A 144,179-nucleotide genomic window follows, 5' to 3' on the forward strand; every position below is an offset into this window, starting at 1 on the left:
GAGCACATGCACATTATCACTGGTGCGCAGTGGTAAAGTACACAGAGTCTTAAGGCCAGCAAAACAAGATGAGTAAAATTAGTAGGAGGGGAGGCATACTGTTTGGGGGAAGACCACACTAAGGCTGACAGGTCTAACACCTGTGGAGACTTCAGGGTTCCATGCTGTCTCTTACCATCTTCAACCTCCACATGGAGCCCCTTGATTTTGTACTCACAGTTGCAGCATCAAGATTTTACAATATCCTGACAATATAAACTGTACCTGAAAATCCCCCCTGCTCCACACATCTAATGCTTCAAACATTGTTCGCATCTCATCGAGGCCTGGATGTTCAGCGCCAGTCTCATGCTCAACCCAACCAAGATAGAATCCCTGTTATTTGCCAGGTACATCAATTACAAAATAGTACAGAATTAGATCAAGGACATGAACCTTGACAGCTTTGATCTTCAACGTTTACTGATTGCCAATTCACCTTGGATACCAACCTCACCCATAAATAACACACCGCCCAAAAAGAAAAACAAAGACGGCCTGTACCAGATTTCACATCTAAAAAAAGCAAAATCATTTCTTCTGGAAAGTAATTTCAGAACTGCTGTTCAAGTCCACATACTCTCACATCTGAATAGTGGTAATGCCCTGCTCCATGGCCTTACAGACTCCTCAATGGAACTTGTTAAAGGCATTGTACAAGCTGCAGTAATACTTATCTACAGTCCAATAAAATATGATTTCAATACCCTCTTTCTGATGGAACTCCATTGTCCACCCTTGCAGGCACAAAAAAACTTCAAAACCAACTGCAGCATTTACAAATCAATTACAATCTGTCCCCCTGCTTATCTTGCAGAGAAGTACACCATCTCTGGTGACTCTCAACACTCCCACAGACAGGCCACCATCAGATTTGAGACTTAGGGCCAGATGTATCAAGGTATATTGCGATCACAAACGCGAATTTCAGTGTTTGCGATCGCAATTTAGCTGTGTGCAATGCAGGTAAGTAGAAACCCACTCGTAAAATAATGAATCGCAAAATTTGTGATTCCCTACTTTGCACAATCATTTAGAGAATCGCAATTTGCGATTCCCTAAATGCTATTCTGGTAGACATCGCAAATTGCGATTTTGCTGTAAGGAATCGCCAATTACCACCAACTTCAGGTTGTGGTAAATTGCGATTTTCTTGAAAAATGCAATTTGTTGCATTTTTCAAAGTGCCATGTGGCACCCAAACATGCCCTTAGCGCATGTATATGCACCACTTGTGCACACATGCACATTTCAGGGGTGCAACAGGGTGTCCTTTAGGAACCCTTGCAGCCTTGAAATTGAGTGTGAAATTTGCGAGTACCTATTGGGTACTCGCAAATTACGTACGCAATTCCCATTCATTCCTAAAAAATTTATGGGAAGCCATTCCTTATTTGCGACTCGCAATTTGCGAGTCGCAAATAAGGAATGCGTAGGAATCGCTAAACATTAGCAGATTCCTACATACATTCCATTTTGCGAGTCTATAATAGCGAATAGGTAAAATTCTCTATTATAGACTCGCAAATTGTAATGATGATACATCTGGCCCTAAGAAATGTAAAAATTTCAAACATATAAGGCAGAAAGCCTGTTTAGTCTGTGGACCAAGGATCTGGAACAATATCCCAATACCATAAGGACTGCCCCAACACTGCTTTAATGTAGAATTGTTTTGAAGACACACCTTATAAAGGAACACTACATCACAATGCAGTAACTATCCAATACCCAGCCACCTCGCCCATCTCTTGTCTTTGACCCCATAAATCGCTCCGCTGCCACATAGACATAACTACCTTTTACCATTTCAGTCACTTCTTTTCTATACATTTTATCCTGACGTCATATTTCCTGCTGTCATTTATATGAATGGCTTTGTTGAAACCATTGAAACATATTACAAAGCATTCAGGGCAATGTCTGGTAACACTTTATTTGTGGATTGTATTTGTATGTGTGTAGAAAGAACACCATTTTGTAGTGGTCCTCCACATTTTTCTGTTTGATTTTGCTGACTTTAGAACTCTGTGTGCTATTAAACAATGTCATCATGTGTGAGCTTTCTTTTAAATCATGTATCATGTATTGGTTTCACCCTACTGACTTATTTAGGTGACACAGAAAATTAACCAGTGGTGTGGATTTTAAATGTCATATTTGTGCTCCGATTGGCGGTTGCATCACCCACATACATAACAAAAGTGTATGACTTTAGACAGCACCAATATGCCTTGCCTAAAGTTTAAAAGCACTGAGCGTCAAAGAGAAGTGCTCTGTGCCATGTAGAAAAAAGTAATTTATATAGAAGCTAAGTCTTTCCTAAATTGTGATTTATAATCCCACCGAACCTGGTGTGGGTATGTAAAAGACGATAATTCTCGATATTAAAGAAAAATTTGCACCTTAGCGAACAATTCCCAAAAAGATGTTTGTTGCTGTGTAGGTAAAGGTATATTTTTGTGAATTGGCCTAGCTTTTTAAAAGCCGCATTATTGTATCTAGACCTGGGAAATGATAGTAAGGGTGAAAGAAAACAGGTGCTCGGGTTAGCTCGCCGAATTCTAACGCATGTTTAATGCAAAATAGCAAACGCGCATCAATAATATGCTAATGGAAGAACGTCATATCAATGGACCAGAGCTCCGCCTCCTGGTCAGTTGGAGCATGTAATGCCAAAATCAGACCATTTCAACACTACATTACTCCAATTTGTATCAATGCAAACGAACAGAGGGAAGAACACACGGCGAACTGGAAACTAAATACAGATAGGCACCAATGAGCAGGTGCTTGGCTCCACTCTACTTGATACAGTAAAAATGGGTAAACGTCTGACCTCACTGATTTCTGCAGGTCTTGCTTCATTATGCCAACTTCAGAGCGAGGCTATACTAACTAGAACTGTGAGGCTGAAATGTGCAAAGTATAACAGAGAATAACAAAATGGAAGTGCATTTAAAATAGTGTGCCTTGAGTAGTTATACAAATGAGATTGTAACTGTTAATACAAACAGAAGAGTATATGCAAGTATGCATTCTGATACAAGACTTTTAAGTAAAATACAATGGCGAAAGCAGGTTTTGGTTATCTTTAGAATAAAACTTAATTCATTAGAATGCACTGCCAGGGAGTAAACTGGACTGGAATTGCCTCAGAGCCCTGCTCTAGAGACTCATTTCACACCCTCCGGCAGCCTGTAAACAGTGCTCCAATTACCATGAACTGGCCTCAGGTATCAGGAAGGAAGGAGTGGTATTAACTGGACATTTAGTCACAATTTAGTATTTTAGAAGGAGGGCAGGAATAGAGGACAAGATAAACTGTAGCTATCGCAGCCCTTCCCTCGAGGTGGGGATCCCAAACAGGGCTATCAGAAACTGAAAACATTCAAACTCAACTCGGCCCTCGACGTGACTGTCCGTGGCCCCTGCCAAAGGAAACAACATTTCAAGCAAGGAGTGGCTAAAAGGAGGGACAAGTCTGCAACAGCTGGAGGAAGAATATCACCATTTTGGATGAGGAACTCAATAACTATGCAAGAGACCAGAGGAAGGTTTGTAGTATCATGAGAAAAAGAGGGCTGAAAAAAGAGGTTGAGATTGGGCGAGTAAGTTGCCTGGATTGGGGGTAGGAAATTCTCCAGTCACTGGCTAGTACACAGGCTACAGCTGGCATTTAAACATTACCTCCTCCAAGCATTCTTAAACCTAGAACAATAACAAATGAAGAAAAAAAATCATTTTGAAATCTGAACATAAAGAAGAGTCATCCTGGGACACGGTACTGAGGCTTTAACAATGAGTACACACCAGTTTGTCTTGATCTGTGCATTTTGCCGCTTAAAACAAAAAGTTCTCGCAGGACCTTATGCAGAAGGTATCTGGCTTCGCAGAGCCTTGCCAGGCTACGGCTTCCAGCTAGGACACCCTGGAGTTTTTCAGAAGAAGAAGAAAGGTGTATATAGGCATGATTTACTGTTAGTTGGACAGTTTACTCCATCACAAATGTGATGGCCTATCCCATCCTCCTTATTATAAGTGCATTATATTGTGTTGTCCTTGTAATGAGGCGGACGGGTTTAGTACTTGTCTCCCTGATTCTAAGTCTATGTCTATAAATACTGCAACAGGGTGAATCCGGATTATCAAGTTTATCCCATTAGCGAAGCAGCCTTGCCAGGTTTGTTCAGTTTGGATCTTTCATACTAAAACTGAAAGTTTCAGTAAGAACTCAAAGATTACCTACCCAACTTCGAGAGACCCTCGTGAGCTTCAGCATCTCACCTTGTGCAGCTTTAATGCCGTGTGTGCCCTGTTTGGTTTATCCAAACTCCCTTCCATTGCCATCAGCATGAAATGGCTGGTGTATATTAGTCAACCCTAAATTGTGCCTTTCAATTTGTGTTTTTCCTCTTAACATTTTCAAAACTATCTGGTTCTTCATAATCGATTTTAATTGTTTTGGTATTAACGTTTTCCTGATGTTTATTTAGTGGTTTGGAAATTGTGTTGTGTTCCTGACTTTAGTATTGTTTCATACTGCTTGAACTTAGCATGCGGTTCTCTTCAGAATCCCCTGATACTTGTTCCATTGCGACCAGCCTTTGAGCAGAGAGTGTCTTAGAACTCCACTGTGCCCTAACCAGATTATATAAACGAAACTGATAGGAGTACTACTCTCCCACATTAAGAACCCCATTTCTTATAATGCATGCAAATGTGCAAGGCTCGGACTGGCTCTAGTTGCAAGCACTAACTGAAGAATAATAATAATAAGAAGAGTAAAAAATATTATTATTGTGTGATTGATTAAAACCTTAACAGTATAGCACATTGGACCTGCAGAAAAAGAAAAAAAAAAGCTACATTAAAAAAAAGAATGATGAGTTCGAGAGAACAAGACATTAAAAATGGTTGTGGTTATCTTATTATTAATACAATTGTTGAAAATCGACTACCATTGAGTCAAAGTGCAGAGTGCATTGAAATTAGTAGAGCTTGAGTGCAATATGTCCATCACAATCCTGAGCTAACAAAGGAAATGAAATGCATATTTTGCAGCCAGCAGTCATTTAATGGAGGATCAATTGCCATTGAGTCAAAGTGCACAGTGCATTAAGATTAATGAGGCTTGAGTACCATATGTCCATCACAATCTTCTGGTATCAATTGAATAGAATACTTGTTTTACAATCAGCAGTCATTGCATGAAGGATCATATGGTCAGAGTCTATTGAAAGATAAAACCTGGGGGCATATTATCAAGAAACGGCGTTAAAATTATCGCCGCTTTAGTGGCAGAAAACTGCAGCTAAAGTGGCGATAATGGGCCTGATAATATGCTCTTGAGAATTCCAATAGAAGCCCATGTTCCGGTGTCAACATGGGCTTTTATTGGAATTCACAAGGGCATATTATCAAGCCCATTATCACCGCTTTAGCTGCAGTTTTCTGCCGCTAAAGCAGCGATAATTTTAACGCTGTGCTTGATAATATGCCCCCAAGTGCCATGTGCGTTTTGTTAATCAGCGATCATAGCTGCACTTAACTGGATTGTTTCAAGCAGATCCTGCAATAGCTTGAAGTATTTGCCGATTCTAGCTAGCTCCGAGGGGACCATAGTGGTAAATATCCAGGTCGTAGTGTCACTACTGGTCCTTAGGCCATTAGTTAGAAAGAGTGGCTTTAGTAATGTCCACCTGGCATGAAGTAGTGATGGGCATCAGCAAAAGTAAGTGAGGGAATGATTCAAGTTTGTAATCACACAGCCTGCAATTCACTATATTGGAGATGATTGACCAGTTTCGATTAAAGTCTTTGATGTGTAGTGTCATCATCCTCACAGTTAAAAATTTGAGTGACACAAGCTTTCCGAATTGAACAACTAAGGTATGGCTCTGGCTTTAGGCTGACCTGGTGTTCGGTGTCATATGAGGCTCCCAGGGGTTGTGAGAATGAGATGGTCGTGATATTTTCCACATCAGCAAGTTTCAAAAGGAATCTTTCCTGTTTCTTCAGTATGCTTTTCACTGCTGATTGAGGAAGCAATGGAGAATTTAATAGACTTAGCTCAATTTGGAGGGCGTCTGCTGAAGCCATTAAATATGTTCTCCACAGGCTATTTTTGGTTTAGAATATATTTTGAAGGATAAACTTCAAGGTGCTGGGTGAGGCCGAAATGTATCTATGAAAGTGTTTCATGATAAAGCCCATGCTGGACAAATTTAGGGCCTGTAGGCGAAATCCCAGTCTCACCAATGATCCCCTGGTGTAATATGGCAGCCTAAACACTCTTTTGTAGGCTTTTAGATGTAGCTTTTCAATTCTTTAAATGAAAAGTCCTGGGAAAGCCTCACTTGCGTAAGTGATGGCCGATGGTAATGTTGCTCTGAGTACTTTTCTAATTGGTGCTGAGGAAGGGCTTTCAAGGGAGGCATTCAGTTGGCATAGTCTGGTGATAATTAGTGCACCCTTATCTTTGAGATGATTCAGATGCATTTTAGGTCCCCCATTTGACGACAACGAAGTGCCCAAATAATTGGCTCCTGTTATTTTTAAGGGACCAAGTGACTAATGACGATTGGTTTGCTTACGCGTCCTTCCAAAGAAGACCAATTTTGTTTTTGAAGTATTAACTACAATCTTGTTTCTCATAGTATAGTTATGTAGGGCATTGAGGGCTCTCTGAATCCCTATTTTTGAATTATCACGGAGAACTACATCATCAGCATACTGTAATATAGTGGTCTTGGTTGTTCCTATTTTTGGGGAAATTAGGTTTGTGTGATTCAGTGATGGGGACATATCTGCCGTATATAGGTCGAAGATCATTGGGGCTGGGACACATCCTTGTTTTAGGCCTTGGTTGGTGTTGATCTTTTTTGATAGAGCAGTGGTTGACAACTTGACCCTCACCCAAGTTGAAGAAAAAAGTGCAATGATTGCATTGAGCAGGTCGCCTGGAATGTCCCACGCCTGGAGTTTACTCCATAGAACGCCCCTGTCCACCAGTTCAAATGCCGACCAGTAGTTTACAAAACATGCATAAAGAGTTTGTGTTTTGTGAATGTTCACCTGATGGATGAGAGAATATATATATTGTCCAGTGTGGAAGAGTTTGCTCTAAATCCCGTTTGACAGAACATAACACGTGTATTTGTAAAGCGCACTTATCACTCATGGGTCTCTAGGCACTGAATAACTGATGTTTATAGTTACCCAACTCAATGGTACTCATTTTATCACCCTCAGATGGATGAAAGGCTGAGTGGACCCGCCAGGATTTGAACCTGTGGCCATGAGGTTGAACACAGGCCCCTGCAGTGGATACATTAGTCCACTAAGCCACCAGACCCGGCTAAGGGGATTATTGTATTTTGAGTTGCCCATAACTCTAGGTATTTTAAAATGACTTAGGCATATATCTTAGCCTCCATGTCCAAAAGAGCGATCAGGCCATAGTTGGCGGAATTTTGTATATCGCCTTTTTAAATAATTGGGTGAGGCATGAGCCAAGTAGTGGGGAGAGGATCACCGACCACAGTGTTTGATCGTCTTTGAACAATTGGGGTGAAGCCTGTTTGGGCCTAATGTACCTGATGCTCTCATTTCTCGTATGGCTTCTTTGGTCATAATGATCATGGGCTTTTTGTCACTTTCTTTTCGGTCATCTCAGGGGTTTAAATTTTCTGGTGAGAATGAGGGCGTGCTCGAGTGCTCAGTTGTGTACAATTTCTTTACATGCGGAGCCCACGTGGGTTTATCAATTAAATTAGTTCTGTTGGTATATTGGTGCGTTTTGTTTTTGATATGCCTCCATAGGTCTGCCTGATTGCGTTTAGTCATAAGTGAGTAGATATACTGCCACTTCTTATCCCTCTGCTAGTTTTTTACTGACCATACCAACTGCTTGTGTTGATTCTTGCACCCCTCAACGTTTGTAGTAGAGCTACTTTGGTGTTATGGTTATGGGTCTTACGGCATGCTTTTGTCATTTTGAGAATTTGCCATGCACTGATCAGAATGGATTGGTCATTGTTCAAGGTTTTTTGTTGGGGGTACCCCTGCCTTGATGGGTTGGTAATTAATTTGTGGATGCCGCTGGTTATTGGTTCCCAGCAGGCTTATAGATGTTCACAACATTGGGCCTGAAGAGCATGCCCTATAGTAGATTTCCATGGATTTATTTTCTGTACACAGACAGGGCCCCACTTTATCCTCTGAGTTAGTAGTGTTTCGTTAAGAGAGTGGCCCAGCATCTTGTGTCTTTCTCATTTATCTAATCGGCAGTTGAGTGTTGTGAGAAGTGGTAGGTGGTGACTTGCTTGTAAGGGGAGTACAGTGAAGCTCTCAAGGTGTTCTACAAGTTTTCCTAAGGCAAACACGTAGTCAATGGTACTCATGCCCTTGTAAGTTTTTGGGACCTGGAGTAATGGGTAATGGTTTTCAGTCCATGTTTTTCTAGTATTTTGTCCAATTGTTTACGTTCATGATTTGTCAATGGATGTCCATTATAGCTCCATCCTAGTTCTCGCAGATTAAAATCTCCACTATTATGTCGTGATTAACATGGTTCGAGAGAACTTTGATCCAAGTTTTCGGTTAACTGACGTAACCTTTTCACTCGTCTGATGCTGGGGCTATTGAAGTAGATGTCGATTAGGAGAATCCTGATCCGGTGGGATGTTTTGGTAGCTCTTTCCAGTGCGGTCGCTTGGAGCATCTTGTCCTGATTCAGCAATTTTTTTACTGTTAATTTCAAGTTGATATTCACATAGGTTGATATTCCCCCGGATGGCCTCCTGAAGAAGTTGTTCTTTCTTGCTATCTGATGCACTCCTTGGAATCCAGTGATTTTTTTGTGGGGGAGTGACCATATTTCTTGTAAACAGAGAACGTCAGTTTCCAACAGCAATTGTTTTGCGGGTTCATAGTTTAGTACTCTTACTAGTCCGGCAATATTCCATGTCATAACCTTTATGTATTGTTGTGTCCTGGCTGGGTTTGACTTGATGCGAGGAGCAACTCTTTGTCTCCCTGGAGAGGGTGGATGGACCCCAGCTCTAGTCTGATGTGTGTTCTCCCAGAGTTTTTCCAATGGCGACTTTTTTGATGGCTCCCATTGTTGGAGAATAGGAGTGAGCTATGTGTATGGTTTCTAGCTGGGAGTGGGAGGTCCCTCATAAAATGCAGTGGGGGTTAGGTAACTACAATCTCAGTCATTTTATAGTGACATGATCTCCAGTGAACATTTGATGTGTCTTTTATGAGTGTGTTGCAGTTTGCTGCAAGAGTGGGTGTGTGCAGTCAAATCTAACAAATGTTATTGATGCAGTTGCTTAAAATGAGAAACTGAGGCATGTCTACCATTGCTCTCAATGTCTGCAAACTTTCAGGCTCTTTAGGAAAAATAATATGTTTAAATCATTGTCTCTAATTAGGACATAAGCACCTTTCAGGAATCTACATTTTTATTGGTAGCAATTTTAAAATGTTCTACGCTCTAATAAACTAGCCACCATGATACCCATACAACTGATTTAATGGTAACGTCATATTTGAACGACTAATTAGGTTGAACTGTGTACTTTAAGGAATTTGTATATTTTTCCCAAATGAAAAAACAAGACCCTATTTGCTACAATGCGGTGAGATACCTGTTTTCATGTGGGGACCGCCTGCACAGAGTGTAATGGCGATTCTTCCCACGCAAATTGCAAAATATGATTTCTCTTCATTTTGCCAGCCATTCCTTGGACCACATGTTCCAGTGCAGAGATTTCTATTCATAAAACAGTATTTCAATATGTTAGTCACATGATTAAATTGAAATGAGCTAGCATGGCCAATAACTAATGGATTTGTTTGTTATATGATAAAACAGGAGTGGGACATTTCCTTTCTCATTAACACCTAACAAGATATATGACTTCACCTACTTTATCAAACAACTACTTTTTCATGAACTACTGATACAAATAAATGAAAGCTGTGCTAGGTCTGCCTCACTTATCAAGCTGCAATCAGTGCAACCATTCTTTTAAAACTAAGTAGGCTCCATTTAATGTGCATGCATTTTACGCTCAACACTCTGGGGCTAATTATAATGACACCGTCTTGGTACTGGGACTGACCGATCTCTGGTCAGCACTAGTCTCGATTGCCTCATTAGGATACAACTGAACACTGTTCAGTTGCATTCCTGCATTTTCCAAAGGGAGCATGTATTATGGCCGTAAACCAGCCATAATACATGATCCCTTAGGGAAATGGGGGGTGCTCTTCATCCCTGCACCCTGTGGCAGGCACCTGAAGGTGGGTGCCTGCCACGGGCTCCAGGAACCTACAGCGGGAACCATAGGTGCCACCTCAGCCCCCAACTGGAGACTGCGCACACAAGGAGGCCCTTGTGGATTCCCAAACATACTTTCAGACACTGCTTCCATGTCGGACAGGCCGACATAGAAACCATGCCGGAAACCGTGCATCTTAATCCCAAGGACGGAAAGGCCCATCCTTTGGGATCACAAGCTGGTTCCAACTGGCCGACGGGCTCCTTGAGCCCGTTGGAAGCCAGCCGGAATGAACGGCTGGTTTAGTTTCTGACCGCCACCATTGTAATGCGGTCTTTGGAAAGTAAACCGAGCGGCCGATTTTGATGTGTCCCAGAAGGACCGCATCGGAATCGGCCCCTCTGTCTCACAACAAGCTTTTTGTAAGACATAGCTAAATAAATACCCCTTTAAATATTTACATATAATATTTATTATGTCCATGCTATGAAATTATAGTATGAACTATTTTTGGCCAATTCAGGCAATACATCCATAACCGTTCCACTATTGTTAACATAACGGTGACACTGTCTATTGTATTTTATTGTAGCATTTGTAGAGTTCTCTACCCAGCTTGACAAGAGTCGGAAGCTCCTCTGACAAGAGGCCACCTTACCTGTTTTGCATAATTGTAATGGCAAAATTTGATAGATTTAAAAAAATCAATTACAATAGAAAAAATAAAAAACAGTACAAGACAATGACACAGTATAACCAAAAATGAACCTGCTTACAAACTATATAAATAATCACAACCTTTCTTAAATTGTACAAAATTAATAGTTCATCACAATTTTACATGTTTTAGCAAGGTACTAGCCACCCTAAAAGTTTATACAATATTCTGCAGCTTTAGTAGATATACCGCTAAAACAATCAAGTATTGCCGCCCTAACCATTCTAAAACTGTTTGCCCAGAACAAAGGGCGTAATTATCTTAGACAAAAAGATAGCAAAACCATGCTTAGACACATTAAATATTCCATTGTTTCTTCAGCTATAGAATATTAACACGTTTTCTGACCTTTGACCAAGTGCCTTCTATTTGTAATAATGAAATGCATCCTATTCTTGGTGTTAAGTAGGCCATCCGTACTTTTACCTGAGGGTTAGGATCTAAAAAAGTCTGTCTCTTCTTGGTATATGCGCTATTAACATAGATTCAATTTTATAGGTTAATACAGAGTTAAGTTGTTAGTATGGAAGACACCCTTTATGTTAGTTTTTATCATGAGTTTACATGCTCTTTATTCATACACAGGAGAGGTTCCAAACAAAGTACTGATAGAAAGTGGGTTTCTGGTTGGCAAAGGTTTGCACCCTGTCTAAGCAGAAGCCACAATCCTAGTCACGGTAAGCTAGATACATACTAAGAGAAAACCTGTGTTCTACCTCTGGTAGCTTGGCGCAGAGCAGTCACGCTTATCTAAAGAGGCAATGTGTAAAGTATTTGTGCATCATGGACACACACACACACACAAACACAGTAACACAATGACTACACCACAAAAGTCTACACATGTTTATAAACATAGGTTATTATGTGATAAACAAAGCAAGTCCAAAATGAAAAAATTACAGTGTATAGAAATAGAGATATTGAATTTTAAAAGAATAACTGGAAGACAGGGCTTAGAAGCAAGTGGCGTTGAAGAGGTTACATTTTTGAGTTAATGATTATTTGAAAGTCCCTCACTTCAGGTAAGGTGTGGTGATACATTTACATGACTGACAAATAAGAATCATGTTTCAGGTGACCTGAGCTTGAAGTGATTGAACAGCATTCGGTGGATTAGGGAACATGAATCAAGGTCTGAAGGAATTTCAAGCACTAGGATAATGTGGTTTGTGATCAGCATAGTTGTGGTAAGGAGCAGAAGGATTTCATGAAGCCTGTGAGAGAGTTGCTGTAAACTTTTCAACAGAGAGCAAAAATGCTGCAGCGTTTAGGAATGGCTACAACAAAAGTGAAAGATGGAAAGAAGAAAGAAAGGAGGGAGTCAGTATTATCCCTTCACATAGGAGGAAAGAAATTGAAATCCAATGCTGCTCAGTCTCTTTTGCACTGTGAGCTGATGCAGCATGTCACAGGCAGAGAGGAGATCCAGTAGCATGAACATTGTGCCACTGCATTTGGTGACAGTATCTTTAAGATCATTCCAGATGCCAAGATAAGAGAACCACATGCCACTGTCTGGGCTAAATTCTGATTCAGGATGTCAGAGAAGGTTGTGATGGTGGTGTTGGTAGTAGCATAACAGTTCTTTGTAATGTTGGTCATAGTAGTAATTATGGTCTTAATGATGGTGATGGTAATAGTGGTGGTGATGATAATGGTGGTGGTGTTAAAAGCAGTTGTGGTGTTAGTGGTAAAGGTAAAGATGCCAGTGGTAGTGGTTGTGGTAATGGTGGTTGTGGTAATGGAGTGGAAATGTTGGTTAGATATAATGGTGGTAGAAATTATAATAGCAAAGGTGGTGGTGAAGGTGGTATTGGTAATGCTGTTGTTAATGGTGGTGGTAACAGCTGTGGTGGTGGTAATGTCAGCCGCGGTCGGTAGTAGGAGTAACTGCAGGGCGGTGATGTGGGGAGGGGCAGGGTGAAGGGTAGTAAACTATGGATTCCGGAGGTTTACAGGTAAGTTAACATATAAATTAATAAAACGAATTTCGTTGCGTGCACAGCATCGCATTTGGGGATGCAGTGCACGCAACGAAATTCGTTTTATTAATTTATATGTTAACTTACCTGTAAACCTCCGGAATCCATAGTTTACTACCCCCCAACCTGCCCCTCCCCCTCCCCACGTCACCACCCTGCAGTTACTCCTACTACCGACCGCGGCTGGGTAATGTTGATAACAGTGTTGGTATTGGTGGTGGTGGTAATAGTGATACTTGTGATGGTAACTGTGATGGTAATGGTGCGAGTGTTGTTGGTGGCAATGCTGGTGTTGGTCAAGATGTAGATGGTGGTTGTAATGGCAGTGGTGATGGTGGTGGTTGCCATTGGTGTTAATGGCTGTTATAATGGTGGTGGAGTTAATATTGGGAACAACTGTAGCAATAACTTTAATGGTGGTGATACATTTGGTAATGGCAATTATGGAGGAAATGGTAGTAGTGATGAAAATGGTTACACACTTCTAGAGGTATGCTGGTAGTTATATGCATAATGTTTGAGTTTGTAAGGGTGGCATTATTGATTGTGGTGCTAATGATGCTTTAATAAAGTTTGTGATGTGTTTTGTAACTGTGATGTTAGTTTTAGCAATAATGGTGGTTGCAATAATGGGTGGTGACTGTGATAATAGTGGTAGAAGTGATAATAATAGTGGTATTGGTGGTTGTAGTACGGATTGTGGCAGTGGTTGTGAAGCTGGTGGTGGTAAACATGATGGAACTAGTCGTGGTAGATATAATTGCCATAGGAATGGAGAAGTGTTCTGGTGGTAATGATGGTGGTGACAATGGTGGCAGTGGAAATGGTGGAAAAAATAGTGGTCATTGGTAGTTGTTGTGGTGATATTGATGCTGCTAGTGGTAATTGTAACTGATGAGGTGGTGTTAATATTTTTCGGGGAGGTAATATTGATGGTGGTAATGGTTGGGATGGTAGTGGCACTGGTTGTAATGCTGGTGTGGTCATTGTTGTGGAGGCAGAAATGATGGTGGAGTTGGAGGTAATGATGATGATGATGGCGATGATAAGGTTGCTATTGGCATTGGTAATTTTGTTGTTTTAGCATTGATGATGATGGAAAGGGAGTAAACATGGTGGTGGTAATTATATGGTGGTGAAAATGATTACGTGAAAATAAAGGTGGTGCTGATGGTATAGTGGTGATGTTAAGGATGGTAATAATGGAAGTGCTGGTAGTTGTACTGTGGTAATGGTGTTGGTGATGATGGAGATAGGACTGACAGTGCTGACAAAATGGATGGGCGGTGATGGTGCTTATTGTTGTAATGGCAGTGGTAGTTATGTTGACGGTGGTGATAATGGTGATGGAAATAGTGGTGGTGGTTGTAATGATGTTAGAAATAGTTATGGTGAAGGTAAACATGGTGGAAATAGTCATGCTAGAGGTAATGGGTGTGACAGTGGTAACAGTGGTAGTGGTAAGGGTGATGCTAATGATCTGGATAATATGGGTAATGGTAGTGGTAATTTGTTGTGGCAGTAATGGTGGTGGTAGTGTTGATAGTAATGTAGGTGGGGTTGGTTGTGGTAATGGTGGCACTGGTGACAGTGCTGGTAATTGGTAAATCTGGTGTCAAAATAGGTGGCAGCTGTAATATTCGTGCATGGTGATAGTAGTTGTGATAGTGTTAATGTTGCTAAAGTTGGTGGTAATATAATAGTTCTAAAAGTGTTTGTGGTGATGTTGGTTAGGTAATAATGCTCATAGTGTTAATTGTCATGGTAAATGTAGTGATGGTAAATGTTGTTTTCAAGTTGGTTGCAGTAACAGTGATGGTAGTAGTGCTGATAATGTTAGTGGTGGTAATGATGTTGAGTGTGTTAGTGGTAATGCAGATGGTGTCAGTGATAATAGTGGTAATGGTAGTAATTTTGATAATGGTATTGGTAGTTGTAAAGAAGTTGAAAGAAACTGGGTTACTGGTTGAAGGGCTGAAATCCTACTCAAGCAGCAACCACAATCCTTGTCAGTGTGAAGTCACAAGCAAACACCAATTTCACCTGTGCCCAACCTTTTGACAGCTTGGCACAGAACAGTTAGGCTTAGCATGGAGCTTATGTGTAATTTATGCAGCAGCTCAAACAGTAATAAGATGAAACATAACACAAGAAAAATCCCACACTAATTGAGAAAAATAGAGTAAAATTTAGTAAATAATTTAAGACCAAAAAGATAAAATCCAACTAGTCGAAATGGAGATATGTAATTTTAAAGTTTTAGGTAAAAATAATGCCTAAATGCACAAAGCACCAGCAGTGATTATCTTATTGTGCCGTATCGGGACAAAGTCAAAAGTTTAGGCCTCCCATGATGAAGTGCGGGTTGGTTACAGGGACTCCAGTTAGACCCGCTGACCAAAGTACCTTAAATCCTGGTGTGCAGTCTACAAGGAGTTGATTTGCGAGGATTCAAGGAGTCCGGTATCAGTTCCGATGAAGCTGTGTGGTGAGGCTTTGTGTTAGCTCTGGTAAGCTGTGCAACGTAGCTTGGCGGGATTTTACGTTGGTTCCGAATAAACTGGCAGCCATGCACCCTATGTGAGTATGATCAGGAAGGGCCTTTGTGATGTGCAACTGTGATATCTGCCAGCTCCGTCCCCTCGTTAAGCCAAAGAGGCTCATCGTGGCAACACCTATCTTCCCTTTGTCTCATTTTCTGGGAGTAATACACAAAGACCAACTGTCAGCTACAACTAGTCATTTGACTCAGGGACAGACTGCAGACACCAAAGTCTATATCATACATGCAGCTAATTTTCCTTCATTATCCTGTGTGCACATTTTAAAATGTGCAACCAGTCCAATCAATGAATGTGTGCCATATTATGATGAATGCGTTGTCCCCAGGGCAGCCGTGAACTCGCCCACCCATAACTATTCACACATTTAAGCATTGAGATACATTTGAAGTGAACTGCATCTGTGCCTAATCTATGCCTAGATCCAAGTTATATACCTGGGTTTCTAGAGAGTAAAATACAGCGGGAAAAGGTAACAAAAAGAGTGTAGTGCTTCACTGAATATTGCAACAGGATGATAACCCTGCAACCAAACTTCCCCCACTATCTTCTTGAGGAGCCTTTCACTACTTGCTATCCTGAGAGTCAATTCTGCAAAGGCAGTACTTGACTAAGTTTTCAGAGCAATAGTGAAATGGATCCATGGACAGCAGAAGCAGACTATTTCAGCCACCATGGTTGGGTCCCATTTACCACAGTCTGCCCTAAGGCCGCCTGAATTGGGTTTGATCCAATACTTAGTAGGTCCAATTAAAGGATAAAAAGGAATATACATATGACAATTGAACCCTTAAGTGATAACAAAAACTGCTCGCAGTTGTCCACTAGGAGAGGATAATGTATTCCAACATATGGTCCAGGGCTACTAAGATTGAATTTGTAAAATATAACAGTCATTGAACAATGTAGGAATTAACTGCACTGTAAAGGGAAATTAAACCTCCAAACCAGCAGAAATATCTACAAAAAAAACCTTGTTTTTAAACAGCATTTTAAAAGTTACATTACCTCAGGATATAAAATGGATCTTCTTTGTGTTAAACCTAGTGTTTGAGTATGTGACCCTATGTGAAGTGTACATGGGATGCATACCCATCCCGAGTGTGTGCCTGAATGTTAAGACTGTCATTGAGAATGCTCTGATTATTTACTATCTTCATTACATTCATCACACTATTTCACATTATACCCATATCACCATTATGGTAAGTCATGCCCAGGAAACCAGCAACCATGCTAGTCTTTTCTGCTCAACATTTGAGCCCATTCTTTTTACCTGAAAACATGTGTTTTCACACAATACATACATACATAAATTATCCCTAGCAGCAAAGGATAGGTCCTCATTGTTATATTGCTAACAGTATATCATGCAGAGCCAAGTCAGCATCCAGCATCTGTTGGCTGATGCCTTGATCCATGTGTGAAGATGTGTTCCAAAACACTGCTAGGAAAGGGAGGGAGTGTTAGAAGAGCCAGTAACATGTCAGCCATGGAAGAATTTCCATAGATAGCCAAGACAATCTGACACAACACCATACACACAAGCACAGTTTCACCAAATAGGTGATAAGAGCACTGGGCTCCTAAAAGGACAAACCAACAATTGCCAGAGTGTAAAGTTCACCCACAGACAGGAATGTGTCCAAACAGTTCAGTTGGGGTGTTGATGAATGAGGCAACCTAGGATATCCATACAACTATAAATCATATAACAATTGCTAAAAATATAAACTGTAACAATAAAGCAGAATATCTCTATGCCACCTCATCCAGTGTACTAAATTAGAAGAAGGAAAAATGGAGAACACTATCAAAGCCCAGTCCATAGACCCGGTGGAAAAATTACATCTCCAGGTTACGAGGAATATAAATCCTGATGGTGGAGAACCCATTAGCCACACCTCCTCCATGTATTTGTACAACCTCAGAAATTGCAGCAAGGTCACTGACCCACAAACTATACTGGGATGACGTGATAATGTTCGTAAACCTGCTTTTGCCTTGATCTTGCCTTTGCTTATCCAACAAGTCAAAAGCCAGAGCTTGGTCTAAAAGCAGCCCATGGATCCAAAATTCAAATTTGTAAGGAAATAGGGATAACTATGAGCACTCAACATCATTTTTATACAGCGTCAATCACCCCGTTGTTCCGATAGTCACTGACTGTTAGGAAAGAAACACCTAAGAATAAACAGGTAGCACACTTACCTATTACCAACCCAATGATAAAAAAGCGGAGGGTTCTATACAGAAAGTCTGAGCTTCTCACATGTGTGGGCTAAAGAAGTACCTTTAAGGCAGACAAAGGCAGGGAATCACATAAGAACAGATTCACAGAAGCATAATGGACAAAAAATAACAACACACAACAATGAACAAAAATGCCCTCTGGCCAAAAGTAAACACCAACCTGTATACAGGTGCAGACCTAAAACTGCACACAGGTACTATGATGCAACAAACATGCCTTTAAATCCCAGCAGGAATGTGTGCCAGGTAAGAGCTGCAAGCATCATGCCATGTAAGCAGCACACAACCTATAAGCCCATGTAGAGATGGATTGGTGATTTATCAGTAAGGCAAACTCAGCAGCCTTGCTGCTATCCCCAACAGTGAAGAAAGCAAAGATCATAATCCACCAAATCTAACCCTAAAAAAGAGAGTCTGGCTTTCTGCTGAACAGGGAAATTGTATCCCACCTCCATTGCCCAATCCTGTAAAAGACATCCTTCGCCACAGCCTTGGCACCCAGTCACCAACTGAAGTAATTGCTTCTGAAGGAGAGGCCGCGTGGCGGGAAAGGAAAAGGTACGCTTATGTTTTTATTATTATCATTTGTTTTATCCATTTCCATGACACCCCACCCCACCCCACCCGCCCTCACCACCTCCGGTCCGAGGCAGCCGCCACTGCCTCTGTTATAGTATTTGTTGCTGATTTTAAGTACAGCTCTGCAACCTCTCACTGACTACAATCACAGTTCCTTTTTGTTGGAAAATGCTTAAAAAATACCTTCTGCAGATCCTGGTATACTGAATAATTACAGACCTATCTCTACACTTCTTTTTGAGGCCAAGCTGATTGAAAAATGTTTTATCACCCAGCTGGTGACTTATCTGGAGAGCAGCCATCCGCTTGATGTAACAAAATCAGGCTTTATAGCTCATCATAGTACAGAGACTGTACTTTTAGCACAGGTGTTAGACCTGTTATCTTTGGCATGGTTTCCCCTGGCTTTTTGCCTCCTGACCTACTGTTTTGCTGACTTTAGTTTTGCTGGTTTTAGGATTCTGGGCACTTAACCACTGCAAACCTGTGCTAAAGTGCATATGCTCTATACTCTAAACATGGTAACATTGGTATATCCACAATTGGCATATTTACTTTATTGGCTAGTCCCAGTAAAGTTAACTATGTGTGTCTAGGGCCAGTAAATCAAATGCTACTAGTGACCCTGCAAAAAGGGCCAAGTCCAACAGTGACGCATATAGGAAGATAAATGCAAAAACAACAGTTGATGGACAGAATGCAGAACAATGTCATACATTCACACCAGTACAGAGATCTGGGCCTAAATCTATTGTTTTTTGCTCACCATGCCATTCCAGTTTGAACCCAGCCATATGCAAATCAGTCTTGACCCTGTGCCTCATGGGAACAGTCCAGCCCGAACTGCCAAGCCAGGTCCTCCCTGGACTGGAAACAAGCATCCTAGAACCGGTTTCGGGGTTTCACCCCTCTTCAGCCAGGATAGCTTGATTCTAGTGGGCCTGCAGCACAGATTGCGCCGTCCACTCAATAGCCCTTTAAACATGGCACTGGCCTGCCATTTCAGAGCATGTGTGCAGTTTTAAACTGCCATTTTGACCTGCCAATTTAAACTACTTGCCAGACCCAAACCTTCTCTTTAATTACATATACCACACCCCAAAAGCAGGCCCTGGGTAGCCCAAACTGCAGGGTGCAGTGCACTTAAAAGATAGAACATGTACTTTGGGGTTTTACATGTCCTGGTAGTAAAACACTGCTAAATTCATCTTCACTACTGCAAGGCCTACCTCTCCCATAGATTAACATGGGGGTTGCCTTAAAACATCTTTAAGTGTAATTTCCCGTTGGGAGAAGATAGAAAATTGGAGTTTGGTGTCTCTGGACTCACAATTTATAAATCCCTCTTTTAGTAAGGTTGGTTTTACATTTGCAGAAATTAAAATATCACTTAGGTAGTTCTTATTTTCTTACTTTAACCATTATGTGCCTCTGTCTGCCCCTGAATACACGTCTGAGTTAGAGTGACAGTGGGGCTTTCTGTATTCCCTCTAGACATTCACGCAAAGGGAGCTGAGGTGTGACATTAACATCCTGATGGCCCACCACCAGGCTAATGGGCCTTCCTGCAGTAGATTAGGAGGGAGGGGCTGACACCTGTACCTGAACAGGACTGTGCCTGTTCCCACACAAAGAGCTGCATACTCCCCTGTAGTACGTCTGGAGAGAGGGAAGGAATGGCAGGAACGAAGGCCTCTTGTAATGTCTCCCACACTTCAAAGACACATTTTGATATAAGTACTGGACCTCTGACACCCCCAAAACTAGTAGACTTTTTGGTCTTGAAGCGATGGAGACTTTTTGGTCTTGAAGAGACTCTGCATTTAAGAGGAGCTGTGCTGCCAAGAGGGACTGCCACTTTGCCACTTGCTTTGCTGTGTTGACCTGCTACCTGCTGATTACTGTGCTGCCAGGAGGGACTGCCACTTTGAACTGTGCTCTACCGTGTTGGCCTGCTGCCTGCTACCTCTGCAGTGGGGGAGGACTGGACCTGCCCCTAAATCCTCCATCTACCCCAAAAACTACACAGGCTTATTGGCTTTCCCCCATTGGGGAAGTCTCAGTGCCAGAAATACTTCACAGTGCTCAGTTTGAGCACTCTCTGAAACCCAGCAATTGCTGTTGTGCAATTTGCCTGAAGCTATGATCTCTCGGTACCACGGCAGCTCCTGCTCAAACTACAGTATCCTCTGACCCGAGCCGTGACCCCTGCGGCAGGTTGGCTGTGCTGTGTGCGGCAGCAATGAGGAAAACCAGAAAGCGCGGACCAGGAGCATTGCTGAGGAGACCCCAAAGCATGGGCCGACATCACTGCCTTCCAAAGCCCAGAGATGCCACCATAGTCGTTGTCTCAGCATGAGCGCTGCAGGCTGCCCCTCAGCCAGGGAGAACTGCTGTGTTATTGGGCGTGCATCAAGACTTTGACGGCCAACTGTGACACCACATTTGGGGGACAGTGGGGCCTAGAGTATTGACTAGGCTGCCCTATCCCATGTGCTCCTTGATTGCTTCCTGCAGAGTTTTCAAACCTCATATGTAAGTGCCACCCCCCTTCAGAGATACATTTCCCTGATCAGCGCTAGCACTGCCAGCACTCGACCCGGTGTGGCTGAGGAGTGATTGGATGTGTACTAAACCAGACTGTCTTCCCTGCTAGTCATTGGATTCTTGCTTTCTCTACTGACGACATGCTCCCTTTGTAAGGAAGGTCTTGAATTCCCATTGGTTTCTCCTTGTATCATGCACTGGTACTACTAGCATTGGGCACACTGTTCTTTCATTCCTACCAATGTGGTCCTCGTTTTATGAAGGCATCTAAGCTCTATCCTTTTTGCATCTTTGACTCATGCTAGCCCGGCTAGAACCAAGAATTAATCACATCAATGACCTATCTACTTTAGGGAGAAATTACTGACTATTAATTGATTATGCACTCATTTATTTAAGAATTATTATTGAATTCTTTTCATTTTTGGTCAGATTTTACCTAGATAAAGACAGTCTATTTTTGTAATCCTGGAGGGAAGTCTTTTTATTGTGTCTTTCGCTGTGTTGCTCTAAATTAAGTGTTGTACAAATACTTTACACATTAGCTCTTTGATAAGTCTGCCTGCTCTGTGCCAAGCTACCAGAGGGTGAGCACAGGTTATTGTATGTGTGTATCTGACTTACCCTGACTATAGCGGTGGGTTCTGCCTGGCTTAAGTGCATATCCAAGCCAACCAGAAACTCCATTTGTAACAACAGGGAATTGATGTAAGATACATCTTAGACCAAGGAGAAGCTGCTTTGGGACACAGGGCCTGGTTATGATCTTAGCTGACAGGGTTACTCCATCGCAAATGTGGCGGATATCCTGTACCAAATTACAATTCCATTATATCCCATGGAACTTGTAATATGGTGGACGGGATATCTGTCACATTTGTGACGGAGTATCCCATCTGCCAAGATCGTAATCTAGCCCACAGTCTCTTACTCCTATACATTGAATGGGAGATACAGGAATCTGAAATTCAGTATTCACATGGTTAAGACTTTTTCTTGAAGACAATATGGAATGCATTTCAATTCGACCATTTTACTCCCAGACTTTTACATCTATTGAACGAGTTCCTTGCGGCTCATCCCTTAGTTCAATGCTGTTTAACATGTATATCATGTTGCAACTTACAATCATAATATCTTTTGGTTTTGACACTATGTCATACCTAGATGATTCACAGATGCTAGCTTCAGTTAAAAAAAATATAAGTTATGCTTAGGAACTTTTCACTTCACGTGTGTCAGAGGTGGCGAGATCGATAGACAGAAAAAGCCTTAAGCATAACTCTAAATGAGGGGTTCTTATTGGGCAAGCAGTCCTCCATTTGGTCCTCAGCTTTATGGTCATTGAGCTGGGCATTGGTCCGTACTCCTCCCTCTGGTACCACAAACCTAGGGATTCTCTTTGATGTCCAATTATCTTTTGCACCTCAGATTACGTGAGTGGCCTTTCTCTACTTTATCGCAATTAGAATCCTCCGTTCACTGTTACTCCTTAGCCCCCCCACTTCCTCACGGAAAACAGTAATACAAACCTGTCTAGTCTTTGGCAAAGCACTTCATCTAGGTTTACCAGAATAACTTATTAACAGACTGCAGGTGGCGCAAAATGAAACAGCTAGGATTGCTCTAAAATGTTCATGCTTGGAGTCTGTACAAAAACACCTTTAGACATTGCATTGTCTCCCCATTCAAAACACTGTATTTTCGAAGCTTTTTGTATAGCATATAAAGCTTAATACACTTCAGATCCCTCTTGTGTGAGGAAAAATACATATTCCCTACCTGTATTTTGCATTCAGCTTCCTCACAAATGACCTAGTGGCCTTGGAGGCCACTTCTGTTATTTTCTTATTGCTAAAAAGTGGAAGTTCACTCTATGTTCAATTAGATATACTGATTCCCTTCTTTTAGAAAACGCCTGAAAACATGGCTTTTTAGATCTAAACAACCACTTTGTCTTCTGTCTAACTTCAAATACTTCTCTCCTTAGTGCCAGGACACTCATGATTGGGTATTAGTGTGCCCATCTGTCATTAATTTGTCATCCATTCATCACTAAAGATAATGAACAAATGAAAAAAAAAACCTTGACAAACTTGCCATGAAGGAGAAAATCAAGAATAAGTAAAGTCAGAGTCTCTCAGTCTCGACCCTTAATACACTCCTTAACAGGGAGCCAAACATCAGCCAGGGAGGTCCTCGGAGGGAGGTATTGATCGGGCTGAGGACGATTTATTTCAAGTAAGGCCACATGTTAGACCTCTCAGCCTTAGGGTTGTCATCTACACGCTCTTTACCTAATTCCCTCCAATTCTGCTGGAGTTCTGTTTTTATTGGCTTTAAGACTCTGTGTACTTTGCCACTGCTAGCCAGTGCTAAAGTCCTCAGACTCACTCAACTAAGCATGGTTTGATTTGCTAAAACGTAATTGGCATATTTAGTTTACTTACAAGGTCCTTGTAAAGTGGTATTTTATATGTACACTACCATGTTGACTTTCCATTGCAACCCCCTTGCCAAGCCTTCAACTCCCCTTTTATTATATATGTCAACCCTAAAGTAAGCCCTAGATAGCCCATATGGTGCTGTGTAAGTTAACGGTTGGACATGTACTTTTACATTTTGCATGTCCTGGTAGTGAGAAACACCCAAATTAGTTTTCCACTACTGTAACGCCTACCCATCCCATAGGATAACATTGGTGACTCCTTATTACATTTAAAAAGTTGTAATTTCTAATTGTGAGGAGGTAGATATCTCATGTGTGGTACCTACACAGTTTTAAAGATAAGCCCTCTTTTATGGTAAAGTTGGATTTTTTATTGCAAATTTGAAAATACCACTTTTAGAAAGTTGGCATTTTTCTGGCCTTCTCTCTTCATGCCTGTAGCCTTTCTTAGGTCACATGGCTGGGTGTAGCTGACAGTTGGTCTTTGTGAATTTTTCCCAGATAGTCACACAAACGAAGAATTAAGAATTCTTGAATGGGCCATCTGCTGGCAAGTTGAGGGGGCGGAGCTGAGTGCAGTTCCACTCACACCTGAATAGGCTATGCTCTGCCTTCACACAAAGGGCCTAACAACCCTGTATTGTCACTGCAGCTAGCTTAGAGTCAATGCAGGGCAGTTAGGAAATTCTATGCACTTCAAAGACCCTTTCCAGAAGCTTCTCCAACCTTCCAGGAGAAGGGAACCCAACCTCTACCCCACCTCTTCAGTACACTTCTGAACCTTTGGTTACTCTGTCAGGAAGGACTGCTGTGCTGCTGTAAGGACTGCCACTCAGCTGGACTGCTGCTCTGAAGGAGCTGCAGCCCTGCTGTGCTGGCCTTCTACCCTCTTGCCTGGGGAAGAAGAACTGGACCTGCAACCCATCTTGACCACATGATCCCAGAATGACTCAAATGGCTAGGCTAGTTTCACTGTTAGAAGTGTTGCACAAATACTTTATACATTGCTTCTAAATTAAGCGTGGCTGCCCTGTGCCATGCTACCAGGGGGTTGAGCACAGGTTAATTTGTGGTTTGCTTGTGGCTTACCCTGAAGAGGATTGTAGTTGCAGCTTGATCAGGGCTCAGACACCAGTCAACCAGTAAACCAATTTCTATCACCATTTGTGTAGGAATCACATTCTATACATACCACTACCTAATCAAACAATTAATTTATACTTTTTGCTCACAATTTGGCCCCTACTCACAAAGAAATACACCAAATGGCAAAAGAGTTGGACTGTAACTCCTGCAGCAATTTTTATGTCAGATAGAATTACTTGAACCTGTCTGCTGTCAGATGATTGCAGCAGGTTTTGCTCCTGTTACAGAAGACAGGCAAGACTTGAACAATAGCCACTTCAATCTAGCACAGTTAGTAATGGTGTCCCATTGATGTAGTGAAACCTATTATTAAGGCAGGAAGAGATGAAGTGCAACAGAAACACAGGTGAGCTGTGTTACAAATCAGTGTCATGTCAGTGTGTGTTCTCGGTCAGCCCAATGTGCATGAAGAGACTCACCACACTTGGATAACAAGTTCATCCCAGGGCCGACTCCCTTCCCACAAAATCAAATAAGTGCTATTGGCCCATTCCTGCCTTGCCTCAGAGTGAACAAAACTTTCATTGATGTAAAGGTGTGTTTACATATAACAGTTAAGTGGTGCAACCAGAAATTTGTAAACAGTGGTGTGCACCTTCCTCTCACAAGCTGCAGTTAAAGCTTGCCAGCTGCAATTATTTGATCTACTATGTTATAACTCAAAACAACAGTTCCTTTTCCAGTTGACCTGACTGTTGAGTGCTTAGATGCAGAATGGAAGTCAATAATACCCCATGGGGCAGATTGATGGTCCCAGTACTGTCGTACAAGGCCTATCAAATGTGCTCTTCATCTAACCAGTCTCTAGTAGCGTGGCTGCTACAATAAATGGCTAGTCTTGCCCTGGAGGCGTTAAGAGTGGTGCCCATGCTGGCTCTGAAATCAGGGTGTTGTTGCAGGAGAGACTAAACTGTAACATTCCTAGGCAGTGCTATATAAATTTCATCTTGTTTCAATATGGCCACCAGAAAAGCCCCTTGCAGGAAAATGACTGTGGCTTATGGGCTGAATTTATGTTGCACCACAAAAAAAATGCTTTTAGGGAGAACTACGTTTATGAACTTGCCCCAAATGTACATTCACGTAAACATTTGTTATATGCCATGGAAGTTGTGTAAATATAATATTTCTTTGCAAGCTCTGTTTATAATTACAGATTCTTTACAATTGTGTTCACATTGGGGTGTTTGCACTAACTTTATTCTCCATGTTGAACTTGGAGGAAATTGCATACACAAAACTGCATTAAGCAGAATACTAAGTTGCAAAATCTGTTGCAATGATCATTTCTGTGAGGTAGTCTCCATTGCATGAGGAAAACTGAGAATCAGACCCATTTTCCGAAGTATTCTGGCGATTGCTAACATTAGAGTGGACAATCCTATGCACACTGTGATGATTTATAGGGATAGTTTGGCTATCGTCACCACAGTAGTGTCCATACATTGATGTGTCATTGTGCTTTTTGATGACATTCAAGCTCTGCTTTGCTTAATAGTGACTCATATTAAATAGAAAATAGGTGCTTTTTTATATTGGGTATTAGTAGCTGTTAATATGTCAGCCTTGGAGTGACCTTTCTCCAAAACGTTTCCTTCACCCCTATTTTTGAGCCAACAAATCTTTGTTGGCTGTGATCTGTTATACTGATTTATATAGCGCACTAATCACCCAAGGGCGTATCCAGGGTATCTTAAGGATGCTGTGCACTTTACCACTGCTAACTAATGCTCAAGTACTTGTCCTCTCTCCTCTTAATATTGTAAAGTTCGCTTACACCCAACTGGCATGCTTAATTTACCAGTAAGTCCCTAGAAAAGTGGCACTACAGGTACCCAGGACCTGTAACTTAAATGCTACTAGTGGGCCTGCAGAACTTATTGTACCACCCAGGAAAGTAGCCCTGCAATCATGTCTGAGGCCTATTGTTAAACTGCCATCCAGACCTGGGAAAATAAACCTTTTGCCAGGCCCAAACCTTCCTTTTTAATGCCTGTGAGCCACCCCTAGGGTAGGCCATGAACATGCCAGAGTGGAGTGCAATCAACAAGTTGGACATGTAATTTTAAGCTTTACATGGCCTGGTAACTTTGGGTTACCTTATTATAATTAATAAATTATCAATTGAGAGTAGGTAGACAGTCAAGTTTGGCGTTTAAATAATTGTAATAAAAAGTGTTCTTTAATAGTAAAGTCAGATGTTTAGTCACAATTCTGAAAATGGTGCTTTTAGAATGTTGGCTTTTTCTTCTTTCAACCATTTGGGTGTTTGCTGCCTGTATCCTGGGTCTCACAATTAGGTGTGGTTGGCAGTTGGTCTTTGTGTACTACTCCAAGACAGTGAGATACAGGGAAGCTAATTGTTGGCAGGATTGATCACTCTGAGTTAACAAGGAGGAGCTACAACCTACCACACTTGCACATCACAAAGGGCATGTCTGGGAACTCACGAAAGGTTTGACACTAGTCTATTGTAACTCCCTAGGAGTGGAAGCATCTAGAAGCTTTGCCCATTTCAAAGTGGCCACCATGCATAAATATTGGGCCTCAGGGCCCCAACTTTTCAGTACACATCTGGAGCTGTGGAAGACAAGGAAGAAGGACTACTGACTGCCCTCCTGTGTTGCCTTGCTGCCCTCCTGTCTGAGTGTAGTACTGGACTTGTATCTTGAACCCAGGGCCACCAGAATGACTCCAAGTGCTAGTTGGCTGGCCTCCTCATCAGAAGCTTCAGGAGCAGAACAGGCTTCCACCATCTTCTACCCAGCACCTGGACTCTGCCAACTGTGAGTCCTACCCTCCCCAGTGGTGCACTCCTAGTCCTTGATCCTTGGAAGTGGGGCTGAAGGTGCTCTACCAGCCTAAACCATGGTCCCAGAAGAACCAATGCATTGGAGACACTGTGTGATGCATCCCCTCCCCTTACTCTGCCTCGGGAACGATGCATGATGTGTCTCTGGTGCAGGTCTTCGTATTGCTGCCCACAGACTTCCAGGAAACCAATGCAGTGCGAATCATCCTCGACACAGGCCTTCGCATCGCAAACCCCTTGTCGACGGCATCCTCAATGACAATGCAGGACTCCACATCGCCAACACTGCAGCTTCTTCAGAACCAATTGGAGCTCAATTCATCGCAACACAGGTCTCCCCATTACAAGCCACTCATTGAGGGCATTCTCGATGACAATTCAAGATCTCACTTCACAGGTCCTAAGTATCGCCGCTGAGCGACGCAACTTTGACTCCAGACTCTGCAACCAGAATTTAAGGTACTCTTGTTCAGCAGGCCTAACTGGGTCCCTGTGGCCGGCCTACACTCCATCGAGGTCGACCTCGATGGAGCATGGGCCGGCCATCTCAACTAGATATCCTAAATTGTCGCTTTGTGCAATTTGGCACTATTTTCACTTAAAACTTTGAAATTACATACCTCTAGTTTTACTGATTAGATTTTTGCTGCTGTGGTCTAAAATTATTTGTTCAATTTTGCTCTATTTTATTTAACTGTTGTGGGAATTTTCTTGTGTTATGTTTCACTTTATTACTGTTTGAAGAGCTGCATAAATACTTTACACATTGCCTCTAAGTAAAGTTGACTGGTTTTGCGCCAAGGTACCAGAGGGTTTAGCACTTGTTAATTTGGGGTGCTTGTGACTTCACACTGACAAGCATTGTGGTTTCTGCTTGAGTAGGTTTTTATTCCCTCACCCAGCAACCCAATTTCTAAAAGTAGCTAAATGAATACCAAAGAACTAGTAAAATAAATATTAGTTCTCAAGATAATTCATATAATAACATTGTTATTAAATTACATAATTACATAAAGTACAAGGTTTTCAAAACATTTTCAAATTATTTCAAATTGCGTAGAGTGATTTCATTTCTTTTAACTCTTTCCATTTTCTCCAACCAGTTCTCTGAAGTAGGTATGTGATCTGATTTCCAGCACTGTGTAATTAAGGATCGTGCAATCAACAATGCAATAAAGATAAATCTTCTTTTTTTCAGTCTCAATTAACCACGTGCAAAGATGAGCCTAGTAATGTAATCTGTGAATACAAATTAAAGTGACAATGAATATGGGTGCTCATAATTGTAATCAGTGTATTGCAGTATGCTGCAATTTTAGGACATGTTAATTAGTAATACTTCCAATATCCAACACCAATATGCTGGCATTGTAAGCATTCAGGGAATTTTGGGGAATTTAAATTTATTGGGAGCTGTAAAGAGTAGTAAAGTAACCACTGAGAGAAAAAGTGTATTTGTTGAAAATTATCCATTTATCATGATTCTCTGATAAATTGAGCTACTACTAATCACATTTTATCTACAGTCTGCACTATCATCTTTTTCCCAATAGTGAAGAGACAGGAAGCTGCATATTTACTCAAGGGCATATTTACAAGAAATGACGCATTGCTGCACCAAGGCAGTGATGCAGCAAAATTTCTTGCACCAGTGTGAAAAATTCTTAAGACGCCATGGATGCGCCTTATTTACAATACGGTGCTATATGCCGCAAGTTCCCAAGGATGCATCAGAAATTCTGACGTATCCTTTAGGAGGATGCTGCAAGATATTTTTCCCAAAAGTGGTGCATTGCTGTAGTTGGTCATAAAACTGACTCAACTACAGCAATGCATTAAAAAACAGAGGCGAGGGGTCAGTTTTGACTGATACTAGTAGCCTACTGGGGACCAATGTAATGGAGTGTCAAAAAGTGTAAAGCTCACCTTGCGCTCTATTACATTGGTCCTGGATGGCACGTATACAAGTGGGCATGATATACTTTTGTGTACCACTATGCCTATATATGTGTGAGATAAAACATTAATGGTGTGCAATGTGTGATTTACTGTGTTACCTACATTATGTGTGCACTTACCTGTTGAGGGGATGTGACTTTATTGCAGATATCACTGTTTTAAGTCACTTCAGCTGGTCAAATTCCTATAAAACAGCCAATGCATCATTCCTGCGCCTGGAATTTAGAGGAGTAGGATTCTGCCTCATCTCAAGATTAGTGGCCTGCGTCCCGAAGGTGCCACACTTTAGGAACTTCATCTTTTAAAAAAAAAAATATTTTAGTCCTGATATAATAGGCATATAGAGACCATGGGGCTCATTAGGATGGTGGACGGACTGTATTCTGTCTGTCATCCTGTGGTAAACCAGTAACATCCGCTATACATGCGGTGGTCCCGCATACCGAACTAGGATGCGACCGCCACCATGGCAGTTGCATTTTGCAAATTAACATTGCGGCGGGTGTTGCTCACTGCAGCACCCGCCGCAATGTCAAAAATGCATGTTTTGTATTCCAGTGCACTACGTAACAGGCACCACACGGTGCCTGCCACTTGGTGCATTGAAAATATAGGGGGTACCATGTGTACCCCCCAGTGCACAGCTACCTTCCCCAATGCAAGGGGGGCCCGCTATGGGCCCCTGAATCCGTTTCCGCCTGTCTTTTCGTGGTGGGATGACCGCTGCAAAACGACAGGCGGAAAGGGATTTCGTAATCGCAATGCTGCCCTATGTTTTGGTTCCGCAAGGTGGGCAGAGAAGGACCGCCTTGCGGAACCGTGGTGGAAGGTCTTTGTGTCCGCCATGTTTCCCTGACGATTTCCCTAGCCATAATAATATGGCGGGGGTAAAATTGCTGTCAGATGAAGGAGGGCCCGCCACCGCAAGGCTGGCGGTCCCTCCGCCATTGTAATGAGCCGCTTAGTTAGGCAGATCCAGGAAGCAGTTCGAGGGACTCTTTCCATAAGAAGGGGAGGGAAGAGGTGTCCTTCATGCTGCACTCTAAGCCAACTCTTCCGCCACAAAACTATTTTTGGAAGATGGATTTCTCCAACCAGAGATTTAGCTATTGATCTTTTAATCATGGGACCAATTCCTCATCTAACTCTTTTTCGCTCTCTTATGATTTCTTTTTTTCCATTTCCCATTTCTCCCATATCCCCAAAACATCGCTTTTTTCTCTGAAGAACTCCTACGATCTAGGAAGGTAACTCATTTACTGCTAAAAGCCATTCCGTTTTAGTCGGGGGAGAAGGTAGAACCCATTTTATGCAAATCTCCCGCCTTGCACACAACATTAACATAAACAGTAAAGATTTGTGTTTATTGGATAACTTCATCCTTCCCTCTTCTACTCCAAATATTACAGTGGTTAGGCTTACCTTGATATCTTTATTTATACTCTTGTTTACTGTCTTAACCACATCCTGGCAGAAGGTCTCTATCCAAGGGCACTGCCAAAACATGTGGATGTCGTCAGCTTTCTCCTCTCCTCAATTAGGGCTTTTCTTCTCTTCTTGTCTCCCCAGCTTAGACAGCCTCTTTGTGACCAGTATGCCCTTTGCACTGTGAAGAGATGATTTTTCCTGAAAGGAGCACATTTTATGGTTGACCAAAAGGTAGTCATCGATACTTGCCATAAATCTTCCAACTGTGCACTTGGCAGGTCCCTCTTCCAGATCTCCCTCAGCAAAGAATAGGGTTTTTCCCTCGCCTCAATCAGCTGCCAGTACCACTTTGCTACCTCCTTCCTTTGAGGGAATCTTATTTGATGTTCCCTCACAAAGTCCATTCTCCCTTCTCCTACTTTTCTCAGAGCATTTTTCCAGCTTAGCAGTTGGTAGTATTTAAACGTGGAGAGGCGACCTTCTGTTAATCTTTCGACTTTCCTGCAAAAGTTTATCTATTCCTGTTTGCCTCAATGGGGTGGCCAATTTGTCTATAAGACACACAGGAGTAGCTGGGGAGTTCCAATTGGGGGCTGATGCCCAATAGTAAGATATTGATATTGACCGTCTAAACTGATACCAAGTGTTACATGCAGCCTTCAAGATCTTTAATTTCACCTTTTTGAAGTATATTTAGGATGGCCAAATTTATATAGAAAGAAGTTTGCCATCTCTGGCTTATATCCAGGCTCTGTTGTTAGAGCCTAGAATAACGGGGTGTAAGACACATTTTCCAAGAGAAGAGATCTGAAATTCTTAAACTGGAAAGCCAGACAATATGTTAAAAGACCTGGACTCGCAATTCCCCCATAAATCTTCCTCTGGCATAACTTCTTCCAGGCGATCCTTACAGCTTTCTTTGACCAAATGAAGCTAGTTAATGTTCCTTGTAATTTTTATAAAAGATCCACTTTGAAGTCTAGGGGGATTGTATCAAAAATGAATGTAAACTTTGGTAATATAGACATTTTGAGTAAGTTTGATTGTCCCAGGAAGGACAGAGGAAGACTGCTCCAGGTCTTCAACAGACTTATGGTCTCTTTTTGTACCTTTAGAAAATTCATCTGAGCCAAGTTAATAAGGTGCTGTATCACCTGGATCCCCAAGTATCCGATCTCTTGTCTCACCAAAGGGGTAGAGCAATGAGTGTTTCACTCCATTATTTCAGTATTTTGTGGGTTGACCGAGTATTGTGATACTTTCCCAAATTCTTATAATGTCTTATAAATCTCTGGAAGGGATTTCTCAGTCTCACTGGTATGAACCATTAAGTCATCCGCATAAAGACTCAGTTTTTTCCCCGCTCTCTGTACTTGAAAGGGCTTATACTCGGATTTGCTCATATTTTGTTTGACAGCGGCTCACTGTATATGTTAAAAAGTAAGGGGATAAGGGACACCCTTGGCGAGTCTCTCTTTTAATTTCTATCTGCTCCATAGGATTCCTATTTACCAGGATCCTAGCAGTGAGGTTACTATAAATTGCTGCTACTGCTCTAGAGAATTTCTCCCCCAGGTCATGTTGCTTAATTATCCATTGTAGGAAGGGCCAGCTAACCCTATCAAATGCTTTAGCTGCATCAAAGGTAAGGACCATCAAGGAGTTTTGCTTGTTGTGGCTAAATCTATCGTTCTGTTCTGTCTTCCTTTTATAAAACACTTTTGATCTGAGTGTATCAACTGACCAATAACACTATCTAGTCGTTTTGCCAAGATCTGAGTATACATTTTATAATCAGAATTTAGGAAGAGAAATCGGCCTGTATGATTCACAAAGCTTAGGGTTCTTGTTTGGTTTTAAAATGATGCTGATTGTTGCTCCTTCCCAGGTGCGTGGTAGTTTGTCTTCTTCTAAAAAGGCAGCATTAATCATCTCCCTATTCCATGGGGCAGGTTCTTCTGCCAAAGCTCTATATAACTCACTGTGCAAATAATCGGCTGCTTCTAAGCCTGCTGCTTTCCCTTTTTTCATTCTTCTCATTCCTAATCTGACCTCTTCTAAGCTTATTTCCTCACAGAGAAGTTCCTTTGAAGTAGCCAACAACCAAGGAATATTCATTCCCGCAAAGTAATTTTGTAACTGTTCTCTAGATGTTACTGAATCTTCGTTATATAAGTCTTTAAAGAATTGTACGAAAGCCGCCTCCAATTCTTTATCTTCTATGTACAGTTTACCTGTCATAGGGTCTAAAATTTCTGTGATATTGTTTCTGTTAGGTTCTAGTTTAGTTTTCCATGCCAATAGTTTCCTACATCCCTCCCCATACTCTTAGTATTACAGCTTGCTTGCGTCCCACTTCTTTTTGATTTCTTCTTCTAGGAAACTTGATAGATTATATTTAGCTAGCTGCAGGTTACTCTGAATTTGGGTCTGCTCCTGTACATTCAAGGAATTCTCTAGTTCCTTAGAGAACCTATTTACGCTATTTTCGAATTTGCCAATTTTAGCCTACGGCTCCCTACTGTGGCCTATGGAAAGGCTAATCAAACTCCCCCTAATGAAAGCTTTGTATGTGTCCCAGACTATATGCAATGGAGCTGAAAGCAAAATCTGAAATTTGGCTTAACCTCTGGTACCATACTCCAATCCTTGAATATGATTTTAAAATAACAGGGATGCTATCTCTTGCTTTTCAGTTTCCAAGAGATACAGTTGTATTCTTGAGAAAGGCTTATTCTTCTGGAATGATAGCCAATACCATGTTGTATAAGTTAACTATCACACCCTAATCCTTTCCCATGCTGTAAAAGTACTCCCTTTAGAAATAGTTTTTTGATTGATTTAAAACCGACGGTCTGATTTAGAGTTCCCTTTAAGGTTTATTCTGTCAAAATCCTGACAGATATCCTATCCGCCATATTACAAGTGCCATTGGATATAATGCACTTGTAATTTGGCAAGCGGGATATTCATCACAGTTGTGACGGAGTAAACCATCCACCAAACTCTAAATCAGTGCCCATATTTTTTTCCATTTTGTTTTATTTTGTGACTTTCTAAATTAAGGTTAACATACGTACAGTGACTCAGTAATGTATGTACATGGGAATGGAAAAATAACTAAAGAATACCTTTTTTCTATAACTTAAATCTTGGATAACTTTTTTGGGGGGGCATTTAGAATTTTTGAAAAAAGCTGGGAGATCAATAACAAGTTATCTAAACATCAGAATCAAGATATTGTTATCTAATTTGTTGATAGAGTTTCAAAAAATCATTTTATATTTAGATTAGCAAAAACTGCAAAATATTACAGGCTTAGATGTGGCATAAACAGCCTATGGTTCTCTTAAGGAATTTGTAGTCTACTAAGCTTTTTTAGTGGTGTTCGGCTTCTCCATACTATAGTGCCTATTTCGATTTCGGGACATTGGACAGTCAATCGCTGTTGGGGCGGTCAGGAGACATCTCAAAAAGCAGTCAGTGGCCCGATTGCCCAATTATGATTTGACTGCTGTGGTGGCGGTTTGAAAGTGCTTTTTTCCAACACAGCTTATGATGCGGCCCAAGAAAAGGGCTGCAGAACAGACTGCAGTAGAAAAAGCACTTTGTGCACATCCATGCACCGTGTGTTACTTTGTGTACATCCATGCACTGTTGGGCCAGGCACCATGTGGTGCCTGGCATGCAGTGCATGGATGTGTGGGGGGGCACTACATGTTCCCCCAGAGCCACATAGCAGTGGCCCACAGGGACCCTGTATGGGGCCCCCAAAGTCCGTTTCCATCTGCCTTTTCATGGTAGTCGGACAAGCATGAAAGGGCAGTCAGAAAGGGGCATCGTAATCGCTATGGCGGTGCAATGATAGGGATATGAATCCGTCCACTGCCAGACAGGAGCTTAAATCCTATCGGAGGTGGTAGTCATTGCCCGGACCTCTGCGGTGCGACTGCCTACATTGTAATTCTGCAGTTGGACCGTTAACCTGTATGTCGGTGGGGCCACCACAACAGCCTCTTGGTGGCAGTCCCACCGACATCGTAATCAGGCCAAAAGTTCTAAAACAGTTTTTTAGTTTGTTTGAAATATTTTACTTTTATTTTGCAGGTACCATTGTGAACCCAAAAAATAAATACAGTAAGATAGAAATTTTAATTAAGGCAATTCTTTCAATGATTTCCATATTTCTAAAAGAGCTTTGGTTTGATTTAATAATGGTATATTAACACATAGGTATTGAATTACCTTATTTCTTCATAGTTTGTTCTGATAATCTGAGTAATGAATACAGTGATTTCTTAAAGGTTATTGATTTTGTTTTAACCCCTTCCGTGCTCCTGTCGGCCAACGGCCGTCGTGAGCACTACCTGGCTAGTGCTGCGCACGTCCGTTGGCCAACGCGTCCCGCCCACTTTTTCAAACCGCCGCACGGTGGCGGAATTCGTGCTGCGGTTAAGCAGTTAACATGCTTGGCTTTATAACCTTCTATATCAGTAAATCATTAATCATATCACAACAACATATAAGCAATATTGTTATTTGATCGTTTCAAATTGAATATGCTGTCGTCTACACATAGTTTAAGCCTTGACTTTGGAGAAATTGGTCACCTTATTTTCTTAGCAATTTGAATCGCTTCAATTAGGGGTTCACTGAACAATGCAAACAAAATTGGTGACATTGAACACCACTACTGCCTTGTGCTGCCTGACTTTCTTACTTTACCAATTTATTCTGAATTTATTATAAGAGTGGCAGCTGTTTTTTATAAAAGCTTTGTTTAATGTAAATAAAGGCAATCGGAAATCCACATTTTTCCAAGATAGCATACAGGATTTCCCAATTTACCATGTCAATTGCCTTTTGAGCTCTGATCAGTATTATTATTTGCAGAATTTGTAAGGTGATCAATTGTCTCTTTTAGATAATTTGTATTGCCTTTAAGTAATCTGTGGGGTAGAAAAACATTTTGTTTTCAGGGTATCAAATTTTATGAAGCCTTCACTAGTCATTTAATTAAAATTTACTTAAAAGGTTTGCAATCTTGGGGCCAGATGTACAAAGATTGTTTGAGGTCGTAAACAGAAACAGCCTGATTAACAGAATCGGGCCATTTGCGACTGCAAAAAAGAATTTTTAAATGTACAAATGCCCAATTTGCGATTCCGTAACCTATTGTCGATACACAAATTGGATTTGCTATTCGGTATTAGGAAGGGGCGTGGTTAGGGTGTCCCTTCCTAATAGAGACGCGCAGTGGTAGGTGTGAATGTTTAGGAACCGAAATGAGGTCGCAAAACATTTGCATTTTACCGCCAACTGCAACCCATGGCAAATTATTCTTTGTGAATGTTGGGAAAAACATTTTTTAAGAGCAGGTGGTGGTCCCACAGACCACTGCCTTCTCTTAAAAAAATTACAAGAAAACTTTTAATTTTTCATTTTGAAATGCATCCTATTTTCGTCTGCATTTCAAAATAAAAAAATGCTCTATTTAAAAGCAATCATAGACATGGTGTCCGCTTACCCCAGCAGGCCACCATCCCTGTGGTTTTTAGGATTCCCAATGTGTTGCATAATGAGGCCTACCCCATGAATATTAATGGGGTAGGTCTATTTTCGACCCAATCGGAATCACTAAATGTGTTAAATGCATATTTGGTAATCGCAAACCCCAGGATACGTAATCTGACCCTATGTTCCATAGGCTCATTGGTTTATATGAGCTTGGATCGAAAGGATTCTAGCCTTTTTTAAATATGCTAACTAGTGCGCTTCAAAAACAAAGTTTGTAATAGGTGCACCTTGTATAGTATTATTTGATAACAGCTTTAAATGTACTTTTAACCCCTTCAGCGCGGCGCGGATTACCGCGCCGTGCTGAAGGTTCGTTGCGCGGGCGGGGCCGTACTGGAGTGGTTCCGTCATCCGCACAGCGCGACCGATGCGCATGACGGAACCGCTCCGTCATGCGCATCGAAAGGGTTAAATGGAGGCTTTCTTCGTGATATTTTCTGTATCCCATGCATGAGTTTCTCTACTTAGCTCTATTGTGGCCAGCCCCAACAATATATTGCCTATCCCAATGTTACTAATGCATTGTATCATGGTTGCTCGTGTTAATTTTGCCCGTCCTTGAGTTATTCTGTCATGCATGAGAAAACCGTGTTGACCACTCGCTCAATGTTCATGAGAATCTATGCCATGTTGATAGAAAACCCTGGTGTGTGATGATGTCCATCAATAGGCTTTGCAGGCAATATCTGCCCACGTATCAATGTAGTACGTGTGAGGGTTTGGTGAAAACGACTAGCTAATGTTTGAGAATCATGCATGTATTTATAAACAATGAAATTAGGGCATTTTGTTATGGAAATGACCAGATTTCGTTAAGTGAAATTGAGTTTATTTATCCCCCAAACAAACATTTATCCTTCATGATGAAATTTCAGCTTTTTCAGAAACTGGAAAGCTGATGTCCAGCACTAAATAACTGCATTTCACGAATATACTTAATGCTGGCGTTTGAGACATAATTCTTGTTGAGCTTGGGAGGCCAGTATCTGATTTTGATACCTTTGTTACTACATTGATAAAAGTTTGTACAATATCAGTACTACGGATTGAGACCACCAAGAGTTGTTTTACCTGACTGCTGTCTCAGCCATAATTTATGACTAATAATCTGCTATGAAAAGACATAATAGGTGTTTCTTTTTTTAACGCAATCTGATACACGTAACCCATAAACTACATTTTTTTTTAAAGCTGGTGAAAAATACATGGGAGAAGTAAGCCACAACATCTCTTGGGTCGGGCAAGGATTGTCTGGCGTAGCACATTATTTGAAAATGTTATTACTGTCCCTCAAAGAACTCTGGAATTTTACTCGATTTATGTGGAAATTGTGTTGTAAAATACACCATTTAGTAGTTGGTTTTTAAAAAAAATCTGAAAGTCAATCTTGCTGAATTAAATTCGGAACATCTGTTTTTTTGCCACACAACTTTCAAAATTCACCAGCCGCCAGTGATAAACATACATACATTAACACGAATAAGAGACTGAGCTTTTACAATAAATATTCCAAGGATATCTATCCAGGTATGTCATATGTAAAATCTGCTTTTATGCAGTGCCGGGTGGAATTAGACTATTAAAAGAAACATGAGAAATACGAAATGATGGAGGAAGAGAAGCAGCTGTTAAGCTAAGAAGGAAAGACAACAAAAGATGCTGCTAGGAGGTTTTGAGACCGATTTTGGATAATTTATGCAAGTTGAAATGTATGTCTCACAATTATAATACCAACGTGTGGGTCAACAAAAACAACAGAGATATTCATTGAATAGCACACCCCCTAAACCTTTATTGCGATGGATTTTTTTTCTTTAAATTACCATTACATTCAAGTAGACTTTTCACTAACGTAAAGAACAATTTCCCATAGAGTTATTGGAAGAAAAGCGCATCCTTTGTTTACAGAATAAAAGCCAACATTTTGCTCTGTCGCTGGAATACAGCGCGTGTTCATTTTAACCAAAATATAAAGTGTGGAATGGCAGTGCTGTGGTTCAGCTATCGTTTTTCAAAGCACATGTGGGCATATTGATTTCAGATTCCAGCAAGTTAAGGTTTTTGGAAGCCAATTAAGGAACAATTACACTTGAGAAACAACAAATTGAGTCAAAGTGCCCCTAAGTCCCAGCATGCTTATTTAACCAGGCACTCATGCATTCCTGCCAAATCTGTTTTTCATGAAAGTTAATCTATTTCTTCATTATCTGATATTTGAAACCATTTAGGCTGTATCGTTTTAAGATTTGCTCTGAAATGTTTCACTAGTTGTTCTGCCGGAACCTGCCGTGGAGACCTATGAAAGAATGTTGGTATAAACAGCACCGACGTAGATTTTACGCAAAAAAGAAAGACTTCGGGGCAAATCAACAACAACCGGCGATAATTATCGCTCAGCGCTCTTAGCGTGAGGATAATTATCGCCGGCTAGCGTGAATTTTTATCGCTGAGATAGCGTGCTATTAGCAACGCTTATCTCAATAGCGATAAAAATCTACATGCTAACAGGCTAACGTGAGATTATCGCTGGAAACCCAGCGATAATCACACGTTACCTTGTTGATAGGGACAGGCAAACTTAGCCATGATATCCTCCTTCCATAGGATATCATGGCTAAGTCTGAAAATTAGCAGACGTAAAAAAGCAGCGTTAACCGCGGTTAGCGCTGCTTTTTTTGTCTCTAACAGGGTTAGCGACATTCTTGATAATAGGAGAAATGTCGCTTAGCGACATTTCTCCTATTATTTTACTCTGGAACGCCCCCTTTGCATCTCATTAGAGATGCAAGGGGAAGCGTAGAGTAAAAGGGTGCTAACATGCAAATTTGCGTGTTAGCACCCTGTTGTTGATAGGGCACTAGTTTTATCTCTGCTTTTTTGGCTTTTAAAGCCAAAAAAGCAGAGATAAAGCCCTTGTTGATATGCCCCTACATACGTCAAATCATTTTGATTTTTCACTTTAACAGAGTAGACATTTCTGGATCCGACTTGCTGAAGTATGAGGTGTTGAATTTATTCGTGAAAAAACAATTTACTTTGCCCCATTTACTTTCCCTGAAAAATACAGTTCGATATATCAGCTACGAAATTGGTCAATTTTAGATAGTTGGTAATGTTTCTGACCTTGGAATCGCATAATACCTTGCTTTGCACTCTAAGTGCCAAATTGACTAGCATTTTGTCCAACGCAGAGTAGCAACCAAGGCTGCTGCACTGTTTTGCATCAAAGAGAAAGAAAAGAAAGACAATATGATTTGTACTAACACATCATACACATGGTGCTTCTCGCCCACCCAGCACTTTGGGCTGCACTGTCACAGTAGTGCACGAGTGCGCGTTCCGTCAATGATAGGTTTTCTACTGGAATGGTAAGCATTGACATATTTTAATACTTTTCCCACCTTGTTTGTTTGTGTGCACATGTTAAAACTGGAAAAGTGTGGAGACGACTACACCTGCCCCGTAGTAGTATAAAAATGGAGCGGTGTAAAAATTAGAGCTAAGGGTGGGGTTATTGGACTTGAATAACAACGATCTGTTGACTATTTTCAAATGAGGTAAGCAAATAAATCAATTTAAAGTCGCATAATGCCAATCCTTATTCACAGTATCAGTACTGACTGAACTTCACCAATACGAATGTTATTTACGAATATTAAAATTCTTTGCATACTGGAAGTCCAATAAGCTGGGGTGACCATCCACACACTTGACAATTTGTGAGTATTCAACTTTCTTTTTATATGTATTTATTTTGTAAGTGCAGGGAAATTAATTACAATACAAATTCCATTTTACAGAATGCTCAAGGATATAAATGTAAGGATTTGAATTAAATTCCAGATTTTATCTTAGGTGTAGCGCTACCTTATTTGATCTTCATCATAGATACTGAGGCCCGAGTTATTTTTAAGTAATAATCCAGTGCTTAAAATTCTACACGTCTTCTGGAATTTCTGTGGTAGCCCTTATCGAGAGGTAACACAGCTCCTCTAAGCTATGTACTTTTTTCTTAATTTTCAATATCGATTTGCCTACTGTGGTTGGTTTAGCAGCCCTCTGTTTTTGAGTCATGTGGAACATGTCACTACCAAGCTAAATAAAATAAAATTCTACTTAGATCGTTTGTTGCCGTGGTTTCTTCATCTCCCTTGAAAAAGACATTCCTTGGTCAAAGTTCAGGTCAAGGCACATTACTTTCTCTGATTCTTTAAAGATTCGTTCCCAGAAGGATTGCATCCAAGTTTTGACAGTATTTTTGCATCTAGTGCAATGATTGCAACTTTCTGGGGCTATTTTATGTAAACTGCAGTAGCATAATATAATTGATTTTGAAACAATATTGTGGCCTATATGGACTTATCACAAGGTAATGCGTTGCCCAATTCATCTAATTCCTTACTTTGTGTAGAACCCAAACTTATAGACCTTCTGTACACATTACCCATTTTTTGGGAGTCTGATTTTTTGGTTTCTAGTAAATGTTGGTAGGTTTGATTTATGAAGTCCCGCCCAAGACAGTAGCAACATACAGTTTGAATAATCTAATTCTTTCTTTGAAATTTGTTGGAAAATACTCTTTGTGGGGACATGTATTTAAAAATCTTCCACTGTGCTCCTCACTATGAGGCCTATTCACAAACTGCATTTTGTAGTACATTTATTCCTAATACAATCGTACTACTAATATACTTCAAAATGATTTACCTTTGTGAATAGGTCACTAAATTTCCGTTGGATTCCTGAAGTGGGAATACATCCACTCCTATCCAATATTTGAACAAACTCTCATATCCAGGTTATGACCTATTCCTTGTGAGTACTAGTAAGATCATACATCAGTTTTGGGGTTTTCTTTAGAGAAATGCTTTGTCTTTGAAAGGTCTTGGGGGCATAGTCCCAAAGGTAAATCTACACATTTCGAATTACTACAAGTAAATGTACTCCTACATTTTTTAGCAGCTTTACTACGTTTGGCTATTCATCATTTATGAGTGTAAAGTTACTCAAAAGTATAGACTTCCATGTCCCCAACCCTATAATAGGGGGTGGAGTCAGTAAAAACTTCAATTATTACTGTAAAATTACATTAAATTAATAGTAATGACTAACAACCATATGTGATGCTCTGTACATCTTGCGGAAACCTTGGCAATTGGGGCAGAGATCGTGCTACGCTAAAATACACAGGAAATTGCAAAATGTAGTAAGCTTTTTAAAAGTTAGAAAAAATAGTTTTTGGTTAAAAATTTATTGAAAATGTTATATATTTATTTTACATATTCAACAGTATTCAATGTTACAGCATTAATAACTTAATTTTAAATGAAAACTTTAATATATAGCATTAATTAAAAAAACATTTTTTTTTCTGAAAACATTAAAAGATATTCACAACTCAAGTAAAAAAATCCATGGGCCCGATTCACAGAACTAACTTAAGACAAAATCCTAAACTTACTACCATTTTGGTATTCACAGAAGGCACTTACTCATTTTGGTATTCACAGAAGGCACTTACTCATTTCGGTATTCACAGAAGTTAGGAGTCCTAACATTAGGACTCCTAAATGCCTTCTGTGAATACCGAAAGTCTTAAAATTAGGATTTTTCTCAGTTTATGAGTAGAAAAGTTAGGACTCCTAACTTTAGGACTCCTAAACTGGGAAAAATCCTAATTTTAAGACTTTCGGTATTCACAGAAGGAATTTAGGAGTCCTAAGTTTAGGACTCCTAACTTCTGTGAATACCGAAATGAGTAAGTGCCTTCTGTGAATACCAAAATGGTAGTAAGTTTAGGATTTTGTCTTAAGTTAGTTCTGTGAATCGGGCCCTATATTTTTGATTAGCTATTAAATATATTAAAAGTGATGCATAAAAGTAGTTACAATAATAGATTTTGTAAAGTAAATTATATTACATAAATTTTTACATTAAAAAAAGGTTATTAAAATATTTTACAATAAAATTAATTAGTTTTAACAAATTGATTTATTTTAACATTAGTTCCTTTGGGGTTTTGTTATAAGTCCCTACCTCTGTTAATTTCTATGGGAGGGTGTTGCAGTACAGTACCAATGGTTAGCTATGTGTGGTGCCGGATTTACTCCATTTCTGTACTCAAATATATTTAAAACTACAACCTTTTTGGTCCTTTATGGCTGAAGTAACGAGAGAAGAACAGTTTTTATATAGCAATCGACCTACTCTTTGTGGGTGGGTGCATGTCCTTCTCTAAGCTCCTCCCCAACTCTCCCACCACTAGCACCACCTTACTCCTCCATCAATCCCTGCCATTTAGTACTATGCATTCCCATTTTACAGCAACTCACCCATATGCCTCCAACATTTATCACTAAATATAGACATACACATGCAGAGATCTGTGCAGTCGGGTGGAGGTCTCTTCACAGAAAAGATAGGAGAGGCAGAGATTGAGGCCTCCACATGTAGGTTTGTGAATAGCATTTTGTAGTATGTTAGCAGTACTATTCTAGTACTACTACACATTGCAGATATTAAGAACTTCAGACAATCAAACGTCAACATATACCCCAGAGTTACCAACTCTTCCTCTATTTGCTTTATCATATTAAGATAAAAATAGGTCTTTAATGCTTGGATTTGCTATTTTCCAGAAATGCTAACATGGAGGAGCATACCTTTAGATGAACGACTCTGGGGTGTTTGCCTGCTCATGCAAATTAGGTTAATAATCTATTTAAGCTGTTAAAGAAATATTTTTCCAGAGAGCATGGTAGATATTGTCAGAGAAATAAACATTGATATAAAGTTATCCCTTTAAGTACATTTGCTTTGCCTACTAGGGAAAGCAGGATACTTTGTTGGGTCTGAAAGTCGTTTTCAATCTGATTTATTAATTAATTTATTTCAGGATATATAAAGTGCAATTGTTCACCCTAAACTGAGTATCTTGCACACTATTGGACAATTCACAAACATCCTCCAAATACCACATAGATAGCAGGAAGAGAGCCCAGTCATGCCAAATGCAATCCTGCAGTAGCATGGAACAGACAAGTTTCAGGAGCTTCCAAAATTTGAGAAGACTGGAGTTCTCCCTAAGATGGAGGACCAAGCTGTTTGACTTTTCTGATGTTAAGCTTCAGCAATGGAAAGGGCCCTACCACTTAGCATTGCATGAAAAAACATAGGAACTAACAATAATGCTTTATTGGCCGAACATAGGAGCTGAAATGGGCAGTACCAATTGGTGCACAGAGCATAGGCAAAAGGGAGTAAACAGCTAGATGTCACATAGATTTAAAAACGATTCCCTGTTTGACCAGGAACCAATACGAAAACAAGTTGTCTTAAGAGATATGATGTAGGGAATAAAGCCCTAAAGCGTTCTTTGCTGCAAAGTTCTGAATGACCTTCAACCTGTTGATTTGAAAGCCTGGTAGTTCAAGATAGATTCAATTCTAGTAGTCCAGATGAGAGGAGACAAAATCATTCACTCTGTGCAGCCTCTGAGAGAGGGAAAAGAGCTAGAAAAAGCTCTTCCAAACGTAAAGCTGAAAAAACAGGCCTTTACGACCAAAATGACTTGCTCTGACAGGACCAAACTATTATATATTTTGTACCTAAGTTTTGTACCATGACCACTGGAAGTGGCATTGGGCCCAGCTTCTTCAGCTGAACTAGTTGTGAGGATACACACTGATAGAGAATCTCCCTTTTGTCACTCATTAGCTTCAAATGAATGTCATTTATGCAAAGAAATACCTTGAAAAGGGAGCCACAAAGCTGACTTGCAGTGAGATGACCACCACTGATCATTTGAACAAGAATCTGGGTGTTGTCAGCATGCACAAAAAGATTGAACCCTAAAGATTGTACAAGGGTAGCCGGTGGAACTATGCAAAAGTTAAATAACAAAGGCAACAGATAGAACCATGCAGGACACAGTACAAGAGCAATGAAGTAAAAGGATTTACTAAAATTCCTTCATTCTATATTTTGATATATTTTGTACCCCGAGATCTCTGAAAATGTGTTTATTGCATCATAAACTTGAAATAAATGTCCTTGCTCTGTATTAGGAAAAATACTACATAATTACATAAAGTAAAATCTTGATAGCAGAAAGTATATCAGGGCAGCCTTTATAATTACATCTCTAGCAATAGTCTGGGTTAAAGATGCAATAAATATTACACAGAGTAATGGGCATAATGGACACTCCAGAAGTGTCCTTTTTTCAATTATGACACTTCTTGAGGATTACTATTTTATTATTAGATCTGCTGATGATCACATTTTTACAAATGATGTGAGTAAGCTGGTGGACTGGCATGGAACAACCACCCCTTTTAATACTACCTGTAAAACCTGCCAGTTGATCAGGTCAAACACCTTCTTTGAAACAGGAACCTCATCACTATGAGTGATGAGCAATTTCAGCATATCCATCTGTAAGAAACTGGGTTATTGATTGAGGGGGAGGAGGTGAAAGTCCCACTAAGGGATCATCCACAATCCTTGTCAGGGTCAAACACAAAAATCACTAAAATTAACCCGGTCTTAACCCTCTGGTAGATTTGCCTAAAACTAGCCAGCCTTAGCTTAGAGGAAATGTGCAAAGTAAATATGAGGCACACAAACAGTAATAAAGTGAAAACACATCACACAAAAAAATACAAACCAATTCAGAAAAAAAGATTCAATATTATTAAATGACGCCAAAACAAATTAAATCTAATCAGTAGAACCAAACTTATGATTTTTAAATTGTTTTACATTTTTTAGTGTAAAATTGTTCCTAAAAGATCAACGCGCTAACTGCAGGTATCTGGCCAGAGCAGTGCAAAGTCAAAAGTTGAGGTCAACTGCAAAGGAGCACGGGCCAGATACAAAGGGTTTATTGGGCCTGGCTTATATTCGGACTTAGAAGTATTGTTGAAGAAAATTCCTGAGAAGGTAGAATCCAGCGGGGCAAAGCAGCAGTCCGGGTCTAAAGGAGAAGTAAGTAAGTAAGTAATATGTTTATTGTACAGTTAATTAAAACCATTAAAAAAAAAAAAATTAACCATCTCTTATTAACATGAAAAAAAATGGAAAGATAAATAGTTAATAAAAAAACACACATTTTAAAATTGCACAGAATATCCACTCCCCCTGCATTGGTAGCCCATAATCTTATTTCTTCATTTCTATTGGAGATATTAGCAGCAATTTGTTGGGTAAAATTACCCCCTTAATCAGAGTCTTAACTGCAGAATGATATCAGGCCATGGTGTGCAGGATTAAAATACATGTTTAAAGTGCATAGTGCCGCCACAAGGATGAGAGGTGGCCATTTAGATGACCTTTTGATGATTTACTTAGGGCATATACTTGTGCTAAAAAGCTTGAGGTAATAAACTTAAAACACTGTTGCAGTACACTTATTTTTGAAACGAAGGTCGGCTACAGATAAGAACTTTACTAGGCGACAGCTTAGCTGAATGTCTTCACCAGAGAAGCTTGCAAGCACCGCTTGTCTGCACGACCGTAATTGGTTTTTATTAAAAAAAGGCCTAAGTAGTAACCGGCGTTCTCGCATCAGCTCACGGCAAATCGTTAGGATGTGAACTATGTCCTCCTCTCCTTTACCACAAAGACGACACATTGCCGGTTTAGGAGGGCGCAGCCAAGGAGGCAGATGGTATGCCGTCGGTAATAGACCTAGCCGAAATTTCAAAAACTTTTCTTTAATAGTTCTAGAGAAGTTAGAAAGGAGGTAGGCTTGAGGAGTCGCTTTCCTATAGGTTTGTATCGTAAGCCAGCCGTGTGAGCGTTTTATCAAGGTCGCTTTATCTTGTAAAATGGACTCTTTTTTGACTATCTTGTTTACAATTTTCTTGAAGCTAGCCATGGTCCCGGGCAATGCCCAGAGTTGCCGTAACCCCAGCTGGTCCAGTGCAGTGTTCAAGTAATGTCTGGCTGGGCAAGATCCTGTTATTTCCACTTCTCTCCACAAGTAAAAATTTAGCGTTCCTGGGCGCCCTTTTTTATCTTGAACCAGGTTTTAACAAAGGCTCCTTTTCTGGCTAACTCCTGCCCTTGTATCCCAAATTCCAACCTCATTTGTGCCGGAGAGGTAAATCCAGGCAATCCAAAAATTACTCTCAGTGCTCTTGTGATGGTGCCATTTAATATTTCCGCATCCCTCCCACTCATGGCTTCACTTCCATAGGTGATTGATGGTATCAATTTTGCCTGAATCACCTTGGTCAGTGGGAGGTAACTTGGTCCAGCGGTTATATTCTTCAAGTTTCTTAAAGCTACTGCTGTTATTAACCCCCTCTTTTTTATTGCATCGAGCTGAGCTTTGTAGTTGCCTCTGCTGTCTATCATAACCCCCAGATATTTATAATCATGGACGACTTCAAGCTTGTTTTTTGCCAGATGCCAGTTGTATTTTGTTTTTATTTTTCGGTAATTTACACACATGACTTTTGTCGTGTCTTGGTTGATACTTAATTTGTTGTTTTCTGAGTATTGGGATGTGATGTCCAGCAGGCGTTGTAATCCTATGGGTGTCCGGCTGATGAGAACTAAATCATCTGCATATAGGAGGTTAGATAACTGGCAACCTCCCAACTTCGGGGCATGCGCATTGCTTCCATTGAGTTTGTTTGAGAGCTCGGCCATAAATAAGTTGAATAGTGTCGGGGCTAATACACACCCTTGTTTTAATCCAGAGCTTGTATTCATCTATTTTGATAGATGGTCTCCTGCCCCCAGCTTTACTTGTACCCAGGTGTTACTGTGCAGAAGGATTAATTGTGTTAATAGCAATGGTGGAATACCTAGCTTTTTTAGTTTTTGCCACAGAATGTTTCTGTTAATATGGTCGAATGCGGAGCTGTAGTCGATAAAACAGATGTATAAAGGTTGTTTGATTAGAAGTGCAGCGTCCATCATTAGTGAGAGGGCAGAGATGTTGGTAACAGTACCCATGTCTCCACAGAAGCCGGTTTGTTGTAAGGAATTGCTTTAATTTCTGTAGACCATGTTGTCAATTCTTGGAGGAGCACCCCGGCATAATATTTTGCGTCATTGTCCAAAAGAGCTACCAATCGGTAGCTCCTTGGATCATTCCTGTTGCCTTTTTTATAGATAGGAGAGATTATTAAACCTCTCCATGATGTTGGTATTATCGACGTCTGCAGAATTCTATTAAAAACCGGTTTTAGGGCAGTAGCCCAAAATTCAGGGTCTTGTTTGAATAATATCGGCGGAATCCCATTAGGACCAGGAGCTCCTTCAAGTCTACCCTTCAAGATTCTTTTGTGAATTTGTATGATTGTTATTGTAATTGTACAGTTATGCACATTTTCTGTAATCAGATTCAGCTGGGACGGTTGGGTTTCCATGCTGGACACAGGAGTATTTGAGCCAGTTTGGGGGATCTGATTTTTATTAAAATGTGGTTCAAGGAAAGTAGTCCAAGCTTCTTCTGTGACGTTAGAACTGATACACTGTCCTTGAGGATTAGATAGGGCATTAATTTTCTTCCAGAATTGGGCGCTGTTGTTGTTCTTAATGTCATACAGAAGCTTGGCCCAAAGGGTTTCTTCTTCTTCCTTTTTATTTTGCCAGATGATTTTTTGCCGAGTCTCTTTCAACTGCCTCAGCTCTTGCAGTGCCGAAGGATCTTTCTTCAGTCTCCGCAGTGTGAAGTTTATCCGTGTTTTTAGCTTTTTTAATTTGATGTTATTCCGTATAGTAGGGCCTGGGCGGGGATTTTGCTGTTGTTTATTACTCCCGTTTGGAGGGTTACCCTTTATAGCGCCATAGCTATCACGTAGGGCGTTTGTGAATGCCTCCCAGCATCCAATTATATCGGGGGTGGCTGCCTTCCCTTCTTCCCAGAGTTGTTTCGCTCGAGAGAGTAGACCTTCAGGGTCTTTAGTACTACATTTTACTCTTCTCTCATTGTTGGTAAATTCTGAGCAGAGTGTTTTTGCTAAGGGCAGTTTACATAGTGATGGCTCTTCTACCGTGATTTCCTGGGGTAGATGGTCGCTAAAATCTTCACTCCCAATGCAAAAGTTTTTTATTTTAGTGAACATGCTGCAAGAGCAGAATGTGTAGCCAATTGTTGACCTTGTTGCAGTGTTATTGAATGTTGCTGTTTGCGGGCGATCTCCCGGGAATCTGCCATTTAATGCACGTACACCCAGTTGCTCTAGAAACGATAGTAGATTTTTCGAGGTGTTAGTGGTTCTTCCAACTGTGCTTACGTCTTGGGGCATTTCCTCCCATGCAAATGGGTCCTCCTCTGGATAGATGTCGTTAGCTCGTCTCCTCAGCATGTTTAAATTGAAGTCTCCGGTGATTATCCAATTGTTTGTCTTCTCTCCTGTTATAATTTTCACCAACTCCTCCTTTAGTTGTTGGCTCCCTTTATTTGTGTCACGTGGGTGTAGGTAGATATTTACAAGTATTATATGTGCTTTGCATGTCTTCCCCTGTAGGGTGATTCGGTTTACGTGCATTTCATTTGGTGGCGCTAGATTGTATGGTAGGGGTTCTATTGCGTAAATGCTGTTTATGGAAGTGTATGTAACAAGACCTCCCTTGTTATGGGTCTAAGGAGAAGGCATTGTCATTGGGGAGCCACTGGGCAAACTCGGGGTGAAGATTTTTATGTGTGGACTTAGTCCACTTTTTGGATGTCGAAAATGGAAAATGTCCAGAGGGACACAGCAAAAGGCTATAGCCAAACAGGGCTCCTTGAGGCCAAATACCTTCACTGAGAGGTCCTGCTTGCTGTGGGGAAGAACGTATCATAAAGCTACCGGTTGGCAATGCAACTTGGGCCGGTTGGCTGCCAGGTAGGTCTTGACCTACTGTTGGTGAAAACATTTCCTAGTCCCAGGTTTTTGGAGAAGTACCTAGGGTCCACAACATGGGGGGCAGTACTTGGGGGGTTAGGACTCCAGTGACACCAACAGACGTGGTCACGGTCTCAGTAGCATTTTATGTCCCTCTAGCTCACACAGGAAGACAGCCAACTAGCCCTTGGAGTTGCATCTGGTGGTCCAGGGGTCAAGGAGATGGTCTGGCTCCCTTTCAAGTGGCAAGGCATTCCTTCTAGCAACAGGGAAGTTCTCTGGTAGCAGTAGGGCAGACCTCTGGTAGCAGGACAGTCCTTCTGAGTTATCCCACAGGTCCAGGAGTGTACTGAAGAGGTGTTCCGAGGGTCCAACATTCATACCTGGTACCAGACTTTGTGTGTGGTGGGGAAACCCCCCTGTCCAGCCCCCACATCTGGTTCAGGAAAGATCTTCCTTTCCCCTGTCAAGGCTCCAAGAAGTCTGGGGCGACAAAAGACTGGTGTCAGGTTCCTTTGTGTGCTAGAGGCAAGACCCTTCGAAGTGCAAGGGGCAGGGAACAGTTCCACCCTCAGCCATACTGGCAGGATGGCCCACCCTGTCCACTCTAATTCCCTTTGTGTCACTGTCTGAGAGGAATACAGAAAGCCCAATAGCAGGGCCATTCACAGTCATGTGACCCAGGAAACTGGCAGAAGGCACGAATGGTTAGAACAAGAAAATGCCAACTAAAAGTGGCATTTTCAGAATTGTGACTTAAAATCCTACTTTACCATTAAAGAGGATTATGAATTACAATTCATTTGAGTCTAAACATAACATTTGCACCTGCTCTCAATCCAACACTAGCAGTTATTAAAGTAATAATGTAGTTCAGTGTTAATCTTTGGGATAGATAGACCTTACAGTAGTGAAAATTTGAATTTAGAAGACATATAAAACATATGTGGGTGGCATAATAAGTGCTGCTGGTCAACTAGTAGAATTTAATTTACAAGCCCTAGATAGATGTAATACCAATTGCTAGGGAATTATAAGTAAATTAAATGTGCCAATTAGGTGTGGTACAATTTTACCATCTTTGAGGAAGTGAACACAAGCACTTCAGAAATGGTTAGCAGTGGTAAGGTGTACAGAGTCCTAATGCCAATGTAAACAAATTCAGAAAAACAGGAGGAGTGAATGCAAAATGTTTGAGAGATATCAGTTCTAATACCACCACCTTCCATACGTAGTACATGTTTTAAAAATTGTCTGGGGATGAAGGCTGTTTGATTTGGAGTAGAGGAGATGATCCACCATTCTAGCTAATTTATTTGTCCACATTTTCATTCAAATTTTGTAGTCTGTATTTAGTAAAGTTTTCAGCTAATATGTTCCATGTTCATTCTATGCAGATTTTGCCATACCATTTTGAAAATACTGTTGAGATGGGGAATTAGGGTATCAAAGCATGTTGAAGCGTATGCAGAATGGAGGGAGGTTATGGCTACTTTAATTTTAATTTCTGATATTGAAAGGTGTATTTGCTCTTGTTCCTCTGGTGACAGACTGTCAATTTGTGGCACTGTTCTGAAATTCTACTTTCATTGGTGCTGGAGGAGCTATTTGTTTCACTGTATAATTCTTGATAAAATGTTGAATGACTATATCTACCCTCTATGAACAGGGTAGTGAGAGCTGCTAATTCTAATGACAACACCTCCAACATTTTAGGTTCGGCAAATATGAAGCCATTGAAGGAGCAGAATGTAATATTTATCAGATTAATTTTTAACATGAATATTAGCCACCTGCCTTGCTTACCATTTATTTTCTTTTAATGGTCCAGCCAATATGTGTTTGTAATATTACTGATATGCTCCAGCAGTCACATATATTGGTCATGTGGGTCTCTAGTAGTAATTTTATCTAGATTTGTCAAGCATTTGTATAGGATATTGTGTTTTTAGAAGGGTTCACACTATTCACATTTGTAGATACATTCTTGACCAATACTATTATCTTATTTAATCTTCTTTCACTGATCTTTCAATCTCTCCATCATAGTACCCTTTTTATATATTGCCCCTGATCCAGCGCGAGACTGGGAAATGGAGAACAACATATACCGATATCCTCCCTACGTCGCAGACCCGTCGTCTCACACACACTCATTCATACATGCATTCATTGGTGGGGCCCATAACACCAACTCACACTCGTCACCATTCACGAGTCTGCACACAGGAAGGATGAATGATTCAAGCACTGGACATGTGGGGGAACACTTTATAACCTATAGGGAGAGAAAATCAATCTACAAAATATACATCAATCTTTTCACCTATTGATCCCTATTCTCAAACATCACGGCACTCCACCCACCTGGTCGACGGACCAATTAGTTGGATTGGTTGATGGAGATTTAGAACCAGCTAAAACACATTTAGGAATCAGAATCCTTACTTTCTTAATGAAGCCACAAAACACATATTTTTCTTGTTAAACAATTTTGTTTATCTATAATTTCATAATGATTTATATATGCATTTGTCTTGTCAAAGTTTTAGAGTTTAGATCAATTTGAATAAGTCGCAGAACATCATATTTACCTAATTTAGCTATCTCTGCATAACCAAATTTTGTCGTAAATTCGACTAAGCAGGCCAAGACTCAAAGTCCAGAGTTCTCTGCTCAGCACGCTACAGTCCCAGATTTCAAAGGACCAGAAGACGTGCAAGCATCTATCATAGCCAGTAGATTTGGAAAGAGTTCGCAGTCATCAAATGATCGGGCAGCATCCGGACCATTTAGGAAAGAGTCACGACCCATACCTCTCCTTCGGACTTTCGTAGCTTTCGTACGTAGCTCCACACACTGAGAGACATCGAACACCGCCTTTAACCCACCCCTCATTTTTATAATAAAAAGCAGGTTAAGATGATACAAATTTTGGGCAAAGAATGGTGGTGATTGGCTGGTTGGGATCGTCCGATCACTATTCCTAGATTTTCAGTACAGTTTGAGGGGTGATGTCACTGGTTTGCCCAAGTGTTGGATTGTTCCGGTTTACTGTAAGGTTGATTGTTCTCTTTTATGGGCGAAAGTCCAATTTACCATTCTTGACCAGGGACACACTGTGTAAAGGTCGCCAAAAGGTCCAGGATACATGTTGGCGCATGCGCAATTGATTTCACGCCTCACGAGAAAGTGGCCACTTCTGCACGTGGTGACAGCGGCCATCTTGGATTAGGCCAAGATGTTAACTTAAGCAAAACAAATACAAAAGAATAATTAATACATAGAAATAGTAATTCTAATGTTAACCCCTTGCTAATCCCTTTATGTGCTTGTATTTATCTAGCGTATAGCAACATTTAAAGCAACTATATTCACCTTTTTCGATCCTCTCGAAGGTGAAACATCACAAAGCAACATATATCATGCAGTATTCTATTACCACATATATAATTGTTAATATGCGTATGGATATTATTTATAGCGGTTATTTAGCCATGCAAATAGCAAACCCCATGTATCCTTTTTATTAATAATGTTGATTTAGTGTACATGTAACACTCGTTTAATAATATAATTATTAATTGATTAATTAATTCGTATTTTCATGCAGGAATAAAGGAGGTATACAAAACTTTGCACTACCTGAACCATCACCCCTTCCATTCTTGCCCACATCCAGTATTTGACAGGTGCTGAGTCCTCCTATACCCACTACTTGAGGTGGGCAAAACTCGCAGAGTTACACTCTATGGAATTCCACAGACTTACATAAAAACTCTGTGAGATTCCATGGAGTTCTGCCAGCAGGTGCAAATTATGCATGTCACACTGCTCACACTGCAATTTAGCACTGGTAGCATCAGCAGAGCCAAAAGAATCAATGCAAACAGGAGCATGCCATGCACAAGAGCTGATTTTGCTGCCACTCGTGTGGAACGTCTACTCGAGTGGCAGCAAATCTACTTGAGAAGCAGCCCTCTGACTGCGAACGCTTGCAACCGCCGGCGTTAGAGGATTGCGCTGTGGGCACCAAATCTCACGTGCTGACAAGCTTGCATTAATCTGGAGCCTTGTGGGGAAAAAATTCTGTCAGACAGAATTGGCAAAATTTGGCAATTTTTGGTTACACTTCTAACACAGAGTAGCCAAATTCTGCCAATACCGCGGGTGGAATGAAACATTCTGCTCACCCCTACCCACTACCCCCTGCCTAGCTATGTTAATGTGGGATGTGTGTCTAAGCATTCCCTAGGAAAGTAAATATATACTTTAAGTAGTAAAACCCCCCTGCAACTACTTGATTTTGCTTTTCCCTTTTGTGCCCCTACCCCTTTGGTCCTCCATTTTCCTTTCAGAGTAAAGTACAAATGACGGAACTGTACCATATTTGGAAGAATGATAGATCTTGGTCCAGAAAGTGTGCTTTTTTGTGATTTGGTGTAAATCCTTTCAGTAGTTTATGGGAGATTAAGGTTCAAAATATCTGCATGTTTCACACTACAGAGGATCTGTTGAGCTGACAGATCTATTGATCTGATCTGATTGGCTGCCACCACATCAACAAAGATGTGGCAGCAACCATTTTAGGACTTAGAGATTCAATCCCGGCCCTGCAAAAAGTGTATACAAAATATAGTGGTCAGGGTAGGGATACTACGCCCCCCTAGGCCTGATGGGTTGTCTCAGAGGGACTCCTCCCGGCGCCAAAAACATTTATTTATTGGTGCTGCAGATCAGCAGAGGATCCATGGCAACCATAAAATAAAGGTGGGCTCCAGCCCTTTAATCACTTAAAACATACTGTTTTCAATTAACAAAACCACAGCACCAGTTATAGTTATCTCAAGTAAATATAGCTTGTGCCCTAAAGTAACTATAACTCATGCCACGCAATGCACAATGTTGTCATTCATGATTACATTTCAGAATTTGTGGTGATATTCTCAATGATGTCATAGAACATGTCACAAGTGATGTAATATGTGAGGTAATTAGCAGTGCATTGTGAGGGAACAAGTTATAGTTACTTTAGTGCCCAAGTAATAGTTAGTTGAGTTAACTATAACTGATGAATTTCAATTGTTTTGCAGGTTTAAAACAGTATGTTTTAACTTACATTTTCACATAACTATAATGCCCCTTTATCCTTTGTTATATTTTTAATATAATGTAAGATAATATTACAATTCCTAACTATAACTTCAATTGAATCTTTGTTTTTTGTCAGCGAATATACATATTGTGGTCTGAGCTGCACCGCGTGGTTTCAATTAAATGCTAATCTTTAAACTTCTGTTTTATAAGCTCCTAGATTGAATGATGGTTCTTTAGGTTGTAGGAGAATACTACTACTACTAATATTTCTGCTACTAATTCTCATAATAATAATAATAATAATAATAATAATAATAATAATGATGCAAAATGTGTTTAGTCCTTTAGTCCTGTGTGGTGGTTTCTCTTAATGTGCTGGCTTAGCACAATGAAGAATGGTAACATATTACTGACATACAATATCCCGAACCTTTGCCTTCCTTTGAGAGAATCATAAATGACAAATTGTTCATCATCTTAGGATGCATTCTAGGTGATAAAACTATCTTAGGAAAAAAAACACTAAATCTCCTAAACAATGAAAAGGGTTTATTGCTCTCAAGCGTGCTATTAAAAATTGAGCCATGCTGGGAACAGAGACGTGCCTAACGTGACATCATGCCTTTAGAAGGCAGTTTGCAAATGAGTAATACGGCTTATATTGTGCATAATAAAGGTCAACTTTTATTAAAAGTAAAAATGTGCTTAGCAGCAACGAAAATACATTATATTTATGTTTGTACGGTTAGGCTATATTCCAGGAGATCAGCATTGATGAAGAGACCCTATGGCTGACTGTTAAAACACTGCTATAATCTTTAATGTAAAAAATAAAAATCATATTCTGCAATGGAAATGCAAATCAGACAATGTGTGAACATGAACCTCACCTTGTCGATTTGTCACCGTTCCTAAATATTACAGTACCTGACTATGTTATTTCCATTCATACCACCCAAAAGAGCTCTAATCAGTTTTTAAGAAATTCTTTGATAGAATGCACATATGTTTCCAATATCTTTCAGAGCTCCCGAACCCAGTGTGGCGGAGAGCCCTAATAAAATTTCAGGTGGATTTGCACTCTTAGATGAAGGGAAGTGCCTGATAAATCAAGAGCACAATTGCGGCATTGGATTAATCATGAAAGCTTGCTTCCAGTGTGCACATTTTAATGGATTGTTTATATTTTGTTGGAATAAGGCACATTTGTGCACATTTTAATGAACAGTTCATTTAAGGCGTCAGTTTTTAAGGCCAATTTTAAATAAACATGGTGTAAAGATCTCATCTCATACATTTTTTTTATGCTATGCAATTCTTTTATGTAGAAAGCACAGTAGGTAGGTTTTTAGCATCTCTAAGTAACTTAAAAATGAGGAGATGTAGAAAGGTGAATGTGTAATAAAAAATGCTTAATTTAGTTTTAATCCGTTGTCATTGCTGTGGGGACTATGACATTTTTGTTTGCATTGCGATACATCTATGTGAAATTTTTAAGTATTAGAACACTGGAATGTTGGGAGCTCCATTGAAGACAATGGGGTGGTCCGGGATTCTACTGGCTAGTTAAAGCCCGAAGCTCCAACATTCCAATGTTTTCCGTTCAAAGGTGTTGCTGTGAACAAAGGCCTTACCCTCCACGGGCTCCATGAGGCATTTGTTTAATCTATTAGAACATTCCGCCCTCTAATGGCGAATGTTCCAATAGCCTTATAGCCCCCCCTAGCTGGGCTATACCGGCCTTCCGTTCAGGCCTTTAATGCTGGGGCAGGCCTTTAATGGCCGGTATAGTCCCCTACGGTGGGCGATAAGGCTATATTATGACATCTTCAATTCCGTTTTAAATGGTAAAAGTACAGGATATTTATTACACATCCTACTGTGTCAATTGGTTTAATAGACAATAGGCTAAATAAACTTTGATTATTTACTACTACTAATATACCACATTCGCGTGCATAGTCAATTGACATGACAATGAGTTTGACACATGCCAAACAGTTTCCATTCTCAGCTATGCTGTAGATAATGTAAAGAACATTATCATGTCACCCCTACCTCTAACGTCCCCTCTTTAGGTACAGCTTGACACTACAATAATACTGTATGTATTCCACGTCAGCACTGTCTTACAGTTGTCATTATATTTTCAGGTCTATGCTTAAGGCTTATATTATGTGGCAACAATGTTAAGATATAAGAAACTACCCCCTTCCTAATGAATTTGGAATCTTTACTACGTAAATAGTATGGGTCAGCTTGATCCCGTTAATATGATCAACATTTATTAACTCCAAGTTCCCTTTCTTGCCCTATTCTTTACTTCATAATATCAAGCCCTGCCCACTTGGGCCGGTATCTCTTTCCCAGGCTCCTCTTTTTTTTTACTTTCCTCTCTCTTGCTCTAGTCCCGCCCATTGCTAAGCCTGTAAAGGGTGTGCATGCCACTAATCCAGCTTTTGATTGTGAAGCAGACACCGAGGGGGCCTCATATGTTTTCTCATTCCCCAAGAAAGGATACACAGGCCTTAAAGTAGGCTGAGACATTCTTCCTGATAACAGCATTCAGCTCTTCCTCTATCTCAGCCAGAAGCATTGGTCAGATCTTTATCTGAGGGGATTGCCAAAGCATGGAAGATTACATCTTCTCATTTTGGTTCTCAGCTATCTATGATGACACAGATATGTGTATCTTCACTCTGTTGGATAGTCATTTTGTGTTCTTGTCCTGAGCATGGCATTGAGGAGATGGATCCTGTCAGTACAGCTGTACCATGAACAAGTACAGACAGAATGAAGACTATTATGAGCGGGTGTTTCTTCTATCCTCCATGCTTCAGTTGTCACCAGATGAGAAGCAGCCCAGTATGAGTGGAAAATGGTTTCAACAGTTTCACTGACAATCCGTTAAAAGTTACATGTGATCTCAGCAGTCCAGAATTTATTGGAGAGAGAATGGAAAGATCCAGAGCGTTCTTCAGGTCCTAAGTTTATATCTCAACGATATCTATTGCCAAAAGGGGAGCTGAATCTTCCACAGTCCTTAATAAGTTGTCTAATGTTCACAAATTTCACTCTCCGAACAGCAGTTCTTGATGATGATGTGGTTGTTTCAGATCTGGTAGATAGGAAAGGTAAAGCTGCAAGTAAGCTTCTGCTTATATAAACCTGACAATAAGAGTTGAAATATGGTTTACTACATTAAGTTTTAAATGTCATGCTACAAAAATTGCATAGCCAGAATATGAACCCACCAAAAAATCATGAAGGATACCATCGATGAATAAATATCTTCTTAAGAAAGCCTTATAAGAGGGCTCTGGAATAACTGCCTCCAGATTGAAGCTGTATCCTAACTCCTCATCTGCAAAATTTAAGAGAGTACCAGGCACTGAATTACAATATACACTTTATGATACAAAAAGTAGGACCCTTGGCAGTTATCAGTTGAAGATCCTCCTCTGTGGAAAGGTGAAATCCTGACATTTTGGGCTCTTCATGATCATGACCGCCAGTGACAACCAGCAATGCAATATTTTTATTATGTGCTACAGCAACGACAGCCAGTGGAGGTGACGAGTGTAAAGCACCAGCGATGCCGCCTGATTGGATATTTACGCTACAGCATCCCTGCTCTTCCTGATACAGTGATGACTATCTGCAATGCTCTCTCTGCTCCTTGCGGCCTTTTCCACCATGAACGAAACTCTTCACGTCAGACTTTGAAGAGGTAACTTTTTCAGCTGGACTAACCTGGTCCCTGTATTCAGACTGAGCTCAATAGTGGTTGGTCTGAACTTCTGACTTTCCCCCGGTCTAGAACGACCAGATGAGTGCTAGTGGTGTGTTGTGCTTAAGGTGTTATATTTACCTAAAAAATGTTTTCCAGTTCTACTGATTACATGTTTCTTGTTCTGGTATCATTTTATTTGTTAAAATGTACTCTATTTTTCTAAATTGATTTGGGAGTTTTCTTGTGTTGCACTTTCACTTTAATACTGTTTGTGTGCTGCATATAAACTTTACGCATTGCCTCTATGTTAAGCCTGACTGCTTTGTGAGAAGTTATCAGAGGATAGGCAGGGGTTAATTTAGTGACTTTTGTTGTTCTCCCTAACAAGGATTGTGGTTGTTTCCTAATTTGGGTTTCCACCCGCTTACACCAATAACCTCATTTCTTTCAGTAGTCTTATATGGATTCTCAACAAAATGTCTATCCTTTAAGGGTTTTTTCCATACCCATATCTATTGCACATTGCCTTAAAGAATTAGATTATTTTCTGTGCTGCTCTCCGTAATTGAGAATTTTTGAGGAACGCATAGCACTTGGTCTGGATTCCGAATTTGTCCCTTAGATTAAACCTGGTTTACATAAGACAACAGAAGATGTTTTTTATGTCCCTTTATCCTAACAATTCCATGTCCTCTGATATGCAGTTGCATTTACTTTATGAAGTCAGTGGAATTTTAAAATCACAGCTTATGGTGAAGTCGAATTTTAAGTTGCAGCTCTGAAAATGTCACTTTTAGAAAGTTGGCATTTTCTTATTTTAGACATTTGGTGATTGCTGCCTGTTTCTGATACACATCTGAGGAGGGTGTCAGGTGGGCTGTGTGTATTTCCCATAGAAAGCCACACATAATAGAAGGTTAGGTGTGACTTGATGGGCCATCCTGCCGGTATGGGTGGGAGGAGCTGGACCCAGCCTCACTTTCATCTGAACAGGCTGTGTTCTGTCCCCACACAAAGGGCTGCATACCCCTTATAGTGAGTCTGGAGGCAGAGCAGGAAGTGAGGACCGCTGTGCACTTCAAAGACCTGTCCTTAAGTCTCCCTCACTTCAAAGGCACAACTGTGTATAAGTACTGGACCTCTGACACCACTACTTCAGTACACTTCTGGAACTGTGGGTACTCTGCCAGGAAGAAGGGCTGCTGTGCTGCTGAAGGACTGCCAGTCTGCTGGAACTCTGATTTGCTGTATTCTGCTGCTGTGCTGCTGTGCTGCCTGCTGATACCTTGCCTGGGTGAGAAGAACCAGACCTTCATCACTTGAACCCAGAGTGACTCCCAGGGCTAGCTGGAAGGCCTCCTGATCTGAAGTCACAGTGACATAAAATACCTCCAACTCACTTGCTTCTGCACCTGGACTCTGCCATCTGTGAGTCTGCCCTGCCAAGTGGGGTCCCCCCAGTTCTGGACCATTAGAAGTGGGCCTCACATGCCTGCTTCAGCAAACCTCATTCATCCTCTGTCACACCTGCACATCACCGCTGTTGCATGGATGAGAACCGGCGCATCGCCGCTGTTGCATGGTTCTGAACTGGATCAGAACTTGCAAATCACCCCTGTTGCGTGGATTGGAACTGACCCAGCACATCTGTTCAGTGGACCAGAAACTGCGCATCGTCACTAATGCATGGATTGGCCCCAACACATAGTTTTCGGCACAATCTCTGCACAAGGTCTCCGCAACTCCATTGACGGCATCCTCGACGATGGCACCGAATCCCTGCAAAGCAGTTCTTTGCTCATCGGAGCCGACGCATTGCCGCTGCTGCACATATCAGAACCGGTGCATTGCCATCACTGTGTGGATCGACACTGACTCATCACTTCAGCTGCACCTCGGATCTTCGACATTGACGCCGCCAGGCTCAAGGTACTTTTGTTCAGTGGGCTGCACCGGGTTCCTGTCTCCAGCCCGTGCTCGACCGGAACTTTTGACTTTGTCCCGGTCCGACGCGACTAGATATCCCAAGTAAGCGCTGATTACTCCTATGCACCATTTTACAGTTTATTCTTTAAATATCCATATCTCAAGTTCTTCTTAATGGATTTTTGTCATTTTGGTCTTGCTTTATTTATAAAATTAAGAGCTATGTCCTAACCTAGTGTGGAATCTTTTTGTGTGGTGTTGTCACTATATTACTGTTTGAAGTGTTGCACAAATACTTTTCACATTCATCTAAGTTAAGCCTGACTGCTCTATGCCAAGGTATCAGAGGGTGAGTACAGGTTGATTTAGGGTTGCCTGCTTCTTACTCTGACTAGGATTGTGGTTTTTGCTTGACTAGGGCTCATAACCCATTGAACCTTCAGCTAATTTCGAACAAGATGCTGAGACAATTAATTTGTTTTGGGTCATCTCCAGCTTGGAGCACACACAACAGAGACACAAAGAGGTGTAAACAATATGCATGTATCTATCAATAACAATACTTACCAATGATTTAGGTGTACAGACAAAAGGTTGACCTAATCTAAAGGACCCTACATTCTCTGAACAACAGAGACTGCAGCCCACAAGAGTCCTTCTCTGGCTCCCGCCTTTATTCCTACATTGTGGTAAAGGCATTATGCACCTCAAACATTTACCTTATATCCTACAAAGTAACTCTGCCTCAAACCCTTCTCTGTTCTATCCCCCCACCCCCAGGCTTTTAGAATCATAGCAACCACCCCTTCCTCTATTGACACATTACTATATCACCCTAAAAGTATCCTTTCAAATCTCTGAAGATCCTATTTTCGCAACACACCTTTTCATAGATGCTACTTGATCTGTTCGTGGCACACCTGGCCTGGACCTATGTCCCAAAAACAAATGCACCTTAAATGATCCTAGGCAGGTTCTCTTCTTTGGTGCTTGGAACAGTATCTCCTAGCTTTTCTCCTTCTTCACTTATAATCTTATTAGCAGTTCTTTTCTCTGAGGGTGTTCCTACAGAACATTCCTTGTCTGTCATCTGGCTATTGTAGAACACCTCATGCTTGTAATATTGCCCGCATTTAAAATACTTGCATGGTATGTCTGGTGCTACGATACCTCATCTTCCTACCCTTGGCGTACATCCTATGCTTTTATCCAACCAATTTCAATCTTTGTCTTGGGTCTCTCTCTCGTTATCTCACATTCATGAAATGTCACTTCTTTAGCTCGCACTGATGGATATCTGAAATCAGAAGACCTGTGGTGTTAGGTTTGCTCTTTTTTATCAGTTGAGACTGTTACTTGCTTCTTGCCTCACCCAAACCAAGATCTGCCAGTTGTCTTCCCGCCTCTTCTTCTGATGCAGCAGGGAGTATTTGCATTGGCAGGTAGCTGCAGGTTTGGTGAAATGGCTTCAGAAAGCTCTGATGTGGACATATTTGGGACCCATTGAACACATGGCGCATTGTCTCCAGATTGTTGGGCATTATCTGAGCCATGGACTGGTACATCTATTGAAAAGCACAAATAACATAGGAAATAGAGATTCCTTAGGTCTTTCTAAACTGATTATAGAAGGTGGTAAAAAATATTTCTGACTCCTAAAATGGGTTTGGGACATTGTAAAAATATTTTTGGCGGCTGCAAGCTGAGACGTGGAGCATTGGCGATCCCAAAAATTATGTGTACATATAGCCCACTGTCCTCCTGTGATCATTGAGTATGGTAAATGTCTTCACTTTCTGCTTGTAGAAGTTTAAGCCTGGTTGAACTGACAGAATAAAGAAGCTGCTGTCAAGGGGTTGTAGCCCTACATATAATGATATCATAATGCTATGTACTTTACTACTGGAAGACAGTAATAAATGAGTACCTCCGTATAGTACTAATGTCTTTGTCTTTATTGAAATCTCAAAATTCCTTTGCGCTAAAGCGCAAACAATCCTAATTCTGTTTCTAATACCAGTTACTGCTGATTTCTATGTCTTTGAAATGATGTTGTAGATAAATGCAACACACAAGCCACACTCGCAACCATGAATTTTAAACAAAAACTTGGATGCAATTGATCCAGCGCGACTCCAATAATTGATCAGGGATCAATACTCAATATCATCATAATACAACGGCCCATACACATTCACCCAGAATCCCTGATGCACTGGGGTCAATTTATATATGCGTTCAATCCTTTTCTTTCATAGATTCTTTTGTGACATTTATAGATACATTTCTAATTTATACATCAACTTTCCTTCCACTTGGTCGATGGACCAATTAGTTGAATAGTTGATGGTAATGATAATACTAACTAACTAACTATTAAGTCGGCTAAATAATCACAGACTCTCGTAAGGTAAATAATATTTTATCTCAAATATAAGGTCAGTGATCAACTGCATATAATCGCAAAATACAAACAAATGAATCTCACAAAGGGAGATAAAACATATGCAACTTCAAATAAATACATACTCATCATATATGCAATGACTTTATGCAATGAAGGAGTGGATAGATTAAGAGCCAAAATTTCAGAAAAATCATATGTGAAACAAAACAAACCTATCGGAGGGGATAGATGAAGAGACAATAGTTTCATCTAAATAATAACATATCAAATATCTATGACGGAGTGGATAGGTGAAGAGACATAAGTTTCAGAAACAAAAATACATATGTAAGTAATTTTCATGAATGAGTCAGAATAGATACCGACCTATCGATCAGTGGAAAACCACACCCTTGGCCTAGGTGATGGTGGGGATTGCCTGAAATAGGATCAGGGAAGAAAGATAACAGGAACAGGACAGGTCAGGAACAGCTATGCCTCTCTGCAAACCGACAGAAAGCGACACATCTCCCCTCTTTCTCTCCTGCCAGCCTAAGGCTAAACCACACCCCTAAAGGCACCGCAATTATACCCTAAAACATGCATGTCCGTCCCACATTTGTTGCAACCTTTCACGTAACTCGCAAGTGGATTGGCGGGCTTGGGAGGTGGTGTTGTCACACCACTGTGACCTCACCTACAATTCAGTTATTTTATTGTTCTACATCCTTTCCCGGGGTTTGGTTCTTAGCTCATGCTCACGATTTTTACACATGATACATTTAAACAATCTTTATTCATAAATTTTAGCATCATCTGCGAAATGAGTATCCGGTCCCACGACTGGTCACATCACTTGGCAGTCAATCGTCACATTGGCCTTAAACTCGTGCATTTCTTGTGCGGTGCACAGCGCATCTGTCTTGCCTCTGACAGATCGGATTCACTCTTTTGATCACCCCTCCCTCTTTAGCCAACTTAAGAAAGATGGCACTTCAACCAGCTCACTATAGTAAAGGAAATATGAACATTTATTAATTATATGATAATTAAATCTTCACGGTTTACCACCTGCCTTTGTATTATTTCCCATTGGGGTTGCCTAGCATAAGCTTTGAGCAAAAGCGGCATTATTTATTATTTCAAAGCAAAAATGCAACATGCAAACTACTGATGCACATGCGGCCTAGTCATGCAATATTTCTCATTTCTTTCAAGGCACAAATGTTATTACTGTTTTTAACACTTTCATATGTTATTTCATGTTAATTCCTGTATGCGCAAAAGCAAATTCCCTTGTGTTTATGTAAGGTGTACGTTAGTTTCTTATTACTACTTACTGTTAGTACGTCTTATGGGGGTATCAATTCGAGCAGGTTTCTTTTTGCGAATCCTTGCTCCATCACCATGTGAGGTCAAGAGTTTCTCTCGCTCACTTCTCTTTCCTAAAATATATGCTTAAGCACAGCTACTTGTGACACAGTAAGAACACCACTCTGGTAACCATGCATGACACCAAAACACGTCATAATGCATACACTACAAACCCATAATCTTGGAACCGAGCACAACTCATAGATTGTTTGCTAACCACCCACCAAAGCTCTTAAGCACCTTGCCAGTAGCGTGAAACACAATTCAAATGTAGTACAATGAAGACAAACGTGAACACACACGCCGATTTTCACCGAATAGTCACTTTAAATCTTTATCCAGATATATTTGAATCCATACGCAACAATGCATGTCCTTGTGGTGTTCAAAAGTGTATTTCATTCAGATTTCTCCTAGAACTGGGTGGAAATGTTAAAATTACAATGATATCAAATTAGTGAATGCAGCTTATTTGAAGAAGATCACAATCATTTTATTCCTGGACCTTTTTTAAGATGCATTTTCATTTAATAACTACTTTGAGAGCATCCCACATTATAATTCATAATTTCATATTAAGCGTATTTTCAATTTGATAAATCATACTGTACCCTTTAATGGTATGAAGTGAAAAGGTGGCACTGCTCTGTCTCGGACAATAAGCGTTGTATTTTGAATAGGAACATTGGCGCCATTGTTCGAGCTGTTTCCCCTTCCTCGTGACAGCGGCGCGCACTCAAACTGTGGAGAATTATTTTGCTTCTGTTTCTTGTTATTACGGGTGCTTCGGATTTTCATCCTGGTCCTCACTCTGACCCCTTTGGTATCTGCAAAATCCTGAGAGAAATAAACAAGATTCGCTTCTGCTGTGATTTATGGGAGCAGCACTCGCATATTTTGTATTTGTCTTGGTTAACAGTACATCTGTGTTTAAAAATTGTTTGCATAGATCTGGAGAAAGTATGCTGCTGCTGGAAGGGTTCCATGGTTTAGTGCTTTTCCGCACTGCCAAAGCCATGGATTTCATCTGACAGCTTTCCTTAGATTCATCTTCTGATTCACTCATGTTAAGCTTTGATTTTCTTGGATGGAAATGTCATTCTTTAGTACTTAACAACAAAAGGTTTTAGGATAGTCAGGATGAGTGTGGGAATCTGATTTTCTGGGAGGGCTTTTCTTGTAAACACAGCTGTAGATTAGACCTCGGCCTGAAATATGGTTTAACTGCGATGCTCCAACATTGATAGCTGGTTCCCACAGGTACAGAAAATTAGGATTAGGGATCAGGTTATTTGTATTCTGAAATATATGTGCGGCAGACCTGGCGATTTACAGTCAGTTTTAATTGCACTTCATCTATTACAGTGCACGTGACATCGGTGAACAAGAGAAACTAGCAGAACCTCACACCCTACAAGAATCTCTGGGGCTTTTTTACACGCTCCCTGCGCCGCCAGTGTGTCACTTTTAACATCAGAAAAAGTGAGGTAGGTGCGGCGCAAGGGGCTTGCAAATAAGCCCCTCTGTTGCAACGTTTTTTAAAATGGGTGCTGTGGCATTTAACGGCTGCTATTGGGTTGTTTAGGGGCATATCAACAAGGGCTTTATCTCTGCTTTTTTGGCTTTAAAAGCCAAAAAAGCAGAGATAAAACTAGCACCCTATCAACAACAGGGTGCTAACATGCAAATTGGCATGTTAGCCACCTTTTACTCTACGCTTCCCCTTGCATCTCTAATGAGATGCAAAGGAGGCGTTCCAGAGTAAAATATTAGGAGAAATGTCGCTAACCGACATTTCTCCTATTATCAAGAATATCGCTAACCCTGTTAGAGACAAAAAAAGCAGCGCTAACCTCGGTTAACGCTGCTTTTTTACGTCTGGTATTTTTCTGACTTAGCCATGATATCCTATGGAAGGAGGATATCATGGCTAAGTTTGTCTGTCCCTATCAACAATCTAACGTGAGATTATCGCTGGGTTTTCAGCGATAATCTCACGTTAGCCACTTAGCGTGAGGATTTTTATCGCTATTGAGATAAGTGTTGCTAATAGCACGCTATCTCAGCGATAAAAATCCACGCTAGCCGGCGATAATTGTCCTAGCGCTAAGTGCGCTTAGCGATAATTATCGCCGGTTGTTGTTGATATGCCCCTTAGTTACTTATATCAGCACTAGGACACATCTATCGAAAATGTCGCACATAAGGAAACGAAAGTAATACATAGATGACATGGACCGGGAAGTGTGTAATTGAGACATGGGACCAAGATGCTGTTTGTGATGGAAAGAAAGAGAAAACAAGGCGATGTGTGGAGAAGTTACACGGCACAACAACACTTGTTCACAATTTTTTCTGGGATGCATCCCTTTTTGCTTTTATGGTGCAATGGCATAATATAAAGACATATCAGGGCAGTCTGAGCTCACAGAGTGAAGGACAAGCTTGAATTTCATGTGAATTCCACTGACAAGGACAGAGAATATTTAGAGAATAGAATGCAGATGTTGCACGTGGGGGGTTGGGCATTACAGGCTGGTTCTGCTTGGCAGAGTTCCGCGGGGCAGATGCGTATTTCTTGGTGTTTTTTGTTTTGTTCTGGTCAGTTCGGGGAAATGCTGTGAACTGACGTCTGATTCCCGTTTGTGATGTAAATTTATTTAAAGACCAACATTTTCTTCGATCAGTTTTAATGTTTAGTCTATCATATAAATAGTTAGCAACCTCAAGGCATCGACGAGAGATGAGTGTAGATTTCTACCTGTGACAAGAGAGCCCACCAATGTGGGAACATCCTTATTTCCAGGATGGGGTGCCCTAGTCCCTGGAACATAAACACACTGTCTAATTGCAAGGAGACCTTATTTTAATTGAATAAGAGTTACAGCTTTAAAAGCTTTAGATGAAGAATGATTTTTTTTAAATCTAATTTTCTTTATACATTTTTAATTGTTAAGGTTGGGGTTAGGGTCACTATTAGGGTTGCAGTAAGAGTAAAACGTTACATGATTTAGGGCCCGATTCCAATACGGTTAGGATATCTTCCCGAATCGGTTTGAAAATGGTTTCTGACCCACTCTGATCAGGAGAGTACCATTAACCGAGTTCGATACAAGACTGTGATACGTTAAATACGAGAGACGTTGAAAAGATTTACATACAATACATAAACGAATCAATATAGTGTCCAGAGAAAACATATTTATGTTGGAGCTACTTTGTTTGGGAGTATAGTCTGCTGGACATAGGATTAGAAGCACTTCTAAATATCGTTGATGTTTTGACCCAAAGTAGTTATGTGTTTGCAAAAAACATCAACACAGGTCTTCTTCAGGACTTGGGAGCAGAAAGAAAAGCATGTGATTAGGGTGAGGCAGCCTCAAAAGTTAGCATTCAGTTTAGACATTGAATGTCGGATAGGAGAGGTCCTTGTATTTAGAAAGGTCCTTGTATTTATAGAACGGAGACCATGGGTCCCCTGGGAATCTTCCGCAGTATATATTGGAGCCAACGACTAGACTCCCTTCGGAATATGGTTGAATAGCCAATATTTCAGAGATCCAAAACAGATTCTCAATGAGAGCGAGTGTAGGACGTCTCGCGAACCAGGGTTGAACAATTTCCCCATTTCCAATTTCAAACAAAAATAGGATGGTAAAGGCAAAACGTTTAAGGGGGAAGATCACCCTAAGACTAACAGGTCCAACATTTATTGTCATTGTCATCATACTCTTTAATAGTATTTAGTGGTTTGTTGTCATGCTGCAGGCTTCTTTTGTAGACGTACACTCCAATAGACTGTTGTCGTCCCACTTTAATTCTTTTTAGGTGGCATTTTGTTGTGCGTTTTAGTGACCTATATGTACTGTTTGGTAATTGGAAAAGTGTTTGTATTTCTGAACTGTTATTAGGTTTGGTTGATTGGTTCGAGACTAGTTTTAATTTTTTTGCATCATTTATGGTAAACACTGATTAGAGTTTTCTTTATTTATTGTAAATTAATTTGATTATGACGCCTGCTTAGGTGCAGGGTCACAATTGATGTGTTTTTGGCAATAATTACGTAATATAATGTCATGCAACTGCAGTCTTTCAATGGTTCATCCCCTTTTATATACAGGAACTAACTTGACAGTCGATTTCATTCAGATCCAAGCCCATATCAATTCCCAGAGATCCAATCCTCTTACCCTTAATCTTCAACATCTAAATAGAAACAATTAGCATTCTGCTGCCAGCACCGTCTCCTCCACTAAGGAGCATTGCCCCATTACATTTTGAGCAGAGGTTAAAGGGAAAAAAATGATAATAGCGCTATGTTATTATCATTTTATTTTCCTGATTTGCGGGCGGGGCTTGGCTGTGTCACAGCCAGCAAGGAGATGAGTGGTGGGCACGTTTGTGCACATGCCTGTTTGGCAGGCACCAGCCAAACATTCATGTTCACTTTGCATGTTCCCCACCAGTCTGAAATACACAGCCTGGTGGGGAACATGCACAGGCCCAGAATGCCTGTCTGAGCGTCGAACCACGACACTTAGACACATCAAAATGCTTGGGGAACCTGTTTGTGCTTCCTGCTTCAAGCAGGAACAGAAGAGGACAACACAAGGTGGCAGTCTGGCAGCAGGATAAGTAATATTTTTAAATGTATTTTTCTATCCACCCTGCCACTGCCCACCCGTGCTACTTGGTGGCAGCTGCCACTGTTTGCTGGCCAACAAGGATTTAATTTATGCATGGTGAAAATGAAGCTTAATTCATAAAAGGGTACTGAGGATAAGCAATCACTATAACCCTTCCTATTTGACCAGAAAATCAACTTTAAAGCCTTCTGAACAAGCCATACACCACAGTTACTCATAGGATGATACCCTAACATGCTTATAGGTCCTAACTTTCTCCCAATTGGAAAGAATTACAACATGCCAACTTCAAGCAACGTGCCAGCAAAAATGTGACTGCAACCTACCTAAAGACATCTTTGTTAAGATGTGGCAACAATGGAAACTGCTGTAATTGCACAACCATTTGAGCATTAATATACTTGCCTCACAGACATGTATGAAAATGTATAGACACTGTAAAAAAATGGGTTATTAGTTGTGTGGCCTGCACAAGTAATAGGCACACAACCTCTCCTTGCTGGGAACCAAGCACCCCATTGTAGCGTTTGACTCTCTCAAGGTATCAAAGCAGGTCAGCCCAAGGCCTACTCGTGGGAGGTGGTGTGGGGTAACAATCACCATTCGCTGGTACACAATGATAGCATTCAATATATGACTGTCCTTGAAAAAGGAAAAGTACATTTATTACATATACACACTACTATATACTACACATTAATTTACAAAAATATAAGTTAGGCAGGTGGGTAGCGCCATAGATGACATTGCATAATCACTTTGGCCCCCTAAATTGTCATACAAACATCTAAGTCTATTGACTTGATCAAAGATTCAAAATCAACAACCCTCTTGTTAAAAACTCCTTCATTTTGTGGGTAAATGCAATAATCCATAATAACCACAACCATGAAATGAACTTAATAATATTGATACAGCATACCCACCTTGATCAATGATTACTGCCAACATTATTATGTCAATACACCATTTTAAAATGAACAAACCATGTCTGTGTGTTCTTTATACTTTCAAACCATCAGAATACAATAAAAAAGCTCATAGAGAGCATCACTTTCTGATCACATAAAATATAGCCATAGATTCAGTCCCTAGAGGGAGCTGCATACTGTGTACCTTCCTTATATATCTTCAGGCCACATTAGATGCAACCATAAAATAATCCCATAGAGAGTGCTGCACTACCAGCAATAGAACACAAACTCCAGTCTTAGGAGCACATTGAAAATTCAATGAAAATCCTGAAGAGGAAATGGTTTTCTGGATCCTGTAAAGGTAGGGTCAGTACTTTTTCAAAATTCCTGGAGGGGAGCTGATGTACTCCTGCAGCCCCGCAAATGCTTCTTTTTGAAGTTGGTGGTCCCCCTGCCATACTGGGGCCACGCCAAGAGGAGGAAAACACATGCAAATAAGCCCTACAGGGCATTATAGGGTGTTCCAGCTAGGAGCAGTGAATATTATATGAGTGACTCACCCACTGTGCTGGGGAGAGCTGCTATCTTTCCCTTTGTGCATCGTTGTAGGTCAAGCCAAGGCAATGCATGCACTGTCTCTTCGAGACATGCTGTGTTCACTCTAGGGCTTACAGCCTGCCCATTACCTTTTTATTCATCCCTTCGATTGTCGTTCAAACATGCTTGCTTGCTAGTGGTTAATCCTTCCTCTTTGTCCCTCCTTTTTGTGTGTGGTTTCTAGGCCTGGGCTAAAAATCCGTTCCGCTCGCGGAAATTGTGATAATTTGACATTTTCGCGTTCCGCGGAGAGCGCGAAAATGTCAAAATTTCCGCAATCCGCATTTTACCGGAAATTTTTTGCTTGCTCATGCTGTAAAACAATACATTCTCGCGTGATTGCCTTACCTGAATCCCCGCGTTCGCCGACAAGTTTTCCCGATCCGGTCGCGTTCTCCACAAGATGTTGGATTGTTGATAGCCATTTGCGCTGTCTTGCGACAGTTCGCGCCTGCAGTAACGCCATTCGTCGCGCGATCACGTCTTTCTTCTCGCGATCATGCACCGCGAGACAAGTGAAAACAAGATGGCCGCGTCCGCAAGCAACCGCATGGGTAAGTTGGCGAGCCGCGACCACGCAGAGAATACCGCGAACAGGCGGGAAAAAAACTTCCACATCTTCGCGATATTTCCGCGTGTTTGCGGAGATTTTTTACATTTTCGCGATAATTTGCGAAAGTGAATTTCGCAAATTCCGCCCACCCCTAGTGGTTTCCTTCTACAGAGACCCGCCCAATTACTGTTGAATTTGTGCTTCTGTGTTTATGTGTTCATTTGGGGGACAATTTTTTTCTTTAATTCCTGCTGTGTCACCGCACATCTTCAGTGGTTAAGCTTTGGCACCCATCACATTTTAACTTTGCTCCATTTAAATACTGAGATGAAATGTCAGATGCTTCAGATGCTGTTTTTGAAATCACCTACTTAATATTCTCTGACTTCAAAGTGCGACGATTTCACCAAAACCCCTCCCGCTTCACTGCTTGTTGCTTTAGTGAGCCTCAGTCACCAGACCTTCAGCAGTCCAAGCTTGCAGCACAGTTACGGGCAAGGCTTGGGCAACTGCTGCCACATTTTCTCTGGCGCTTTTTTGTATAATGTGAACTTGAGCGACCCGAAGGTGATGGAGCACTTTACATAAGTGCTAATTACATTACACAATGTCAGATTCATTTTCAGGGGTATTTTTATAGAGCACAAACTCGACAGACCCAAAGGTATTAAAGATCTTTACAAAAGTGCCTGTTACGTTACAGATGTTCAGGTTATTTTTTTGTTTTTAAGTGCATAGAGATTAAGTGATGCTGAGACTGCCTCTGTTTATTTGTCATTTCCCCTCTACCTGACAAATGGGAGCAACATTCGTCACTCCCACCTCCTCCACGCCATACTCGCCCATTGCCTCTTGCTGTCATAGCCCTCCTCTAAGAGCTCTAATTTCAAAGCACATTCACGCCAGCTTCTAAGGGTCTGTGATGCGTTTTTTATTACGTAATGTGAACTCGACTGACCTTAGCACTAGTTACATTACGGAATGTCAGATTAATATTTGGGGGGCATTTTTATAGAGCATAAACTCAACTGGGTCAAAGGCATTGAAGCACTTTACAAAAGCGTCAGTTACATTACACAAGGTTAGGTTCATTTTTTTGTTTTCAGGTGCTCGAAGATTAAGTGATGCCGACGCTGTTTATTCAATATTTTCCCTCTACCTGGCAATTGGGAGCAGCATTCATACCTCCCACCTCCTCCCATGTCGCTGCATGCCTGCCCAACAGCCTCTTCCTGTTGTCCTCCTCCTTTCAGAACTCTAATTTCAAAGCACATTCACTGCAGCTCCCCAGGGACTGTGAAACATTTTTTATAATATAATGTGAACTCAAAAGACCCGAAAGTGTTGGAGCGCTTTACGTGAGTGCTAGTTACATTGCACAAAGTCAGATGAATTTTGGAGACATTTTTATAGAGCGAGAATGCGACAAATCCGTAGATATTGGATCACTGTACAAAAGCAGCAGCTACATTACACAAGGTCAGGATCATTTTTTTGTTTTTCGGTGCGGGGAGACTAAGTTATGCCAACGCCATCTCTAATTATTCATTATTTCCCCTCTACCAGACAAATGGGAGCTTTTTGTTATTTTTGCTATGTCCAGTGCCATACCCTGAGGGCTGGGACAGAGGACAGCGCAGGGTGCATGCTGGTAAACAGATGGTGCGAGCAGTGTTTTGAATGGAAAAGTCTGGAGAAGGGTGTTTGTTGAATAGAGGCCTCGGAAGGAGGGATGTGACTCTGCATGACCAGTGTGTTGTAATTGTATAGATCTTCAATCCCAGGTGGCACAGCACCCAGGTTAATATGCTGAATGCTAAACACGTATAAAGTCCAAAAAGCAAGATCTATTGGCAATGCCAATGTTTGCTTCTTTTTTGGGGATGTCCAGTCCCACACAGGCACCGTGCATACTCCCAATGTTGGGGGCAGCCCAAGAAGCCTACCCCTGGCTGCCCCATCAGCTTCTGTGTGGTAGACTCTCTTCCAGCGACAGTGGGAGTCAGCAGCTCTGTTCTCCCCTGCTGCTCCGTGGGGGTAGGATGTTGTTTTCATAGTGGTCGCCTGCTCCCCCAGACAAAGGCTCTGGAATTGGAGGATAGACTGTGATGGGGAAGCGCAGTGGCACTCCTCCTTCCTTGACCCCCATCAACCCTGGGGCAAAAAGCTAAAATAGGTAGAAGGCCCCACGCATGCCCTCTCCCAGGTAATACCTCACACGCCTAACATCAGTCCCTGGCCCACCCTGGGGGTATTTATGGGAAATGCGATTGAGCCCATGCGCTCTATTTGGTAAAAAAGTCTATGGTCACCAATCTTCAAAATGGTGCACCTTGGGCCATGTTGAGCTGATATAGACAATCCTGGGCTCTTTCACACCTGGTCGATAGTTCAAGCCACCAGGAGCAGTTTTAGCAGACCTCCAAAGCAATTTAATCTACTGGGGAGCTGGCTTTCCTGGCTCACAGCACCAGCCTTCCTCCTTGCCTTGTCGTTCAGGGCTTTCCCCCAACTGGTCCTTAGAGAGTGTAATGGGGGCTAGCCTAACTGGTGTGTGGGAAAACACACTTGTCCTGTGGTCAATTGGAGAAGAGGGCTTAGTCCTTCTAGGACATCAGGGGGTTCCTCATTCTAGTATTTTATGGCTTTTGCAGTCCCAGGATCCAGCAGCAAGAAGCACAAATCCACCAACCCAAGACATAAGTCTCCCCCTTTTACAAGAGTGTTCAGAGGGATGATGGTAGATTCCAGAAGCCAGGTGCCCCTTGCCAATTTTAGGGTGCCACGTCACCTCTCCACCTCTCCACCCCTGTCCCCAACCCTCCTACATAGCCTGCTGGGACACTTTAAGATGGTGTCATCCAGGAGTCACTAGTCACATCTGCTCCTTGGGACTCAGCGCAGCCTCACTCTGGCATCACTGCCAGTGCCTTTCACACCAACATTTCAAAGAGTAGACCCCGCCTGTGTTGGTGTTGACAAGACCTCGGCTCCTCAGGAGCAGTACCCCCAAAGCCCACCTTCCTGCAGCGCCAACTCTGTACATTTAGTACACCAGAGGATTGGAGTGGGTAGATGAAGGAAAGGGTGTTAGGGAGGGTACTGCAAGGAGGGACCAGCGGCTGATTGTAACAGAATGCAAAAAATGCACATAGATATGTCTCTATAGTTAAATAAGTGTTACACATGACACCTCTAACCTGAAATGAAAGCTGAAGACAGCTTTGGATTCCAATTATACTGGAGACTCTCAATAAATATGTTTTTCCATATGTACTAACATGAGCAAAACAGCTGTAGTATCTGAGCCCTATCAGTACTTTCAGGGTAGGCCCTCCAAATGCAATACTGCTTCACTATGAAATTGTTTAAATGTGTATTTTCAATATTTTGATTGCTACACAATAACAACATGAGGTGCACTCCAGATGTAAAGCAGCTTGACTATAGTATTAGTTCAAATGCAACTTTACAATACTTTGACCGGAACGCAATAACAAAGTGAGGCGCTCCAAAGGCAATACAGCTTGACCTTGTTTTCTGTTTCAATGCGCCTTCATAAATATCAAACGGATGAGAACATTTTCAGCACATGCTCTGAATTGGTAAACAGTTTATTCACTGGTGTGCAATGCAACTACGGCGATGGAAAACACTTGATCATGAAGGTATGATCTCTGCACGAATCTCAAGGAGTTTGGGGGCATATTATCAAGACAGGCGATAAAATTATCGCCGTTTTAGCGGCAGTTTACGGCGATAATGGGCTTGATAATATGCTCTATGGAATTCCAATTGAAGCTCAGATTAGATATCCTTCATATCTGACATGGGCTTCAATTGGAATTCCATAGAGCATATTATCAAGCCCATTATCGCCATTTTAGAGGCAGTTTTCTGCCCCTAAAGCGGCGATAATTTTATCGCCTGTCTTGATAATATGCCCCGTAGTTCTGAAACTTGGGACTAAACAACAAATATTAAAGAGAACAAACAAGTGATAGACACGCCTTACCATGAAGCAAAGTCCCTGAACTGCTTACGGTGTCAGCAGAAACTGGAACACTTTGCTGCAAGTGCCCGTTGCAGGGAGCAGCTGGTGTTTATCGAGAGGGAGCATCGCTTGGCAACTATGTCGTCAGCAAAGTGTGCGTTTGCTAGATGCGAAGCACACATGGCAAGTGCTAAAAATGTACAAAGGACACTGTGAGGCCAGCGTGAAACAAAAGGAATACATACTTAGAGTTAACAGTGTAGTGCTGTTTGAGCTGGCTTCAGGTGTTTAGTTTAGTTCTCTCTCGTCTGTTGCAGGCTGCTGAAATATACTCCCATCCAGAGCCATCTATCCCTCAAGGTCAATTCTGGTGCCATTGAGTCCAACAAGACAAGGTACTTTGAACCCATGTCAGTTAGTCAATGTCATTAATGCTGAGCCCTACCAATGCCTTTGTGCTACCAGTGGCGTACGTAGGAAGAGCAGTGTGATAGTTGGCTCCAGTTGTTTGGGCTTCCTCCTTTGTTCAATGGACCTGGGCAGCCCTAGTCCTGGTGTAATGTGACAGGTAATTAACAGATGCAGAGTTTTTATCCCCACCATTTCGTCCTCAGGAGGTCAGGGAAGCACTGTTAATTACTCCTTTTATGTGGGCGGCCTTAGTTCCTGCTGCAGGAGAGAAATGTAATTAACTTGGCACAGCAAGGTGACAAAAGGCCTGGGCTCTTATCAGCAGCAGAGCCTGAGAAATATGACAATTCTAGATGACCAATAAGTTGTGCAGATATCCTCTTGGAACTTGCAGTTTTGATTTTCTCATACCGGTTCCACCTCATTTTGATACGGCAGTGGACTGTGGAGGCTAAAGGGAAGCGAAACTGCACTATAAGGCTGTTTTACCCCTTTGTGAATTATAAAGTGTCACTAAAGGCAAAGAGTGCAAATCACATTGGCTTTCCATATGAGTATATCCAAACATTATAAGGCCTACCTCAGCCCAGCCAATATCTAATCCTGCAGAGTCCCTTCTGCACCAGGCTAAAGATGTGCAGTTACCGGGCTGCACACAACAGTAGCCTCACACACAGCCCTCACACATGTGCACAAGCGTGTCTGCACATGTTCACGTGTAACCAGCCAAATGCCCTCTACCCTTGCCTCGTCGCAGTGGCCTTTTCTTAAAAGACGAACACTTGCAGTAAACACACACAGGTCATTGGCCATGTGATTACCGTGGGTGAGACACCTGTAGTGAGATTCATGTACAATAAAAATTTCAAAACCAGGTGATCCAAAATGCACTAAAATATGGTCTTATTGAATCGGCGGAATTCAACTGTAACACACAATATACAATATTGTTATATAATAAATGCAAAGATTAAGCAACAAGTCCAGTGAAGAACAAAATACAAATAATCATAAAATTAGTGTTATTTTGAGACGCCCTGCTCATCCACTGATTGAATATGCCACACTACTCGATTATTATCGAATGAGCATTTCATTCAAATGTGGGAACAGCATCTTAAATAACTTTGCTCACCTGCCTCCATGGTCCTTAGGGCAACTATATCATTAAAGCGGGAATAACATTGAGCAGACTCCCCTTTACAACGAGCCGCCCTGTAAAGTCCTAGAAATGTTCTGACAAATGGAAGTCCATGTTTGCTTCGCCGGGAAAAAAATCCAAATGAAATCAGAGAACTACTGAGTCCTGGGAGAGATTTCTCTCAAAACCTACTATTGATTCAGGCTATGTGATGCTAATGTCTGAATGTATTAACTCCAGATCTCCAACTAATGCTCTTGTTTCTAATGAGTGCCTTATAAATTGAATGTGTGCTTGGAAAATGTCAGAGATTTGCTCACTGGGGAAATTCGGGTGTATGTTAGAGCAGCCTTTAGATCTTTTTCCCCGGCTTTATATTGCTTGCCAAATGTCATTAGGGCTGGTCCGGTTTTTTGTATCACCACCTTATTATTGTTGCTATTGTAAATCCGCTTTTCAATATTTACTCATCCGAACCCATACTCTCAGTAGAGATGGTGGGAACCTGTGTAAGGAAGCAGGCTCCATTATGATACTAATGTGTGTTTTAACCCTTCTCACATCTGATCACTTTAACTTTTCACATATGTAACCATAGTCTGCTCTATATTTTCCTGAATGCGATGAATATGAAACGTGCACACCTGTGCAGTGGTTCACAGTCAACCTCTGAACAAAAACAGGAGACTCTTTGCAAACCCCAAATCTACAACCGAACCCAAGCAAGGCTACTTCTATAAAAAGCGTTAATGTGTAATGAGGATAGCTTTGTCGCACGCAGTTTTAAACTTTTGTTGGACTGAAATTAGAATTAGTTGCAAGAACACAAGAAACGTTCAGTTTTCTGGAGAGTGTGTTTACTCTTAAACGCTGTTGAGTACATTTTGCAATATATATGCAAATTAAAAGCTATGCTATCAGAAACTCTAGATAAAGGGATAATAGTACACATACAGAGGTTGCATTATTGTAAGAACGTTGTTGTTGAGTGCATCCAATGGATATAGATAGATGGTGTTACAGGACTCACTGGATCCTTTGAAATCCATAGACAGAAAGGTGTAAAACCACTTCGTAAACGTGCACGTTATTTTTAATAGATCCCCATCCACTAATTCTTCTTAGTGAGAAATGTTTAGCCCAGGTTTCTCATCTCCTTTGTGTGGTGTGGTGCCGGAGGTAAAACTTTTTGTACATGTGGAATTATCCATTTGAGGAACCATAAGCATCCCTGCTAAAAATGCTCAAACCAGTCTGCTCCCTTCATCTCATAGCACAATCTCTCTCACGTCATCCATCCATTCTCTCTCTCGCCTGCTGTTCCCTCTCTCTTCTCTTTATGTGATCTTTTTCTCTCTACGTTCCCCCACCCTTACCCTCTTTCTCTCTCTTGAAACCTCCCCATGCCTGCCGCAGCTAACCTGCGGGAGATGGAGTGAGTGACAGAGGCACCAGGAGCAGCCCCGGCCTTTCACAAACCAGCCTCCTAGATCTCCAGACCATTGGGTACATTCCTGTGGAATAAAAGGCAATGCAGCCCCAGATCTATTGCTTTTTTAACCATGGTGTTTGCTTGTAAACAAGCAGATATATTCACAGGTCATAGTTCAGTGACACCTACTGGGTGTGCCTGGATTGCAAGGGAGCCATAGTGCAAGCAACAGAGCGGGGGCAGGAAATGAATAACAATATAGCATCCTTTACATTGCATACCAGTACATTATAAGGTATGCATTTATTTATTATTTTTTTAGGACGTCACTTTTTACTTTACATTAGTTTATTTCAGGAGTCATTACATTGCGGGCACCACGTCAGCGGTATCTTTAAATTATCATTATAGTAAATACAATATCAATTTCCATAGGGTTATTTAAACTGTACTTCAGCCCAAAAGGCTCAAAGGAAGCAAACCAAATTTGGTAGAAAGAAAGCATGCTTTTTGTGGTTTGGAGTAAATCTCTTCAGTAGTTTTGGGGTAATTGAGGTTCAGAATGTATGTATGTCTATATCGTTGGGTTTGCAGAACTCTCACAAGAGTCCAGCAGGCATACAAGTTGCGATCTGATTGGCAGAGGGGGCATTTTTTCCTGCTAGTGGTCTTACTCCAGTGGGAGCAAGAGGCTCCCACTAGAACCTTGGGAGCCTGCACTGTGATCGGCTGGCAGCAATATGAGGAGAAATGTTGTGGCCGCCATTCTGGACACGCCAACTCAGTCCCTGTGACCTAAATATTATTTAAAAAAACATAGCACAAAAGAGCACAAGGTGTTCTTTATTTATCTCACAGCAGCAACAAGCTCAATGCGGTCTGGCTACCATGTAGCCTTGGTCACAATCAACATTACACTGTGGAGCTTCACCCTTCTGTGTAGATATAGTTAGGTCAGAGTTTCCAAAGGAACAGCATTTTTTGTTTCTCTAATAATGTTTGAGCTGTTTCACACATCTTCACAAAACTCTACAAAAAAGGTTCATCTGCTTCAGCTCTTTCCCAAAATGTTCCCTTTTGATTCATTATGTGTAAGCCAACTAAAAAGGTAGGCCCTAAAACATTGATCGCCTATGTTAATTCCCTTCAGAAATTTTTGGAACCAATAAAGAAAAAATGGTTGAATTGATTTAATCCAAATTTGGCCAAAAGTTAGAACTTTACTCATAGAGTTTACTTTAAGTTATTTGGTGTAATTCGGGTTTGCCATTTTTGAGAAATGTGAATTTAAGGGATATAGAAAATAAGTATAAATAAATATATCTGGAGTACAGGTGTCCAGATATGTTCTGATTGGGCACTGTAAAGAGGACTCAATAATCCTAATTGGCTGGCTGCAACCTGAACACTATGTTGTTGCTGTCATTACAGTACTCAAGGACATGGTCTGTGTGTCCTGAAAATGAATTTCAAAAATATATTGAGGGACAGAGTGAGACCACCCTGACCCCAAGGGGCTTTAGAGGTGGGGACAACACCACTTTCTACTGGCTGTCCACAACATGGGCTGCAATTGTGGCAGCCATTACATAAATTGGTGTCATGGCCCCCATTGAAATGCATTGTAGTGAATGACAGGTTTTGAGGGTTAAAAACAGAACACATATAAAGAGTGATACAGATTTTAGTTGCAATATAAATCATTTGTTGGTAGTATCATATTAATTTTAGGAATTGTTGTGCGTTTTATGGTAATTCTACCCAGTAAAAAATGCTGACCTTCTGCTGGGATTTGATGAACCATGTTTGAGAGATAATTAATTCCACTCATGATTTCCTCATAGAAGTTATAGAAGGTCATAGGCACTGGGATGGTGGCGTTCAGAAGGTATAAACAAGTTTTCAGAATAACCATTGCACTAGCTTGTCCAGGAAAAAACAATTTTTGCCAATACTTGTTATATTTGTGGATGGTGGGAAGCTAAAATGGTTAGCCCAAGAAATCACATAATCAGTGAAGCAAATGCAACTGGGTCCACAAGCAAACCATATAGACCCATCGCAGGCTAATGTACTTAATCGAAAACAGGGCATTCTAGATGAGGTAGGAGAACTGCTGGCTTCAAGAAAAGTATACAAATCGAGAATGTGCACAGTGGAAAATAAAATAACCTTGAATTAAAAGCCAAAAGCTCTCAGCACTGTTGGGAGGTTGGTTATATGCCATGTAACAAGCTTAGCATTGAAGTCTCAAAGCCACTAAAGAGAAATATGCTTCCTAGATGCAAAAGCACTCTTATGGCCTTAGAAAAAGAATACGCCAGTTTGCCATCTGCCCTTTTTATAAGTAACTTCCCTGCTTCACTTAGAGATGGGGAAACTGCTGAGTTTCTGATAGGAAAATCTCATCTACCTTAGCACTCCATCCACCACAGGACTGCCTGCTGAAATCGATCAGAAGGCCAGCAAACAGCAGAGCAAGACCACAAGCATGTGTTTTTTCCTGTGATGCATTTAGATCCTTGCCGACAAAATACCAAATAGGTTGCCTAGGTGCTGAGAGAAATCTCCAAGCGTATCAGAAATACTTACATGTATATGTATATATATATATATTCACTGAAAAAACCATAGGTTTCACACATGTTATAGTTAGCGGAAATTTTACTGATAAAAATCCAATGAAATTGCCCCGTTATAGTTAGTGCTGGCAACTATAACTCACGCGACCGCAATCCTCTGCTGATGCTAATACTGTATTTAGACACTTATTTGCCCATGTCTTCTTCCATACATTTTTAGCTATACATATATTACAAATATTTTTTTTTCATAAAGACACATATGTCATCAGCAGAAGATTGCGGTCGCGTGAGTTATAGTTGCCAGCACTAACTATAACGGGGCAATTTCATTGGTTTTTTATCAGTAAAATTTCCGCTAACTATAACATGTGTGAAACCTATGGTTTTTTCAGTGAATTTGCAAGGTTTTTTAAATGCTAATTCCTAACTATAACGTGTGTGAAACCTATGGTTTTTTCAGTGAATTTGTACGGTTTTTTAAATGCTAAGTGACTTTACGCCATTCGTGGCGTGCGCGCCCACTTAACGCAGTTCGTTCCGTGCGCGCACGGTGCGCTTCGCGCACCGTGCGCGCACAGTGAGCACGCGGTGCGCTTCGCGCACCGCGCACCCACTTTACGCAGTTAGTGCCGTGCCCACGTTACGCTAGATGGGCCATGTACGCACGATGCGCTTCGCGCACCGTGCGCACATGGAGGACATATTATGCGCTTCCTTGTGATAGGTAATCTGTTGAAATTTTTTGGGAAATTTCTGTGCTCTGATCAGCCATGCACAAATGGTGGCCTTCGGCCACCATTTGCACAAGGGGTGGAGAAAGTGTGGATAGTGTTTTTTTTATTTTTATTTTTTTACCGTACGCTTACGGTAAGCGTACGGTAAGCGTACCCCGCGAAATTGCCGAAAAAAAAATAATGCCGTTTTTGCTCTTGGGGGATGTTTGGGGACTCCCTCAACATGACTATGTGAGAGGGAGTTGTCAAAACATCCCCGTAACATGTTTTTGGCCATCATGTTTGATACATAACACTCAGTGCGGTAGACAAAATGGCGGACGCCGCTTCCTGGTTTCTGCCGATTCGAATGTTTACTAAGATCTAAGAGCCAATCAGAATCGCGCTCGCGCACGCCACCGTACGCTTACCGTAAGCGTACGGTAAGCGTACCGTAAGCGGGCTCAGATATATATATTGATTTAAAGGCTATTTTCTCAGAATCTACTGAACAGATTTACACCAAACCTACAAAAGGCACTTCCTTGACCTAGGGACTACCTCTCTGCCAAATTTCTAGTAATTCTGTTCAGCCGTTCGGGCTGTAGCTCGTTCTAAAGGTCCTATGGAAAAATGCATGGGAAAAACGCGTTTTGGGACCCCCTTTTATCTCAGCCCCCGCTTGACGAATCCCCCCGAGACTTTCAGGGTAGGAGCGGAGCGTAGCGCCCCACCTATTTTGAGAAATTCGCGAGGATTCGTCGACCGGCGCCAAAGTTATTCAAAATAGAATGTTGAGGTTTTCCTATGGAAACGTGGTCCTAACTATAACTACCTACTGGCGACCGCCAGTAGGTAATAAATATATATATATACATATATATATATACGAAAACAGTTCAAACCCACCAAACCCACAGGAATGAGGTGGCACACTGTCCTTGTGCATTGCGGGCGCACGAGTTATAGTTAGCTCAACTAACTATAATGGGCGAATTTCTCTGGTTTTATATGAGTCAAATGTCCAGCTAACTATAACGTCCCTGAAACCTATGATTTTTCAGTGAATTTCTAAGGTTTTTTAAATGCTAATTTCTAACTATAACGTCTGTTAAACCTATGGTTTTCAGTGAATTTCGAAGGTATTTTAAATGTTAATTTCATATTTTAATATTTATAAAACCTATATTTTTTTATATTTTTTGTAATATTTTGGAACTCTATTATCCTTTTTTGTATTTTATAAATTATGTAATTTTTTTCATATCTTCAAAAAAAAGTACGTATATCTTTTTTAGTTGTTGTTGAGAAAACTGGACTCCCGTGCCGGTAGTGTACCAAGCTCCATCAGCACGCGAATCCTATCCGCCATATTGCTAAACTCGTAAAGGATGTGCATTTCGTATCCGACGGCTTCGTGGCACCGTGTCCCCCCTAACATCATATACGTATAAGGTCGCGCCAGCTGCTAGTTTGGTGTGCGACGGGTGCGTGGTACCAAGCCCTGTGTTACATCATAGACGTATGGTGTCGCGCCGGGTACGCCATTCCTTCTTTTTTTTATGTCTCAAAACTATATCTGAATAAGTTTAAAGTGTATATGAGAGCAAGAGATAATCCAAAATATTTTAAACATTTATAAATTTCTAACTGCAATAAACTTATATTATGGTAAATATATTTTCTCAAAATCGCGTCGGGTGCGGCCACCTTGCGCGCTCGGTGCGCGATTGCCATGTGACCTTAAAAAAAAGAATTTGATTATTTCATAACATTTCCCATTGTAACAGTTGGAGAACCCCACCCATTTTAGCCATTCTCTCTACAGCGTTTGATGAGAGACACCTCTTCTGCTTAGAGAGCTTTTTTGAAGTTTTTTGCTGTATACACATATCTTATACTACACACAACATGCAACGATCATCTTGATCAATATTCATGCTCTGTACAGTAGCCTTCCACGTGTGATGGCCATGCATCTGAAACATTACATCAAAAAACAAATGTGTGTTACACGATGCCCCTGGTGTGTGTGTGTGTGCGCATTATTGCGCTGCCTTTCGGCCTGGTTATTGGTGGCTCGAAGGGGTATCATCAGCCACGGGCAGAGTGTACATCCTAGATTACATGTGACAAACAGTAAAGAGTAATGTGTAGATTTGAGTTCTAGTATGCTCTGTTGTCAGGCTTTACCAGTATAGTAGTGTGTCATATGGGAGACTTTCAGATTCACGTTTCACATGCATTGCTTGACTGTAATGAGCGTTATCACTGTATATGACTTAGCCTCACTGCTGATCCTCCCTCCATCCGAGCACAATCACATGTGTGCGCTTCGCGATAGCAACATTTTCAATATTACCGAACACCATTGACATGCGTGTCTGCACATATACACAAACTTGACAACTACATGTGATGTTGTCCATTCAATCTTTTCGGACAGCCTCTCATTAGTGATAGTTGCCGCCCTCCCGGTACATGCTACATTAATGTAAATTGCGGATTGTGGGATGTCAAAACTGCAACAGGGACACACACATAAGTACACTTCCTGCCCAGGCAGGAACTGAACAACGTCCAGCTCCCAGGAATAATTATTCACACCCCTATGCTGGCCTGGTGTACGCAAGCCCAGCCCACTTTGCTTACATATAAATAGAATAACGACGACGCCACATGTCCCAGTTCTTTCACACTGCCTCAGGTGATATGGCCTCATCCACCTCGCATATCACAACGCGTAATAAAAAAAAGAGATCCATGAGGTGTACACCATCCTGGCAATCAAAACTAGATCTGAATTGTGAACCCTGCTGGCCGTCATGTTTGGACACACAACAATGACAGCAGGTGAGCAGTGGGGCCTGGGTGCACAGGGGCTGCAATTGAGCGCGGTGCGGCGGAAGGGGTGGGGTGCATCAGCCTGGGTGCGCAGGTGCGAACAAGCAATGTTGCCGTGCGTAATGATGTGATCTCTGACCTCATTCAGTCACATCTCTGTCTCATTTTAAGGACCTACTGGACTGGACTGTAGGCCTGAGCCAGCGGGCAGCGCTGCCCTACAGACACGTGGCGTTGGCTTTTGGGGCACGGTAGTGAGCTGATTACTAAGTGTACATGTACACAGGCTTGCGCCACTGCATTGCACGCACACATTATGCTTCTAGCATGCGCTCTGTTCCTTTGTATGTGAACGTTGGCATGACATATTATTATTTAAACTTGTGTATTCTCGTGCACTCCAACTCCTCTTTGAACCACGATTACCACTAACAGTTGGTAGATCGTACTTCAAGAAGGAAGGATGCACTCAACCGGTGTTCTCTATTAACCTTAAAATAAACCTTCATTTACCTCAAGACATTTCCAGCATTGTATTATTTCTCCCTTTTCGGACACTGGGTTAGTGGCACCAAAATCGGCGGAGCAGATGCTCAGACCGTGATGAGGCCCTGGGCATTCTGATGCTTTCCATCATGGTATCAAGACACCGTCCTCGACTGGAGACCTACTATGCCACCCTGAGTGAGGCACCCTGGAGTTGGAGCTCACACCGGCACATCGTTGGACACACGGGTTGTGGCATGTAAGCAGTGAAGCCTCGGTGCGCAGGAGCTGCAATTGAGCACAGTGCGGGGGAAGGGGCTGGGGTGCAGCAGCCTGGGTACACAGGTGCAGGCAAGCTATGTTGCCATAGATAAAAATGTAATCTCTGGCCTCATTCATATCTCTGTTTCATTTTAAAGACTTGCTGGACCGCACTCTTTCTCGCGGACCCCAGCATCCCAGACACACGGGTGATGGGAGGTGAACAATGAGGGCTGAGTGCAGTAGGCCGATGCTCTGTCTCCTCCTCCCTCTGTTCTTTTGACTCTCCCTCCCCTTCTCCCTTATACCCACTCGCTCTCTGTCCCATTCTCACTTTCTTCCTTTCATTCTGACTACCTTTCTTTTTCTCTTGGACATGGCACACATACTTATGTTTCTTTTTCTCTTGCAGGTTTTGTTTTACTGTTGTTTGTTCAAATAAAGTTGCGTTTCCATTTATTTGTGTTGTTTGATTAAAAGTTATCTTTTTTTACAAATAAATAAGTGAGTGTATGGGTCTTCTTTTTCTGACAACACTTGTCTGTAGTTTATTGTGAAAATCGGCAGTTGATAGGAGGTTATGAGGGAAAACATTTGTAATTTTGCGGTTCACCTATCAAATATAAACCAACAGACTATTACATAAATGAAGCCTAAGTAATTCTACAACTGCAAGGGCTCTATGAGTGTATCACTTTATAACACCATGAGTACTGCCCGTGTGATTACAGAACCAATAGGCCTAGGGCCAGTGAGGTTTCAGGGACTGGCGACGCCCACCCTGCATATTTAAGTAAAGTCCCGGAGGGTGGCGATATCCAGACTTGAGTTGGCCTCGAACCCCCCGAACAATTACTAAACAATACCCGGGGAGGTGGTGATCCCCTAGGCTGCGAAACGTCTCTGGGCCCTCTCGCGCCTAATTCACATGTGAGATTAAGATCCCCAGTGCTGCAGAGACTCCGCAATATAATAATAGGATTGGCCCCGGAACATTACTCACCAGGGGGCTCATTTAAATGAACGGGTGACACCCCGCTTCATTTTTTTTCTCCATTTTTACCATCCGGATCCGCTTTATTGAAGCGATACAAGATTTTCCTCCTTTCGCTTCAACGAGGCAAACAAGGATTTGCTATCACAGGGTGGATCCCGCCCTGTAATAGCACACATAAATGTCCCACGGATGCACACCCCGGGACATAGTATGAGCTGCGCCTGGGAGGTGCCTTGATGCATTGGTTACTGCATAACTCCAGAATTAGTATAAACTCATAATAACACTCGTTGCACACGTGTTCTACAGCAACCAGAGTGTAGTGAAGAGGTAGAGGAAGCCCAAAATCCAAAACTTGAAATCCTACCAGAGGTCGGATGACATAGTTCGATGAGCCGATGACCCTGGGATGAGTAGAAACAGCTTCACCAAGAAAACGGGTCTTCAGCACAACGCAAGGAAGCTCAAAATATTGGTGAGTGCTGCCTTCTTTTTACCTTCTCCCGCTCATCGCCAAATTTATGTAGTGAAGAGGAAGACAGCAGTGGATTAGAAAACTAGATTTATTGCAGGAAAAGAAGACAGCTTAAACAGCCACCAACAGGAGCAGACAGCAAGGCAACCGTCTTCTCCAGCACCGTGTACAAACTCCCCAAGATTCCCCTCATGACAGCCCTACATTCTAACATTCCATACTTACATTCTAGGAGCATTACATACTAACATTCTACTATGACTTACATTGGAATACTACACAGAGCACATGACTTTACAGCAATGAGCTCATGGTTTCATCCACGAGTCTTGAGACCGGTAGGGGTCAGTAGTTCACTTCCCACTCCCTGTATTGTATAAACGCAAACTAACACTACTTCCACAGGTATGTTACAGCGTCCAGAGCACATCACTTTACAGCAATAAGCTCACGGTTTAATCCCCGAGTCTTCAGACCAGTAGGGGTGAGTAGTTCGCTTCCCACTCCCTGTATAGTATAAATGCATACTAACACTACTTACACAGTTATACTACAGTGGCCAGTATGCTACAGCCCCCAGAGCCCATCACTTTAAGGCAATGAGCTCGGTTTGATCCCCGAGTCTTTACACCGGTAGGCGTGAGTAATTCGCTTCCCACTTCCGGTATAGTATAAACGCACGGTAGAGGTCAGTAGTATAAACGCCTACTAACACTACTTGCACAGGTATGCTACAAAGACCAGAGCACATCACTTTACAGCAATGAGCTCACGGTTTAGGCTCTCGGTTTCATACCCGAGTGTAGCAGCATCTCATCTCAGCACCATGTCACTCTGAGCAACACCGCACTTTCAGACCGGTAGGAGTGACTACTTCGCTTCGCACTCCCCGACAGAGGTTATAGTGCTCCTATCCTCCTGTTTCCTACTCTTTTCGCCCTTTTTTCCCATTACTCATTTCAACTGAATCACAAAATGGCTGCCAACACTTCCTACTTGCAACAGCTCGCAGCCAATAAGCAGCAAGCTTGTGCTCGTAACGCCTCAGCCAATCAGTTGGCAGAATTCCCAAATAGCGATATCTGCAATTTTCGATATTTCACCAAAACTACTGATTGGATTTACACCAAATAAACAAAAATGTGCTTTCTAGACCAAGACCATTCTCCCTGCTAAATTTGGGGTAATACCGTTCACACGTTCGACCTGTAGCCTTGTCTAAAGTTTCCTATGGAAATTGCACGGAGAAAACATGTTTTGGGACCCCCCTATTTTCTCGGCCTCCCCTTGATGAATCACAACCAAACTTTCAACATAGCAGCTGATATGAACAAATAATTAGTTTGGAACATTTCATGAAGATTCATCAAACGACGCCAAAGTTATAAGCAAAACATAAAATGCTCTTCCTATGGAAACTTGGTCCTAACTATAACTACCTACTGGGGACCGCCAGTAGGTAATATGTTTATATATATATATATATATATATATCAGTATATATACTTATATATTTATATATATATTTATTTATTTTGTTTGTTTCTAAAATAAGCCCCTATTTTGAGAGATTGTTTCTGAAAAGCAAAAAATGTGCCTTTGCAACTGCAATAAATGGCGAGGCGATGCTAAGTCACATTTCTGCTGGATTGTCAATGCTACATATTTTTTAGTCCTACCCTCAGAATATCCAATGTTAAAAGAAGAAAAGGTTCCCACAGAATATGCTTTTCTTCTGTCACCAATGGGGCTGTGACTAGCCTACTTCCCCCAATTGATTATAGGATATCAAATAATGGATCTATTTGCAGTATCCTATGCTAGAAAATAACATTTCAAGCAACATTTCAGTATGGAATTGCCATGAGGTTCCAATGAGATATCAACCTCTTCAAAAAGGGGTAATTAGAATTAATCACAAATGCACTTCCTGTCCTACCCATACATATCTTCCATTGAAGGGTCAATTGTCCTTGACTAGGTGCTCTATATATCCTCTCTTCTTCCTCGTGATGAACTGGAAGTTTCTGCTCCAGCCTTACACAAGTAACCATCATAGTCTCCAATCTAAAGGGGCGTCAAATTGTTGTAGTATCATCATACCAACTGTCTTGTCTCTTGTGATATTACTTTTCCAGTACACTGGCCACCTTGACCCACAGACCAACAGGCAGTGGATGAGAGCCAATCCATTCTCTCCAATAAAAAAGTAAAACAATAAAAACTCCACAAACATGAAAGACATAAATAACAAATTCAATAATACAAGCAATACCAATTTCAGGAAATGTGAATGCGCCCTGCAATCTCATTTAGCTCAGTACTATCTTAGATCCACCCTGCACCTGCACTCTCCATAATAACACCCATCTAATACCTGCAAAATCTAACGAAAATACTAATTTCTAATTATAATATGTTCAGTAAGCCCTACGCTCTCAGGAGGAGTGACACTTTCCTACTCCTGTGGATCCGACTGGCATGGCTGGTATGGAGAAATGTTTATGCAAGCACTAACACTAGCATAACCGGGGCCATTCTCTTAGTCACCTTATGTACCCACCTCCTTCCTCGCCAGCAGAACACAGAGAGTCTGCCTTCCCCCCTTCCGCTCCAAAGCCACCAAGATCATCTGCGGCGTACCCCAAGGCTCATCCCAATGCTGTTCAACATCTACATGGCACCACTCGCCCACGTCGCCCGACTGCCCGACCTCAACATCATCTCCTATGCCGACGACACCCAGCTGATCCTCTCCCTCACCAAAGACCCCCACACCACCAGAACCAACCTCCACAAAGGAATGAAGGCCGTCGCCGAATGAATGAGGAACAGCCGACTGAAGCTGAACTCAGACAAGACAGAGGTCCTCATCCTCAGATCCACCCCCTCAGCCTGGGATGACTCCTGGTGGCTGACCGCACTGTGAACAGCCCCAACATCCACCGACCACGCACGCAACCTAGGAGTCATCCTCGACTCCACCCTCTCCATGAGTAAGCAGGTCAACGCCGTCTCTTCCTCATGCTTCAACACCCTCCGCATGCTTTGCAGGATCTACAAGTGGATCCCCACCGAAATGAGAAGAACGGTCACCCAGGCCCTCATCAGCAGCAGATTGGACTACGGACACGGCCTCTATGCAGGAGCCTCGACCAAACTCCGGGGATGGCTGCAACGCATCCAGAACGCCTCTGCACGCCTGATCCTCGACATCCCTCACGGCACCCACATCACACCCCACCTGAGGGACCTGCACTGACACCCTGTCAACAAGAGGATAACCTTCAAGCTCCTCACCCACACACACAAGGCACTCCACAACACCGGACCAGCTTACCTCAACAGACGACTCAGCTTCTACACCCCCACCCGCCAGCTCCGCTCTGCCGACCTCACCCTCGCCACAGTCCCCCGCATCCGAAGAGCGACCTCCGGCAGCAGATCGTTCTCCCACCTCACTGCCAAGACCTGGAACAGCCTCCCTACCCACCCACAGCAGACCCAAGACCTGCTGACCTTCAGAAGTCTCCTCAAGACCTGACTTTTCGAGCAGTAGCAGCATCCCCCACCCCCTAGCGCCTTGAGACCCTCACGGGTAAGTAGTGCACTTTACAAATGTTATGATTGATTGATTGATAGAAAACCAGTGGGTTACATTCATGAAAGTTCTCACCAGCCTCACCAGGTGGGAATATCCTAGACTGTACAGACTTTATGGTACACTATCCCCCAGTTCTCCGAAATAGTGCACAATAAACATCTTTGCCAAATAGGCAGTCATGGTCCAGTTCAATAGAAACAACATGTAGCCTTTGAAGGTACTGTGAGGGGTTGTGTCCCGGAGGTGGGGCTACTTTACCTTGTTGTCCTCCCAACGAACTCTCTCGGCGTTGCGACAGCTGGAAGGAAAAAGGAAAAAGGAAAAAAGGCCACACAAACCCATGCCACAGTCACACATGCAGTAAATGGTGACTGTTTCTTTAAACAGGACAAAGGAGTCAGGAAGAGGAACAAATCAGACAGAGGCCGCTGGGAGAAAACAGAGCCTCAGAAACTGGAAGAGGAGATGAAGAAAGCTTCACCGACCGGGCTCCCGCAGAGTGGAGGAAGAGCCCGACTCTACGGGAGACCGCCAAGGAGGATCCATTTGGGTGAGGAAGAGGACAAATCTGGTCCGGAGGAGTGGTGGGTTACCCCGGAGGATGCTGGCCAGTTGCGGCATAGCTAGTGAGTACCGGTGCTAGAATTGTTGTTTGCACCAAGACGGGAGGAGGGCAGAGGGAGTGGGAGGCTACATGGAGCATGGGAGGTGTTGATGAAGGGTTGAGTGGTCTAGCCTGTGCTGTGTTCCTGTCTCAAAAGGAAAATCCCGAAAAGCACATGCATAAACACTACAAATCCCAGAAGCCACTGGGATAAAACCTATAAAAGGAAAGTGGATTCCATATAATTCCTTTAAAGGGCTAGGACAATTGTGAAACCCTTGTATTTTGATTTAGGACCTTCCTTAATCCCAGAACATGTCCGAATACAAATGGAAATCGCTGTGAACTCTCTCATACTGAAAGAGAGAAACCAATGGGAGAAACTATTGTTTATTAAAAATAAAGAGAACATTGACTGTTAGTCATGTATTGCAATATCTATCTGTTTCCCCCATGACACAGCCCCTTCCCTCACACACATCAAACAGAATGGTTAAGGAAAATGACTAATTTGGATCCGTGAATAGTAACTTACCTCTCATTTCTTTTGACCGAGAATCCGGGGAGAGTCTGTCTGTGACTGAAGACCTAGAGGAAGAAAAGAAGAAGACGAAAAGGGATCATTATCTTTTCAAAAAGATATTCTCAGACATACCTGTGTATGTTTAAATCACAAAGAAAACTGAATAAAGACACCATTGTGAAACAAATCAAGCCTCCTCACCTATACTTCCACCCAAGTCTCCTACAAAATTCAAAAAATGCAAACAAAGAATTGTTTCAACTACAGAACAAATCACATTTTCACTGCAACACAACCACAAAATACCCAGAACGCATCTCACCCCCATCAGTCCCTAACCTCCCTAATGTATTTACAGTCACAATTATACAAAACAAGAGCAATGCCATCCAATCAGAAAATACTCCCTCACTCACAACTTTTAGGTAATCCCTTCACAATGCACACCTTATGAGAGCCTCAAACCCTCACCAACCTCCCACAGATTCTGACTTCCCAAGCTATCCCTGTGTAAATTGTTATTGTGATTGGTTATCCATGATTGGCATATTTGCTTTACCAGTAGGTCCCTTGTAAAGTGCAATGAGGCGGGTAAATCAAATGCTACTAGTGGGCTTGCAGCACTGATTGTGCCACCCACATGAGTAGCCCTGAAAAGATGTCTCAGGCCTGCCACCGCAGTGCCTGTGCGCAGTTTGTTAACTGCCATGTCGACTTGGCATGTGCACCCACTTGCCAGGCCTTACCCTTTCATTTTCTTACAGATAGGACACCCCTATAGTAGGCCCAAGGTATTTATTTATGCAGCGCATGTGAAAGGTAGGACATGTACTGGTGTGTGTATTGTCCTGATAGTGAAATACTGCCAATTTCGTTTTTCACTATTGAAAGGCTATCTTGCCCAAAGGACCGAATGGGGAATGCTTTGTAACATTTTACAAGCATATCTTCCCATGGGAGTAAGATGGAAAATTGGAGTCTGGTATGCCTGAACTCTTTTAGTAAGGATGGTTTTTAAAATATTTGTTTGAAAAAAAACACTTATAGAAAGTGGCTATTTTCTTGTTCAACCTTTCTGTGTGCCTCTGACTGTTTGTGAATTGACTGTCTAGTTTCAGTGTGACAAAGACAGAGGATGTGCATTCCCTGTAGTTAGCCTCTGGGTGGGTTGAGGTGTTCCTGGCCCTTCCTGGATGACCCAGCCCTGAGCTGAATAGGCCTGATCTGCATTTGGAGTGGTGGGAGGAGTAGCACCTGTACCTGAATAGGGCTGTGCCTGCCTTCTACAATGCTGTCACCGTCCCCCTGTGGTGAGTCTGGAGCCAAGGCTCACACTGACAAAGGATGTTGTGGTACAGTTGCAGAGTGCCCCCAGAACTGGTTCGGACTGGGCTCAGAGACCCTTGCACAAAGAGATCAAAGACATTTTGGGGTATAAGTATCAGACCTAAAACCCCTGAACTTAAGACTATTGCTGGAATCAAGGGGAACCTTTGCTGCGGTGAAGAGCTGGAAGAAACCCAAGAGAAGTAAGAAATCCTGTTTCCGACGCCGTCGAAGCTGCCACTGTGACGCCACAACCTGCACCGAGGCCTGGGGAGCCACTTGTGAAGTGAGCGCCGCAGCGCCCGGCCTGCTCTGCAGCTCCGATGCCCTTTGATGCCCACCAAAGCCAGCAGTGATCAGCCGTGCCCGACACCAGTGCTTGCATCGACTCCGTCTTCGCCAACACCTGCATCTTGTTATCGCGGCACCGATAACCGCCGAGAGTGACTCGAGAAACTTGCTGAAGTCATCACTGAAGCCGACACTGGCCATCTTCAACGCCATGCATCGTCACCGGCATCATTTTCAAGGTACTGTTTGTTTGGGGGTCTGTGTGACTCAGCGCCTGACACCGCGATCCTTGCGGGCGGTGCCCTACTTTGCATTTCGTACTGTCCTGACGTCGTGATAGCCCCAGTTGGTGCTATTTGATTTCTACAAGTTTATTTTTGCAACATCCTTTTTAAAGACATTTTACTGAGTATCTGTATGTTGGATTTTTGTTGTTTTGGTGTTGTTTGGCTTAGATAAAGATACTTTATTTTTCTAAACTGGTGAGGTGTCCATTTGTGGTATTTTCACTGTGTTACTATGAGTGTTGGTACAAATAATTTACACATTGCCTTTGGGATAAGCCTGTCTGCTCGTGCCAAGTTACCAAGGGGATGAGCAGGGGTTATCTAAAGTGTGTATCCCCATTACCCTGACTAGAAGCAAGGGTCCCTATTTGAACAAAGGTACCTACCTCAGCCAACTAAAGACCCCCATTTATAACACCGCCCTAAACAACATATTTCCTACTAGACTTGGAATCCCCTGCAGAAACATACAACATAACCTTGCAAACATACTGTGTTACATGTCATGTTTATATTTGCCAGTGTCTTATGAATGACATTACGTTGGGATATTCAGTTTTGTAGATGGGCCATTTACCATTCCAAAATGGCCATCATTGTCACTGTGGTCAGGTGAGAGGCGGGCCTTTCAAGGTCATGTGTATGTTGACACACATCCGATTCTAACCTATCCACGGTCTTCCATTTTATAATGAGCGATGGCGCCCTGTACTAGTGTTCATAACCCGATTACGCTACAGTGCAGAGGGATACATATCAAGGTATGAGGTGCCCTCTATTTGGGAGATGCTTTACAACAGTGCCTTTTTTGCGTGTTTTATAGTGAACAACTTGCGATATAATTATACGTTAAAGGTCTCCCCCATTTGTATCTTGACACTCAGTGAACGATGTTGCTTACGGGTGCCAGCCCTTTGTGGGCTTTGTTGAAACAATATTTGTAACAAATATTGCACTTAAGGTCTTTTTGATGGCATTTGGTCACTCAGCGAATCCTTTGTGTGTCTTTCCTTCTATTTTCTCTTTCTTTTTCTCCCTTTCTCCTTTAAGCTTACTTTGGTGCTAATATTACCCATTGCATGTGGGTGATGCATTACGATGATGGTCATGCCCATGCTTCCTGTTTGAATCTATATGTGCTGATCACTTGTTTATGATTGCGAACGTAGTTTTTTTTTTGACCCAGGCAGACAATATGTTATAGTTTGTTTACCGATTTGGGAGGCATTTGTTATTGGTGATGCACATATGCTTTGGCATAATGGATGTTTGTTTGAAGTTTTGAGATTGTCATTCATGGACAATTGAGATACAGAAAGGACTGAGATGTGTGGATATAAAGGCACCTCCTTTCAAACTCTAAATACTAATATTACATTTGTACAACCCTCTTAGGTATTCGTCAGGGAGTTATCTCTCCTGGACTTTTCTATTTTTGACACGACCACAAAACATATGTGAAGTTGTAACAGTTGATGTAAGAAAGAGACCTAACCCATATATCCGAAACATCTGTGGAATGGATTCATAAGTATTCCCCTATTATATGGCGTGAAATCTATGAACGGCACACATATGAAGTAGGCCCAATTTATACTTTGGGGATGTGTATGTCCATCAAAATAGGCTAAATTCTATAAAATAGGATACTCATCCCTGTGATTGAGTAACTACTGGGACTGGTGGGTTATTTTGGTGTAATACACAGTTTAATTTATCCCTTTTACATGACAAGATAGACACCCAATTTGGAGTCTTAACTCTCTACCAATGTGGTCCTCAGGGCTGTTTTGAAATATATGAGTAGATAATAAATTATATGTTTATTATAGATATGGTTTTGTTTATGTCATATGTTTTCTTGTTTTTACAAATTGGAGTCTTGTTATGTTTCTGGATGTTATGTGTTACTGTGTAGGTCTACTTTATGTGTTAATATAAGTGTCATGTGTCAGTTACGTATTATTTTTGTGCAAATAATGTCTTGAAATGGTTTCGTTGAAAGTGCCTTATGGCTTTCTTTTGCTTTATTGTATGTTATTTTCAGCCCGATGAAGTTCAATTAGTAATTTGATTGAAACGCGTTGGTTGGATGGCTTGACTGGATGTTTTTGTATGGATATAAAAAGGAATAAAGTCATAATTTGAAAATTCAGATTGGACTCCTATTGATTGTAATTTTGTTCATGTTGTACCTTTCCATTTGTTGTCTTTCCAGCACCTGCACACTGTCAGCTGTGAGTCCTACCTCCGATTGCTGCAACCCCTGTCCTGGACCCTTGGAAGTGGGCCTGAAGGTGCTGTGCCAACCTAGATGTGGTCTTGTGGACATAACCGATGCAACGTAGTGCTTCTCTTCGTAGCTCTGCTTTGGAAACACCACTGCATGACACATCCCCAACACATGACTTCATATTTAAGCCCGCAGTGTCCTCAGAACCACCACGGCACAATGCATCCTACATGCAGGTCTTTGCATTGCAAACACCTCGTCAATGGCATCCTTGACAAAACGTGACGCATCTTCGATGCACGACTTTGCATCACTCGTCTCTCGTTGGCGGTGTCCTCGTCGATGACACAGGATCTCACATTGCAGCCTCACAACTCCTAGGAACCACTGTTGCGCAACGCATCCTTGACACATGATCTCGAAATGCTTTGCAACAAGGATTTAAGGTAATTCTTTCAGTGGGCCTAACCTGGTCCCTGTATCCAGCCTGCACTCCATCATGGTGGCCTGACCTGTGACTTTATCCAGGTCCTGCATGACCAGATTATGACAGTTGATGCTTTATGCTTCTAGGCACTGTTTTTACCTTAAACTTTGAACTGCATATCTCCGGAACTACTGATACGAACTTTGTCGTTTTGTTCTTAAATCATTTATTACATTTTACTCTATGTTTCTTAATTGGTGTGGAATTGTTCTTGTGTTGTGTTTTCACTTTATTACTCTTTCAATTGCTGTAAAAATACTTTACACATTGCCTCGAAGTTAAGTCTGATTGCTTGTGCCAAGCACAGGATAATTTGGGGTTTACTTACAGAAACTGTGGCTGCTGCTTGAGTAGGGTTTAACCTCCCTCAACCAGTAACCCAATTTCCAACAAAAGCAAAGTCAGGAGTGGGAAATATTAATGTTTTTCATAGTGAGCCAATCTCTAGAATGCTGTGAGATCTGGTTATCAGGTGGTGGAGGTTATAATTCCACAATAATGCAGCCCTCCTGCTCAAAGATTAGTCTTTTTTATTGTGCCATCTTTTCATTTTGGCTATTTATACTAATTACTCATTATTTGTGAATGCCTTTTCCTAAGCATGCTGGATCTTTAAATGTGTGGTGCATTTTACAATGAGACTTTAACATCACTGCTCAATTAGTGGAATGCAAAGAAATTCTTTCCTCAGTGAGATGGGGTGGGCCTTTATTCTGGCCTGATGGCTAAAATATGTTGCTTTATTTTGAACAAACCAAGGTTTACTAATTTGCTTTTTTAAAAATACAGATAACCCATTGCAGGTATCTGGTCTAGACATAAAAGGATCCCCAAGCAAGTCTTTCCTTTTTAAGGACAAAGACCACTTCCCTGCCAAGTGTTAGCTCATGAATTGTATTCTAGATTACCCACTCCATATAGGTAGATAATGTGTAGTATAAGAGTGCTTGCAGAATGGCTGCCAGCTGATCGTGCCGTAATCCATGCCCCCGTTTCACCTCTGGATGTCAGATTCATGCTGCAGCTGATGACGGAACAGACGCAGGATGCCGGCTGAGACGCTGCACAGAGAAGTCGCCACGGAGGATTCCTTGAATGGGAGCCGGTGAGGCTCGGGTGATTCCCGCGGTCCGCCCCGTAGAACTCCGCAGTTCCAAGTCAAGAGGATAAAGTGAGGGCACCTGTGTGGTTCTACGCAGGCTGGAGGTGTTAACCAGTGGGGAGCTGCTTTTTTTTCCTTCTGGGCCTCTCCTCGCTCTTTCCTGGCTGGAGCCAGTACAACGTTATTTGGTTGGGTGGAGACAGTTGAATGCCCGGTTTGCGAGCACTCTTAAAGATACTGCTGAGAGGACCGGGGAAGGCAAGACAAGCCCTGAAGGTTCTTTTTCCTTTTTTTATTCCTCTCACTAACTTTAAGTCACAGTTTATAACCATCATACAGCCTGTGGGAGCCTTGTCACCCGCGTCGGGCCTTCTGTTCCCAGAGAGGGCTGCTCCGGAATAGTACTGGAATAATGCTGTGGACATCGAGGGCATATTAAGAGATTTGATTTGTGCTGTATCATCTTTTCAGAGTTTGAACAACTTGTGACTTCTTGAGATTGGGGTTTTTTCGCTGGGCCATCAGGGACCACCAGGTTTCTCACCAAGGGAGTAAGTCCATGTGCTCTGCCTGCCTGCCTGTTGGTGCATGGGGCTCCGTGTACTACTTGGTTGAGGGTCGCTGGGGGAGTTGCATGTGCTAAAGCCCCCTTTTGTTTTTGTCTTTTTTTTCTCCCATGTTCTATTCATGGCTAATCTGTTACGGGAACAGCAGAAAATTTCCTTAGCAATTTCAATATGCGAAATCTCTCTAGAAGCACGGCTGCAGCCCATCCCAATTCCCCAGCTCTGGTTCCAGGGGTCAAAAAATGTGTTGGTCAAGCAGCAGCTCGGGCAAACAGCGCCGCAGCTCAGAGGAAAGATTTGGGACTGCTCCCAGAAAACTCTGAGATGGCTACTTCAGAGTCTTCCAAGCAAGACTATTCGGGGGGTGCCTCTGCAGATCTACACTCGGGCACCGGCCCCGTTCCTATGGTTTTACCTGAGGCAGGTCCCTCTACTTCACAAGATCCGGTTGATCCAAAGATAACGACTCTTGGGATTGATGTTGAGGCTGGGAAATCCAAGGATCTCAAAAAATATCCTTTATTTTTTAAAGCTAAGTCCGGACTAACATCGGTGGCAGAGTGCTTCATCATTAGCCAATCTGCCTCCTGACATTAGTAAGGATGGATATCTTCGTGATGGCAGTCACCCTCCTCCATAACCCCTGGTTCAACTTTCTCCTCCTCCTGGGTGGAGCCCATCTGGACTCTCTGTTCCCATAGACGATGGGCTGGCTGTACCAGATAAGATCGTATCCTTTGCCCCTTCGGTGTTGCAATCTGAACCCGTGCTGTAACTGATGCAGGAAAACTCCTCTCAGGACAATAGACCCTTCACTATGCAATGGGATGCCAAGAGTATCCTCAACTTGATTCTGGAGGCAATCAGAGAGCGTAAAACCTGTCAATGTGCAGAAATTTCTGCAATCCATGCCCGCCTCACTAAAATTGAAGAAAACATGGCTCAGGTCCTGGCACGTCTTCTTGAGGCGGAGACTTGGATCTTGCAATTGGAGGATCAAGTTTCAATCATGAATGATAAAGTTGCAACTTATCAGAGTTAAAAATCAGCAATGGAGTATAAACTGGAGGAAATTGGAGAATCAGTCCAATTGTCGTATCCTTGGTATTCTGGATGGCCTTGAGGGGCAGCAGACATTACAATGGGTCGACTCCTTCATTAAAAAAAATGTCCTCCTGGATTATAATGGAGATTTGACTCTTATGCGAGACCATCGGGTGCCTGCGCAACTTCCTCCCAATGCCATATTTCCGCGACAATCCTTGTTAACTTTGGGGGCTACAGGGTCAAGGAACAAATTCTAGCTCAGGCCAAAAAGCAGTGACAGTTCACCTCTTCGGAGGTTCCACTTTGTCGTATTTTCCCAGACATATCTGCCTCTCAGCCAAAAGGCGGAAAGAGTTCATTAAAATGTTACAGCTATTCAAAGAACAGGGGGTGCAGCCAATGATTGCCCAACAGAGCAACTTAAAAGTGCTCGTAAAAGGCAGATTCCATGTATTTTGCAATGTCCAAGAAGCGCAGGAATTATTGCAACAAATGTCTTCAAACAAGTCCTGATTGTTTCGATTTGGGCTTGTAAAATTGCAGATGTCACCAGTTTCTCATTTATCTCTTCTTCGGTCTCTCAGTCTGATGTTTAATCCTTTCAGACAATCTCTGGGGGCTGATACCGCTCTTTCTTCTTTTCTCCTGTTTTTTCCTTTTCTTTTCACTGAGGGAGGGGGGAAGCGGTAGGTAGGCCGGTAGCATTTGGCACAAAGTTATAGTGCCAGTTATGGGGAGTTGGGTTAGCCTGTTAGGTGTGAGCATGGACGGTGGACTGCGCCTTGTGGCTTTCAGGGGAGGGGGGTCACTGGGTGGAATGGGAAGCATGAGGGAAAAAAAGAAATCCATTTGTAAAAATTTGATTTATCGAATCACTATTCATTGAGTTGGACTCAGGCAAATACATTACTTATTCCAGAAGATGGACTTTAAATAGGCAATACCTATCAGAAGAAAGCTGGGTGCTTCTCGCTAAAACAGAGATAAAGGAGTTTCTTGTGTGAAATCACGGTACGGCACCTCCTCATATTGTCTGGGACTTGCTTAAGGCATACTTACACGGACTAGCCATTGGGAAAGATGGCGTAAACGTAAGAAAAGTGAAGAAAAAAAAGCAAAATCTAGAGCAGAAGGAGCAAAGGTGCTATGATATCTTTGTTAGCAGCCCCTCGGTCTTCAATCAACGGACACTTGACCAGGATAAATGGGATCTTAGCGGATAATATTATGTTAAATGTGAATCCTCTCATCATAACAATAGGCAAAAGGTATACGAAGAGAGTAATTAAACCGGGAGGTTCCTTGCATGGCAGGCCAGGGAGCAGGCAGCAAACAACCAGATTAGTACATTGAGATGCTCTATAACTGGTATCCGCTCTGAAGATCCAGTGGTCATAGGGGATATAATGTCACAACATTACAGGAATATCTGTGGCCAACAGTCTATTGATAGGGCATCCTTGGAGAAATTTCTCCAGAGATATGAAATCCCGGTACTCTCTGAGAGAAAACTAGAATGACGCGTCCTTTGTCTTAAGAAGAACTGGGGGGTGTTATTAGAAATCTTTCGAATGGCAAAGCCTGTGGCCCGGACAGTCTTCCGGCTGAGTTTTATTAAAACCTTTTTGAGCGCCATTCTTGAATATCATTTATTGACCGCAAATTCAATTTTAGAGGGCGGCCCAATACCACCTTCCTTCAGAAAAAGGAATATAGTCAGTTTTCTTAAAAAGGGAAAATATTGTGAAGACCCTAACTCATATTGCCCTATCTCGTAATTCTGATTTTAAAATCATTACTAAACTTTTAGCCAACCGATTCAATGAAATAGCCTCGCGCCTGATCCATTCCAATCAAAATGGTTTTATCGCAGGGAGAAAGCTCAGGACCAACACGCATTATCTGGCCAAAGCACTGGATTATTTTGAAATCCAGAAGACACCAACTCTGGTCCTTGTATTAGAAGCCAAGAAGGCATTTGACCTCGAGGTCTGGGAGACCTTATTTTGTATTCTTTCAAACTTCAGTATACCTCCCAAAATTACGGGGTTGATCCAGAAAATGTACCTAAATGCAGAAGCCAACAATATTATTAGTGCCTCTGAGGCAGGTCAAATTAGTGTCAAACGGGGGACTAGACAAGGTTGTCCATTGTCCCCCGTGTTATTTGCTTTTTCTATTGAGTCCTTGGCGATTGTCATCCGAAATAATGCAGATATTCATCCCCCTCTACCAACTATGGGGAAACTTAAATTATATGCTGACAATATCATGCTAATAGCAAAAGTGTTTGAGATTGTTTAGTAGTTTGAGTTGCTCGGCGGATATAAAATCGACAACAAAAACGGAAATAATCCAGTGTGGCTGCAAGCCTTATGTTTTACACGCTGATATCCTGCCCTGTCTAAATTCTAAACCAAAAAGATATCTGAGGGTTTATTTTTCATCACAAATCTCCGAACTGTATGACTTAAATTTTGCCCCGCCTCTATTGAAAGTACAAGACTTACTCCATCGATGGAACTCGCTTACACTAACCATCATGGGCATGGTCTCTCTGATCAAGATGTCCATTCTCCCGTTATTAAATTTTTTATTCTCTGCGATCACCTGTGTTTTAACAGCATCTTTCTTTGCTAAATTAGAGTCCATGTTTACATCCTTTCTTTGGGGTAAGAAAACCCCTCGAATTGCACTCAGCACTTTATATGAGGAGCTGGATAATGGCAGATTAGCTCTCCCCAATCTCAGAGATTATTATTTAGCATATTTTGCACAATATATGTCAAGGTTTAGGCTGGAACCACAAACAGGTCTATTTGTAAATTATTTTATGAAGTTAATATGTAAAGAGAACCAGAAACGCTGCCCTCAAACAATTTCAAAATTCCCTCAACTAGTGCACTCTAAGTATATGTTTTTTTTTTTACAAATGTCAGATTTTTCATAGAAGATATTCAATCCCCGTAATTAATTCCTCAACCCCGTTATTCGAACTCACTTCAGTATTTAGGATTAGAGATTCAACTGTAATCATACAAAAATGGGCTAAGGCCGGCTTTGGGAAAATCTCTGATTTCTTAAGGAACATTAGGTGGCTAAATATTGCTGAAATGTATGATGTAATCCTGAATTATTTCCTTCTCCTTGGGTCATATAACATTCTTATAAAGTTCCTGAGTAATCTCGATCAGGAACAGATTAAGAAACGTAAAAATCTGGTATATGCATTACTTGAAGAAATCATAGTTAAGAAACCCGGGGAGTGGCAACAGTGTTTAGCCTCTATTAAGGGTATAGATCTTGCGGAGAAAGCAATAACTAAATGGGAAAAACACGAGGATTTGGAAGTCACAGCGAGTATTTGGCCTGTATTAAATAAACTTAATTTCAGTACACTGAGGGGGGCTAATTGGAGCCAGATGCTATTCTTTAGCAAATGGCTTCTCTATAGAACCCCACAATTTCTATCTAAGGTCTACCCCAACCAATCAGGTCAGTGTTTTTTCTGTCTATATCATATTACAGCCAATTGGACACACATCATATCACAGTGCCCCTTGTTCCAGCAGTTCTGGAATGATATTTTTGTCATTAGGAAGATGAATGTTTAATCATAATAGATCCTAATAATCGGCTGAAAGTTTTTGGTTACGACCCTACTCTACATTTTCCCAAGAAGGTGGTTAAACTATTATATATCGCAATGGCAGTTGCTAGGTCACTCCTGCTTCAGAGATGGCGATCAGATTTTATACCAACAAAAGGCGAGTGGGTTCGTAAAATGAAGCAGGTTAAAAAAAAGTGAGCAACTCTATGCACTGCGAATTGGGGGGATCAAGAAGTTTGAGAATGTCTGGGTGGCCTATTTTGATGAAAGTTTCAAACAAGAGCTTATATTTTGGGAGATATTCTTATTATACAGGAATCTTATTTACGGTTGCATCTCTTGATATAATTGCACACCTTCTTGGACTTGATTGCACTATGGACACCTATCTATTAGTACGTTATTGCACTTTAGACACTTTAGTTTTTATTGTTAATTACTTGAAGCTGCTTTTATAGGATGCAATATGATGCAATATTATCTACGGCACACATGTTGATATCTCTGCATATTTTAATGTACATAAGGCATAATCGATTTTTTTAGCTCATTTTAACATAGGCAGTTGACTTTGTATTGGATCTTGAAATACTATCCGTAGTATTATTTAAGGGTACATTTATAAGATTGACTTGCATGTACATTTGAATGTATTATGGGAACGTTTGCTATAATTTCCTTAATGTCGATATGATACTGCATTTGGTCTCTACCAATATTTGGTTTTCCTAGGCCATCTTCGTTTCAGTACTGTATTAGATTTTGTTTGTGGTGTTGAATGGTTTTTTATTATTTGATATTTTGAATGAATTCTATGGATGAAAATACAAAACGTTCTTGATGGATTTCAATTAAAAATAAATGTGTAGTATAAGAGTGTACTCCGTTTTTAAATGTGCAAACTGTGCTGGGTGAAAGCTTGATAGTCAGATAAACAGAACATCTGTATGACCACGTGAACAAATAAGACAAAAATACAATGAGAAAGCAGCTTCAGGATAAAAATATTGTTCCCAGTAGGGTAACAAGTTGAGGTCCACGTGGTTCACTAATGCAATGATGTCATGCAGCTTTGAAAGTAGATGTTATCTGACAGCAACCACATCTGATTCTGTGCTGTGACAATGTAATCTGTGATCTTGATGAGGAAATATTAGTTGAAGTTAAGGGAGTTATTTTTGCCAGGTATGTTGACCTTGTGTTTCTTTAGAGAGGAGGGGTCTTTTAAACTGTTATAAGCCTGATGCAACAGAGGCGTGGCTTTACGCTGTAATGGGATGGCTGTTGCTGTGTGAGGCTCTCGTGTGAGTCAGGGGAAACGGTCAACTATGGAGAGCTCATGGTCACGTTTTGCTCTATGTCTGACTGTCTTTCGTTGAAACCCTCTCTACTGCCCCTGAAGGTATGTTCACAAGGTGACTACCTTGCATATTTCATTTTTTTTAATGGCTATGCAGTGGGTGTGCTGCAGGAGGATCTTGCTCATCATTTTGATTTTGCTTTCACCTCAGAGCTTTCCTAGGCCATCTTCGTTTCAGTACTGTATTAGATTTTGTTTGTGGTGTTGAATGGTTTTTTATTATTTGATATTTTGAATGAATTCTATGGATGAAAATATAAAACGTTCTTGATGGATTTCAATTAAAAATAAATGTGTAGTATAAGAGTGTACTCCGTTTTTAAATGTGCAAACTGTGCTGGGTGAAAGCTTGATAGTCAGATAAACAGAACATCTGTATGACCACGTGAACAAATGAGACAAAAATACAATGAGAAAGCAGCTTCAGGATAAAAATATTGTTCCCAGTAGGGTAACAAGTTGAGGTCCACGTGGTTCACTAATGCAATGATGTCATGCAGCTTTGAAAGTAGATGTTATCTGACAGCAACCACATCTGATTCTGTGCTGTGACAATGTAATCTGTGATCTTGATGAGGAAATATTAGTTGAAGTTAAGGGAGTTATTTTTGCCAGGTATGTTGACCTTGTGTTTCTTTATAGAGGAGGGGTCTTTTAAACTGTTATAAGCCTGATGCAACAGAGGCGTGGCTTTACGCTGTAATGGGATGGCTGTTGCTGTGTGAGGCTCTCGTGTGAGTCAGGGGAAACGGTCGACTATGGAGAGCTCATGGTCACGTTTTGCTCTATGTCTGACTGTCTTTCGTTGAAACCCTCTCTACTGCCCCTGAAGGTATGTTCACAAGGTGACTACCTTGCATATTTCATTTTTTTTAATGGCTACGCAGTGGGTGTGCTGCAGGAGGATCTTGCTCATCATTTTGATTTTGCTTTCACCTCAGAGCTTCTTCCTGATGCAGTGAACGTTCATCCTGGCACCCCCTTCTGCCATATTTGCTCTTCTAAAATGGTGCACTTCATGGGAAAGCTTTAAAATGGACTGCATTATCACAAGTGATATGCTCTATAGTTGCATGTGATAATGTTGGACAGGACATACTGCCATTTTCTACTTCCCTATCCTTATCAGTTTGTTGGATAGGTTAACACTTGTGACGGTATAAAATAAATTCCTGATCCTTACATAGTTCCGGATACTGGTCAAAATGTCCTTCCTGTACCTAATTTGATGCATCTATGCTGTGAACTCTCTAATGGGAAAGATCAGGAATTTTATATTGCGCGCTCTTTCTACGCCTTCTGTCAAGTCTATTGCTAGAGTTCATACTTCTAACTCGGTCACGATACTTGACAATAAGCAGGAGAATATAGGCACCAACTAAGATTTCACTGCGTCTTCTTCTAGTTCTGGGATTTCGCATCGTCTGTCATGAAAATATCTTCCAAAATACCTTCAACATCTATAATTAAAAGATCCAAAAAGGATCCCCCTTCTCCTACAAAAACTACTGATGCAATTTCAATGGGACTGCTTCTTGAAGAAATTTCAAATTAGGGCCCTTAAGCCCTACATGGAAGAAACTAATAAACAGTTTCAACTGTTGAAAAATGTTCTCATGTAGAGAACAGAATTTGTCAGATGGAACGAAGGGTAGAGATCCTTGAAGATTGTATAAATCTATCAACTCTTTACAATCTACTGTGAAAGACGTACAAAGACATGTGGAGGATTTAGAGAACCACAGTAGAAGAAATAACTTACCTAGCTATGGTTTGGTTCCAGGAGTGGATGGTTCGGATCCCATTTCTTTCTCCCAGTCTTTCCTTCCAAAGGTCTTAGCCCTTCCTGCTTTACTAGCTTTAAATATACAGTGGGCTCACATACTTGGTCATTCTTCTCGCTTAGCATCGTCTGCACAGAAACCTAGCGATATAATCATTTATTTCTTGTAATATCTGGATATACTTCAGGTCATCAAAGCGGCTAAAGGCAAAGGGTAAATTACATAGCCCAGATTCAATTAGCATTTTGTGCAATACTTTGCCAAATCCACATCAGACAGGATGAAGAAATGTTTAGATATGCGGCCAGCTCTTCGTTCACTCAGTGACAGATGGTCTTTTCCATCTGTGTCTGTTTAAGGTGACTTACAATATTAAGACTACTACTTATGAAGACCCTTCTCTTCTTCAAAAGTTCATTAATGGATGAAGAGGAATTTCAATGGAGACTACCACTTCTAATATCATGTGAGCTTTTTCAGTCTTATAGAATTATTCACTTGCTTTAAACTGTTTGCAGTTATTTTATTTGTTGGTTACATGCTGACAATATGTTTCCTTTTTTCTTTTAGGTCTGTTCCATGTGTCCAGAACATCTTAATGATATCTTATATGTGGTTTGGTCCTTCACCTCGTATTGCTTACTACGGATCCCCCGTGTGGCTTCACCATCCTCATCTATTTGTTTGTCATATAGATATGGTATTGTGGTAGTTTTCTGTTTTCAATGTATTATGTTTGTTCTTCTCCTTTCTTCTCCCTTTCTTTTCTCTCTCTTTGTTTCTATCTTTCCTTCTTACATATTTTCTAAATACTTATAGTTTACTTTCCAATATCCTTTCATATTGTTTATTCCTTGCTAATCTTTTTAAAGTTTTCATGAAAACTTTTGTAACTAATTTTATGGTGATCAACATGTTTTAGAACATTTATTATAATATAAATGGCTTTTTAAAAGTTGTTTCTTTGAATATTTAGCATTTGGGTTCTCCTATAAAGCACCAAAGAGTATTAACGCATCTTTCTAAGTTAAAAACTGACATTGTTTTATTGCAAGAAACTCAAGTACTTGAGTCAGACATATGTTAATCTTAAAAAGCAGTGGGTCAGTCATATTCTTTTCCTCTCCAGGTACTGTCAAACATAATGGAGTGCCAATATTATGTAATAAATGTTTAGATATTCAAGTTATTTCCAAAGAATTGAATTCTAATGGCATATGGATTGTTGCTTCAATTACTATCTATACAATACCTATTACAATTTTAAATATGTTTGCTCCAACACAGCTAGATAGATCATTTTTGCCCATCATTCTATATAAATGTATTTCACTTGCTCGTGATTATTTAATTTTGGTGCTGATTGTAACATGGTTCTTGACCCCTTTATTTTCAGACATTCCAATTAAAAATTTGCTCCATCATACATGCATTCACAGTTCACTTCTGCCATAAAACAAATATCTTTAACTGATACCTGGAGAATGTGCAATCCGACCCAACAGGAATATAACTTTTTTCCTCCGGTTCACTCTTCTCAATCTAGGATTGATTATTTATTTGTTTCACAGCCTTTAGTACAGCACATTATACAATCAGAGATTGGCTCCATAGTAATTTCTGATCATGCTCCAGTTACCTTGTATTTGACCCTTATTCCACATATCCCTGAGAGTAGGAGATGGCGGTTGAATAACACTCTTCTTCTTGACACTAATTTCACTCAAGGTTTGGAAGAGTTTGCAACAAATGTATTTGCTGCTAGAGGGTTTTGGATTCTTTCAAGGCTGTGTCTAGAGACTTCATTATTTCTTTTGTTACCCAGAAGAGGAACTCATCTTCGAACAAATTACTTCAATTTATGAATCATATAAAACAATTCGAACATAAATATTATCTATAAAATAAATCAGGAAAATCACTTGTTAACAATTTTAAAATTAAAATGGAATGTATTAAAATAGATTTTTATTCTGCTTCATCTAATACCCTTATTCATAAAAATGAGGATATTTTAACTCAATTTACTAATTATTTTAGTACTCCATATTCTCTCAAATCCAAAGCTTCCCAAGAGGATATCCTACAATATTCAGTTTCCATGAAACCACCTCATTCTACAGATATTGATTTCTCTTCCCCAGATAAGGATATTTCCATTGAAGATACATTTTTTTTGCCATGCAGTCATTTAAAAAAGGGAAAGCTCCTGGTCCGTATGGTTTTACCATAAAATCATTTCATATAATCAACATCTGTTGGAGTCTCATTTCAAGATGCCCTAACTTGCCTTTCTGCCTTATCTCCAAAGAAAACAAAGATCTTAAAATGTGTAAAAATTATAGGCATATTTCCCTTGTTAATTTAGATTGTAAAATGTTGGCTAAAATTATTGTCCTTCTTCTTGATTCCTTAACCCCCCAGTTAATAGCTAGGGAAAAATATGGTTTTCATTAAAGGAAGCAAAAACCAAAGGAAATGATGGACGGAGTGTTGAACATTGCAAGCACTCACCCCCAGTCAACTGATCTGGGTTTAATCCATCACTGTTCTTTAGCCCACTCTGCCACCCCAGTTCGGACATGGCCATATGAAAATCAGTCTGACCCTGTGCCTCATGGGAACAGTCCAGCCCGAACTGCCAAGCCATGTCTTCCCTGGACCGGAAACAAGCTTCCTAGGACCGGTTCTGGCATTTCAGCCGTCTTCAGCCAGGCTTGCTTGAATCCAGTGGCAAAGTGAGCAAGGGACTCACGTCTGAGCATACCCTGCCAATTTATGGCGAACAAAGCAAAAACCAAAGGAAATGATGGACTGAGTGTTGAACATTGCAAGCACTCACCCCAGTCAACTGATCTGGGTTTAATCCATCACTGTTCTTTAGCCCACTCTGCCACCCCAGTTCGGACATGGCCATATGCAAATCAGTCTGACCCTGTGCCTCATGGGAACAGTCCAGCCCGAACTGCCAAGACATGTCTTCCCTGGACCGGAAACAAGCTTCCTAGGACCGGTTTCTGGCATTTCAGCCGTCTTCAGCCAGGCTTGCTTGAATCCAGTGGCAAAGTGAGCAAGGGACTCACGTCTGAGCATACCCTGCCAATTTATGGCGAACAAAGCAAAAACCAAAGGAAATGATGGACGGAGTGTTGAACATTGCAAGCACTCACCCCCAGTCAACTGATCTGGGTTTAATCCATCACTGTTCTTTAGCCCACTCTGCCACCCCAGTTCGGACATGGCCATATGCAAATCAGTCTGACCCTGTGCCTCATGGGAACAGTCCAGCCCGAACTGCCAAGCCATGTCTTCCCTGGACCGGAAACAAGCTTCCTAGGACCGGTTTCTGGCATTTCAGCCGTCTTCAGCCAGGCTTGCTTGAATCCAGTGGCAAAGTGAGCAAGGGACTCACGTCTGAGCCCTCTTTTTAGGGAGAGGCCAAACAAACTAAAGGGGATGAAGAAAAGGAGTCACATGGACAGATCAAGAATGACAAGTTCTAACTAGGAGCATGTCAGGCATGTCGAATGACAAAGCGGGGACAAGTTTGATTCACTCGTAATCAACTTGACAGATGTCACTCTCACAGAGGTACAAGAGAATACCGACACCCACACTGGATGACTTCAAATTACAGTGCGAAGTCGCAGAATTTTGTAGGAAACTGAAACCGAAAGCCTTCTTCAATGGAAAAGAAACTAACAACATTGAGGGTGACACATCGCTACGTCCCAGATCCATCTTTTGCCCATTGAACCATCAAATTCCAATCGAAATTCAAGCTTTTGAGCAAGCTGTAATGAAGGAAGTCAGAGAAGTTAAGAAATCAACCCAAAAAAATTCATGAATATAACAGGAGCGGAAAAACAAGCTTTGGAAGAACTAAGACAAAACCAAGACATCATAATCAAACCGGCTGATAAAGGCGGTGGGATCGTTCTTCTGAGCAAAGAAGGCTATAATCAACAGTGCCTTGATCTACTTTCCGATGACAAATTTTACAGAATCATCCTAAGAGATCCCACCCCCAGACTACAACAAACTATCAGAATCATGGTGGAGGAGGCAGAAACTAACAGATGGATATCAAGGAATGAGGCTGACTTCTTAAGAACCAACTCACCTAAAGTACCGTACTTTTACTCCCTCCTAAAAATACACAAAGAGAGAAGACCCCCACCAGGCCTCCCTGTTGTATCAGGTCTAGGGTCGGTCCTAGAGCCACTCTCACAATTTGCTGACCAAGACTTAAGACCATTGGTACAAAAGACACCGACCAACTTGAAGGTCATCCGTGACCTACTGAACCACCTCAAAGAAGAGACCTTCTCCACCGATACCATGCTTCTAGTCGGATTTGATGTAGAGAGCTTGTACACAAGCTTGCCACAACTAAAAACAATGGAAACTCTGGAGGAGATACTCTATGAACAGAATTGGTCACATCAAACACCGAGACACTTCATCCTACAATGCTGCAACATCACCCTTTCTGAAAATTACTTCGAGTACGAAGGTACAATGTACCAACAATGCCATGGTACTTCCATGGGAAGCACATTTGCTCCAAGTGTGGCAGGACTTTACGTAAGTAATTTTGAAAAAATGTATATACACAACGCAGTAAACCCATACCTGTCAAAAATCCGAATCTGGAAGCAATACATAGACGATATCATGGTGATCTGGGAAGGTGACCAATCCAGTCTATGCCGCTTTCATGAATGGATGAACGAACAAGATCACTGTCTGAGATTTACCTATACAGCAAACTGCAGACAATTGGATTTCCTTGACGTCACAATCTATGTTGAAGAAAACACCATCAGGACAAGGACATTCTTTAAACCGACTGTGAAAAGCAGCTTACTTTCATATAATAGCTTTCATCCTCGCCCCCTCAGAGAGAACCTACCATACAGCCAGTTCTTGCGCCTGAAAAGAAACTGTAGTGAAGTGACAGAATATAAGACACAAGGCAAAGAACTGAGCTCTAAGCTGTTAAGAAGAGTTTACCCAGCTAAGACAGTGTCAAAATGCCAGAAGAGGGCAAGGAATCAACCACGAGAAAGCTTACTAGAATCTGCACAAAAAAGTCGTGACCAAGACACACTCACATGCGTTACTACCTACAGCATCGCGAGTAATGCATTAAAAACGATAATTAACAAAAACTGGCTCATACTAACTTCAGGAACATTGAAGTGGCCAAAACCAAGGTTTTCTAACAAAAGAACAAGGAATATCAAAGACATATTGGTACATACACGACCCTTGGCACTCCAACAAAACAGAATAACTAACACATTGTGGAACATGCAACCAGTTACAGGCCACTATCCCTGTGGACAATGCTCAGTATGTAATTTGACAACCCTGACAAAGACCATACAATTAACACCAGAACTGAAATGGACGATGAGACAACATACCAATTGCAACACGTCACATGTTGTCTGTAAGATCACATGTCCCTGCAGCCTCAGATATATAGGAATGACATGCCGTAAGGTTAAGCAGAGGATCTGTGAACATAGAAGTAATGTTAAGTGCAAACGTGAGACAACAAAAATGAGCAGGCACTATATCGAACATAAGCACTCCATTGACGACCTCAACTGGGTCATCTTCGAAACATTGACAGGGACGACCCAAAACGCTGAAAAAATCCTTTTTGAAAGAGAACAAAGATGGGTGCACCGTCTCAAGACAGACACTATGGGCCTCAACGATAACATCCCTTGGCTTATTATCGAATGACCTACAGACTTTTTTATAGTCCATCTACATACTTGTTTCATAGTCCATCCATCCTGACAAGAACATAACTTCTGAGCAATGCCATAGAACTAATGCTCTCTGTTAGGCATCAGTCACTCAACCACTCTTGTTGAGATAAACATCCCCTAATGCCTCCTGATGAGAAGCTTCCTCTAAACTCTAAAAGCCTTCATTGAAAGTTTTTTGTAAGTTTTTTCAGTAGTTCCATCTATCACTATTAGGGTGAAATTCAATCCACCAATTGAATAGAAATAGATATTTTTTCACAACGACCTCTATACAGTTTAATCTTTCATGTGTCTACTAAATGCACCCGCCTCTAACTATTCCTGTCATTGTGCCACATTTTTCGGGGTCGTTAGAACGTTGGAAACTACTCAATAGACCCAATTGAGTCTTTTTTCCATTTTCATGGTGCATGACGAAATATATTGACTTAGTACGGGATCCCATGCTATCTGGGATCCTGAGAACAGCGCCAGCACAAGCCGTGTTCAGCCTACAGAGGAGGTATGGTCAACGCGGGAAGGCACTTTTGAAGATACGTAATGTATTTCTCGGCAACGCGAAAAGCAACCTGACTGTTTTTGTTATTTCTTGAATTGACAGCAGGCACTGCACTATCAGTGGCCCGTGGAAGCCCGATTTGGGACTGAGGTATGAGTTAGAATATCATTTACAGTAATACCACATGACACATCATACCTAATAGTGATAATTGAGGATAACCATCCGCCACTGACACGCCCTTCTGCTTGATCCCGTGAATTAATTTTTCACTTTTTGCTAAAAGCATGCGCGTTCCATATACACGTAATGCAAGCATGACTATTTCTTAGACACCCGTTCTCTCTATGCATAGCACACAGACCTGTGAGCGATAAAAAGAGTTATACACTTTCAATGAGGAAAGTGATTACATCACGACGCCACACTTCCTTCAACACACGCATTGGTGTATACATATCATACATGCCTACTGTGCCTCACTAAGACCGTGGCTAGAGATTGGCCTGACACCCCCAAACCCCCCCATTTTTTAACGTGACAGCCCAATCCAATCAATGAACCGCACGCTATTGGTAACCATTTTAAACGGTGTCTATTAAGCAAAATGAAACGGTGCCTATTAAGAACTACTATGAGCTACGAAAACACAGCTAGCATCACCCGCTCGAGCATAATAAGCTGCTCTTAACCAACTACAAATCACACAGATATAAAGATTTGCCATTTTACGTATTTGCTTATGAATTTTAAAGAATTGCCATTTATTTTAGTCTGCTTATCTTTTAACCTGTACATAAGTTAGAAAGTACCTGCATTGTTGTTTGTCTCTTTTCCTTTCTAGGTACTGCCAACCTTAAGGTACTATAAACCTTTAATCTCAGAGTATTTACTCTGATATCTTTCAGAAATGGACAATACCTTTTCTCACAAAAACTTTTTTAGGTCCAGAAGAAAGCCCATTGACCCATCAGGGGCATCCTTAGGGCTGAAACATGTCGACCTTAGATCTGGACATTAACAGTGCAGCGGACTCATAATTAGTCCTTTCTGCACGAATTTCATCCTTTTACTAGTCTTCCCATACACCAGATAGAATAAAGGTGTTACTTCTAAGGGAGTATGAGAAAGACATTTTTAACATCACACTTCACTAGAGCACCTCTCACTTCCAATCTCTGATCACTACTGTGAAACCCAGTGGTTCTCTCCAGGTGGAGGAAGCATAAAAAGAGACCCAATTATGATGCTGTCACGTATTTAAAGAAAGGCGGAGAATCAAGATAAACCGCCCCACAACCTGTTTACATGAATGAGGGTTCTCCAAGTACCTACTTTGAGTACTGACGGATAGAGCGATCTCGACCCTGGTTGCAGGTACAAGTGATCTATTCCCTATTGATTATGAATTAATGACAGGAAGCCGAATGAATTACAGCTTCTTCTAGCTCCCCCCCTCCTGATTGTAACACATTCTTCTTTTTATGTCACAACCTCAAAGCACTTTGCCAATCTTTTTAACAGAAGGCACTTGTTTAGCCTCTAGTTCATGATATAAGTTAAATACGAATATATGTGAAATTCTTCCTTTAAATACATTTTGTTATAATGCTGATTTAATTGAGTCTAATTGTCACTGGAGTCAAGATGAAATCAGATTTCTTGGTCTTTGGTTTTGTTCCACCATTAAAGAAAGAGTCTCTACTAACATGAAACCAGTTCTTTATTCTATCACCTCTCTTACATCTAGAGGAAATCCTCTATTTTTATCCTGGAGGGGTGGATTAGACTCCTTAAAGATTATATTAGTTCCAATAATACTTTTTACTTTATCTAATATTCCTATAATTATTCCTTGTTTTTATTTATGAAAATGTATTCGTTATTATCTAACTTTCTGTGTCACAATGAGAAAGTTTGTTTGTCCCTTAAGAGACTTAAACTTCCCAAATATTTAGGAGGAGTTTTCCCAGATTTTCGTAAGTACAATGCAGCTTAGTTCCTTAATCAAGCTGCTTTTTCACTAAATGAGGAGAAGACTATCCAGCCTCCCCTCTGGGTTAATATTGAACGTTTTTTCATTTTTGGGAGGGAAATTCCTCTCTTTTTCTCAAAACCTCTTTCTGTGGCTCTTCCTATTTTAAAGAACACTTGTAAATGTTACGTACAATTTTTGTTCTCCACAATACTTTAAAAAACGTGGCATATGAAGGGTTTGAAGTGCATATTTCAACTTTCTGAGAATGGCTCTTGTCTCTTATTTTCTGCAGGTCAACACTGTTTTCCCTCCCCACTTCATTTTCAATAAATACACTTCTTCAACATTGGCCTTTCACTCTGCTTATGCTAACTTATCAGATGACTCCCTTCCCATCACTTTCTTTACTCACATAGCTTCTTCTTTGCTTTCCTCCCCTTCTGCATCACAAATTTACAATAAATATATGGCGCATCCATAAATTAGAGCTAAGACAGATGTGGAATTACAGTGGGAAGGTGACATAGGTATTTCTTTTTCAATGTCTTTATGGAATACAATTTGGCCCAAAATACAAAAGTCCTCAAGAGGAGAAAATACCATTCAATCTTTATTTTTAATTTATAATTGCCTAATGGTTACATTTTAAATTTTCATAAGATTTGCCACACTGCCTCCCCTTCTTGTTGGTCTTGCAATGCATCTCCCTCTGACCTCAAACATATGCTTTTTGAATGTGCCTATACATATACATTTTGGCTGAAGGTCTGGAAACAAATAAATAATATTTTTAATACACACATTCCTTTTAATATTAAACACATATTTTTAGGTAGCTTTTCAAAAGATTCGGTTCTTTACAGTGATGGAATTATCATATTAGATTTACATCTTGCAGTAGCATTTCAACAAATAACCAAATCTTGGAAAGATTCTTCCAGTTTATCTTTTTAAACATGGTGGTACAGTGTTTGTTACAATCATAGACTAGATAGACCATGTGTTTATCCCATAGCACTTTTCATTAAATGAGTAATTTTTTGGCTTCAAGGGGCACATTTTCTGGTTTCCTCAGCAAAATTCCCCACCACACATAAACATTTGAATTAAAGAAGTTTCCAAAACCCTATGATTTCTGTATTATTAATACTATTAATTATTTTTTATAATTCTCTACTTATATTTTGTAAGTTATGTTTTTAGCAATGATATTGTATATAGATATTTATTCATAGGATATTTTTAGATTATCTTATTTTTCTCTTTCTATTATAACACGTTGTAAGATTTCATTTTCTGTTTCCTTTATTTTATTTGATGTACTTTATTGATTGTGTTCTATAAGATGCTAATAATCTTCCCTTTTAAACTTAAAAAAAGAAATCTGATGCAACTTTGCCTTGAGTGCAGACTGTATTGCAAGGTTAAGGAAGCTTGACAATGGTTGTAGGACTGGAGAAGTGTAAGTGAGGTAGAGGACAGTACCTTGAATGCAGCTTTGGCTATTGTTACTATTTAGAGGCTGCACTGGGGTGGTCTCTACATAGGGGCAAAGTTCATTATGGCTCCGCCATAACAATGAGAAAGGCAATGCAATCTGCTTCCTCTGTTCTTACATGCATATTCAGTTATGTGATTGGGGTCATAACCGGTTCTAGGATCTTTGGGGCCAAGGGCAGAAAAGGAATGTGTGAGGGTCACCCTAATTTGCATACAACATGAGATCACAGAAAATGACATCATAGGAAGTGCCATCAATTGACAATTAATGAGCGACTAATCAAGAAGCAACTTCCTTGGTGCAGATATCAGTAAAACATAAATATTAACAATAATAAAATAAGTACATATATTTAAAATTTCAATTAAGTGAAAATCCATTATCTTAGTCACAATGGATGAAAAGGTTTTGTCTAGGTCTCTCCAAAACTTATAAGTTAACACATATGTTAACAATTTGTTTCCAGATTAGTGCCTTAGATACGTATATGTGTATGCAGTATTTATATTGTGCAAACCAAGCCAAAAGGCACAGTCAACATGTGATAGGAGGAGTAGATGGTTGTGGATCAAGATTTTTTTTTAAGTTGAGTATTCAGTGTTTCCTAAATTGAAGCGGACGTCGGGCTTTCCGGGTGGTAATGCGAATAACAGTTCAGATCCTCGGGTCATTCATAGGAAAGACTTTTTTCTTATTTTTTCTTTCTTTAGCACATCTTCTTCTTCCTGCATCTGAAGGTGTGGGTGTGTGGAGAGCAATTAGAGATGGCAAACTTGTCATCCAAGAAGGTAAGGGTGTCAGTCGTATAGTGCAAACCCAGCCAAAAGCAGCGGAGCACTGTACACAGTCAATGACAAGTATAAAGTCAAGGAGTGATGGGAAAGGTCGCTGGTTTGTGTATTGTTAAAGCATTGTGACAGCTTTGCAGATAATGCAGCTGAGCTTGAAGATGGTGCAGGTCGGGTGGAGTTCCATCACAGGGTTATGATATGATCATATTTCTTCATGCCAAGAGAGGTGTGACTCAGCATGTAGAATGCCTTTAAGGGGGCAAGTGGGGATTAAAATTACAAGATGATTTCCCAGATACCCAATGCAAAAGAGGGAATGTGCACAAAAGATATGACAGCAAATAAAACAGTTTAAAATAGCTTGACTTCTATTAAAGGCATCAATGTAGTCATTGAAAAACAGCAGAAACTACCAGCATAAAATCATGTGTTGGGGTTTAACGTCATGTGGCATTAGCCATGGCTATAATACCCCTATTACTGTCCTCTAAAGCCTTTGAATGTTCTGCTACTAATAATTTGTTCGCACTTACGTGGTTCCAGAGTGCATTTCATTTTATAAGTTAGCATGATGCAGATTCAGTTACCAGAGGTGAGATATATCTCTCATTTAATTTCTCCTAATTTTGAACAACACCTGGAAAGCACCTGTTTAAATGCAATTTAAAATAATGCTGTGAACCAGGCCCACTAACTGGTCAATTTCCTTGGGCTTCTCAGTGCTGGTCTATGGCTACAAGGCCCATGGTAGAGAGGCCAGGCCTCTATGGTTGTAGCCGGTCAGTGTTTACCATCATGGATAGTATTTTCATGTCTAAAACGGCAACAGATCTCACTAGAACGTCTAAGGACATAACATTATAGAACAAAATATCCGTGCCTCCATCATCGTAGTAAAATCTTTCAAATTGGAAGTGTACAAAATACAAAGACAAATAGTGTAAACTGAGGCCTTCAAACTGGGGCGAGGCTCCCTTGGTGGGCCTCAATTTATGAGATTAATTGAAGCATTCCATCCTTCACTTTTTTGTATACTTTAGTGAGTCACAGGGTGTCACTGGAACCAAGCTATACCTGGCTGATGATCCCTAACTAGGGTAACACTTGTCCTGGGTTCCTTGTGTTCTTGGTCAGAGAGGACCTGGCCTGGTAGTTCGGTCTGGACTGTTTCCTTTTGAACATGGTCATGACTGATTTGCATATAGCTGGGACCAAACTGAGGTGGCATGGTGTGCAAAATAACAATAGCGAGGGATTTGTCTGAGCAATTACCAGTTGCAGTGATTAATTCAAGCATTCCATCCATCACTTTTGGTATACTTTTTTCTGGACAGTAAAATACAGCCTTAATTTGGGCCCATTAGAACCATAACCCCACAAGGCCACAGTCCCATTCCACTTGCTGCACTATTGATAGCTCGGCCCTTCGGAGGGGCCCTTAGGTCTCTCAGCACTGAACCATGGCTGGTAGGCCTAGGGGAGGATGGATTGCTCCTGGCCTTCGCAGCTCTGTATCATGGCTTTGTGTTGCATGAGAGAAAAGACCAGAGGCATAGGAATGTAGCCATGGGCCCTGAAGCACGAAAATGATGCCGGACAGTAAACCACAGTCAGGATCTGGGTGCATTGGGTCCAGAACATCCATGGCACTGGTGCCACTGCACATGCTGTACTACTGATAGCTAAACCCCTGAGAGAGGCTCCCAATAAGCATCACAACAATACTCCAGCTCTGCTAAGCTCATTGTCTGATGCCTCCAATCCTGAGTGTCCAACCACTGTTATGTGCGATGCTCAGGGGAGGGAGGGCCTCTCCCAGGCATCACAGCTCTGGAACATGACTACAATGCCCATGGAAGTGAGGCAAGTAGCAAAGCAATGGATCCATAGATGTTGGTGCAAAATAAAACTAAAAGCAAACACTCTTGTCCACTGGCTGCATAGTCAAATAAAGCCATCATTTAGGAACATTGGGTACTTAACACCCCTGGGCCTAGTGCAATTCCTCCTGCTTCACTACTGATGCCTATGCCCCGGACCGATGGCTAGGCCAGGGCAGAAAGGGAATGTGTTAGGCCCCCCTAATTTGTATGCAACATCAAATCACAGGAAATTACAGAGGACATGGGCCATGACAACGGTCTATGCACAAAGCCATGGTACAGACCTAAGAGGCAATTTCAATAGGGCCCAGGAGAGGGGCCCACACAATGTGCCACCCATCTCCTGGGCCCCTGAGAGATAGTGTAGTGCTGGGAGGATTAGGGGAGGGAGTCCACTAACCCCTGGGCCTTGCAGCACATAAGCATGGCTGTAAGGCCCAGGGCAGAGGGGCCCTGCCCATGTCCTGGCAATGCTGCACCTTGGCTACGAGGCATAGGGTAGGGGCCTCCTGTCCCTTAGGCTTCACAACCATGATCTCATGCTGCAAGGTCCAGGAGAGGAGAACCATGATAGAACAATTGTATAGCACTGCAACCCCATGAGATTGATCTTTCCTCCCATGGACCAACCCACCATGATCTACAGCTGTGAGGCCAATGGGAGTGTTGTCTCATCCTCTGGCCACACACTATTATGTAGTGCTGCAAGGCCCAGGGAATGTTGCCCCACTGCCTTGAGCTTCACATCCATGATCTGGTAATGCAGGTAATCAGAGTTCCCTTCCCTGGGCCTCACAGCTATGGTCCCCATCCGTTGCTGCAAGGGTCAAGTCGGGTGTCGAATTTCCCATTATCACTTCAGAGGACAGTTTATGCCTTGGGATAAAAACACTGAATGTGTGGAGACACAATTTGTGTGCAGAGTCTTCAGAAGATGTGCATTGGGGAGCAGGGGAACTAAGAGTCACACACAAGATTTTTGGGGTTTAATTATATAAGTCCCCCCTCTAAAACAGGTCATGTTAAACGTTAACTCAGCTGGAGATTGAGAGTATCGAGCATGATTACTCTTCATACTATATTTGAGTTCTAATCCCTTTACCATCGCCTGGACTAAGTCTTGGCTGCTCATAATTACAAATTTTGAACAACAAGTTTAGAAAATGAACGCTGGTATTCAAACAAAATGAAATAGCTGACTTCCGGGGGTATAAAGCCCATAGCGTCAGCGGCTGCGCAGCGGTGATACCGATTAGCGCGTCAAAGAAAGGCAGAGCACTGCGCTTTTGTTTTTATGTTGAATACCTTCTTAAAAAGCTTCATTAATCATTTTTTTTGTGATTAAATACTGTATACGTGCAATTTACTGAATAACATTGCTGAATGTGGGAATTTGGGGGGAATTGGTAAAGTGGAGAAAACGCACTGTCTTTATCATAATTTTTAAACATTTGCTTACTTCAGGCAGTCTCTCTGCCTCATCGCTCCTTCTGCGGTGGATTTCAATTGCCGATCGGTGGAGTACGGACCGCCATTACTGCGGTTAGCGTTCTAGCCTTTCTCTGACTTCCGGGGGTATAAAGCCCATAGCGTCAGCGGCGCGCAGCGGACGCGTGCAGCGGGAGCGCCAAAGGCGCGCCCAAGGTAAGCTCGTCTGCGCTCCTCCGTGCCTCGTACGCTGCCGGCTGCCTAGACATGCCGCTCATTTCTGACAAGGTATGTCCCGTCCGGAGGATAGTGTATTCTCGAGAAAGTCTGTTACACCTGGCTCAGAAGGTCCCTAAACGGGTGGGGGGGGAGACCGGCTAAGGGCACAGGTGAGACTAATCAGGAGAGTGACTCATCGTGCTATAGTTATCCACTCACTGCCTCTACTCTATATGCTGGTATGTTCAAGAAGGGTCAGCCAGGTCATCTAGCGGGAGTCACTTTGGGGGAGGAGGGGGAGAAGCAGCTGGAGGGGAAATCATCAACCATTCAAGGTCTATATCTTTTATGTACGCTTATTACCGAAACATGTCACTGAAATCTGGGATTTGCTGGATAACATTAAGCCAGATTTATGTTTATTCTCGGAAACTTGGCTTAACGATGATAATATCTCCTCGTTAATAATGGCTTTCCCAGGAGAATATTCTGTTACTCGTTTGGACAGAGTCGGAAAGAGGGGTGAAGGTCTGGCCAGTGCAACACGCCCCCCGTACCATGTAACAATTCTGGATAGGGTTTCCTCCCCCTCTCTCGAATTATTGATTTTCTGAGTGCAGCAAGCTCATAATATTGAACTGACAGGAGCCCTAGTTTATCACCCTCCAAACAGCGAAAAAAAGGGTTTTTGTACTGACCTTTCTCAAAGGTTGGCCCCCTTCATATTGCAGTCAACTAAATTCTTATTGGTTGGGGACTTTAATCATCATTTGGAAGTTCTTTCCAATGGTGATTCAGCAAGTCTGCTTGCAAGTATGGAATCCTTTGAGCTCATCTCTAGAGTTACCAGCCCTACCCATCGGGCCGGCCATACTTTGGACACTATCTTCTCCAACATGTTGGATTTGAGAGTGGATGCCCTGATGGAAGTGGATTGGACAGACCATTTCGCACTTCGCTTCAGTTGGAATGCGCTGAGGCCGCTTAAGTGTCCTAAGCAGCGCATGGAACCACGTAGAGCATGGAAAAGAGTAACAGCCTCCTCCTTCAGCTGTAACTACTCCCTTCCATCTTTTGGCGAGACTGATTGTGATGTAGCCCTAGAGAGAGTTGAGGCCTCTATTATTGAGGCTCTTGATGTGATTGCACCAGTAAAATTGATACGAATCTCGTCTAGAACAGCCCCCGCATTATGGTATACTGCAGCCTTAAAAAAGGAGAAGGCTAGTACCAGATCCTTAGAAAGAAGATGGAGGAAAGTAGTAGCAGATAGAGACTGCTATCGTGAAGCTCATAGAACCTATCTTAACAACTGTAATAAGGCTAGGAGGGCTCACCTAGGTACTCGGATTATGGAGGCCAAGGACTCCTCACAGGAACTCTTCAAGATCTTGAGAGAATTTACCTGCCCACGGACAAATGATTCGCTCCCGCCAGCTACGCAGGAGTTTTGTAATGCATTAGCGGCACATTTTACCGATAAAATTGACACGATTTATCGTACTTTTGAGGGAAACAAGGATTTAAACGATGGTCAGGTCCTTAGGCCAGCTTTTTGTTCACCTAGCCTAGATGACTTTCCTATCATCACAGTTGCTCAGGTGGGGGCTTTGTTGGCTAAAACCAAGTCAGGATCATTCCTGGATCCCTTGCCACCTAGGGTCATGAATGAACTGTCTCCTATCCTTGTGGAATCCTTGGCAGTCATCTGTAATATGTTGTTAGCGAAAGCTACCTTCCTGAGTAAATGGAAGGTATCTTGTGTTAAGCCGCTACTTAAAAAGGTATCAGCTGACCCTACAGAGGTTCAAAATTATAGACCTATTGGTCTAAAATTATGGAATCTATCATAAACTGTCATCTTTCTAATTATTTAGAAGAGAATAAGCTATTAGATTCTACTCAGTCAGGGTTCCGTACATCACATAGCACTGAGGCTGCTCTGCTTGAAGTTACGGATTCTATCGGGCTGCTGCTCGATGGGGACTCTCCGGTCATGCTGGTGTTGCTGGACTTGTCAGCAGCTTTCGACACCATCTCCCACGGTATACTGTTAAGTAGATTGCAGGAGGTGGGTGTCGGCAGCTCAGCCTTTAGGTGGTTTCAAAGCTATTTGTCTGATAGATCCCAATCTGTCCAATTGGGGTCTTGCGTGTCATCTTCAGTACTGGTGGATAATATATGTGGCCCCTCTAGCTTCAATCATCAGGAACTGTGGCTTTAAGGCCATCTCATACGCCAATGACACGCAGTTGATCATAAACATCGGAAATGATCCAGTCGCAACGAAAGTTAAGTTCGCAGCCTGTATCATTAACATTGCTGACTGGATGAGGAGTCATTTTTTACAACTAAATTCCTCTAAGGCCGAGATTCTCCTGTTCGGCAAAGCTAGAGGTCTTTGGACTCCTGACTGGTGGCCACCAGAACTGGGTCCAGCCCCCATCCCTAGAAGTTGTGCGAGGAACTTAGGGATTTGCTTAGATAATCAGCTCTCAATGGAGACTCAAGTAAAAACTCTGGCTTCTTCCTGTTTCGGGACCATGCGGATGTTGAGGAAGATTTTGCCTTGGATCCCGCTGAGTGCTAGAAAGACCCTCATCCAGGCACTGTTAATGAGTCGCCTGGATTATGGCAACTCCTTACTGGTGGGAATCAGGGAGTACCTCTTTTCCAAATTGCAGGTAGTGCAAAATACCGCTGCCCGCCTTGCTCTTGATAAACCTGCGCGAACTCCCTCTCTGCCGCTTCTACGCCAACTACATTGGCTGCCAGTAAGGAAACGGCCACGTTTAAAATGCTGTGTCTGGTCTTCAGGTCCCTGCATGGACTGGGAACGTTTTTTCTTACGGATAAACTGAAATGGTATCAGCCTACAAGGCAGCTAAGATCTAGTAATCGCAAAACATTGTGTGATCATAAAATTAGGAAGGTAAGGATGGGGGGTCGTGCCTTTTCTTACTTGGCCCTCAAGCTATGGAACAGCCTTCCTGAATCAATTCGCCAATGCTCAAACTTGCCATTATTTTAAAAAATGCTTAAAACTTGGCTTTTCTAATTGCTCTTCCCCTTTTAGACCGCTGATCTCTGTTTTCCAGCGCCGAGAGATCCCCTTGGGGATGATTTGTGCGCGATATAAGTGACCAAAATAAATAAATAGCCTTCAGCTTTGAAACACCAGTGGTAAATATCAGTATCTACAAAGCATACTGTCCAGTAAATACCCACTGCCACAGGACCTGGTCCAGCTGGCATGTTTTAACTATGGAACTAGAATATTTGACATCTAATCTCGGATTTATGATGGAAATAATCACCATCAAAAGCGGAGCAGGGCCAATAACAGAGTGGCAATTTCCTGGGAAAGGCTGCCCCTTCGCCTTGCCATCAGAAGAATTGACACCCCAGTTGTATTCTAGTGGACAGGTTTGAGATATGGAACCAGGAAACACATGTTTTTACACCTGGCCTCCCATGTGACCAAATTGCATGCTCTTGAGCAATCACTTTTCTGAATTCATTGCAAGGGCCACTTGAATCATGTGATTGTGCAGCAGCTGCATTTTTCGCATAAAAATAGATTTGCCACATTTGCCACATAATCCATAATCTGTTGCATAATCTGCAGGTTTTAACAAAGTTCCTCATGTGTTGCAGCAGTGCAGCTGAGGATCCTTGGCAAAGCTACATTGCTTACCTTTCTGCTGCTTATTGCTACATTTGGATGTTAAACTGGTACCAATTAAGTGCAACCAATACCCAGGCAGTGTTAACCAGTGCAAAAATGACAATATAGTGAAGTAATACTATCATAAAATGCACAGAAATACGCATCATTAAATGCCTTTTCTTGGTGTATGATTTACTCCTCCCTGCCACATAATTTGACTCTCTCCTGCCACATAATACCAGTGGCCCTGCTTATTGCTCTGCTGCTCCATTTCTACAACATTGGGAGTATTTTGATTCAATGTAAAAACTGCTAGTCGCTGAGGTTCTTAAAAATGCACTGACTATTTCCTGAGAGAAGGGAAGTGCCTAGTCATATGTAGTAGTCACCTAAATGCAGCATAGTGGTAAACATATATCCTCTGTACCAAGTAGCTGTGTACTGCAGTCCTGGGTATACTAATTTAAGAAACTGCTTGATCCTGGACAAATTATATTCTCCTTGTGCCTCCTCCATTCATCTGACAATATGGCAGCACTTTGAAACAGGCTTAATGTGAGAAATAGACACCAAAGGCGTACTCCCCGGCTTTGGCTCAGCTCAATGTCCAGTTGGAACCACATGCGCATAAAGAGCTGAGCTTTCAAGTGGCTTTTGCCTGCTACCCTCCATCTAACCAGGATGTGGCTTTACGGCTAGAGCTGCTGACTTTCTAATTGAGGAACCACGTTCAAGTCTTGGCATCAGCTTGAGATCCTGTGAATGTGGGCAAACCACTTAATCTCCATGTGTCTAAAAATAGAATGTGTCCTTGTGTAATGTAACCGGTTCTTATGTAAGGCGCTCCAAAACCTTCGGGTCCAGTTTGCAATATACAAAACTGCAAAAAATGGGCTTCATTCCTCATCTAAGTCTGCTTCCATTTAGGTTTGCACCTAGCTAGTTATCTGTCCTGGTCTGTTCTGACTCGTGTCCCATACAGTACAAAAATAAGCACATCACAGCTGTCATCTTCAGCACTAACATGTACATAATCAAAACAACAAACATAAATAGAAAACACATTTAAATATTTTCTCGAGCTGTGTTCGATCCCTGAGTAATAATTAAGGTAAAGAAAGACAGAAACGTCTTGTTACAAATAAATACATGAAATTTTCTTTAAAGTGCTATTTAGTATTCTTTACCGGCCTTTGCAGACTCCTAAAATAGCAACAAATGGCCTGGAACTTTCACTTGAAAAGTGGCAATACTATTTGCATCCCAATAGTTGAAGGTGATCCTAAACCTTCTGTGCAGCAACCCCCTCAACACACTGAGAAGCATCTCTTTCATAGCTCATCAAGGGCTGAAAGAGTGAGAGTTGCTTGACAGTTTCAAAGGACCTTCCCCTGTTGCTGTTAGTGCTACACAAGCCCACGAGGCCCAGGAGAGAAGTGCCCCTCCCTTGGGCCTGGCCGTGCTGGAGAACAGGTGCGAGGCCCAGGTCAGGTGGGACACTGGCCCGAGGCCCCGTGTTGGTAGGCTGAGCGCTGGCTGTGGGTAGCTCTCCATGCCAGGGGCGGCTCCTCCGCTAAGGTGGAGGAGAGTCGTCCCACTACCTATCAGCGCTGCAAGAAAGGAAAAATAATATGACAATAACGTGAGGTTATTATCATTTTATTTTTCATGCTGCGGCAGTTTTGGTTGGGGGTTAGGCTGGGCACCACAGGGGGGAGGAGTAGTGGCACTCTCTAAGTGCCCATGACTGTTTGGTGGCCAAACAGTCATGTGCTCTTTACATGTTCTCCACCCAGCCTGCATTACAGCCTGGGTGGAGAACATGGCCAGGATCCCATCCCCTGTCTGAGCGTTGAGCAATAGCCCGCAGGCCAATCACAATGCTGCATTGCAGTGTTGTGATTGGCTAAGGGAGCCTGGGTGCTTCCTGTTACCAGAGAAGCCAGAAAAAGTGGACAGAGAAGCCGGAGGCCGCTAAGCTGACAGGTAAGTGATTTTATTTTTTTACTCACAGCCCACCCGCCTCCCAGCTCCTGCACCACTACTGATGCGTGGGAGCAGCCGCTACTGGTCCATGCTGCTCATGCCTAGTGCCGGCCCTACAAGGGGTGAAGCGTGTTCGCTTGTCAAAACCATGTGGGTATGAATATGAAGGCAAAGCATTGCAGCATTCGCCATATTTATTTACTCATGTACAGAAACGTGCTTTCTGTCAGATTTTTGGAACTAGGCTACTGCAATATACCTGTGTTTTTCAATCGAAGATGAAGCCCTGTTGATACACCGTGGGACCTGATGTCAGTATGGCTGTCTCTAATTTAGTGACGTAATGACTACTTAAATCTTTTTTTACTGGAAACACATGTAACAATTGTGCTAGCCTGATCAGGTTCACTGTGTAAGATATTTCCCATGTCTGGTTTGTCAACATATTACAGCCACCAACAAGATTTGGTGTCATTCAGCAGACAATATGATAAGAAAAACAGGTGGAACATCTGTTTGTCTGCTATCCCCACCCACAATCCTAAAGCACAAGAAGTCACAACTGACTTCAGGGCTGAACAGCAAAGTTATCAAACAAAAGCAAAATGTACATGCTAAATTAATGCACAACAGAACTGACCATTCGTGTCATTGTGTAGCCAATGAAGTCCTTAGGATAGAATAGTTTACAGCAAACATTTTCCCGGGGGCCACAAAGTTTGGTCTGCTATGTGATCGAGATCCTCATTGTTGCCAGAATGGTGCCAGTTGGGGGGCATATTGGGGAGTATGGTGGGTGTAGAGGAAGCGAAGCATGTACATTTAACGGGCTAAATTGAACAATGTAAAACCAGAAAACTTAGGATCAATCCTGGCTTTCCCAGTTGACCAAACTATGTGATCCTAGGTAATTGTTCTATTTGACTTTCACTCATTTTTCTTCATCATCACATATAAGTGGACCGCGAAACACATGACTTTAGGATGGGTGGTGTACAAAACCTTCTCCCATGTTTGATTTGATAAACTATAATGTTGTACATGTATAATAGCAACCCCGAGCACCCACAGAGAGGCATGAATGTTTCTAAATTCACGTTTGAGAAGTATCACTTAAAAAAAATACATCTCAATGCACTGATATAACCTGATGTACTAATGTGAAACTGTTCTGCATGTAAATTAATGCCCTTTTTGTATTTTGAAGAGACTTTATCATATTTTTACACTTTCGCTGCAAGAAGTCTTAAAAAATAAAGGTGTTCCTAAAGTTAAATAGTGCAGGACACTTTAGTTACTTCCTTTCTTAACTTTAATTAACTTTTAAATAACTGCTTGTTCATTTTTTAACCACCTTTCATTGTTAGTATTAAGTCAGTTAACCACTGGCCAGGGTGCCGCATGTGAAGGTCAGGAGGGCTGCATGTTGCCCCTGGGCGGTACCTTGATTATCTTCCAGGGGATACTCATCAATAGTCATAAGCACTGAATAGTCCCGCCCACGTGCGGGTACCCTAGGCATTAACAAAAATATATGCATATATGCATATAAATATATGTGAACCAGGCTCCTTCAGAGCTGAAACACTTAATGGCGACTGAGCACCAATAAAATTTAGAAAGCACATACCGAGGTCCGTATTTGTTTATCTGGAGAAAGTGGATGTGACGGAATCTTGTTGGATATAAATATATGTGTGTATATATATATATATATATATATATATATATATATATATATATATATATCACAGCTCCAAGGTCTCACCAAATCCACTGAACTCCAAGGGCGGGTCTTCTTGTTTTACGAGGGTGAGGTCTCGCATTCAAAATCACAGCTCCATCCAAAGGATACAAAGCACTCACGGGGTGTAAGCAATTTTTTATTAGCAGTTCTCCAAATGCATTTCAGCATACAAGCCTTCCCCAGTGTTTGAACTGCTTATTTGTGATACCTGGTGTCCCATTGGGTTATATTATGAGTCCCCAGTTCTAATAGGTTAAATCCCAACCAATGGAAGGGCTGCAACACTTTTTTTAGATATTCTCCGGCTGTGGTGTGTCATCGCATGAACGCTGGCATTGCGATCCATTATGTCCCATATACAGCCTGAATGGCCAATTCTATTTATACAATCACGATGGGCTGAAAAAATGACCAGCGCAGTGCGTGACACCCTCTGCTTGCCATCTTCTTTCTGCAGTCCCTGTTGGCCCCTCGATAGGGGTGGTAAGTTTTTAATGCACCAAGTACATCCCTCGCCAGTCGCTGGATGTCATCACACAACGTACCTGCAGGCGTCAATCTAATGGATCGGCGTCCTTAGGCTTGGATAGCCCATGGCCATTAGGTTGGCATAGTAGTCAGGACCACAGCGGTTCAGACGGTTATCAATATCACAGCTCCAAGGTCCCACCAAATCCGCTGAACTCCAAGGGCGGGTGCTCTTGTTTTACGAGGGTGAGGTCTCGCATTCAAAATCACAGCTCCAACCAAAGGATACGAAGCACTCGCGGGGTGTAAGCAATTATTTATTAGCAGGTCTCTAAATGCATTTCGGCATACAAGCCTTCCTCAGTGTTTGAACTGCTTATTTGTGAAACCTGGTGTCCCATTTGTTTATATTATGAGTCCCCAGTTCTAATAGGTTAAATCCAAACCAATGGAAGGGCTGCCTCACTTTTTTTTAGATTTTCTCCGGCTGTGCTGTGTCATCGCATGTACGCTGGCATTGCGATCCATTATGTCCCATATACAGCCTGAATAGCCAATTCTATTTATACAATCCCGATGGGCTGAAAAAATGACCAGCGCAGTGCGTGACACCCTCTGCTTGCCATCTTTTTCTGCAGTCCCTGTTGGCCCCTCGATAGGGGCGGTAAGTTTTTAATGCACCAAGTACACCCCTCACCAGCCGCTGGATGTCATCACACGACGTACCTGCAGGCGTCAATCTAATGGATTGGTGTCGTTGGGCTTGGATAGCCCACGGACATTAGGTCGGCATAGTAGTCAGGACCACGGCGGTTCAGACGGTTATCAATATCACAGCTCCAAGGTCCCACCAAATCTGTTGAACTCCAAAGGCGGGTACTCTTGTTTTACGAGGGTGAGGTCTCGCATTCAAAATCACAGCTCCATCCAAAGGATACGAAGCACTCGTGGGGTGTAATCAATTATTTATTAGCAGTTCTCCAAATGCATTTCGGCAAACACGCCTTCCTCAGTGTTTGAACTGCTTATTTGTGATACCTGGTGTTCCATTGGTTTATATTATGAGTCCCCAGTTCTAATAGGTTAAATCCCAACCAATGGAATGGCTGCAACATTTAGATATTCTCCGGCTGTGGTGTGTCATCGCATGTACGCTGGCATTGCAAGGTCCGTATTAGTTTATATGGAGAAAGTGTATGTGACGGAATCTGGTTGGATATAAATATATATGTGTGTGTGTGTGTGTGTGTATATATATATATATATATATATATATATATATATATATATATATATATATATATATATATATATATATAATCTACTGGCGGTCGCCAGTAGATAGTTATAGTTAGGACCGTGTTTCCATAGGAAATCTGAAAATTCTATTTTGAATAACTTTGGCGCTGGTTGACGGATCCTCAGCTCCTATCCTGGAAGTCTCGGGGTGATTCATCAAGCGGGGGCTGAGAATAAAGGGGGGTCCCAAAACATGTTTTCCCCAGACATTTTCCCATAGGACCTTTAGTCGACGGTACAGCCCGAACGGCTGAACAGAATTACTTGAAATTTGGCAAAGAGGTAGTCCTCAGGCCAGGGATGTGCCTTTTGCATATATGGTGTCAATCTGTTCAGTAGTTCCTGAGAAAATTGCAGTTAAAAGCACATAAATATCTATATGCGCGCACGGTGCGCGCATCTTAACGTGCGCGAGCGTAATTGTGATTGGTGGTTACATGTCAGTCAACATTCGAATCGGTCGAAATCAGGAAGTGTTGTCCGCCATTTTGTGTGTGACAGTGAAAAAGAAAGGTGGAGAACGTGAAAAGGGGGCAGGGTACAGAGTTCCTGACCCCCTAGCTTTTGTCAGGGGGTCCCTGAAGGACCCAGAAGGGTGAACAAACATTTTATTTTTTGTCAAAAAATCGCGGGGTGCGCGCACCGTGCGCGCACCGTTGCGAGGTGTGCGCACGGTGCGTGCACGGCGGAAAAAAAATCATTAAAAAAATAGAAGTAAAAATCAAATTTAAGTGTTTAGATGTTAGGTGGCTCTAAAAAGAGCCGTTGTGTTAATTGAGGAACAGAGGAACAAAAAAATTGAAAAAAATTATAGGGTGCCGCATGTGTGCTGCTGTATCTTGCTCTCTATTAGGGGAATGTTGGTGTCCCCATAAGAGAGAAGAGCATTGCACGCATTGCACCGTATATGCACCCTCTTGAATAGAGGGTGTATATCCAGAGGAACAGAAGCAGGTGAAGCTGCCGCTGCAGATGAAGTGCTCGGCTGAGCTGCCGATGATGTGCTCGGCTGAGCTGCTGCGGATGTGCTCGGCTGAGCTGCTGGAGGGTTGTCTCTAGCAGCTTGAGCAAAAGCCACAGGATGTACTCCTTTAACGTGCCTGATCATAGTGAAAATACTAAAAGAGTATTTCTTTTTAGGATCTCCTCTTGATAAGACAACACCACAAATAGTGCAGGTGACTTTTGGAGCATTCACCCTCTGGAAATCTAAAAAATTACCAGATAAAAGAGTCTTTCTGTTTCCTCTGTCTCAAAAGGGTCTCCTGCTCACTCCCAGAAGATGACTGCTGCTCTGCCATTCTCAAGTACTGGAGTATTGGAAAAGCTGCTCAGCTCCTTCTCCCAGCGAATCAGAAGAAATAATGAGGGGAGTGGGTGTGGTGTTGGAAGTTTCTGGAACTGAAACTACTATAAACCAATGAAAAGTGTTGTTTCTTAATCACATGACCTAAAACTACTATAAACCAATGAAAAGTGTTGTTTCTAAATCACATGACTTACCGTGCGTGCACCGTGCGCGTACGGAGCACGCGCGTACGGAGCACGCACAACGTACGAATGCGCACGTGGACGACGTACGCATGCGCACACGGAGCACGTACGCATGCGCGCACCGTTCGCGCACCGTGCGCGCACGGTCAAAAACCCTTAACAAAAAAAACAAAAAAAGATACATATTAACCATGCTGTTCAACTTTATCCAAAGAAAAAAAAAAAAAAGAGCTGAGCCATTCCATATTACAGGATAAAGTCAATCTATAACTATATACATAGGTAGCTTATTGTAAAATAAATATTTTAAAAATATAATAATACATTCATAAATTAGCATTTAAAAAACCTTTGAAATTCACTTAAAAAACCATAAGTTTCACACACGTTATAGTTAGGAATTAGCATTTAAAAAACCTTGCAAATTCACTGAAAAAACCATAGGTTTCACACACGTTATAGTTAGGAATTAGCATTTAAAAAACCTTGCAAATTCACTGAAAAAGCCATAGGTTTCACACATGTTATAGTTAGCTGGACATTTCACTCATACAAAACCATTGAAATTCCCCCGTTATAATTAGTTCAGCTAACTATACCTCGCGCGCCCGCAATCCACTGCTGATGACGTCACATATTAGATCACTCATGACATGGTCAGTGACGTCACTCATGACATCACTGATGACATCTCAAATGACATCACTGATGAATCTTCGTGAAATTTTCAAAACTATTTCTTTGTTGAGATCAGCTCCTATGTTAAAAGTTTGGGGGTGATTCGTGAAGGGGGGCCGAGAAAAAAGGGGTCCCAAAACGTGTTTTTTTCATTGTTAATTTCCATAGGAAACTTTAGGCTACAGTTCGAACGGGTGAACGGAATTACCCCAAATTTGGCAGGGAGAAGGGTCTTGGTCTAGAAAGCACGCTTTTGTTTATTTGGTGTAAATCCGTTCAGTAGTTTTTGAGAAATATCGAAATTTACAGATATCGATATATGGGAATACTGCCATCTGATTGGCTGAGGCGTTACGAGCACGAGCTTGCTGCTGATTGGCTGCGAGAGCTGCAAGCGTGTGCAACTAGGAAGTGTTGGCCGCCATTTTGTGATTCCGTTGAAGCGAGTAAGGTGAAAAAAGGGCGAAAAAAGTGGGAAATTGGAGGGTAGGAGCTCTGTAACCTCTGGGGTGTTTAAGGTGTGCTATAGAGGGGGTGAGAAGTGAACTAATCATACCTACCAGTGTGAAAGTGCTAGGCTACGAAAAGTAAGTGAGGTATTGGCTAGTGTGTGATGTTTCTAAGGTGAGCTTGTGCGCGACACGAGTATTAAAGTGTGAGCCCACACTGTGTGTCTTATGCTGTGAAGTCATGTGCCCTGGCCACTGCAGTACAGTTGTGGAAGTAGTGTCAGCATGTGTTTATACCTACTAGGATGAACTACTAGTGGTGTGAAAGTCCTGGGTACGGAAAATATGTGAGGTATTGTCTAGAGTCTCATGGAAGGAGGAAGTGTTGGCCGCCATTTTGTGATTCCGTTGAAGCGAGCTAGGGGAAAAAAGGGCATAAAAGTGGGAAATAGGAGGGTAGGAGCACTGTAACCTCTGTGGGGTGTTTAGGGTGTGCTATAGAGGGGGTGTGAAGTGAACTAATCATACCTACCGGTGTGAAAGTGCTAGCCTACGAAAATTAAGTGAGGTATTGCCTAGAGTGTGATGTTGCTAAGGTGAGGTGGTGTGGGACTCTGGGATAAGAGCGTGAGTCTAAATTGTGTGTCTTATGCTGTGAAGTCATGTGTCGTGGCCGCTCCAGTACATTTGTGGAAGTAGTGTCAGCATGTGTTTATAACTACTAGGATGAACTACTGACCCGTACTGGTCTGAAAGTTCTGGGGTACGGAAAATATGTGAGGTAGTGTCTAGAGTCTCATGCTGCTAAGCTGAGCTGCTGCCGGACTCGGGATGAAAGCGTGAGCCCAAACTGTGTGTCATATGCTGTGAAGTCATGTGCTCGGCCACTGTGCCACATCTGTGCAAGTATTGTCAGCAGCATGTAGTTATAGCTACTTGGAGAAACATTTGTTTCAAACATTGTAACTTGTGTATGGTGCTTTGGGGATGTTTATATAGGGTGTGAAAAGGTAAATTTGTGTGTATGAAATTAATTTGGTATTTGGAAAGTGGAAAGCACTGACTCCTATGGGTCTGATGGCGCTGGGGGCGTAAGGTGAGGTGCTGCTGGATGTGGGAATAAAGCTGATGAACTACTGACCCCCTATTGTGAACATTTAACATGCACGTGCCGTTGAATGTTTGATAAAATGTTGCAAAAGTATATCGTTAGGTTAAAAAACAAATGATGAACTTTTAACCTGCAGGTGTCGTAGAAGGTTCCAGAAAGTGTGGTGATAAAATAGGTTGAACCTGTGAACTGTATGTGGCGCGGAATAATAAGTAGCTTTTCGGGAGGAAAATTCAAAATTAACCAATTGAGGTAAGTTTTGGAATGTCGTTGAAGGAATGAAGTATTCTGATTTGTTCTTTACATGTATGTATGTGTGAAGCGACAGAGAAATTGTGCCATTTCTGGTTTCATTCTTGATGAAGTCGGAGCTTTACATGTACTATGTGAGAAAGGGAGAATTGTATGCGTGTGTCATTTGAAATCTGGATAACAACTACAAAGGTGAGTTAGAAATGAACAAGGTGTGTTGTGTGTTTTATAGTATTGATTAACTATTTGAGGTGATGTTTTTAATTTTGAAAGTATTTTTTATTTCAAAGTAATATAGTGTTAGTAAAGTGTGGTGTTTGATATTGATTATGAAATTTGCATAACATTTGAGCTGTTATATAAGTTTTTTATATATGTCTAGGAATTTTTCACAGAGAAGAAGTGTAGTTTGTCATCTTTATAGCACTGTATTGTTTTGAAAATGAGGTACAGCGTTAATTTGAGTTTGTAATGTATTTGGGGAGATGAAGAAAATGTCGCACGTTTGCAACTGATACTTTTTGTGGAAATAGTGGGGTGGGGGGGTGGTGGTAGGAGATGTATGTGTTATTAAGGTAAAAGCGATAAAACGAAATGCAGAAATGTTACGCGGGCAGGTTGTGGTCTTATTTTTGACACTGAGAGGTAGGTTTGAATGTAAGTCAGGGTAGGTTGTTGTACAGTGGGGCCCTGTACAGTGTTTTAAGATTACATGGAGAGGAGATGGAGATAGGAAAAGTGATGTGTTCCTTTTATATGTACGCATAGTTTGAATCATGTTAATGTTAATGTTAATAATAATTTATAGAGCGCGCGTACACTGGGTGGCTTCATGGCGCTAAAAGTCTCTGAATGCTGTCGAAGAGGAACATTGAATCTGGATGTGTGCAAATAGCCAAGTTTTAAGGGCCTTCCTGAATTGAAGGAGGTCTGTGCAGGACCGTATTTCCAGCGGGAGGGAGTTCCACAGTTTGGGGGCGAGGGTGGCAAATCTGCGACCTCCTTGACATACCCGTTTGAACACTGGGGTGGAGAGAAGTAAGAGATGGGCAGACCGTAGGTTGCGCGTGGGAGTGTGCCTGAGTATCAAGCTGTTAATGAATGTGGGGCTGATGCCATGCAGGGATTTAAAAATGAGGCACCCAGTTTTAAAGGCACAACGCTGGGAAATGGGGAGCCAATGCGGTTTCCTCAGCAGAGGCGTTGCTGGTTGCCATATAGGTTGTCGAAAGATTAGTCGGTCTGCATGGTTCTGGGCCATCTGCAACCGTTTGAGCAGATAATGTGGCATACCTAAATACATGGAGTTAGCATAGTCCAGGTGCATTAGGACAATGGCTATTATGACCTGGATCAGTGCATCCTGAGTGAGAAAGCGATGTATTTTCCTAATCTTGCACATTTGAAAGAAGCATTTGGAAATAACTGTGCCAACCTGAGTTTTCAATAAGAGGTCACTGTCAAGGGAGACTCCTAATGTTTTGGCTGAAGAGGAAGGGGATGGAGGGGGTCCTAGCTCAGATGGCCAATAGTGTGGGCCCCAGAACTCATGGCTGTCGTCCCCAGTAACAACAAGCTCTGTCTTACCAGGGTTTAGTTTAAGGTGGTTGTGATCCATCCAACATTGGATATGCAGCATGGTGGCCTGGAAGTCGGTGACAGAGCTGTGCAGGTTGTCAATCTTAAAGACTAGTTGAAGGTCATCTGCATAGTTGAAAACTGACACCTTCCTGTCTTTAAGAGACTGAATCATGGGGGCGATATAAAGATTGAATAGGTGGGGAGAGAGAGCCGAGCCCTGTGGGACACCACACGTGGTTTTGCGTGGGGGGTCCAATAAGTGTCCTTGGTGGATGGCCTGGGAGCGGTCCTCCAGAAAGGAAATGATTCAGCAGGCCGCCACCCCTTGACACGGTTGGCCAAGATGGTGTGATCGACCGTGTCAAAGGCGGCGGAGATATCCAGTAGTACCAGTGCCTGAGGGGAACTTCTATCGGCGTTGTCCCGGAGAGTGTCCAGGACAGCGAGGTTCACAGTTTCAGTGGAATGGGCTGGCCGGAAACCGGCCTGATGGGAATCCAAGTATTTCGACTCCTCTAGGAAGTTGGAAAGGCATTTAGCTACATGGCCCTCTAAAACCTTTGCCAAAAAAGGAAGGAGGGAGATCGGACGATAATTAGGAAGGAGCGCGGGGTCGGCTCTGGGATTTTTCAGGAGGGGTACCACTGTGGCTTTCTTAAAAGCCAGAGGGACTATACCGGATGAGAGTGACTCATTCAGGAGGGCGAGTGCGGGGCCCGGGTGGGTTGCGAGGCAGTCCTTGAGAATGTGAGGAGGACAGCAGTCGGAAGGGGCACCTGATTTAACTTTCACTAACAAATCCTGAAAGGTCTCGTTGCTGATAGTGGAGAAGCAGCTGATAGTGCGGTTGTTTCTATGCACAGCAGGGGGGTCAGGGGTGACCAGGTGATTGGAGATGCTGGCCTTGATGTTAGTGATTTTATCAATAAAATAGTCATTTAGTGAATTGCACAGTGCTTGGGAGCGCATGGCTTTCAGAAGGATTCGCTCAGGGTTGGATAGTTCATTGATTATGGTAAAGATTTCTGTGATACTAAGTTGAGATATAATAAGAATATGGGCCATATTATCAAGGACGGCGTTAAAATTATTGCCGCTTTAGCGGCAGGAAACTGCCGCTAAAGCGGCGATAATGGGCTTGATAATATGCCCTTGTGAATTCCCATAGAAGCCCATGTTCACACTGGAACAATAATATGGCCCATGGTTTCTGGTTTGCATTTGGTTAATAGTTTTTGTAGTTTCTGACTAGTGAATAATAAAAAGGTAGATATACTAAAATATATGGTAGTAAACATATTAATTATTGTCTGTTCTTATGGAATAGTAGTAGTTGGGGAGTGCTTCTTTAGAAGAGATGTTTTATAAATGTGTGAGAGATAAAAAAATGTGAATGTGCGGTATATTTTCTGTATGACTTTGTTGACATTAGAGAACTACATGTGATTATAAGTGATACTATTTGTCAGGCTGTGTCGCTGTGGCGGATATATGTAGGTGTTGAAGTGGTTTGTGTTTTACTGATGGTGAGCTTCACTATCCCTTTTGAGACACTTGTCAATTTATTCATTCCATTTAATATCTTTAATATAGATGCAGTAAAGGGACTGTATATCAAAAGTTTGGGAATTAAAACTTTGTTTACTCTCCCCATGCCCTGCTATACACTCTACAGAGTGTTTAAACGACTTTCGTAACATATAGATGTCTAGCTAGTAAAGGTGGTGTAGTTCGACTGGGCCCATTTATAAACCGTGCTATGGGATGGTTTATGTTTTACCCGCCAATTTGCATGTTTGAATATTTTTTACTGATAAGTGTTACGGCAGACACCTGTTAAAATTAACTTTGTGTGTGGGTATAGTGGCGCTACTGGGAATGGTGGGGGTTTCTGTTTGATTTCGTACGGTTAAGCAAGGGCGGGGGTGGGTGTGGGGGAGGTGGTTATGTTGCTGAATGAATCACAGAATATAGTAACGTGCAGATGTTGAGCTACTAAAGGTGATCTAGTACCACTGGGAGCACTTTTAAAGTGCCCTATGGCATGGGATATGTTTTAGTGGCACATTAGCATGTTTTAATACGTTTTGCTGATGAGCGTTTCGGGAGACATCTGTTGAAATTAAGCCTCTGTTTGGCTATAGTGGCGCTTCTACGTTTGCTGGGGCTCTTTCTTTTATTGCGTAAAGTTAAGCAAGGGCGGGTGTTGAGGTGGTGTAGTGGTACTGTGACTATTTACAAACCGTCTTATGGTATGGTGTATGTTTGAGTTGCAAAATTGCAGGTTTTAATAGGTTTTGCTGATGAGCGTTCCGGCAGACACCTGTTGACATTGTGTGTATGTATGGCTATAGTGGCGGTAACGGGAGAGCTGAGGCTCGTTGTTTGATTTTGTAAGGTTAAGCAAGGGATGAGTGGGGGTGGGGGAGGTGCGTATGTTGCTGATTATAAGACAGATATTTGTAACGTGGCCATGTGTAGTTACTAAAGGTAAAGTAGTTTCACTGGGCCCATTTATAAACAGTGCTATGGGATGGTTTATGTTTTACCCGCCAATTTGCATGTTTGGATAGTTTTTGCTGATAAGTGTTCCGGTAGACACATGTTAAAATTAAGCCTGTGTATGGGTATAGTGGTGCTAGTAGGAATGGGGGGTTTCTGTTTGATTTCGTACTGTTAACCAAGGGCGTGTGTGGGGGAGGTAGTTATGTTGCTGTTTGAAATACAGAATACAGTAACGTGGAGATGTGGAGCTACTAAAGGTGATGTAGTACCACTGGGAGCACTTATAAAGCGCCCTATGGCATGATATATGTTTTACCCGCAAATTTGCATGTTTTAATACGGTTTGTTGATGAGCTTTTCAGGAGACATCTGTTGAAGTTAAGGCTGTGTATGGCTATAGTGGCGCTTCTACGTTTGCTTGGGCTCTTTCTTTTATTGCGTAAAGTTAAGCAAGGGCGGGTGTTGAGGTGGTGTTGTGGTACTGTGACTATTTATAAACCGTCTTATGGTATGGTGTATGTTTGATTTGCAAAATTGTAAGTTTTAATAGCTTTTGCTGATGAGCGTTCCGGCAGACACCTGTTGACATTAAGTCTAGCTATGGCTATAGTGGCGGTAACGGGAGTGCAGGGGCATGGGTATGGGTGGGGGTGGCGGATGTGCGTATGTTGCTGATTATAAGATGGAGATTTGTGACGTGGGCATGTGTAGGTAGTAAAGGTAATGTAGTTTGAGTGGGCCTATTTATTAACCGTGCTATGGTATTGGTTATGTTATTCCCGTGAATTTGCATGTTTGAATACTTTTTTTGATAAGTGTTCCAGCACACACCTGTTAAAATTATGCCTGTGTATGGGTATAGTGGCGCTACTAGGAATGGTGGTGGTTTCTGTTTGATTTTGTGCAGTTAAGGAAGGGCGGGGGTAGGTGTGGGGGAGGTGGGTATGTTTCTGATTAAAACACAGAATTTAGTAACGTGCAGATGTCGAGCTACTGAAGGTGATGTAGTACCACCGGGAGCACTTATAAAGTGCCGTATGGCATGGTATATGTTTTACCCGCAAATTTGTATGTTTTAATACGCTTTGCTCATGAGCGTTCCAGTAGACGGTTGTTGAAATTAAGTTCTTGTATTGGTATAGTGTGTTTACGAAGTTTGGTGTGGCTCTTTCTTTAATTTTGTAAAGTTAAGGAAGGATGGGGAAGAGGGTGGTGCAGTGGCAGTGTGCCCATTTATGAATCGCTTTATGGTATGGTATATGTTTTTTCTGGCAAATTCCCATGTTTTAATACGTTTTGGTGATGAGTGTTCCAGCAGACAGGTACAGAAATTACACAACATTTCTGTGGAAAAGACGTCTTCGTGCTAATAGACACTCTTGTACTGTGGTAGAAGGCTGATAGCGTTGATGGAAAATTCTGAAACTTGGTGCCATTGTAGATTTTAATGGAAGGTTACACTGTTTGTTCGTTACTATGGTGTAGTTAGGGTTCTAAGTGGGAGAAAAAAAAGTGGGGGTGCTCTAAAAGGGGGGGGGCAAAGCTCTAAAAAGGGGTGTGGGCTATGCAAGTTGGGGCGTGGTCTAAATCAAGATAAGTATCATTGTGTGCTTTAGAAAATCCTCTCCAATTATCGTAGGTTCGGAAAAAAACATTGTTTAAAGGATTTCCCTTTCTTCTACAATGTGGGTAACCTTGAGTGATGTCTCCAGTTCTCAGTGGTGAGCAAAATAAGCATGCGCACATCGATGTGCATGCTGTCACTGCAGTGTAATAAAAAAATTAAAAAATGACTATATTTGAGAGGGCCGAAAATAGAGCCTGGTAGAGAGTCATTTGGAGGCTGCCTCAAAATAGGTGCCGCTCCCCAGACCCGGCCCAATTAAAGCACAGTATCCCTGCATCCTAAGCACTGCGCCATTCAGCCATCTTTTAATTGATGGATATATTCCTACTTATATATTATCTTCTGGCGGTCGCTAGTAGATAGTTATAGTTAGGACCGTGTTTCCATAGGAAATCCGCAACATTCTATTTGGAATAACTTTGGCGCCGGTTGACGAATCCTCGCGAAATTTTCAAAATAGGTGGGGCGCTCCGCTCCGCTCCGCTCCGCTCCGCTCCGCTCCTACCCTGAAAGTCTCGGGGAGATTCGTCAAGCAGGGGCTGAGAAAAAAGGGGGGTCCCAAAACGCAGTTTCCCCATGCAATTTTCCATAGGGACCTTTAGTCCAAGGTACAGCCCGAACGGCTGAATAGAATTACTTGAAATTTGGCAAAGAGGTAGTTCTCAGGTCAGGCATGTGCCTTTTGCAAATATGGTGTCAATCTGTTCAGTAGTTCCTGAGAAAATCAAAAGTAAAATCACATACATATCTGGGCGGAGCCTAACCACACATCTCATCGTGAGATCTGATTGGCTGTCAGTACTTCATCCAAGAAGTGTTGGCAGCCATCTTGGGACCAATATACATGATAGCACCTCATTAAAAAGCATTGCAGTTAATAGAAGGTTTTAAGACTTTAGTTACATTATAAATCATTTGTTGATGGTACCATACTCATTTTAGGAATTGTGGTGTGTTCTAAGGTGATTTTATCATGTGAAAAAGCCTTCTGCTGTGATATCACGAACCATGTTTGAGAGAAAACTATTTTCTCATACTTTTCCCACAGAGGTTTGGAAGGTGATCTATAAGCTAAACTGAGAGCATATTTTCTGTAAATTCACATTATCTTTCTCAGTCATGTAAGAATGAAGTCTGACATTCTCAGTAAAACATGTACATCCAACAAGGGCAGAGACTGTCAGTTGATTCCTTTGTGTTCTACTGCAGCTTCCCAGAGTGCTCTAAAGAACAACTAGAGCGCTAACAGTCTTACTTATGACAAAAGTATGGCACACCTGAAGCCATCTTGATTGGAATAAAGTGGTAACACTTAAAACATTTAATTTACAAAGGAACAAACTGAGGTGGTTCGTTTTGCCATATAAATTATGATTAGTGCTGCAGAAAGAAAAACTAGGGCACATTTTGACTTCTGAAATCCTCTTTTATTTCATAAAAACATTCTGACATGCAGACTGAAACATGCACTTTGAATACCAGCAGCAGACTTGCCTGGTGAGCAGTAGCTTTACTACAGTGATCTAATGAGCAACTAGAGTGCTAACATTCAGAATTTATGGAAAATGTGTGACACATCTGAATGCCTTCTTGATGGAATCAAAGTAAAAAACTGAAAGTATTTCCTACTGAGGAGACTGCAGTAAATGAGGAAATTAGGAAACTTCATAACAAATAAATCTCCCAAGATGGCCACCAGAGACAAAAGAGCCCAAATGTAGCCCAAATATCACCCAGATGTAGCCCAAGTATAGCCCAATGAATGTCCCAGAGTGTTCTTAAGAACAACTAGAGCGCTTACTGTCTTACTTATGACAAAAGTATGGCACACCTGAAGCCATCTTGATTGGAATAAACTGGTAACACTTAAAACATTTAATTTAAAAAGGAACACAATGAGGGGGTTCATTTTGCCATAGAAATTATGATTAGTGCTGAAGAAAGAAAAATTAGGGCACATTTTGAGTGACTTCTCAAATCCTCTCCTATTTCATTAAAAAATTCTGATATGCAGACTGAAACATGCACTTCTAATACTAGCAGCAGACTTCCGTGGTGAGCAGTAGCTTTACTACAGTGATCTAATGAGCAACTAGAGTGCTAACATTCAGAATTTATGGCAAATGTGTGACATATCTGAATACCTTCTTGATGGAATCAAAGTAAAAAACTGAAAGCATTTCCTACTGAGGAGACTGCAGTAAATGAGGAAATTAGGAAACTTCATAACAAATAAATCTCCTAAAATGGCCACCAGAGACAAACGAGCCCAAATGTAGCCCAAATATCACCCAGATGTAGCCCAAATGTAGCCCAATGACAGAAGTGTGCAAAACACTTATTTTTTGTGTATTTGCAGTTTTATATAGTGCAGACTTGTCAGGTATTGGAGTGCTTTACATGAACATTGGTTACATCACACAAGATCAAATTCATTTTGGTTGTAGACATGGGGAGATTAAGTGATTTGACCAGAATCACAGAATGTTGAGCTGAAGCCGAAACTCCAACCTGGTTCCCCAGTTGCAAAGTCTGCAGCTCTGGAAGTAACACCACACCCTCTCCCCTTGGATGCAACATTTAATCAAGTGGTCAACTGGATAAAAAAACTAAGATTACAAATAATTTAAAAGTTCTTTGTCGCTATTTGAAAACCCAGAAAATATGCCCTCATTTTAGTTTTTTAGAGCACTAACCATAATTTTGATGCAAATAAGACCCTCTCATATATGTAATTTCTAAAGGAAATGCTCTAGGCATTACAGTTTTGATTACATCAAGATGACGTCAGGCATTCCACACTTTTGTAATAAATATAGAATGTTAGCAATCTAGTTGTTCATTGGGATACTTTTGAGAGGCAGAGGCCAGGGGCACAGACTCTGAAAATTGAAGGGAGGTAGGAGAGTGCAGAGGCAACAATTTGACCACACTAGGCAGGCAGGAAGGGCAGTGGCAGCACAACAGACTATGGAGGGCAGTGGAAAGGGGGGCAGGGGCAACAAATCAACAATACAGGACTGGCAAGAGAGGCTGTGGCAATATAATAGACCATTGTGGGCAGAAGGAAGAGGCAGTGGTCATACAACCATACATGCCAACAGACCTGTTTCAGCCAGGAAACGTCCAATGTTTTTAAGCTCAAATGGGCTTTACTTGATCTGTTTCCTGTCTACAATCTTCTCTTTTTCAATGTAACTCAAAGGGGAAAATCAATACCCCAGTTTTATTTCAAAATCTCCCTCTTACCAAGTTCAAAATGTTGGCAAGTATGGTACATTGGATCATGGTAGGCAGGAGGAATTGGGGTAGGGACATGGACTCGGATAACAGAAGACAGGAGGGACATTGAGAGGTGCACCAAACTGACCCTACAGGGCAGGCATCAGGGTTTGCAGCAGCACAATACACCACACAGGGCATGTGGGACGGGAGTGCAGCACAACAATCCATAGAAAGCAATAGGGAGGGGACAGGACCATGCACATGGACAACAGACAGCAGAGGGGAAAGAGGCAATGGTAGCTAGCTGACCATAATGGACAGACAGGAGAGAAAGCTGCAGCATAACAGACCATAAAGGGCAGGAGGGACGGATCAGGGGCATTACAATGGAACCGACAAGCCAGGAGGGAGGGAATAGGGGTCTGCACATGGAAACAGAGGGCTGGGAGCAAGGGGGCAGGGCAGGAGCAGCAAGATGACCATGGAGGTCAGGCAGGATGGGCACTAGAAACAAGACACACCATGGAGAGCAACAGTGAGACTATGATGGCATACACACAGACCATGGAGGGAAGGTGGGAGGGGGTCAGGAGCAGCTAGCTGACCACACAGGGAAGGTGGGAGGGGCCATGGCAGCACAGAAGACCATGCATGGCAAGCGGGAGGGTTAGTGGCAGCACAATGGCTATGATGGGCAAGAAGGAGGGTGCAGGGGCATGCACAAAGGACCATGGAGGATAGAAGGGAGGGTCAGGACCTGGGCACAGACAAGAGAGTTCAGGAGAAGGGGCCTCACAACAGACCACGCGGGGCAGGCAGGAGGAGCAGTTGCAGCACAACAGACCAGGGAGGGCAGAAGGGTGTGGCAGTAAAATGGACCATGGAGGACAGGAGGAAGGGGATAGGGGCATGGCATGTGGACAGGCAGGGTGGAGGTGGCAGGGACAGGTTACAGTCATCTGACAATGCTAGGCAGGTGGGAGGGGAGTGGCAGCTCAACAGAACACTCAGAGTAGATAGGAGTGGCAGGTCCATGGAACATGGTGGTCAAAAAGGATGGAGCAGGGGCATGCACAAAGACATCGGAGGGCAGGGGAAAGGAGAATAGGGGCAGCAAGCAAAGCACAGAGGCTAAGCAGGAGGTCAATGATGGGCCATAGAATTGGGCAATGGAGGGCAGGATGAGTGGACTGGTACATCATGCTAAATGCAGGGCAGTGGCAGCACATCAGACCATGCATGGCAGGAGGGAGGAGGCTAGTCCATGGATTCAGACAACAGAGGATAGGGAGGAGGTGGATGGGGCAGCAAGCTAACTGTTCATAGAAGGTGGGTATTAGGAACTTTATTGTTTTTAAAATGTGTGTCTGTGCGAACTACTTAAAATATGAACAAGTATGCAGCATAATCTCACTTTTATTCAGGAAGAAGAGGACGTTTGGGACTGTGACTCCGGGCTCACTTGGCAGAAACATCCCCTGACCCTCCACCCCCCATCGCAAAATGTAATGCCCGTGAAAAGGGTAGGTGGACGCAGTGTTATATAGAACATAGTCCCGAGAGCACGATTGAAAATGAAAACCAGATATAGTATATGGTATAAACTATACACCAAAAAGTGTGATACAAGATGAACCGGGGCGTGAAATATAATATGCAATACATTGTGCGCAATGACAGATTCATTGGAGAGTGCGAGATAGCACAGGCACTAGCGCTTGCTATGTGATATGCGCCTTGGAGTGTAATATGCACAGGGCAGTGTTGTGTAACCTAAGTAGTCTCTAAAGTTGTAATATAAAATATGTGCTGGGTAGTGTAACATTGCATATGCACTGTGACAAAGATATGGATCCCAGATTGTAATATGTATGGCATAGCGCTGTGCTTTATAACATAGGCATCGAGGAAGGCACGTTAGATGGGGCAATATAACCCGTGCGAAGGCAAGTGTGGCATGACATATTCACGGGGTGGTGTTACAGTGCACATGGGCTAGAGAGTGTCATAGCATACGCACTAGCTGGTGGAATACAACACAGAGGTGTGTGGCACTCGGCGGGCACTGGTGGGTGTAACACAGCATTGGGCTCAGCCAGGAGCACGCTGTGACTCTCAAGTGAGGTTTGTCTATTTTCCAGAGAGTAAAATAAAAAGTATTACACATCCGGCGGTGGATGTGTGTTTTATTAACCGTGAGGGGGTTTCTTGCATAGTTTGGTCGAATTTTTGTCGAATCCCCTTTGAATGGCTTGGTGTGCATGTGTATTAAATGTGCCCATCAATAGCTACCCATGTTTGTATAAATAAACAACAAGGGTGTCTACTTGGAGAGTACCCACCAGCGGGGGCGCCGGGATTAGGCACGGTAGGGTGTCAGACATGTCAGAGCTTCACTAGCGGTGTGAATACATTCTACGTGGATTCATTGTATGCATAGTCGCTTTTTAATGAATATCAAGCAAATCGTCATGGTGATAGGTACATACAGTTTGTCCAGCATGTCCTAGGTGTTTCTATAAATATATATTTAAAAAAAAAACAAAAAACAAAGGTCGGCCCCGGTGGATGGGGTCCCCAGGGCCATAAGTGGCCTTAGGAAGGGAGCAACACAGCCCCCCTCCTAAAGAATAAAAAAAAAAAAAAAAGGCCATGACCTGGGGGTTGGGGTCCCCGGGGCCGATTAAGGCCTTGGGAGGGCCAAATTATTTTTTTTCAACGAAAAAAATTAGGGTGCAGGCCCTGGGGGATGGGGTCCCCAGGGCTAATAAATTAGAAAAAGAAAGGGGGCCACACAGCCCTCCTTCTTAAAAATAAATAAATAAAAGACCGGCATCGCGCCAGAGGCCATGCCCCCTCATTGCAGCACTCTGCAAACGCGCCCCCTGGCCAGTTGTAAGTTGAGGAATTAATTCCCCTTCAATACTGAGGGTCCCTGAGGGCCAACTAGCCCAACAGGTATCTCCAGTATGTGCCAGGGAGCTGCGTTGCAGACAGGTGTTCTGAGGCCACGCCCCTTTTTACACCTCCATGCAACGCAGCTCTGTGGCGCTTACTGGAGGTACCTAGTGGGCTAGTTTGACCCTAGGGACCCTTAGGATTCAAGGGGACTTAATCTCTCAACTCAGAACGCCCACAGGCCCTGTGGCGCATTTTTAAGTTGGGGAAATAATTCCCTTTCAATCCTGAGGGACCCTGGGGTCCAACTAGCCCACCAGGTGCTTCCAGTAAGCACCACTGCTCTGCGTTGCAGAGAGGTGGTGCAGGCCGTGCCACTTTTTACACCTCTCTGCAACGCAGCTCTGTGGTGCTTACTGGAGGTACCTAGTGGTCTAGTTGGACCCTAGGGACCCTCAGGATTTAAGGGGACTTAATCTCCCAACTTAAAACGGCTACAGGGCGTGTTTACACAGT

The sequence above is a fragment of the Triturus cristatus genome, chromosome 2_2, assembly GCF_964204655.1.
Source record: "Triturus cristatus chromosome 2_2, aTriCri1.1, whole genome shotgun sequence".
NCBI lineage: Eukaryota > Metazoa > Chordata > Amphibia > Caudata > Salamandridae > Triturus > Triturus cristatus.